General features: G+C 40.6%; 1 protein-coding gene and 1 long non-coding RNA gene across 3 annotated transcripts; both read left to right on the top strand.

The window, feature by feature from the left end:
* Positions 1-1,439: 1,439 nt before the first annotated feature.
* On the top strand, positions 1,440-3,964 carry LOC123649248. 2 transcript variants are annotated; one of them, XR_006738941.1, is made up of 5 exons: positions 1,440-1,608; positions 2,029-2,061; positions 2,336-2,582; positions 2,971-3,106; positions 3,203-3,964. It is a non-coding gene; the product is annotated as an uncharacterized LOC123649248 (long non-coding RNA). The 2 variants fall into 2 exon arrangements; XR_006738940.1 differs by having other exon boundaries at positions 2,959-3,106.
* A 19,351-nt stretch (positions 3,965-23,315) lies between these two features.
* Positions 23,316-80,780, top strand: TM9SF2 (transmembrane 9 superfamily member 2). The gene is made up of 17 exons (XM_045567221.1): positions 23,316-23,718; positions 39,311-39,378; positions 41,074-41,167; positions 47,767-47,894; positions 51,813-51,942; positions 53,268-53,392; positions 54,312-54,423; positions 55,458-55,537; positions 56,307-56,415; positions 60,395-60,527; positions 62,803-62,922; positions 65,436-65,493; positions 69,211-69,370; positions 71,104-71,255; positions 72,301-72,412; positions 76,220-76,391; positions 80,085-80,780. Exons 1-17 carry the CDS (start codon positions 23,548-23,550, stop codon positions 80,150-80,152), a joined length of 1,992 nt encoding a protein of 663 aa, XP_045423177.1. The 5' UTR covers positions 23,316-23,547; the 3' UTR covers positions 80,153-80,780.
* Positions 80,781-144,179: the final 63,399 nt, after the last annotated feature.

Raw genomic sequence — 144,179 nt, 5'->3', positions numbered from 1 at the left:
AATTTATATGGTTGGTACAAATTCTGGCTTCGGGAAACCTCTAACTCAGTTTGATGAAGAATGAAAGGAATTTCCATTAGTTATTCCAGCTCTTATTCAGTGCTTCTGATGACAAAAGAAAATTGAAACCATTGAGGCATGCTTTATATAACCAAGATTATTGATTTGACTTGAGCTGGTAATAAACTGCTGGAATGCCCCAAGTGATTGGTTGAGTTAGGCCATACGGAGTCATCAGCTTTAGTCCAACTCTCTTTTAAACACCAGTCCAGAAATTTATCTTGCATTAAACACTTTTAGTAGCTCAGTTTTCTATCATAATACTTTTGAAATCAGTTGCATTTACTGTGTTTTGAGATGGTACTATATTGCTAATAATGTTAAGTCAACTTATTCAAGCTATTTAGTGATGAGTTTCATAAAATACCATCTTATGAGTGCCTAATTTTCAGAATGAAGCTTATCAAAACAAAAGAATCCTGCCCACAATCAATCTTTCAAATGATTTTGCTTAAAGAATGTAATGACTCTACTGGAGAATTTTATGATCTTCTTTATTTTTTTTCTGAATTTTACAAATATTCTAAAATAAATTGGTATTATTTTAGTTTAATTATGGCAAATAATACCTGAATATATTCTAGGCACAAAGGATTCAGACAACCTGGAAGTATCTGGAGTAAAAAGTGAAGTCCTGCATCGCTGTCACCACCAACCCCAACTTTCCTCGTGCTGAAGTTGTAACAACTCTAACAGTTTAACGTACATCCTACTAATACTTTATTTACACTCATAGGTAGTTTTCACTCCCAGAGTGCTAGGATTACAGGCATGAGCCACCACGCCCGTCCCCCCTTGACTTTCATTGTAGTTTATATCATTTGTCAGACAGAAATCTTTCACTCTCAACAGACAAATCTGTCAACTTTTCCTTTATGACCTTTAAGTTTTGATTCATGTTTAGAAAGTTCCTTCCTATACAATATCACAATACTATTTCTTGAATTTATTTCTAATGCTTTTATACTTTTATAAAATTAAAACTTTATTTCACTCGAGAATTTTTGTTTTATGTGTAGTGCGAGGTAGGGCTCTAACTTTACTGTTTTCCAAATAGATAGCCACCTCCTCTAATCCCATTGTGGAATAATAAATCATCTCCCCATCGATTTGATATACCACTTTTTATCAAATCGGGACCTTTTTCCATTGCATTTTCTACTTGATTATTGTTGATGTGTAGGAAATATAATATTTGTTTAATTTATAATTTTAAAACATTTGCTATGGTTTGAATATTTGTCCAAAATTCATGTTGTAATTTAATCCTCAATGTGGCAGAATTGAGAGGTTGGGCCTTTAAGAGCTGATTGGGCAATGAGGGTTCTGCTTCATGAATGGATTAATAAGTAATGTATTAATGGGTTGATGGATTAATGGAATATATAGGAGTGGGACTGGTAGCTTTGTAAGGAAGAAAGACCTGAGGTCGCACGCTCGCCCCCTCACCACCTGAGGCTCTGCACCGCCTTGAGACTCTGCAGAGTCCCCACCAGCAACAAGGCTCTCACCAGAGGCAGCCCCTGGACCTTGGACATCTCAGCCTGCGTAACTATAACAAATAACTTCCTGTTCCTTATATATGACCCAGTTTGAGATATTCTGTTATAAGCAACAGAAAGTGAACTAAGACAATATTTTAAGAAAAAAGTCACTCCATTTTTTTGTGTGTATGAGATAAAAGAAAACTCTTTTCACTGTATTGTCTTGGAATGATAGAAATTGTTTTCAGCAAAGTGCACACCATCTGAATGTACCAAGAAAAAGATGAGGTATGAGATGGTTGAAAGGCATTTTTCTTAAAGAAAAATGACGTGGTGCCTTGCTACGCAGAGTGTGGTAGCTCTTCTGAGAAAACTATCACTTTTTGGAAAGAGAAATGGGTTTTCAGCAGAACAGACAGGAGATAAGAAAGTTTATGATAATGTTTTTCTACTTGGTTATGAGTGGACTTTATGTCTCCTTCAGGGCCGTAAAACTTCCCTGAGGAAAGGATTTGGGGTAAGTTTATCCATGTTCTTCGTTCTTGAAGTAGATCTGCCTAAGAGGAGTTTATGCAGCCTGTATTCCAGAAAGTGCCGTTATTAGTCAGATAAGAGAGGCTCTGAGAAGACTTTAGCTTACAATAATCTCTATACCATCTCTGGGGTTCTGAGTGGGTTTCTACATTGCCAAATCTCAGTAGTTTATAACAATAACGATGTATTTCTCAATCATGTTACATGTCAGCTGTATACTGGTGACAACTCTGCTCCCTGTATCGTCTTCATTCCAGGATCCAGTCTGAAAGAGCAGCTCCCATCTGGGACATGCCGTTTCATTGTGGCAGAAGGCAAAGAGAAGTGGCTGGGCCATGCACTGTTTCTGGGAGCGTCCATTTGGATGTGGAGTTTGTCACTTCTACTCACATTCCAATGGCCAAAGCAAGTCACACGGACACGCCTGATATTAATGGTGGCAGAGAAGTATACTCCTCCTACAGAGAGGTCACTGCAAGTCTCAGGGCAACTGGATTCCTACTGGTAAGGGCAACAAATAATTGGGAACAATTCTATTAATCTAATTTATCCGTTTCCAAAGATTTGCTCTTTCCACTTCACTCTGCTTAGAAAAGTTTCAAAGAGGAAGTAAGACTTGAGTTGGCTTTTCAAGGATGATTCTAGGCAGGGGTGAAGGACATGCTAATGCAGGCATATTTAGAACATGAGGAGAAATCCCAAGAATCCAGGTGACGTGGCATGTGCCTTTTTTCCCCTCCCCTTTACCTACCAACATGGTGAATAAACCCCAAATTCTATCCACTCCTTTGATTTACTCATCACTGCTTTCTGCATGTATGTGCACTGCGTGCATAAATAAACTCTTGTTTTTTTCCTCTTTTTAATCCACCTTTGTCAGTTTAATTCACAGGCCTCAGGTACAGAACATAAGAGGATAGAGGAAAAGTTTTCCTTTCCCTACCAGCGCCACTGGTTACTACAGCAAAGCTGACTGATACAGAGACAAGTGGGCCTGAATTTCCAATTGCACCTGCCCCATTTGCTTGGTGAGAAGAAGCTTATGTTCTGGAAGACATTTGGTCAAATGCTCCTTTGTAGCTTATAAATTAAATATGGTTAATGATCTTTCCTTTCTGACCCAGAAGAGGGAAGGCCCAAAGGCCATCTCAGCAGCACAGCCCACGGGCATCTGCATTGCAGCATTGAAACTGCTGAGGTCCACTGTTCGAGGCACTGCTCCTCTGCTGACCAGAGCAGGACGGACACAGGTTCCTTGAGGACTCTCCATCCGTCTCCACCGCCAGCATGCAGACAGACTTTTGCTATGATAATTAGTAGATGTAAACTTTTACTGCCGCTTTAGGCTAGAGATGAATTCTTCCCATTCTTTCCCACTGGGTCTTGGAAGGATGAAAGGCAACTTAGAGGGAAAAGAGCCTGCTTTCAATCACACTTTGGAACTAGAAATGCATTTCTTAACTCAGACTAATGCAAGTAAATTGGGAAAGAACCTGATGTTCCCAATCAAGAGTATTAGTTTTATTTCTCACTAAGTTCCTTCAGGTCTTTTGTTTAAGCATTTAGAATATGTAATATAACATTTATTTTCACTATTAGACAGTGAATTCTTCTGACATATGATAGATGCTCAATAAATAAACATATTTTGGCTGGCTGGCTGGCTGGCTGGATGAATGGATGGAAGGATGGGTATGTGGGTGAGTGAATGACCATGTGAATCAATGGAAAGAGGATGGATTGATGGATAAATGGTTAGAATCCACTTGTTCTGTGTAACTATCCCTTTATGATTTCTGCATAAGATCTGTGTTATGGGCTGAATGTTTGTGTCCCCACAAAATTCCTATGTTGATCCCCTAACCCCCAATGTGATGGTATTTGGAGGTGGGGCTTTGGGAGGTGCTTAGGTTTAGATTAGGTCATGAGGATGAGAGCCACGTGATGGGATTAATGCCCTTGTAAGGAGAAGAGGAGGCGCCACAGCTTTCTCTCCCTCCATATGCCTGCACTGTAGACAGACTCTGTGAGCCCCCAGCAAGAAGGCAGCTGTCTACAAGCCAGGAAAGAGCCCTCACAAAGAATCAAATCTGCTGGCACCTTGATCTTGGACTTCCCAGGCTACAGAACTGTGAGAAGTAAATGTCTGTTGTTTAAGCCACCCAGTCTGTGTTGTTACAGCAGCCCAAACTGACTGAGGCAATCTGCTTCTGCCTATAAGTACATTTCTGCGTCCAGCTATAAATGCACGTGTGTTTGCTTCTGTCTTTTGTGCATGAGTATCTGCATGTGTTTCTCCTTCTTCTGGATGTGGTCTCATTGAAAGATCCAGTAATGCTTTAGGCATGTCTGTAAAGCAGAGATGATAATGGCACATATATTTTAAGATTGTTATAAGGGTTTGGTATCATTATTATTATTTTACATTTATCACTATTGATCCCTAGATTTGAATTAAAGAAGTTTGAATTTGTCTTGTTTTATAGTATTATTCATAAAAGTGGTTTTAATGGTTAAGACTGAATTTGGATCTCAGCTTTATGCACCATCCATCCATCCATTCAGCCACTGATAGCCTCAGTTTCCTCATCTGCAAAATGGACACAATGAAAATGAAGTCATCCGAGTAATCTCCTTAGTACAATGTCTAGCACACAGTAAACACACACTGCATGTCAGCCGATAGAAAGAGCATGGAGTTCTGTGGGAAATCATAGTCCTTGTAGGGAGGAATCTATAGATGCAGCTCATGATGGGGCTGTAGTGGTGACACCTCTGCAGGTACCTTCACAAGGCTCCTTTCTGTGGGAAGAGGGAAGACAGGCCCCACTGAGTCTGTAATGGAAGACGTCCCCACCCTCCACCCCTGATTCATGAGATCAGTGGTCACGGATGACAAGTGTGGCCGTCTTCACCAAGGAGCAACATTGGCTTGTAGCTGAGTCTGGCTTGTGTTCCCTGTGTTGAACATTTCCCTCTGGAACTGGTTTGAACGCTATTCATTCTGTGATGACAGACCTCTGTGGATCCTTTTTGTGCTCTTCAACTGAGTTTCTTAATGTATTCTGAACTGAACTGCATGCAGGTGTCCGTGTTTATAAAGTAAGACAAACTCGACACAGAAAACCTATTTACAGGAAAAGCTAACATCAAGTTGAGGAAGGTACTTGTTCTTGTAGAGCTGAAGATTGCCTGTTCATAAAAGGAGAAGGTTAGATCCGCTGCGGCACTGTGTGTGGTTTTCTGGGGTGTACTTGGCACTCGCATCGGGATTCCCTGATTCCTGGATCCTGTTTCTAATTGTGTATGGACACGCATTTCTGTGAGTGTTATGTGGAAGAAAAGTCTATTATTAAAAGGCAATTTGGCACCATCTCTCAGGTTCATGTACCTTCATTTTCCTTCTCTGTCCCCATTTCCACACCAAGGACCAGAGGGCTCCAGCTGATAGGCAGAAGTCAGAAGGGTGAGGGAAGCTAAGTGATGACACAGCTGGGTCAGAACAAAGACCTGAAGCCTTTGTTTGAACAAACTCTTCCCACCACTGGGGCTGATGGCTACCCCCCATGTCCACCCTCCCCTCTAGGAATCTCAAGGAATCTCTAGGCTGCATACTTTTTGCTTATTAATAAGGCTAAAAGTGTAAGCAGGAATGCAACACTATTATAACAGCCAGCATTCATGGAGTATTTCCCACATGCTAGGCATTATAATAACTAAGACTGTACTAACTAAGCATTCTCTCATTCCCTCTCTTTCAAGATTGTTCTTAATCAGGTTTTCCTGTCAGCTCACTGGCACTGTTGCAGCACTTGTTAAAATATGGAAATGCTATAGCACTAGCTGGGGACTAGGTGATGCCCGATGGCACCAAGAGCTTCCCACCCACCCACTGCTCTGGCCCCAGGCAGGGTGTCCTGAGCGACCGGCTGAGATTCCAGCAGCTCCCTTCCCCTGCAGACAGACTGGGCCCAGACCCTGGAAGGGGAGATGTTGCTCTAGAACCCCAGTGGGAAAACACCCAGTGCCCACCTGACTTTCTAAGGCTGTATTTACCTGCCACCATCTTGCGCCCTCTGTGTTTATTGCAGCTGCTTATTAGAGCAACCTCCACAGTGTAGAACACAGCTTATTAAATATTTTGAATGCCACCCTGCCTCTTTTTTCCTTTTTGCACCAACTACAAAAAGATTAAAGCAAAATCGACTAAAAGAATTTTTTAAAATCTCACCAGAGCTCCAGGAGTGGTGGCTCATGCCTGTAATCCTAGCATTTTGGCAGGCCAAGGCAGGAGGATCTCTTGAGCCCAGGAGTTCAAGACCAGCCTGAGCAAGAGTGAGACCCTGTTGCTATAAAAAATAGAAAAATTAGCCAAGCATAGTGTTATATGCCTGTAGTCCCAGCTACCTGGGAAGCTGAGATGAGAGGATCACTTAAGCTCAGGAGCTCAAGGTTGCAGGAACCTATGATCATGCCACTGCACTGTGGCCTGGAAGACAAAGCAAGACTCTGTCTCAAAAACAAAAAGAAAAAAAAAAGATCTCACCACAAATCAAATATTTTCCATTTTCAGCTGTTGTCTTGGAGACCTTGTTTGTACACACCCATAATTATTTAATATCACAGCGATGTATCCCAGCAAATTTCATCTTTTTATCTTGCTTCTTTTGTGTAACATTACATCATAAGTATTTTCTCAAATTATTATATGGTTCTCAAAATAATTATCTTAATGACTTATCAGATCCCACTTTGGCCACAAAAAACAACAGTGATATAGCACCTCTTGTATTATCCTGGATAGAGCTGGAGCCCATTCTACTAAGTGAAGTATCCCAAGAATGGAAAAACAAGCACCACATGTACTCACCATCAAATTGGTTTTAACTGATCAACACTTAAGTGCACATATAGTAATAACATCATCAGATGTCGGGCAGGTGGGCGGGGGTGGGGGGTGGGGGGAGGAGGGGATGGGTATATTCACACCTGATGGGTGTGGTGCGCACTGTCTGGGGGATGGACACGCTTGAAACTCTGACTCGGGTGGGGCAAGGGCAATATACATAATAACCTAAGCATCTGTACCCCCGTAATATGCTGAAATTTTAAAAAATTAAAAAAAAAAAGATCCCACTTTGATGGGATCTGATCCCATAAGCGTCCCCAGCAGGTGTCAGACACCTAGGCAAAGTTCTCCTAATGGGCTGAACTCACAGCCCTGAGGAAGAAATTCCTGTAGAACTTCACAAACAGCTGTAATGACATTGCCGAGATACCTGGTGCTTTGGTTCTACATTCCTTGCTTTACTGCCCTTTTCTTGGGGAAGTTCCCCACCCATGATACCTCAAAGCTCTGTGTAGAAGCACTAAGATTACAGTTAAAGTAGAGCAACTAGAACAAATGTTTGGTTTTAAAAACACAGTCTGTCCATTAGGTTCTAGAATAAGATCGCTAATTTTTCAAAATCATTTAATGATCTCAAAGTGACTACTTTGCTTGTTGATGAGAACTTTTTTTAAAAAACTGGATCACTCTTTCCCACGTCCTAAATCGTCTCTATACTTTGCCATGTCTTCTTTCAAGCTGGAAAGTAATAAAGAAAAATAAAAGAAGGCTTGAAAACACTAGGAATTCAGCACACTTGCCTGTTGCTAAGGTTTTAAGTTTTTCTTTCCCCCCAGTAGAACACTGTATTATCCCTTGCTTAGCTCGCTGGAGGCAATTTAGCAACAGGATTTACCTAACAGAGCAGTTTGGGCTTGATCTAATTTTAGGTAATTACCTCTCTTTTCAATGCTTGTTTCTGTCCTGCTTCTGCGGGTCCTGGTTTGTCATACAGCCACGTTTACCCCCAGGATCGGCTGCTCTTAAGGCAATAGAAATAACAGCTCAATTTCCTTCATCAAATATCAAGCATGAAATATAAGTTAATGTGTATAATAAGGAATTCGACACCAGTCATAAAAATCTACCCACGAACAGATGGAGAATGAGAAAAAAAAAACCAAAAAACACTGAACCAGAATGCCCACGTCAATAAAAGATTTCATAAACCCAAGAAACACTAACATTACTGACAGCTGGGTATCTAATCTGAGTCATTATCCAAATACAGCGACCCACGCTATGTTCACCCAGTCCTGGGTATTTTCATTTGAAAGGCTATGCTCTCCTGGAACTGGGTTTGCTAATGCCTTAATAAAGTTAGTCACTGCAAGGGGAGAAGTCTGCCAGCCCCTCAGGAGCCTCTCTCATTTTTTGGATAAACACTTCTTTTTATTTCTGATAGAGCCTTCTGCTTGATAGATCTTTTTGCTTGAGCACATTTTAAAATGTTTTACTTCAAATAAGGGGGTGTGTTTTCAAATATCCATTTCAGAGAGAAAGGGAAAAATATCAATTGTTTTCAGAACTTCCTTTGTGCCAGGGGCTGAGATGGTATCTTTGGGGTGTTGTCTCATAGAAACTGACCGAGCCACGCCCGAGAACTGCTCCCAGAGGCTCCACAGCACTTAACCAAGACACTCTTATGTTCTCTTGGCCCCGGAGTCGGCACACGGCCTTGCATGGGCCAATCACATCCTCTCTCCCTGGAATTTGACTCTTGAGTAGAGCCTTGAAAAGACTGGAAATGATGGCAGTGCCCTGAAGAGATTCTCCACTAGATCCCTGAAGTAGCTCTGATTCCTTTTGTGTTTTCTTGTCCTCCAATTCCCTGGAGTTACCCCCATCCTTCTAATACATTTCTTTTTTCCTCCTCGAGTTAATCAGAGGCAATTTCTGTGACTTGCAGTCAAGGAACCCTACTTGCTCCCCCTGCCACGCCGTGTCTGGCATCCCCACTCTCAGGGCCTGCCCACCACACAGTCCCAGAAGGCACTGTCTGTACTGTGTTCCGTCAAGTTGTGAATGGTGCCCTTGGCGCTGTGCAAGCCACGGCTCTGTCACAACAGTCTGTTCTCTACACTGCTGCTAGAATTTTAAGAACACATACGAATGTGTCACTTCTTTCCTTGCAAACCTTCAATGGCTCTCCATTACCATAAATAATAAAATCCGAATGGGCTTCAGGACACTCCATAATCTGCCTCCGCTAGTCTTGTCAACATTACCACCCACTACACACCCCTCCCTTTCACACCATCCTGCGCCCAGGCTGGGCCAATTAGACAAGCCATGTTTCAACACACCCTGCATTCTGCAGCTTCCTTGCCTGAGCCAGTGTGGGAATCTGTTCCCTCTTTTCTCTCAGTACTTCGCCAGTCAACATTCCAACCACCTTTGAAGGCCCTGCCGCCACTCTACTGCCATTGACTTCCTTGGCCTTCCCAGTCGAAATGCACTGTAGTTCTTAATCTTTGGTGGATGTCATGCTTTGTTTGGGCCTCTGATTACCACACTACCCACAAAAGTCTTTTCCTCTGCTTTATTGTGAGCCCCCAGAGGACAAGGACCATATTACTTGTTTGGCGTCTCCTTTAAAATTGCACAGACACCAGCTCAGGGGGCTGGAGAGAGTCAACCTGGGAAATCCTAGGAGAGTAATTTTTCTGAGCTGGCTTTGTCCTCTTATGTCCCCCCAACACACAAGTCTCTCACACACTGTGCCCACGGCTCCACTGGAGGCTCTGGGTCCCTGTTCGGTTTTGTCACGACCATGCCACTAGCAAGAAGCATCTTAATGTTCAGCTAAATTTCCTTCGCTTTATTACTAGAGAGGACCATTCAAAAAACCTGAAAAAAAATGAGTGGATTCAATCAATAAATGCATTCAGGGAAGAAAATTTTCTTAAAAACAGGTAAAACAGATGTGGTTTTTCAAATATAGAATGACTCATCATCATTCTTGGAACTCTATTTTCTGAGAGACACTGAGGATGCATATCACTTTAATAATGTCTTTGACAATAATATCTTGCATTTTAATAAAGGGGAAATACAATTAAGTGCACAAAAAGAGGGTCACATGAATTATTTTATTACTTTTTTCTTATTAAAATATGTCAGATTGTACCTAGATAAAAACAATAATAGAATTTAAAGGCATCATCGAGGGATCTACATTTCTTACTTGGTAATTCTGCATAGCTAAAAGTCGGCTATATTTAAGAACAGTGGTGTTTTATTTTAGTGACTTGTTCCCTTCCTGGTGGAACATTCATCCCTGTGACTTTTGCAAACTTCTATTAGCCTAATGTGGTGACTCATTTTCCTGCACTGAATCACTGACTGTAACTTCCTAATAAAAGGTCATTATACTACCTGTCACAGCCTCTTTGAAACTTCCTCATTCTTTTTTTTCTTTTTTTATCCAAGACAGAGTCTGGCTCTGTTGCCCGGACTAGAGTGCTGCGGCATCAGCCTAGCTCACAGCAACCTCAAACGCCTGGGCTCAAGCAATCCTTCTGCCTCAGCCTCCCAAGTAGCTGGGACTACAAGCATGCGCCACCAAGCCCGGCTAATTTTTTCTATATATGTATTTTTAGTTGTCCAGATAATTTATTTCTATTATTTTAGTAGAGATGGGGTCTCACTCAGGCTGGCTTCGAACTCCTGACCTCGAGCAATCCACCCGCCTCGGCCTCCCAGAGGGCTAGGATTACAGGCGTGAGCCACCACACCTGGCCTGCACTTCTTTATGAACTTTGTCACCTGCATCATTTGTCATTCTTTTGTCTGGCTTCCTCACCAAATAGTGAGCTCTTGAAGGACAGGAGCCATGGCTTCACTTTTGTGAGTCACCACTCACTGGGGAGTGAGCGCAGGCCTAACTGTGTCCTTGTTTTCTACTTTCTAACGAGGAAAATGCTGCCACCTTCTTTTAGAGCTGACATACAAATCGAGCCCTGTTCTTTCCTAAGAGGCCTCTCGTGGTCCTTTGCATGAAATCTCAACTGTAGTAGGGAAGGTTCTGAACCTACCCCCTATGGGGGCCACATGCTTGCCTACCTGTCCCCATCAACTGCCCTGCACGTGCTCCTCCTAGGTCTCCTCTCTTTCCTTTCCCCTGTGCTCATGCTTTGTTTCTGGACATTCTTCCTCCTCAAATTCACTCAGCAGGAAGAACAGAGATAATCTCATCTGAGAACTCTTTTAGTATTGCTAGACCGTCAGCTGCTATTGCATCATTTCTCCAAAGTTCTTTCCCCAACTATCCAGCTACCTTCCCTGTTCAGTGCTATCGAAACCCCACTTTCTTCTTAAGCTGCTGTGTACCCCTCAAGACTGCCATAATTAAGGAAAGAATGGAAGGCCCTTACTCTTCTCAATTCATCTGTCTTTAACTCCTTCAGAACACTTATGACAAAATGGTGGATTTAGCCATCTTTTCTTTAAAAAAAATCCTGATTCAAATTAATTTCAAATTACATAAATAATATAAATTATATATAAAAAAAGAGTTTATAGTCAAATTTAAAGTCTTTTCACTTCCAATCTTAAAACTATTTTTAACAAACTGGTATGTATCCTTCCAGAGCATTTTCTATGTGTGGACATATACATTTGGGTAGCTGTGGAAATATATAGAATTATTTGGTTTTGTTTTGAGTTCCAGAACTATTAATGGGAGTCAAGGCCAAACCATCAAGAAATTATAAATGTCTGTCATAGCCTTTTGTAATATCCTTGTCCTGTGTCCTGTAGTTATCAAAAGCAGACAAATTGCTCTACCAAACGGCCAAACTGAAGCATGTCTGATAATAGCTGTGGCTTTTTGAGAAACAGCATCAGCCTATAGGATGCCTGTGGCCTCACTTCCTGCTGTATTCACAGCAGGAATAGATGAGGGAGGCTGAGACCCTCAAAAGAGGGGTTGGAAGTGTTGACTGCATGTTCTAGCAGGGGTCTGCTTCTCAGGGCCGATCTTGCTATCAGAATCTCAGACTTCTGTCATGGATGCTGCAAATAATGATCAAGAAGGCCAAACGCACTTGATTTCAGTCCTTCTCTCTGGATTGTTGGATAAAACAGTTTTAAAAGTTCACCTAACATAACTTTGGCTACTTTTGTAAAAGACAATCAGGCCGGGTGCAGTGGCTCACGCCTGTAATCCTAGCACTCTGGGAGGCCGAGGCAGGTGGATCGCTCAAGGTCAAGAGTTCGAGACCAGCCTGAGCAAGAGAGAGACCCCCGTCTCTACTAAAAATAGAAAGAAATTATCTGGCCAACTAAAAATATATATATATAGAAAAAATTAGCCGGGCATGGTGGTGCATGCTTGTAGTCCCAGCTACTTGGGAGGCTGAGGCAGTAGGATCGCTTAAGCCCAGGAGTTTGAGATTGCTGTGAGCTAGGCTGACGCCACGGCACTCACTCTAGCCCGGAAAACAGAGTGAGACTCTGTCTCGAAAAAAAAAAAAAAAGAAAAGAAAAGAAAGGAAAATCAAATAAGCCAAATGCCATTGGAGCCCCTGGCAGCTTCCTGATACTTAATACTCGAAGAGAGCCCTGATCTGTTTGTAAGACAAGCTAGAATCGCAGAGAAAGGGATGCCAATACTTAGTCTATGATTGCACCATCATTCCTGTGCTTTTTTGTTTCAGAAGGAATTCTGGCTGCATATCAAGAAACAAAAGTTGTTGGTTAATGGATGCTAATGGCAACCCTAATGGCGCAGCAGAAGGCCAGGACACTTTGCACTAAGTTCCCTGACAAAGCACAAGATTTATGGAGACGTGATAGCACCACCAGTTCTTTCATAAGCAAAAGAAGCATCTTATCTGAAAGATGTTTTTCCAGTAATTCAGTGAAGCCTCTTTACCCCCAGGAGACTGAACCAATATGACATAATGCCAGGTGTCACTCAAGTTTTCCTACAGCAAAATATATCTACATATGTCAATAAATATGTACGTTATCTATCTATATAAAATCTCTTTACAAAGGAAACATGTTTATTATTTTTAAAAATAGGAATATTACATAATCAAAAATGGAGAATCACCTTTATTCAACTGAACAGAAATAATATTCTTAGTATTTTCATGTGTGTCCTTCCATTCTTTTATCTGTTTATATATATATCAATTTTTAAAAACTTCTTTCTATGAATTTTAACATATGTATAGATCCATGTTACCCCCACCAAAATCAAGATACATAACAGTTCTATCACACCCTTAAATTTCTTCTTGTATCCCTTGTAATCACACTCTTCCTTACCTCTGATCCCTGACACCTGTCAATCTGTTCCCAGTCACTATCATTTTGAGTTTTTGTAATGTCATATAAATGGAATTATAGAGTATATAACCTCCTGAGACTAGCTTCTTTCATTCAGTGTATCTGACATTCATGTAAGATATGGGTATCAATGGATCTTTCCTTTTTATTGCTGAGTAGTCTTCCATTGTGTGGATGTTGCATAGTTTGCTTATCCATTTACCAGTTGAAAGGGATTTGAGTTGTTTCCAATTTTGGTGATCGTAAATAAAGTTACTATAAATATTTGTGTACAAATTTTTGTGTGAACATAAGTTTTCATCTCTCCAGGGTTTAAATATCTAGGAGTGGGATTACTAGGTCATATGGTAATTGTATGTTTAACTTTGGAAGAAACTGCCCAACTCTTTTCCAGAGTGGCTGTACTATTCTGTTAATACATTCCCAACAGCAGTGTATGAGAGTCCCAGCTGTTGCACATCCTTGTCAGCACTTAGTATTTTCAGTATATTTAATCTTAGCCATTCTAATAGACACATAGAAGTACCTTATTGTGGTTTTAATTTGCATTGCCCAAATGGCTAATAACATTGGACATCCCCTGTACTTATTTGCCATCCATTTAGCCTCTTTCGTAGTAAAGTGTCTGTTCGAGTCTTTGACCATTTTTTAAATTGAGTTCTTTGTTTTCTTACTGTGGAGTTTTGAGAGTTCTTTATATATTGGAATCAAGTCCTTGTTGCCTAAGAAATTTACAAATATTTTCTCTCAGACAGTAGTTTGTCTTTTTATTCTCTTAACAGTGTGTATACACTTTTAAAAAACAAAACTAGAATCAGAATGTGCATGCTATTTTATAATGTGACTTTTTTCATTTAGCAACATTATCTTAAAAATCTTTCTATGTTATTAGTTCTTCTTAATTTACTTTTTTTTTTTTTTTTGAGGAAAAGACAGAGTCTTGCTCTGTCACCCAGGCTAGAGTGCAGTGGTGCTAACATAGCTCACTGTAACCCCAAATTCCTGGGCTCAAGCAATCCTCCTGCCTCAGCCTCCCAAGTAACTGGGACTACAGGCACATGCCACCATGCCCAGTTAATTCTTTAATTTTTTTGTAGAGATGGGGTCTTGTTATGTTGCCCAGGCTGGTCTCAAACTCCTGGCCTCAAGCAATCGTCCCACCTCGGCCTCCCAAAGTGCTAGGATTACAGGAGCGAGTCACTGCATTCTACCTCAACACACTCTTAATTGCTACAGAGTATTCTATTGCATGGAAGTAGTACCATAATTTATTTAATAAATTCCTCTGTTGAACATTTAAGTTGTTTTCTAATTTTTACTGTTAAAAACATTATATTGATAAGCATACACACAGCCAAGTTTTTTCACATATTTTAAATATTTCCCTAGGACAGATGCTGAGAAGTATAATTGTTATTTCAGATTACACATTTTTAAGGCTTTTTAAAACTACATAATGCCAAATTCTCCTTCAGAAAGGCTTTTAAATATTCATCATCAGAGCATGAAATAAATTGGGTATTATTGTTGCTTTTTAACTTTGTTTCCTTGGTAGTTTAAAAAAAGTATTTTATTGGGTCTTTTAAAAAATATGCCATTCTTTTAATACAATAACAAGGCTAAATATTTATTTAAATGCTTTTTATCATTTATATATCTTTTTGTGTGTGTCAATTGTCTCTTTATGTCCTCCGTGCATTTTTATAGAGGCGTAGTTCATCTTTTCCTTATTGTCCTATAACTATTTTATTGCAAATGTTTTCCTGCTGGAGTTTTATTTCAGTACACCTAAATGGTACAGGCCCCTTTTGAGTCTTTGCTTGAATCTTTATAAACCAAGGATCCAGATTTAGCAAATAAAAATAAATGACAAATAATTGTTTAATAATTATGCCCCAAATATACATGGGCATACTTTTACTAAAAAATTGTTTGCTCTTTATTTGAAATTTAAAAAAAGGATTTGTGGAGACAGGAGTCTGGATATATTGCCCAGACTGGTCTCAAACTCCTGGCCTCAAGCTGTTCCCCACCTTGTCCTCCCAAAGCTCTAGGATTACAGGTGTGAGCCACTGTGCCCAGCCTGAAATTTAAATGTAACTGAGAATGTTGTATTTTAGCTGGCAACCCCAGCTAGCGGCCACAACTACAGTGGAGTGTGCATGAATTGGGCATTAGGTTCTATAGTCAGCACATTTGGCAAAAACTGTAAAGACCAAATGTGCGCTTAGTGTTTAGTATGCATTCAGTATGCATGGAGATCTGCCTTCCATTCCATATGGTAATTCTTATACACAATGAAGTTAAGAACCTCTCAAGGAATAAAAGTTCACTCAAACTATCTCATTCTTTTGACCACAGGTATGGGGAGGGAAAAAATGAGGAAGTCAAAATGTTCTTGCTTACCTGCAGGCTTTATTCTGTTTTATATCAGGTGTCTTGTTTAAACAAGTATGTATTGGTGGTTGCAGTGGTTAAACAAGTTAAAATAGTGAAATTCATCTCACATGGGAGTATGTTCTACAATCCATTTCAAGAAAAACATGACCACGTTGTGACTCCACCGAATTATTTTTATACAGTTACCCTTCAATCCATGCTCCCCAAATCCCTCAGTCTAAATTTTACTTTCAATAAACATCCTACCCCAAAATTACTCTTAAATATTTTGCTTTTGGAAGAACGTGTGTATTTTGGATCATTCAGCAGCTACTTAAGAGCAATCATGGTGAAGGGCCTCATATCTCTTGTTGTGCAACAGTGTCCTGTTTCATGCACCCTTTGTTTCTTTTCATGGATGCTTTTCTAAAAACTTTGCCCAACATTTTATTTTGGTGAAATATATCTAGCAATACTCAGAAGTTTCAAAGTAATCATTAGCCAGTGGTCCAAAGCAAAATGTACAGAATGATGTATTCATTTCTCTCAAACACAGTTCATGAATGATATTTAAATCCCATTTATTTCTAGCATATTCAAAACATTTCCATGAAATAAAAAAGTTGTAATCCTAGCCAAAGTTCATTTTAATAGGATTTAGACTGTAGAAAAAGATACTTTTTCTTCAATATATTTATATCTACAGTATACATATAATATAAATTCAACATATTTGTGTTAATACATGCATGAAAACATTCAGATTGTCATTTTACATATTCGATATATGGCTTTTGTTGCTTAATACTATCTAAGCACACTGACTTTACATGTTTATTTCCAAATCAACATGGTATAAAAGAATCACATGGCCCTATGGATATTGCTATGATCTCTGAGAAATCTTGTTCACTTTCGAATAGATTGGGAGGACAAGGAGCAACTCAAACATTTACAAATAAATATACATATATATACTCATACCTATATATGTACACATATATGCATACAGATACACACAAACATATGTGTGTATATGTATTTAAAGTTTTTATTTATCATAGAAAATTTCAAATGCATGAAAGTAGAGATAATGGTATAAGCAACCTCCACGTATCCAACACCTAATTTCAATGATTATCAACTTGTTCACCATAATGATATATATTTTAAGAAATATTTTTGAAGTATAACCTACATATGGAAAAGTATACGGATCATAAGCACACAGCTCTATGAATTGTTACAAAGTGACTGCACCCAGATAACCACCACCCAGATCAAGATGCCAAAATGCTAGCACTGCAGAAGCCACGCCCTACTTCCTCCTAACTCCCGCAAGGTAACTACTCTCTTGACTTCTCACATCCCAGGTTAGTCTTGCCTGTTTTTGAACTTTATATAAATGGAGTCATACAAGTGTTCTTGTTGTGTAACTTCTTTTACTTAATATCATATTTGTGAGATTGATACATGTTGTGTTTAACAGTAATTTGTTTCCTTACTGGGTAGTGTTCTATTATAGTACTATACTCTAATTTCTTTATCCATTTTACTGTAGACGGACATCGGAGTGCTGTTGTGGTTAACACATTTTTTGGTGAATGTATGTTGGCATTTTGAGCTAGAAGTGAAATTTCTAGGTTACAGAATATGTGTGCCAAACAATTTTCCACAAATTTACATTCCCTGGTTGTTCCACAACCTTGTCAGCCCTTGGTGTTGTCAGTTTTTAAAATGTTAGCCATTCTGCTGCTTCTACAGTTATATCTCATTGAGGTTTTAATTTGTAATTTCTGTATGAGTAATGAGATTGGACGTGTTTTCAATTTTTTTGATCACTGGCTATCTACAGAGGGAGGATATTTGCCCACCGGATTCAAGTAACTGGTCTCCACTGGGATTATCATTGCTGTTTTAACAACTTTATTGAGGTATATGCCACGCAATTCACTCATTTTAAATGTTCATATCAGTGAGTTTTAGTATGTTTACTGAGTTGTGCAGCCATCACCACAGTTTTAGAACATTCCCATCAACCCAATAAGATCTCTTATGCCCTTAACGTTTAATTCCCTTTTCCACGCCCACACTCCAGAAAACCACTGATCTATTTTCTGGTTCTCTACATTTGGCCTTTTTGACTCTTTTGGGGTTTTCTTTCTTTTTATAAATTAACAAATTAGCAATTTTACTTTTCCATCAGTTTCTGTGTCTGTGCTTAATATAAATTCACCACAGAGAAACAGGTCTACTTTAAGTGTCCTCACAAGTGAGTTGTGTCCAGCTGCTGATTTGTCCTGGATTCTCCAATGTCAATGCCCTTTAGCCAAAGACCAACAGGAACACACTTGTGGTTGGGCTTATTACTGGTTACAACAAGGGAGAATGCATACCATGGGGAGCCAGCCATGGGGCATCTTAGTAAGAGGGTATTAGAAAGGGATTTGCAGGATATGAGCTTGTGTTTGGTGGTTTGGGGAAGTGTTTTAAGGAAGGAGAGCTTTGCTCTGGATTGGATGCTGTCAGAAAGCAGGGGTAATTCTTAAGCTTAGATATCTTAATAAGTCTTATTTAGAAGGAAGGCAGAGTAGACTGAGGCTGAAGCTATAATTGGTAAAGAAGCAGCAGTCACTATTCTCAGCCAAAATGGGTGATGTTTAGTCGTTTTGTGGTTTGGACAACGTTCAGGTTTTTCTCAGCCAAGATCGGGGATGTTTGGTCGTTTTGTGGTTTGGACAATGTTCAGGTTTTTCTGTTGTTTAGACGTGATTACAGAGGGCTGTGCTTTTGTCTCGATCCATCAAGATCACAGTGGCCTTGTCTGATGTCCAAGTTCTGTGAAACTGTTTCTATTCAACAGGAGAAAGCCAAGTTCTACCTGTAAGGACCAGGCCAGCTCCTCACATGAGGAGCTGCTTTTCTCATTCTCACCAAGATAATGCCGTCTGGTGGGTACTTTGTCTAAGTAACTAGTCAGCCATTCACTCCTCTATACCACTGTATAATTTTGCCTTTTTTGGACACTTTTACAAAAATATTAGACCACTGGGTAAATTCTAACATTCAACCTCAGAGTGTAGGTTTTTATAGATTTTTAAATGGTACCTCCTTCATCTTATAAGTGAGGTAGTGAACAACAATATTAGCACTCTGTTTGCTTTCCTTCATGATCCTAGGAATCTTTTAAATGTAGCTTAGCAATATTTGCAGTACATATAGCTAACAAAAACTTCCTATCCAGGATATAAAAACTCTTACAAATAAAAACTTTTTAAAAAGATAATTAGAAAAATGCACAAGAAAGTTAAAGTTATGCAAAAAGTGGACGGTGGGCATAAATTCAGAGCAAGAACTAGTTTTACAAATCCAGCTACATCATAGAGTGACACCATTGTCTTTCTGAGTATAGTTTGGTGTTTTCCTCTGTGGCTTTCATTTTTCCAGCTTCTGGCCAAAAAAATCCCTCTCTGGTTGCAACTTCTATTAGCTTATAAATAGCTTTTATGCTAGGTAAGTTATGTCCTGGGACCCATTCTTTATCTTAAAACTTAATACAATTTCTCATTCCTCAGCTCTGATCTACCATGAGTTGCATTTGTAGCATATTGTTCAGGATGAGTTTTATTTCCAAGTTGCAGTATCTAGACTAGAAAAGGGGATGTGAGAGAGGAAAAATTTTTCCTCTACTCTCTTATCTACGTACCTGGAATCTGCAAATTAAACTGGCAAAAGACATACAATTAATAGGAGAAAAGGCATATCAATTTTAATATTTTTACTTGCATGGGGGCTTCACAGAAAAGACGAAAAAACTCAAAAGAAGCAGATAGACTTGGGGGCTCGTATATGATTTTAACAAAGGATGATAAATTGTGGAGAAGTGATTAGACAAGGAAAGGGACTTGGGCTCCTAAGGGCAGTAAATTATGGGAAGGTGATTATGAAATGTATGGTAGATAGAGTTGTTTAGTAAGGTTTGCTATGCACATTTATCTTGGTTTCATCTCAGGTCTTCCTGGAACAGGAGCAGGGGACACCTTTATAAAGGGAAATTTATTCTTTGCTTTTAGGCAGAAAGGGGGAAGGCAGAAAGCTCTTCCTGTGTCTGCTGTTTCTCAATTGTCTTCACCTCAAAATAAAATAATCCTTATGCCAAGGTGGTATATTTTGATCCCCTCCAGGGGTTATCAGTGACTCACTTTTTGTCTCTTGGGCTGTCACAGTTTTATATCAGAAAATGAAAGACAACGAGGTGACCTTTTTCTCCTGGAATATCTGCAAAGCTCATTCATTTACAGGCATACAACTAGCACAGTACGCACTTTCTGCAAATGGAAGCAAATTTCAACTTGGCACAAAGGTAGAGTGGCCAGATAAGATACACATATGTCCCATGGAATATCGGGAACGTACTTATACTAAAAAGTATTGATTATATGAAGTTAAAATTTACCTGGGCATCCTGTACTTTTTATATGCTCTACCTGACAATATACAGAAGTTGTGGGAAACTTAGAAAAACAAGCTGTCCAAATTATTTTGGCAGAGGAGCGGAAGAAACAAACGCCAATTGTTTTTAATGGTGGTAAAATATACATAATATAAAATTTACCATTTAACTGTTTTTAAGTGTACAGTTCTGTAACATTAGTACATTCACTGTGTTGTGCAACCATCACCACCATCCACCTCCAGAACTTTTTTGTCTTCCCATACTGAATCTCTGTACCCATTAGACACTGACTCCCCGTTCCTTCCCCAGCCTCTCTCTGTACCACTGTTCTTCCGTCTCCATGAATATGATAACGCCATATTATCAGCCATAAATTGGAGTTGGTAAATGCAATCTGTAGCAGAGGAAAGGAGAAAATCATATCCCTCAAGTTTTGCAGTCCGTCAGAGTATTAGTACTTCGAGAAAAGGAGCGTCACTCTCATGGGGAGAACGGAAGAAGAAATTCATTTCTATCCAGTTAGGAACTTGAATCCCCACTCTTCCTTTTGCCTTTCTGCACAGCAGCACGTACGGCACAAGGGCCACCAGGCAGGGACTCCATTTTGCGGCCGGCGCGAGGGGCGGGGCGATCTCTCTCCGTCACGCCCGGGCACCCCTCAGACACCACCGCCAGGTAAGCAAAGGCGCCCCAGAGCCCGGGTCACCCAGGAGAGGCCGGATGCGGAAGTAAGGGGTCCGCCCCGCCCCGCCCCGCGGCCGAGCCCCGCCCCGGCCCCGCCCAGCGGGCCCTCGCCCAGCTGGATGACGTGTCCGAATGAGAGTTGGCGAGGTGCGGCCGGCTAGCCCTACGCATGCGCGCCCCGGTGTGCCGGTTGCGTTTGGAGTCCAGAGGTCGTTTTGATTGAGAAAAACTCCACTTCTCCGGGTTTTTGTTGATGCTGAGCTCGGGTTATTGAGACAGCCGAGTTTGGCGGGAAGAAGGTTACGGACCTCTTAGACACACCCCTGCCCCTCACCTCCGATGGCTGCGGGCTCGGCCTCTAGGAGTAGCCGGGTCACTGCAGGAAGGTTATTCCCTTTCTTAGGCTTATCTTCGTTTGTGAAGTACCTCTGGAAAACCCCAGGTTTAGTTCAGAGCTGAAAGTCTGCGATTCTAAATTCAGATCTAGAACTTGTGCGGTCTGTCCAGTACCGGTCATGTAGTGCTTACTCGCTCCTCGCGTCTCTAGGCTCTGCATGTGAGGTGTAGGATGTAGAGACCGGACACTTTAGTGGAATTTACATATAAGTAGGAGAATGAGTAAACAAATAAATGTGATCGGCCCGGATTGTAGTAAATACTGTGCCGGGGTTTAAGCAGAGGAGTGTTATTAAGGGATTTCAAGATTTTATAACATCGCTCTTGGCAAGAGTGGAAGCTGAAAGATTATTGCGGTACAGGGTCCAGGGAAACTGAGATTTTATAATAGTTTAGGGTAGCTTTGGACATGGAAAGTACTGAAAGGATTTAATCCATAGTTCCGCTGCCCAGCCAACAGGACTTGCTGAAGGACTGGAGGTAGGGAGTGAGGGAAAGAGAAATTTAGTTTATCTCTCAGGTTGGGGCCTGAGAAGCAGGGGAGCAGCGATACCGCTTCCTGGAAAATTAGGGGAGGAAAAGATTGGGGTGAGGGCAGTGAGATAATGAAGGTCAAGTTTTAGTTGTGTCGGAAAAAGAAGATCATGAACAAGTGTTAATTTTCCTCCTCTTTCTTTTTTATTTGGACAGAATGTCTGCTTCCTCTAGTTACATTAGAAGTCTCCATGACTTCCAAGTGCAGAATATTATAAAAATTTTCCCTAGCCCAAAGTTCAACAAATACGTTGATTTATTTGAGAGAGAGGATGTGAAGGGGGAAGCCACCTAGACAGTTTTCTGCTCAGGCCCTACGAGATTGGCTTTTGATATAAAAATGGCTGCCATTCCTCTGGGCCAAGCAGATGTGCTCAGCGCTTTCCCTACATTTTGTAATCTTCACAACAACGTTAAGAAGATGAAACTGTTCTTTTCTACTTCCCAGTTCTCTCTTGATTAATTAACTTGCTTGAGGTCACATAACTAGATAGTGGTGTTCCAAAGCAGGAGCTCTTAATCAGCGCAAAGTACCTTTGTAAGCAAGAATTTTACCTTTCATTGTTCTGGTTACCCCACAACAAAGATCAGTTTGTAGGGTTCTAGGTCCCTTTGAAAATTTGATGAAAGTTGTAAACCTTACTGGGGAAGACGTGCAAACACCCACAAGAATTTAGATAGTTCATGCATTTCCAAACTTTTCTGGACTTGCCTATTTTCCGAACTTGCCCATTCTTGAACTCTGAGCAGGAGGTATTCCGGGTTATTATTCCTTGTTATGTATTCTTAAGATGATGCACTCTGCCGAAGAATTCGATTGAAGTGTAAAGCTCAGTAGAATTGACTTTTTCATGTCACTAAAAAGTACGTTTCTCCTTGAAAAATACTCAGAAAATGCAACACACACAAATGTGCACACCATATCACATTATCAATGGGAAAAATGCCAGGAATTTGCTCAAGGATAATCATACCATACTAATTCACTTCGCCAGAACTTTCTTTACTGAGCTTTCAGGTGTGCCCGTGTCTTCCTTTGCAAGCAAATGACACCACCACCTTCTATTCACCTACTCCCATTCTTCTCCCCGCCTCATTGCCATTGCCACTAGTTTAAAGAGGTCTTCAGTGTACACAATCACTGCCCAACGCAAGAATGCACCACCGCATGCAGTGCTTGGAAACTGTCCGTGCATATGCCTTGGAAGAGCTATTTGAGAATTTATGGCTAGTTCCTCCCCACTTTTTTTCCTTATCCTGCTCCCAGCTAGGCGTCTCCCGAACTTTTCCTCCCGTCAACAGCTCCGCCTCCAACAAGCAAGTGCTTTCTGGGGCACTTAGCTCTGTAATAGGGGTTGGCGTGCGGCTGGCAGTGTGGCAGGGAAACCGTATGATGTTTATCATAAGTTAATAAGACACAGCAGCAAACCAGGAGCGCCTGGTAAGCGCAACGCTCCACGGCGCCCCAAGGGGCTCTGGATTGGAACTTGGAATCGGAACGTGAGCGCCGGACCAGCCCTCCCAGCAATCACCCCCGCCCGCGCGCCGAAAACCCGGAAAGTGGATTTCCCCGCGCTTCCTCCCGGAAACTCCTCGGGGCGCTTGCGGTCGCTCTCACTGAGCATGTGCAGACAGCGTTGCGCATGCTCCGTCGCGGTCGGGTTCGGTTTCTGTTGCGGGACTGGCGGTGTCTCCTAGCGTAACCGGAACTAGCCGTCGCGGGGCCGGCCTCCCTCGTCTCCGGCGGCCTTGTCGTCGTCTCCGAGCCTCCCCGTCCCGCCTTCCCTCTTCATCCCCTAGGCTCGGTAGCCCTTTCTCCTGAAACAGCCGTCATGAGCGCGAGGTTGCCGGCGTCGTCTCCGCTTAGGTGGCAGCGGCTGTTGCTGCTGTCGCTACTCCTGCTGGGGGCGGCCCCTGGCCCGCGCCGGGGCGGCGCTTTCTACCTGCCCGGCCTGGCGCCCGTCAACTTCTGCGACGATGAAAAAAAGAGCGACGAGTGCAAGGTGGGTGAGGCCTGGCGGGCCCCCTGGTGCACCATCTGAAGGGGGAGTCGCCGGGTCGCAGCGAGGGGAAGGGGGCGTAGCAGTAGGTGAGGTCGAGTTTCCCCACAAGCGCCTGGGGTTGGCTCGGCTCTGGGTTGTAGCCTGTGGAACGGCCCTTCCTGGGATAGATTCTGGAGAACTCAGCGGGCCACAGACTGGCCTCCCGTCTTGCGGGCCGAGTAGCACGAGCAGCTGTACTCAGTATTCCTGGAACAGGGATCATGTGTGGAGCGCCCTTGGAGTTGGTTGTATGCAGGTCCGGCAGCGTTCCACGAGTGAATTAATGTTCACTCTCAGCCCCGTATCACGCACGCCAAGGAAGTGGGCGACCAGGTCCCTGCTTGTGGGCAACTCCCAGCGTAGTTACAACTTACAGTAGCTTTGAACTATATTGCTTCCTGTTTTATTGCATTTTGCTGGAAGTGCAGGTTGATTATGAGCGCTTGTTCTTTCTAGGACTTTGATATCTAACTTCACGGTTAGTAATTGGTTCCTTATTTGTAGAATATAACACCCAGAGTCGCATAAACTACGATAATAAAGAGTTGCTGTAATGGTTGAGATGCTTAATTTATGACTTTGAAGTGTAAAAAACATTTTTTATATACTAAAAATATATAAGATCCCGCTATTTAGTTTCTCTAAGATTGTTTTAAACACGTAAAAGGGGCAAACGGTAGGAGAAAGTGGGCAGGTCTTGAAAACTTTGATCTTACATCATTCATACTCAAGGTGTTCAGTTTAACTGCTAGTAAGGCATAAGTGAAGTAACCCCGCTTAGTTAGGTTGTTCAGTGTAGAACTTTGCAATATTTATGCACGATTATTTTGTTAAGTTTACTTAAAACTTACCATTTGGGGGATGAGGATCTCTTTGAAACTGTTAGTAATTTTAACAATTCAAATAATTGTTCAACAAACTTTTACAATCTGTAGTTTTCCTTACTAAGATTTTTTTTTTAAAAGCTAGTGTTTATTACTACTAGCTTTACTGTAGCTGTGAATTTTGAGGTTATTTTAGGACATTAGAGAAGCTATTAAATTTTTCATAACATTTTGCAGTTTCTGTCTAGGTTTGTCAGTTGTCCTGAATGACATGTGGATGTATCTGTTCAAAAATTATATCTATGGTAAGGATCTTTAAGGTTTAATCAAGTCAACAGCACTTCAGTACTTAACTCTACTATTTTGCAGTGCAAGCAGCTTTCATTCCTTTTTGAAGGTTCTGAATGAAAGAATATAGTGCTTCCAAGGGAAAAGGAGACCTAGTCTTGCAAGTACACTGGTTTTCCAGTAAATATTTAAGTAACCAGCCTTTGAAACTTAATATTTGATCTTTAATTTAAACAGCAATTGTGTATTGTATTCCTAGTGCCTCTAAGATGATAAATATATTCTTTGTCTTCCATAAGGGACAAGCTTATGAATAGATTATCAAAATCTGATATATTATATAAAATGTTTGTCCAAAGTGCTCTAAAACACAAATGAGGAATATCTGTGAATTGGAGTCTTCAGGGAAAGCTACAGAGAGGAAGTGACATTTGATATGGACTTCAGAAAATGAATATGAGTGAAATTTCCAGGTGGTCTGCCAGTTAGATTTTTTTTCTCAACACATCCTTCAGGTAGCTATGTTTTAGTTATTTTCTAGTTAATCTTGGGGGGGCCCTTTTGGATTTTTAATTTTCATAGGTTTGGGGGTAAAACAGTCAAGGCAGATCATTTTTCTGATATGTTTGGATTTTCATCTTTGTTGCCAGCTACTCTCACATCTTGGTCAATGGAAACAACTCTTCGAAGAGCAGGAGCATGTACTTTCAGCATTTCTCATACAATTTGGCTAACTGGTGTAGAGAATTAGAATTAAACTCTAATATTCTCTTTGCTTTTCAAAGGAAATGCTGTAAATAACAGTAAACAATTTAAGTTTTTATTATTTAATCAGCATATTAGCAATAATTTATTCTCATCCATTCTGTATTTGTTAAGGAGGACAGTCTTATATACATTAGTCAGAAAAGTGGAAGAGATTTCTTTTAAAAATTAGAAATGAGAGTTGTAAAATGGAAATATTTCCAAAAGATCCTAGTAGGATAGTGAATCCAGAGTTGGATGGATTGGGCAGGTCATGGATAGTTTCCATCAGTTTTTCCATCTGTAAAATAGGCATAATCATTTTTGCTTTTATTATATATTTCCCTTGAAAGGTATTTTGCATTAGGGGAAAAGTATAATATTTATCATTATTGCGGTAGTGTAAAGATGAAACAGATATATCTTCAGCATAAGTATAATTTACATAGGATAGTCTTTTTTTTTTTTTTGAGTCAAAGTCTTGCTCTGTGGCCCCAGTTAGAGTGCCATGATATCAGCCTAGCTCACAGCAATCTCAAACTCCTGGGCTCCAGCGATCCTCCTGCCTCAGCCTCCTGAGTAGCTGGGACTACCAGCAAGTACCACCATGCCCGGCTAGTTTTTTCTATTTTTAGTAGAGATGGGGTCTCACTCTTGTTCAATCTGGTCTGGAACTCCTGACCTCAAGCGATCCTCTCACTTCAGCCTCCCAGAGTGCTAGGATTACAGGCGTGAGCCACCACGCCCAGCCTTTGGTAGTATAGTCTTTCCATGTAATATAAAGTTCACGTCCTTCATTTAGCTCAGTATGTATATTGAGAGAGAATCAGAAGACCCCTGACACTTTGGTCATTTCCTCCTTTATTTTTTTTTTTTTTTTTGAGGCAGAGTCACGTTCTGTCACCCTGGCTAGAGTGCCGTGGCGTCAGCCTAGCTCACAGCAACCTCAAACTCCTGGGCTCGAGCAGTCCTCCTGCCTCAGCCTCTCAAGTAGCTGGGACTACAGGCATTCGTCACCGTGCCCAGCTAATTTTTTCTATATATTTTTAGTTGTCCAGCTAATGCCTTTCTATTTTTTAGTAGAGATGGGGTCTCACTCTTGCTCAGGCTGGTTTCGAACTCCTGAGCTCAAACAATCCTCCTGCCTCAGCCTCCCAGAGTGCTAGGATTACAGGCGTGAGCCACCACGCCCGGCCCATTTTCTCCCTTTAAAAGTATTTTATGTTTAACTTACTGGTGGAGAAACACTTCAGTGAACAAAAAATTCTATTTGTATTGCTCTAACTTCTGATATATGATCTTAGCCTTCATAGATACTGTGACTGTGTTTCTGTGGCTTAATTTGTTTTTATTTTTTAATTTTTGGCTTACTGTCATTACATGTGCATACAACTGAATATCTACATAGTGTACATTCTTACTGCTTTTTATAGACTATATAGTATTTCATTCTGTTACTATGCTACCTATGGTTTGTGTAAACATTTCTTTCTTGTAGAGTATTTAGATTGGGCCCAATTTTTCTCTATTATGAGTAGCTTTTCTAGAATGTATTTCACAGGAATTTGCATATTCCCAAATACAAAATTACTAGGTCAAAGACAAGAAGCAGTTTTACAGTTCTATTTAATGTTGCCAGATTTCTTCCAAGAAAGAGGTTTGATTTACAGTTTCCTGAGTGAAACGATTCCTTGTGTCTCTACAATATTTTAATTATGATTTAATAGCTATGTGGTAGTATGTAAAACATTTTTTAATGCATTACTTTTCATTGCTTTAAAGGTTTCTGTGTCTTTTTATTTTGTATTTGGCTTGTTTTGTTAGGTTTTAAAACCATAGTAATAATAGATTGAGCTATGATATTTCTTTCCTGTAGAATCTGCTTTACTTTCTTAAAATCAAGGGATGTCTGCAATAGGTAGAATAAAGCCCTGCTTATAAGTGGATAGATCTTCCAGGGTAAAATGTGCAGTTTTAATTTAATTTGTCAAAATTTTGACTATTTCAGTTAGCTGCTACATGCTGTTTAGCTTTAGATCTGTGGTCCCCAGCCCCTGGGCCACAGACCGGTACCAATACGTGGCCTGGTAGGAACTGGGCCGCACAGAGCAGAAGGTGAATGAGTGAAGCTTCATCTGTATTTACAGCCACTCCCTATCACTCATATCACTGCATAAGCTCCGCCTCCTGTTAGATCAGCAGTGGCATTAGATTCTCATAGGAGTGTGAACTGTACTGTAAACTGCACACGTGATAGATCTAGATTGTGCACTCTTTATGAAAATGTAATCCCTGATGATCTGAGGTGGAGCTGAGGCAGTGATGCTAGCGCTGGGGAGCAGCTGCAAATACAGATTATCATTAGCAGAGAGGTTTGACTGCACCATAAATATAATGTGCTTGATTCATCCCGAAACCATCCCAGCCCAATATCTGTGGAAAAATTGTCTTCCATGAAACTGGTCCCTGGTGCCAAAAAGTTTAGGACTGCTGCTTTAGATCAAGTCGTAAGTGTGCTGAGTGGCATTTTGATGGCCAAGAGTTGAGAGTTAGTAAGCAGTTCACCTCTGCTGCTTTGAGCTTTCAAGAAATTATTGGACTGTCAACATGAATTCAGATCTAAGGACTAAAAGTAGTATTAATTCTCCAAAGCATCTGCCACTTTTTTGCCATTTGATGTATAGATCATGTTCTTAGATGAGCGATTAAGATTTTCTTTCCGGTGCTGTGTGGAAAAATGACCAGACCCCCTAGGGGTTTAAAAAAAGAATGTTTAAATGAATTAGTTTTAACAACTTTTTCAAAAAAGGGAAACTTAGAGTTATACTCTTAACTTTCCTTATTCAGTAGTTATTTTTAGAAGCTTTTTATAAATTGTGTTTGTTGTTTTGGGAGCAGTTGCCTGTAAATATGGAATGAGTCAGATTTAAGAAAATAACCCAGGCCAGGCATGGTGGCTCAGGCCTGTAATCCTAGCACTCTGGGAGGCCGAGGTGGGTGGATCATTTGAGCTCAGGAGTTCGAGACCAGCCTGAGCAAGAGCGAGACCCTGTCTTTACTAAAAAATAGAAAGAAATTAACTTGACAACTAAAATTATAGAAAAAATTAGCCGGTCTTGTTGGCACATGCCTGTAGTCCCAGCTACTCAGGAGGCTGAGGCAGTAGGATTACTTGAGCCCAGGAATTTGAGGTTGCTGTGAGCTAGGCTGACGCCACGGCACTCTAGCCGGGGCAACAGAGTGAGACTCTGTCTCAAAAAAAAAAAAAAAAAGAAAGAAAGAAAAAGAAAATAACCCATGTGTACTTGTTGGTATAAGTGATGACTGTTGATATTTAGTTTCACTTTTTCATAGTTTTCTTTGGAATAAGAGCATTCAGTCTTATTATAGCTTTTGGGAATTAGTGTGTGGGTGTTACTGATACTGTTTCAAATCTAAAATCTGGCATTGGAAACAGTCACTTTGACTATGATAAATGCACGTTCCAATAGTTGTTCTTTCTTCCTGTGAAAAAGTATGTGAAACTGAGAAAGTTTGTCTTTTGATTAAAATTATTTAAAACCAATGTTATTTCTCATTATGGTGGATCCGAGAGCTAGAATCAGGAAAGCAAGAAACGTCAGTATAAATAAAATAGTGTCCTGCCTTTGGCCCCTCACAAAAGGAAGCCCCTTCCAAAGGTGTAAACTGGAACATCTGAAACAAAATCACAGACATGCTCCACACTTCATATCCTCAGCACAGACACACAAGTGCTGCAGAGACTTAGAACCCAGTTCCCTAAACTTCTGCAGTTTTCTGTCACCATGGTCTCTCAAGTTTTGTAATTAACTATAGCTATTTTATATGTGCTAAACAAGATCATTCTATGTTGCCATTAGGATAAAGTATTTGGAGGAAATCTGTGATTTTTTTTCTCTTATTCTTACTTTTCAAACCTACTTCTTATCCTTCACTAATAGTAATGATAAAAACTACAATTTGTATGTTTTGTTTGTGTGCCAGATATATAGTACCTTAGCTAAACTTCTAAATAACCATGTGAATTTTAGATGGGGAAATGGAAGCTCAGTAAGATTTAGTAACTGTCTCAAGCAGACATAGCTAGTAAGTAGTGAAGCCAGGATGCAAACAAACCAGCTGTCTGATTCCAAAGCCTGGGCTACTCACATTTGGGTGCTGCTGTGTCTTCTACTCTGAGCACTCTTCCTCTACTTCTCTGCTTTCCCCCCGGGGAACTCTGACTGCATGTAACCCTGGACTTCCACAATTAATGCAGTGATCAACAAAAGATTCTGTATCTATGTAATTAATTTTTAAGTAGTTATGTTTTATGTGTATTCCTTTCTTGATATAGTCTAAAATTGAAATTTTATTTTTCAGGGCTGTGGGGATCTCCTGGTTACCTAGGAGATCAACTTCTGGGCATTGCCTGTCAGATAACTCAGAGGTCATGAACATCCCTTTGTGAGTCCCAGCGTTCCCTATTGGGACTTTTTACTGTGTCCAAGTTAAGATTTCCCTTCTTCAGAATTTTCCCGCTGTGGACTTCTCTAATATTAAGCAGTTGGAGCTTCCATGGCTTTCCTTTTTTATGGCTGTGCTTCTGTATCTCAGATGCTTTTGTTACTTGTCCTTTGCTTTGATCCTGCACAGTCACACGTCTTCATGGAGATTTCTTTCTCCCTTGAAAATCCAGTTGCAGGTATAGGGTGGGACAGATGTGACGGCAGCCAAATAAGGTGGAATAAAAGCAGAAACAAAGGAACTGGGAAACGGGAAAAAATGCAGTCCTGTGGCATGGCCTGTGTGTCTTAAAGCAGTGACATAGACTATAGTTGGGACCACAGCTGGGATCAGGCAAATTTGGATTAGAGATAAAATTATACATTTGGGAGAAGGATTTAGAAGGGAGACCATAAAACTTTAAATAAAACTATTTCCATTGATAACTTAAAAATCATGAGACCTATAAATTTGTAAAGGAAACTTTCTTATGAAGTGTTACAGCCTGCAAGGTGGCCATTCACTCTCACCTGCTAGGAAGCAGGAAGCACAGCCTCAGAGAAGGCCGGCAGCTGGCGCTTTGAGGCAGGGAGGGGTTAGACAGGAATTGAAGCTGAGCCAGTTTGGCTAAGTACACGTATTCAACAGGTTACAGGAGGAGCTGTGAATATTCCTGAACAGTTTGCTGTTAACATGCAGATTGAACAAACATGCATGTTACATGCATACCGTGTTCACCTTGGAGTGGAGACTTAACATTTAAATGTATTACAGTTAGGTTCCATACATCAAAAGGTAGAGCAGGGATCTGAAGGCACTCACGTGCTCAGCCTCTGTAAAGTGGCCAGAACCAGCACATGGTCGGTGGTCACCTTATTAGGAGAAAGTGATTGAAATCTGTCTTTTTGATTGAAGTCAATCAAAGCTGTATTTGTGGCTTGTGAAACAAGGAGTCAGTCAGTCAGCTTTTGGTGGTGAACTGCGATTCCTTTAATATTGTTTATCTCAAGGCCAGTGCTTGTTTGGCTGCTAGAGAAAAAGAAAATCCTGTGGCAGTTAGAACATAGTTTATTCTTTAATTGTAGGGGTACGTGACTTAACTCTTGCCTGGCATGGCCTTAGGTCCTGTTTATAATTCGGTATCTTACTGCCGTAAAGAGTCTATTCTGCCAGTCTTACGATCTCTATTTTAACACTAATGCTGGTCAGTTGTGTCTAGACCGCAAAAGGGTGGAGATATAATGAGGTGTGTCTGACCTCCCATCCCATCACAGCCAGAAACTTGGTTTTTAAGGTTTCTCTGGGGTCCCCTTGGGCAAGATGGGATCTATTCAGTCAGTTAAGGGACTTAGGATTTTATTTTTATTTTACACTATGAAAACTTTCTTAGTGTAAGATTTATAGTCAGTTTTACTTTGTTTAAGTGATTAGGATTCTGTAACTTCTTTAAAATGCTTAATGTTTTCAAAACTTTTCATGTTTGTACTAACCTAGGTAGGAACAGTTTGAAAGTAGGAATGTGAAGTAAGTGATCTTTAAGGCTCTTCTAGTCACATCAATGATAATTTAGAGTTGACTATCTCTATTTAAGACAAATTTCCAGAAGGAGAGGGGCTTGATTAACTTTTGGATGGAGAATAAAGCTGTTTAGAGTAGAAAATGACCTTAAATAAATCACATATTGCCCTCTTATAGCACATGCTATTTTACTTATAAGAAAACTAAATCCCATAGAGATTCAGTTGCTACTCCAAGAAGAAAACTAAGTCCCACAGAGATTCAGTTGCTACTCCAAGAACGTACAAATAGTTCTGTCACTTTTTTCTTCTACATTCTTGAATCTCTCCATCTCGATTATAATTTTTTTTTTTTTTTTTTTTTTAAACAGAGTCTCAGGCCGGGCGCGGTGGCTCACGCCTGTAATCCTAGCACTCTGGGAGGCCAAGGCGGGTGGATCGCTCGAGGTCAGGAGTTCGAGACCAGCCTGAGCAAGAGTGAGACCCTGTCTTTACTAAAAATAGAAAGAAATTATCTGGCCAACTAAAAATATATATACAAAAAATTAGCCGGGCATGGTGGCACATGCCTGTAGTCCCAGCTACTCAGGAGGCTGAGGCAGAAGGATTGCTTAAGCCCAGGAGGTTTGCGGTTGCTGTGAGCTAGGCTGATGCCACGGCACTCACTCTAGCCTGGGCAACAAAGCGAGACTCTGTCTCATAAAAAAAAAAAAAAAAAACAGAGTCTCACTCTGTTACCCAGGCTAGAGTACAGTGGCGTGATCATAGCTCACTGCAGCCTTGAACTCCTAGGCTCAGACGATCCTCCTGCCTCAGCCTCCCGAGCAGCGGGGACTGCAGGCAAGCGCCACTGTGCCTGGCTGATTTTTCTATTTTTTTGTAGAGATGGAGTGTAACTCTTGCTCAGGCTGGTTTTGAACTCCCCAGCTCAAGCAGTCTTCCCACCTCAGCTTCCCAGGGTGCTAAGATTACAGGCGTGAGCCACCAACCTCGCTTGGCCTCGGTTATAATTCTTTGAAGGCTAAGTGTTTGTGAATTTGTGTTACTTTATCACCCACAATGTCTAGTATAGGACATTGTGGGTATTAAATATATGTGTTGGCTGAATGAATTTCTCATGGTCTTCAGGATTTGTTGTTGTGAATGTTCTTCAGGTTTCACATTTATTGCAAATTCTACTATTTTGCCCTGCTTAATAAACTGACTTCTGAGGTCATCATTCCTGCTTCTGAATATCTTTCCACCCTAAATTGTACTCTTTTATCTTTATTCCTTATTTTTGTCATTTGGATTCTGTTGTTTCACAGTATGACTTAGGTCTACATTCAACTTTAAAGACCTTTTTCCAACTTATGACAATTTTCAAAATCAAAAAAGTTGAAAGAATAGTGCAATGATTACCATTTACTCACCTAGACCCCCTGGAGTCAATAATTGTTTACATTTTCCCATATTTGTTGTATCTGTGTGTGTATTTATGTGTTTTAGGGATGGATGTCATGATGCCTGTGGCAAACTGTCACATGATTCAGCTTGAAGTCCTTTATTAAACTACATAAATTCTCCAGTAGTCTCATTTCCTTTCTTCTAGTTTTTAACACTTGTTCTACTGCCACATTGGGAGGATCTCAATCCTATAATACTTTTGAAATTTCCTTGTCTTGCTGCAAGGGTCAATATTTAGAGTTACTGCAAATGTAGCACATTTTACTGTAAATGGCTCTATTCCATCTTAAAGGTGTCTTTAATTTACGTTCATTAGTATTTTTAAGTGAGGCAATAATTCTTAAATTTTCAGATTCTCACAATTTAAAAAAGAAAGAGTGAATGAAAGTGCTATAAAAATAGCCACAATGAACTGAGTACTCAAGGTGTATTTGATTACTGCACTGAATAAGAGAAATAGGTCCATAATAGTGGTGGTATCTGTGATAGACTAACCTTCCTATGAAAGTGTCAGAAGAGACAAGAAGGAAAAAAGGTGGAAGAGGGAAAGCAGCAGAAATCAAAAGCTATGGTAGCAACAGTTGAGTTTACTCACTTTTTTTGTTTCTGCAATCCAGTTTTTTAACTTGTTTCCTTATCTTAAAGTGGAGTGAGTAATCCCTGACCCATAAGGCTCTTAGGAGAATTGTGCTTGGTAATTGCTGTGTTCCCCTTGCTTAGACTAGTAGCTGAGATGAGAATAATGGTGAAGCATAAACAGTGGCTCAGAAGGCTTACCATCTTAGTCACCTTTGAAAACATTGGTATCACGCATACTTGCACTACTTTGATGGGAGGGGAATGGAAGGGTCTCTCACAGAAGCCTTCAAAGTTATCCTTATACTCATAAATCTTCATTCAGATTCAGGAACGTCCAGTTTCTTTAAGATGATAGATTATAACAACTATGCTTATTTATTCATTTAACTTGTAGTTATTGTGTGCCAGTTATGGACCAGCTTCTGAATGCAGTGTTTCCTATTTTATTATTAACTCATTCAGTCTTCACATTCAAAATTATTACTTGCCCAAGAGCACGTATTTATTGACAGTAGACCTAAGGTTTGAAATGAACCCAGCAGTCTGATGCTATCCTGTCTCCAAACTGAAGTCATGTTCCCTATTTATGTGCTGTGTGTTAAAATTAACTTTGTGTTTAGGTGAAAGATTTGTGAGCAGTATTGTATTTTTGGATTTTGCTATTTTGGAAAAATTTGTGGACAGCCCTTGATAATTGTAGACATCCTTATAAACTACAAAGCAAGGCTAAAACATATGCCTGCTAAGTGACATTGTTAACACCTTTATTATTAGGAGGAGAATTCAAAGTTGCTTGACTAGATCAGGAAAAGTTGATAGATAAGGTAAATTTAATGGGGATTTGATATTAGATGAAATGCCAAGTGTAAGATGGATAAAAACTAGTAAAGTACAAATAAGAAAATTGGGAAGGAAAGGGTGTGAAAACCCCCATTGGGCCATAGACTAAAATGGAATAAGTATGGTAAAAATTGGTTTAAATGACACTAGGTTATATAAACAGAAGATGAACATGGTTTCTGGAAGAGAAGTATTTCTGGCTTCTCGAGTTAGTCAAAGACTTACTGGAGCTTTAGAGGGAGCCAGTTAATTTGATTTCTAAGGTTTTGACAAGATTGTTTTTTAAAAAGGCTAAACTGGAATTTAAAGGAAGTGGTATGGGTCAGCTTAAGGCTGAGTGGGGTGAGGATAAAGCCATGGGGAGTGGTAACAGTGAAGACTTCAGGAATGGTGCTTGAAACTAATTTGGGTTTTAAATTTAGCAAAGAGTGTGCACACAAAATGTTTTAATTTGCCAGTAGTATCAATCTCTGTATGTAACACAATGTAAAACTAATGGGAATATATTTTTAGAAGCTCTCTTGCACATGGACAAGTTGAGAAAATATATTTGAGGAGAAGCAATTAATGTTGTATTTTTGAGATGATGAGCTCTAAGCTATCAGTTGTAGAACATAGGAAAGAGGTGAAGAGTGTCCTTGAAGAATTTATGCTTATGAATAGAAAGGCTGGTGAAAAGCAACAGTATAATTTTATCCTTACATGAAACTTAGATGTCTAAGCCTTGAATTCTGCCATCATTCTCAATGACATACCTTTTTTTAAGAAGGAAATGAGAATAGGGCAAGGCCCTGGGAAAAGCAGCTGGCATGATCCAGGAGATGGGCAATTCAAAAGATTAAGATTCACAGGAGGCCGGGCGCAGTGGCTCACGCCTGTAATCCTAGCCCCCTGGGAGGCCGAGGCGGGTGGATCGCTCGAGGTCAGGAGTTCGAGACCAGCCTGAGCAAGAGCGAGACCCCGTCTCTACTAAAAATAGAAAGAAATTATCTGGACAACTAAAAATATATATAGAAAAATTAGCCGGGCATGGTGGCGCATGCCTGTAGTCCCCGCTACTCGGGAGGCTGAGGCAGTAGGATCGCTTAAGCCCAGGAGTTTGAGGTTGCTGTGAGCTAGGCTGACACCACAGCACTCACTCTAGCCCGGGCAGCAAAGCGAGACTCTGTCTCAAAAAAAAAAAAAAAAGATTCACAGGAGATATGAGAGAGGGCAGAAAGTGAGAATAGGGTTTTCCCTTGATCTTCAAATTCAAGAGCCAAAAGATGGACCGTGAAACTTCAGGGAGGACATCATAAACTAAGCAAAAACTCTTGCCTCATCAATTGGATAGAAATGAAAGAAACTTCTACCTTAAATTTATATGCCTTTGAACAGTGTCTTAAAATTTTCACACAGCATCAGACTCTTGAACCTTGTTGGGCCCTCTGAGATTTGAATTTAAATAACTTTTAAAAATACCTGGAAAACAGTGCTCAAGAATGGACTGACTAGGAGTCCAGTGCAGCCCACTCACTGACTGTTTTTGTAGAGCCCTTAAGCTAAGAATTGTTTTTACACTGTTAAGTGGTTGGAGAAAAAAAATCAAGAATAATATTTAGTGATGAGTGAAAATTACATGAAAATAAAATTTCAGTGCCCATAAATAAAGTTTTATTGGAGTACAGCTACACTCATTCATTTATGTATTATCTGGGGCTGCTTTCACACTCAGGAGAAGAGACTGAATATCATCTTGCAAAGCCTAAAATATTTATTCTGGCCCTTCACAGAAAACGTTCACCAACCCCTGGGATAGACTAAAAAAATTAGACTTGCTTTTCCAGGAAAAGAAAAGATTGTAGCGACTAGAGTAAAAATGTTAGATATATGAAGGGATTTTATATATATAGGCATGTGGTGCATATTTAGATTAACAACAGAGTAGCGGTCCCGTAAGGTTATAACGGAGCTGAAAGAAAATTTATATCACCTAGTGACATCATAACATCATAGTGCAATTACCTTACTTTTTTATAAATGAGTGTAGCCTAAGTGTACAGTATTTATAAAGTCTATAGTGATATACAGTAATGTCCTAGGCCTTCACATTCACTTACCAGTCACTCACTGTGACCCACCCATAGCAACTTCCAGTCCTGCAAGCTACATTCATGCATGATAAGTGCTCTATGCAGGTATACCATTTTTTATCTTTCATACTGTATTGTTACTGTACCTTTTCAATGTTTAGATATGTTCAGATACATAATACTTACCACTGTGTTACAGTTCAGTCACATGCTGTACAGGTTTATAGCCCAGGAGCAATAGGCTATACCATATAGCCTAGATGTGTAGTAGTCTGTGCCGTGTAGGTTTGTGTAAATTCCCTCTATGATGTTCACTTTGTGGCAAACTCACCTAATGATGCATTTTTCAGAACATATCCTTATTATTGAAGCATGACTATAAATGGTGCTAAGCAGCTTGCTGTTTGTTCTGTTGCTGTTCTTTCTATTGCTGTGCTAATACAGAAGTCATTAACCTCCTGTGACTAAAGTTAATTAAAATGAAATAAAATTAAAAATTCAGTTCTTCAGCCACAGTAACCACATTCTAAAGTGCCCAGTAGCCATGTGTGGCTAGTGGCTACCATATTTGACAGTGTAGATAAAGAACATTTCCATCATTGCTTAAAGTTCTGTTGGACATTGCTGCATAATAGTAAACACTAACAGTACTTTGTGCCAGGCACTGCTCTTGAATCACCTTAAAAACCTCTTAAGGCAGATATTGTTATTAATCTGAGGCACAGGGAAGCGATAAAACTTGCCTGTGATCATACAGCTGGTAAATGTCAGAGTCAGGACTTAAGCCCAGGCAGCCTAGCTTCAGGGTCCTGGTTCTTAATCATTTTGTGCTGAACAAAGTTGAGAGTGAGGAATATGCTTAATTGTAGCCAGAGGGACTTAGCTTACGTGATGACAATGTGACTGTACAGATTTTGAAACTCAAAACTTAGTTATGTAGAATATAATTGTTACATTGCTTCCTAGAAAGAAATCTAGAGATGTGAACTGGATTTGCTTTTTAGGGGCCTTTCAGTCTTCATTAAGATATTTTAAGTAGATTGTTTGAATTCTGATGTATCTTCATAGCAATGTCGACCCCTTCTAATTAGTGAATTTTGGCAGAGTAAGCCATCAAGTGGGAATTATGCCTTCAAAACAGTTATATGTATTGGCACTAATTATTCAAGTATGTTGTAATGCTGCAGTGTCATGTCCCATTATCTTTTTAGCTAAAATGACGATTATAGCTTGACTATGTAGTCTTGACTATTTTATGCAAAGAGACACAGTTAAATTTTTTGTGTGTGTCAGAGGCAGGGTTACTGTCGAGTTAACATTTCACTTGAATAGCGGTTGCATATGATACTGTTTTCAGTACCATTGAATATCCTGTTCTGAATATTATTATTAAATTTATTTGGTTTCACTTGAACAAATACATAGTATTTCTTGTGTCAGATACTGTTTGAAGTACTTTATAAATAAATGTTAACTCATTTAATCTTCATATCCCCATGAGATAAATACTATTATCCCCATTTTGCAGATAAGGAAGCTGAAGCACCCATCAGGAAGGTGACACGTTAAATAATTTGACCAAAGTCACACAGTTAGTAAGTGATAGCACTGGGATTTCAACCCAGGCGATCTGGCCCCAGAGTCCATACTCTTGTCTGCTGTGTCGCACTGCTTTCCCAGTGGCAGTGTACTATGAGTTTGTTTTAGTTGTACACCAAACATCTCATCTTGTTTTGGGGGATGTTAGCAAGTGTAGAGGACCATTGACAGCACTAGTAAGTGGCATCAAAACAACAAGTGTGGCTATATGCCATTCCAGGAAGCCTCATGATTGAAGTCCAAAGGCAGCCGTAGGGGTCTGACTCTGTAAAAATACTTGTCCCAGGTAAATAGCTCTTAATGGTTTTTTGATTAGCACTAAAAGTACTTCAAGGCACAATTAACATGCTGACTGCTTCAGCTAGTGAATTCTCTCATGAATAACAGTGAGCTCATTTTGAGAGAGTGGGTAGGGGTCATGGGTCCTGTGGCACTTCAGCTACACCTGGGAGAAATTTTGGAAGCTTCAGTAGGAAGGTGTACCTTTAAATTAGCCTATATTTCCTAGCAAGTTGATACAGCTTTTCTCTCCCTTCCCCATTGTTGAACTTGATCTGGTCATTGTGAACTTCTTTACTGTTACTACCTTGTAATTCAGTATTCTCAAGTTGATCAAAGCAGCCCTCCAAAGTTAGTGTGGTCATTGTCTATCCTCTGTCTGCTTAAGAGTATACACATGCATGGAATTGTATTTCTAGTATAGTTGATCTGCAAATTTCTAACCAACGTAGCAGCATTTCTTGGTTGCCATGAGACTGTTTAAAAATTTTGTTTAAAAATAAAAATTATTTTTGTACTACAGAATGAAATAGTGAATTTGGAAACCAGATTTTTAAAATGACATCTATATTGATGTGATGAATGCTTTTAGTTAAAATATTTTAAGTCTTTAGAAAATTTAGGACTTAAAAGGCATTTTTAAAATATTGAAGACATTTCCAACTCTGAAAGTTATTTTGATGTATTTTAAATGCATATAAATCTCAGTGAATGGATTTATAAGAGAATTGTTAAAAATAGATTGGATATTATAAGATTTCACATTTCAAACATGTCAAATTCTTTTTCCATACTAAGCATGACTCAAGTCTTTGTGTCCAGTTGTTTATATTCTAATTCTGTGTTTCCTTATTTTCAGGCTGAAATAGAACTATTTGTGAACAGGCTTGACTCAGTGGAATCTGTTCTTCCTTATGAATATACAGCGTAAGTTTTTCGGCTTGGTTTTTAGATAAAATTTTATGTGACTCATAAGAATTTTGTGTATTTAGAATTTGTTTTCTCACATTTAGGACAAATTTATAGGCATTTAAAAAATGTATAGGGCCTGAAAACATTTTTTAAGGTGTACCCTTTACTTCCAAGACGTAGGGTTGAAATGTGATCTTCGTTTTATGTTGCTTTGTAATACAGCAGGAGCACCAACTGAAACAGCGGGTTTCCTTTTTTATCTAACTAGACAAAAAGCGATTTTATTTTCTTAAAATATTTTAATTATAAATAACCCCACACATTTTTAAACAAAATTTTGTGTCACATAATCAGTCTCCCAAAATCACTACTTTGATGTCTACTCCACATTTTTTCTCTGAATATTTCAATGTATATAATCACACTTACACATTTTTATTTTAAACAGAAGTAGGCTTATCCTATTGTATTTGATTTGTATCTTTTTTTTCTCACTGAATATATTGTGGGTATAGCTACCCAGTATTTTAAGTAGCTGTTTATTATTTCCATTGTAGTGATTGTAGAGATACCATGTAATGATTTGTTTCGCTGATTCCCTACTTACCAACATTTATTTCCAGTTTTTTTATTATGAAAAATGCTGCATGAATATCCTTTATTCATTTGTATACCATATAGAGTCTAAAATAGTTCCTAAATTTTAGTTGGCCTCTAATTCCTCTGCTACTTGAGAGTTTTGAAAGAAAATATGTATTTGCTGTGGAGAAAAGCATCCACAAAAAAGTAAGACTAAGAGCGAAGTAAAAAATTAATCATTGGATGGACCATATTTATATAACTCTTGGAGACTTAAAAACTTTTTCCAGTTTTTGTTTTGTTAAATAAACAAACATCTCTATTTAAATCTTCATGGATATTCTTAGGAAAACAGAGTGAATCTGTTATATCCAGTAGATGGAGAATGGTCATTTGGGACTTTGCAGCCCCAGTTTTTTAATCACCTGAGATTCATTCACCTTCCTTGGGAATCTCACTAATTTCTTGTCATTACTGTTCTGGTCTCAGGTACTCCCCATATCATTCTAGGATAAACACAGAACTGCTCTTTAATTTTCTGTGGCAAAGCTGAAATTATTTGAACAGAACTTTATTAAAGTTAGTAATACAAGAGAATTACCACACAGAGAATCTTGCAGATGACTGAATATGGCTTCTCCACATCTCTCTGTTCTCAGAGAGTCTATTCAGCCATGCTTCACATACTGGGTTATGCTGTCCAGTGTATTGAGATGAAGTGGAACCCCGACTACACTTAACATATAATCCTGAAATGTTATTTTTAATTAAAGATTTGGATTAGAAGGTTATAAAAAAAAGGTGATAAGTTATGCAAAATTAGCTTGAAGAATAAGGATGTAAATAATTTTATCATTGGAATGAACAAAAATAAAATATGTGTCAATATAAAAATTCTATAATTTACATTTAAATAAAAGTATTTAGAAAACAAACTATTCTAAGGCATAATTTTCAGGTGTCTTTTGTTTGGGGGGATGTGGTACCTAGGACTTGGAGTGTGAATGTATTTCTTATTCATCTACTAGAGCTGCTTGAATGAAGAGTACCTAATCTACTCTCAAGATTGGCTAGGCATTTGATATTTCATTGTTTCTTTTATGTTTGAAAACTTAAATACTTTTCCCCCAGATTTGATTTTTGCCAAGCGTCAGAAGGAAAACGCCCATCTGAAAATCTTGGTCAGGTATTATTCGGGGAAAGAATTGAACCTTCACCATATAAGGTTTGTATTTAGTGTTATATAAAAATTATTTAGTTACAGGTTTTGGTTGGTGGGGGTATTTTTTGGTTCTTTTTGTTTGTTTGAGAAAAGTTTGAGGTAGCTCAGCTTTCATAGCTAAGAATTCATTTCTCTTTTGCATCCAGAAATAATTTCTTGAAATCACAGTTTAAAAGGATCCTCTCCTTCTCATAATATGTCATTGATAAATCTGTCTTAATGAACATTCATACAACTAGTGTTATAAAATGATGAGGCTGTGACCTAAAGGGTGGTGCTCAGACCCTCTGCCCTACAGAAGGACCTGGAACCCAGCCTCCAGACATGGAAAGTCCCAGCAGTTCTGTGTCTCTTTCCCTCTCCTTTTGAGCGGTATCTATAGGCTTTCTCTGTTAGCAAATATAACGCTGGCTAGGCTCCCCCATTGGGTTTTTTGGAAGCTAACCTTTCTATTTTGATCATTGAAAGTATATTGGGAACATCTTTTTAGTAACCAGTTAAACCTAACTAAGCACAATATAAGGTATTCTTTTCAATATATGTACTTCATCGTCTTCCAAAATTATTTTAACTTTTAAGTCTATTATCTTTTCAGCCTATTATCCTTCCACATTGCACAGTCCCCTGTTTTATATCTGCTCTCCTCCTGTACAAAGATCAGTGGTCTTTCTCTTTTATGATAATGTGTCACCCTATAAAAAGTTAAATGTACAGAAGAATATAGAATGAAATCTCTCCTCTCAGTTCCACTTCAGTTTCTTGTTAATCTTCCCTGAAAATTTTCATATACTGATAAGCTTATATAAGTAAATTACATCTACTTATTGAAACAACATATTATTCTGCACTTTGCATTTTTCCTTTAGCTCTTTGTCATGGGCATTTGTCTTTATGAGAACTCTCATTCCAGTGGCTGTAACTTGACCCCAGGTTTTATTCCCCAGCCTGACAGCTGCCTTTCCTGGCTTCACATCCTTCTCTCTTGGCTGGACCCCATGTTTAGCCACCATCCCTACTTTATCACTAACCACCCGTACCTCCCTTGGCACCTTATTAAGGTGGAGCATCTGTCCAGCAAATCCCCAAGCCTAGGTTAGTCCCACCAGCCCTCTCACTCCCTCTAGCACATGGGCCTACACTGCAAAGCCCTGCCAGAAAAGACACATTGTACAAGCTTAACCCACTACAAGTTTATAGTTTTTAACCATAAATATATCTCTTCAAATATTCTACTCTGAAATTTTCTACCCTAAAAGTGCTAGTAATTTTAAGTTTTTCACAGACAATAGATTTGAAGGCCTAGTGGGGCGAAGTCATTGGGGAAGAAGGAACTCAAAGTGTATGGACTTGAGTAGCACTGAGCAGGGCAGGCGTGTCAGTTGTGGAACATCTCCATGTTTTGGTATTTTGGAAGATTACTTTGAAGTTATTGCTTTTTATAGCAATGAGTGATTCTCAGGCATATTTATTAAATTCTACAATCGGCTTAAATACTCCAGTGGTCTCTCAGCCCCATCTTTCTATTTACGTATGCCTTGGCCTTGAGAAATGATGGGCAGGAAGAACATCAGTAACTCTGTCAGTGAACTTGGACAGCAGAAATCCCTAGCAGTAAAGAGGGAAAGCCAGCAAAATACTCAAACCCACAGAGAGGTGTTATCCTTTTACAGCAGACTTTAAAAGCACATTACTTCCCTTAGTATGATACCATTCAGGTACATTCTATTTATGTATGAAGACAGTTCCTTGCTTATGCAGAGTTCTCTTCTTTTGGGTGTAGTACTTTTCAGATTTAATCCTTTGTCCTAAGAGTTGAGGTAAAATAGAAGAACAGAAGGAATGGTTTAAAATGGAGAAACATGTACACCTAACACATCTTTCCCTGAGTCTCATAGAATTTTTTAGAATCAGGATTTGTGCTAAAACAAATTCTTTTTGCCCCACGCTTAAAGGGAGAGCAGGCACTTATTAAGGCCAAGGCATAGGTAAACAGAAATATGGGGCTGAGAGATCAGATTTTTTCCAAGCCAGCCATAAATGTATTGGCCAATATTTTTAATTTAACTGTTGATGCTTACATCCTTTATTTTCAAAGATTTTTATCTTGTTTTAGATGTGCAATAAAAACAGTGGTAACAACCAGCAACAAAATAAAACCCCAGACGTACTTTGCCATCTTTTATCTGTGACTTCTGTTTAGGTCAAGAAAACAATAGTGCAAGACATGTATTGAAGCTGGAGACACATTTTGTAGGATCACATAACCTCATCTCAGGTCTAACCACTCATATTCATTCATTCAGTTGGTTAACATGTTAGTTGAGTACCTTTCCTGTGCCAAGCATTATGGAGGAATACAGCAGTGAACCAGAAAAAAATCTCTGCTTTTGTGGATCTTCTATGCTGATAGGAAGAAGGAGACAAAATAACATATAGTGTGTTAAGTTGCTAATGAAAGAACTATTGAAAACAAATCTGGGGAGGTGGATGGGGAATTTGTAATTTTAAATAGGCTTACTGAGAAAGTGAATTTAAAATTTTAAACTTAAAAATTTCTCTGAGGATGTGATACTTGAGTAAAAGACCTGAAACAAGTAAAGCAGCGAGCCATGTGAATATCTGGGGAAGATGTTCTAGGTGAAGAGAGCAGCAAATGCCAAGGTCCCGAGGTGTGCAGTTCAAGCAGATGAGCAGGATAGAGAGAGAATGGTAGGAAATGAGGGCAAAGAAGTATGGGACCACATCCTAGAGTGACTCATAGGCCACTGTAAAAACTTTGGCCTTTACATCTGAGCAAGATGGTTAATGTTTTGGAGGGTTTTGAGTAGGCTTAGATTTTACCAGGATCATTGGCTGCCATACTGAGAATGGACCGTGGGAGTGCAAAGAGAGAAGCCAGGAGACCAGTTAGGCGCCTTTTTGTAGACATCAGATATGATCTGATGGTGGCTTAGACCATGGGGGTAGAGAGGAAGGGCTTGTGAAATTTTCAGGATCTCCAAATCTGGCTATATTTTAAAGGGTGGAGCCAAAACTATGCTGAGGAATGTGGTGTGGAGTGTGAAGTTTCTGTTTTCTTAGGTGGGAAAGTCTGTGGGAAGAGCAAGCTTGGGGGAATGGGGAAGAGTTGGTTTGGGGCACCGTAATTATGTGGTGTCTATTAGGCATCCAAGCAGAGATGTTGAGTAAACAGTTAAAATATATGTGGAGTCTGGAGGAGGGCTTCAGCCTAGAGATATGCAGTATATATTTGAGAACCATCAGTGTAGAGATGGTATTTAAAGCCATGGAATTGATGAGATCACCAAGGGAGGGGTATAGATAAGACAAGAATTCCAAGGTCTGAGGGGCACTCGGTGTTCTAGGTCAGGAGAATGAGGAGGATCTAGTAAAGGAGACAGAGAAGGAGCCAATAGTAAAAAAGAAAGATTACAAGAGAGTGTGGTTCCTGGAGCCAAGACAAGAAAGTGTTTCTGGAAGGAGGAACTGGCCACTCTGTCACTGATAGATCAGGTAAGGTGAGAACAGAGGATTGACGTTGAGTTAGCCTTCAATGGGGAGGTCATTGAGAAAGCAGCTGTGGGCCAGATGGCTCATGCCTATAATCCTAGCACTCTGGGAGGCTGAGGTGGGAGGTTCACTTGAGCTTAGGAGTTCGAGACCAGCCTGAGCAAGAGCAAGACCCCGTCTCTACTAAAAATAGAAAAAAAATTAGCCAGGTGTGGTGGTGCATACCTGCAGTCCCAGCTACTTGGGAGGCTAAGGCAGGAGGATCGCTTGAGTCCAGGAGTGTGAGATTGCTATGAGCTAGGCTTATACCATGGCATTCTAGCCCAGGTGACAGAGTGAGACTCTGTCTCAAAAATAAAATAAAATAAAAAAGAAAAGGCAGCTGTGGTAGAATAGCCAGGTGGAGAGTGAATGGAAAGACTAATTGCAGATGGACGTTATACAGCTCTCTCAAGGACTTAACAGCCACCACTGGGGACAACTGCAGAGAGGCAGCATCCCTCAGGGAGGGCCAGCTTTCCAGATTTCTGTTAGAACAGGTTTCGGAGAACATACCAAGAAGAGGTTGAAGATAGAGAGGGTGTTCTGCTGGTGACATGAGTTCCCAAGAGCATAGTGGAAGGTCTGAGAAGTTGGGGAGGGGCGTGTATCCATCTTGGGATTCGAATATGGGAAAGGGAGGATGACGTGGAAATCCTGGACTTCTGGTGGTGACTCACATTCAGAGGAGTAAGATGCAAATTGGGAATAGTCCTGATGGTGTCGAGGCAGCAAAGGCTGCATTGGTGAGAGGTCTTGCCAGGAAAGCGCAACCTTATAGGTTTCCCTCAGATGTGAAGGACTTTGATGTAGTTTTTCTACCATTTGCTAAAAGCTGGTGGTGGGATACATAACAGTAACTGTCATTTAGTGAATACCTATTTTTGTCAGTCAACATGCTAGGCATTTTGCACATATATTACTGCATTTAATCCACCAGCCCTCCAAGGCAGATATTATTAAACCCATTTTACATATAAGTTAATTGAAGCTAAGGTCGGCTTAGGCAGCTTTCCCTGGTCTCACAACAAGATAGAGCTGATTTATACTCAGGTCTTACTGTAGGTTGATGAAAGTATTTGATTTAATGACTTCCACAGAATTATTCCAAAGAGAAAGTGAAATCCTCACTGAATTAATTCAAGAAAATTTATAATAGTAAATTTTCCTGAATAAAAATATAGAACAATGATAAGCTTGCATAAGAAGGAGTTAATTCCTTTGGGGGCCAAAAATATTTTAAAATCCTTAACAAAACATAAATAAAATACTTTTAAATCCATAGCCAAACATAGTTTACAATATAAAATCCCCAACTAAACATATTACAGAGAGGCCGGGCGTGGTGGCGAGCACTCTGGGAGGCCGAGGCAGGAGGATTGTTTGAGCTAAGGAGTTCAAGACCAGCCTGAGCAAGAGCGAGACTCTGTTTCTACTAAAAATAGAAAGAAATTAGCTGGACACAACTAAAAATATACAGAAAAATGTAGCCAGGCATGGTGGTGCATGCCTGTAGTCCCAGCTATTCAGGAGGCTGAGGCAGAAGGATTGCTTGAGCCCAGGAGTTTGAGGTTGCTGTGAGGCTGACGTCATGGCACTCTAGCCCAGGCAACAGAGTGAGACTTTATCTCAAAAACAAAAACAAAAACAAAACAACATATTCCAGAGAGAGGCAGTAAAGTGTTTAAGAGCATTTTCTCTAAAGCCTGACTCGCTTGGCTTAAATCCTGGCTCTGCCATTTGTTAATTGCATGACTTTTTGTGCTTCAGTTTTCTAATCTGTAAAATATGGGTAAGAATACCTGCCTCATAAGGCTGTTGGGAGGATTACATGAGGCTTACTACGTATAAAAAGATCATTAAAAATAGCACTAAATAAGCATTAACTATTATTATTATTAAATGTCACCTTTAGTCTTCCTATTTCCTTCAGATACAAATTGACTCACCTAAACCCAATGAGCATTGGATAAGGTGTAAGATTTGCCATTTTAGTGTAAGGAATTATGTCTCTCTGCTTAAGTCATTTTAAGTTTGTCACCTATGCTTCTGATTCCTCAGTGTGTATACTTTTTCCATTTTCCACTTTTTAAAAATGAATCTTTAGGGTTCATATAAGGTTCAAAATATCAAATAATGGTGCAGCTATTGCTGTATTGACAGAAGTAGCCGTGTGGCCAAAATTAAACCGTTGGCTGATAGGTGGCAGCAGTGGGCTACACTTAAACTTTCGCTTGTCAGCTGATGTACAGCAGCTGATTTAGGGAAGTTAATAAGTAATATACAAAAAAGTGTAGTGCATAGAAGAAGTGAAACATCCAATTTTTTTAGCACCTGTAATAAAGTTTGAATTTATTAAAAGATATCTAATTGTGACTGTCATTGTTTTTATGCACATGGAATAAGTCCTAGACTTTAAAATTGGAGGAATCCTTAATTTTGAACTCAGTTTTTTAAAATTACCAATTGTTGTTTCAACTTTATTATTAAATACGATCCTGAAAATTGAGAATATTTTCAAACATGAGTAAAAAGTTATGTCTACCCTTATTTTAGATATCCAAATTTGAGTTTTTCTTTTATCATCACATTCTGTCTTATTCACTGCTGAATCTCCATCACCTGGCATTTAAGAGGGGGCACTTAATAATGTCTATTGGATATTTGAACATAAAAATTTGCTTATTACTAGAAAGCCATCAATTCCAGAGCTTCTAAACCATGGCCATGGGATATTAGCATGGAGAGACTGATGTTCCATTTTGTTCTACATGTGGGTTGTGTTTTTTTCTCTTCTAGGGCTCATTTACATTTAAAAGGTAGACCGATTGAAATTATCAAAAATAAAAACTTATCAAAGGAAAAATTGATGACTTAAATTTATAGAGAAACAATGATTAAAATTTAAATCTGAGCTGTGAGGAATTTTAAAATACCAATATTAATGCACTTAAGTAATTTAATGAGACTAGTACTTTTACTCTATTTATGGTGTTGGTATGAAGGACCTGGATATTTTTTCATAATTTCCTTTCCACTTTCTTTTGATACAGTTTACGTTTAATAAGGAGGAGACCTGTAAGCTTGTTTGTACAAAAACATACCATACAGAGAAAGCTGAAGACAAACAAAAGTTAGAATTCTTGAAAAAAAGCATGTTGTTGAATTATCAACATCACTGGTAAGACATGGAGATTTTGGATTTTGGGCTTTATCCTTTTCAAGATGAAACCTCTGCTTCACTGACTGTATAAATTATTTGATTGACTGTATAAAATATAGCAAATTAATTTATTTCCTTTTTTTGTTACTCATGGAAGTAGTATGAAGCAGTAACTTTTACTTGCCAGAGGATTATTAATTAAAGTTGGCAGCATCATTTAAAGTATGTTTTAGCTGTATGTAGAGTACTTCTTTTATTCACATACAAGCATACCTTGGAGATATGGCAGATTCCGTTCCAGACCACCACAGTAAAGGGAATATCACAGTAAAGCGAGTCGCACAAATTTTTTGGTTTCCCCATACATATAAAAGTTACGGTTACGCTATACTGTAGTCCATTAAGTGTGCAATAGAATTATATCTGGAAAAAAATGTACGTAACCTTAATTAAAAAATACATTATTGCTAAAAAATGCTGACGCAGAGACACGGAATGAGCACATCCTATTGGAAAAATGGTGCTGATAGACTTGCTCAATGCAGGGTTGCCATTAGCTTCCATTTGTAAAAAAACGCAGTATCTGTGAAACGCAATGAAGTGGTGCACAATAAAATGAGGTGTAGTTACCAGTAGCATGTTTATGCTTTGGGGAAAGGACCCGGATCAGTCTTTTAGAGAAATACTGTTATTGTATACTTGTGAGCCCTGAAAAAATCACAGGAAAACAAAATTTAACTTTTCTTTGATGTTTGATAAATAGCATCTACTTCAAATAAAGCAGTTTTTGCTTAAACTTTTTTTTTTTTTGTAAACATGATGTAGCATTAACAAGTTCTGTACCACTTTGTATCAAAATCAAAAAGCATTTAAAACTGTTTTGGGCTGGGCGTGGTGGCTCATGCCTGTAATCCTAGCATTCTGGGAGGCCGAGGCGGGTGGATCCTTTGAGCTCAGGAGTTCGAGACCAGCCTGAGCAAGAGTGAGACCCCGTCTTTACTAAAAATAGAAAGAAATCATATGGACAACTAAAAATATATATATATATAGAAAAAATTAGCCAGGCATGGTGGCACATACCTGTAGTCCCAGCTACTCGGGAGGCTGAGTCAGGAGGATTGCTTGAGCCCAGGAGTTTGAGGTTGCTGTGAGCTGGCTGATGCCACGGCACTCTAGCCTGAGTAACAGAGTGAGACTCTGTCTAAAAAAAAAAAAAAAAAAAACTTTTGTTTTTGTTTCTGAGGTATTATGTACTTACTATATAATATTCAAACATAGAATATTTTAGAATACTCCCCATATCCAGCCTTTGAAGTATAACTATTCTAAGTAATTTTGCTTGCAAATGCTATATTCTATGTGGGGTCATAGTTCACGTAGGTTTTGACCTCTTCTAGAAAGTGTAAGATGCTAGAGGTGGTGAATGGGTAGATTGCCTTCGTGTGTTCCCTTTTGGATGTTCATTCTATCAGTATATCAAATTGAACTGTTTGCCCATCCCCAGTGAGGTTAAGAGCCATGGATTTCAGCTGAGACCTGACCAGGTTCTATGGCCTCCTGTTGCCCCCTGCCCCTTAGTTCAAATCTTTATGACATTTTATTTATAAAATTATAATTAACTAGTTGCCAAAATACTTAAAATTTTTTAGTATCATAGAACCACTGGACTGTAGCTTATTGGACAGAAAGGGATCTTGAAGATACTTCAAGCTAGTGAGTCCCAATCCAAGATCCCACCAATTTAGCAAAGGGGAAAGATGTGCTATTTTCAAAAATTCAGAATTCTGGCTGAATGTGGTAGCTTACACCTGTAATCCGAACATTTTGGGAGGCCTAGGCTAGAGGATCACTTGAGGCCAGGAGTTTGAGACCAGCCTGGGCAATATAGCAAGACCCCATCTCTAAAAAAAATAAATGAGAATACTAATGAATGGTATAAATTTACTCATGTTAAAACTACACACAGTGACTTAAATGCCAAGTTTTGTTGCTTTTGGCTGCAATTTTCTGAGTGTATTATGACAACATGGGTTATTGTATTCTGATCAGAAACTTTGGGAATGAATTTATTGGGAAAATCAGTTATTAATAAACGAAATATTGGTGGAAGTGTTTCACATGGAGTCCTTGTAGGGTGATAATAATGGAAGGGAGTTCCTTTTTTTTTTTTTCTTTTTATAAATTTATGGGGTACATGTATAACTTTGTTACATGGATATATTGCATATTGATGAAGTCAAGGCTTTTAGGGTATCCATCACTGGAATAATGTACATTGTACCTATTAAGTAATTCCTCCGAACAAAGTTCTTCATGGTAAAAAGTTGGGACTAGTCATTCAGCCTTTATCCTTTTGAGTCATCTTCTCTATCAGATTGGAAATATGATTTTTAAATTCTTTGGTGTTAGAAATTCAAATAAATACTACTCCTAACTTAGGAAGACAGTAATTGAAAATGATGCTTGAAATTTTCTTAAGTGTCTTTAGAAGGGTTCGTTGGGGTTTTTTTTTTAATGCTTTCTACTACCAGAAAAAGGCGACTTTGTGAATGTAAATCATTATATAAATGACACATTTAGGATATTGACTTTTAAAAAACCTAAATTGCCCCTTCATTCCTTATTTTGGTACTAGCACTATAATTTTTATGTAGTGCTTTCTCTGAATGATAGCATAAAGGTACTGTATATTGTCAATATATATTCATTAATTGAACTTCATTCTCTATCTAAAAAATTAAAGCAATTAACTGATTCTTTAGGCCTCTAGAAAATCTGAATTATTTATTTTATATTGCATTGTCTTTATGCCTCTAATATTTTATAGTCTTTTCATTGGAACTACTAGCCTGCTGGTTATAATAATAAGTGGTTTAACAGTATAGGTGATTCTAAAACTTCGTACATTGGGTACTATTAAACAGCGTTTAAATGTGACGAGGCATGTTTTATTGGGTCATTAATGTACACCTTGGGTGAATATAGAATCATAGTTTTACTTCCTAAGGCATGTATTAATTAACAAATAAAACATGCCCTGGAGTGTTGTCTTATGACTGTAATATAGCTAGTATATTTTGAGTAATTTTTTTTATTTGTATCCTGCAGTGTGCTCTGGGCATAGGAGACCACATACTTGGACTTTAATGTAGTTATACAATGCTGCAGAATTTTTTTAGTTTTTTTTTTTTTTTTAAAAAAGGGTTTTTCCACTGTAGAAATTGAAAGATTTGGCTCTCCAGCTTTATAGCAGTATTTCTTTTAGAAATAACGTGGATTTACAATTTTTACAGATTTTTTGTACTATAATTTTCACTTTTTTGCTTGGCCCTGTATTTGAATATTTCCCTATATCTTGCAATTATATCCATTTCCTTTTTATTGAATTACCTGGGTAATAAAAGACATTCGTTTCTATATTCTTCAATAAACTGTTCCTGAGGAACTAGGCGTATTGCTTTGTACCTGTTTAGAGCTTTGAGTGTTCTACTAAATTATACTGAAGTGTCTAGATAATATTGTTAAATTAGCAATTGTAATAATTTAATTTATAAAACTCCCTTTTCCTGCATACATTTATAGTTTTAAAAAACCTATACGGTTTTGTTGTTGTTGTTGTTTAAGGCTAATCAAGTGAAGCAGTGGGAGTGGAGAAGGAACAAAGAAATCTGTAACTGGTTGTGATCAATTGGTTGTAAACACCACTGCACTTGGACCAGCCTGTAAAGTGTTTTCCTCACTACAGTGGATCAGATACTAGCATAATGTCATTACTTATGAAATGCCACATTTCATTAAATTCTTTGTGGCTTTTGGAATCTTAAGGCATTTATACATTCATTTAAATTTTACAAAGTGATGACACTGATTTGGGCAGTAATTCTTAGACATGTTTGGTGGGTTCTCTTCTAACTTGGCTTTTATTTCTGTGCATAGGATTGTGGATAATATGCCTGTAACATGGTGTTACGATGTTGAAGATGGTCAAAGGTTTTGTAATCCTGGATTTCCTATTGGTTGTTACATTACAGATAAAGGCCATGCAAAAGATGCTTGTGTTATTAATGTAAGTTCATGATAAATTCTGTTGCTTTTTGAAATGGCTTTTTGGTAGAACTCAGTTTTTTACATGGACAAAAATTGTTATATTTATTGAGTCAGTACAGGTCAGATGTTCTGAATACAAATAACTACTTGGATCTTAAACTTAAGCCAAATTAATAATGTTTAAATCAAACTCTAGAATTGAAATAATTCAGATTTGGTTTAACATTTACTGAGAGTGTCTGCTGTATATTAAGTGCTATGCTAAGGGTTAGGACTTTGTTCTAACTCTACTAAATTAGATTCAGGGCAGGCGCCGTGACTTGTACCTGTAATCCTAGCACTCTGGGAGGCAGAGGCAGGAGGATTGCTTGAGCTCAGGAGTTCAAGACCAGCCTGAGCAAGAGTGAGACTCAGTCTCTACTAAACAGAAAAATTAGCCAGGTGTCATGGCATGCGCCTGTACTCCCAGCTACTCAGGAGGCTGAGGCAGGAGGATTGCTTGAGCCCAGGAGTTTGAGGTTGCAATAAATTATGATAATGCCACTGCATTCTACCCAGGACGACAGAGCTAGACTCTTGTCTCAAAAAAAAAAAAAAGTTAGATTCATAAATCTTTTATGTAAAAAAAATGTAGATAGTGGAGTGTCAGAAAGACTTCATCAAGTTAATTAAATTTGTATTGCAAAAGTTCGGTATTATACCCTTTTTAAGTTCTGTCTTTGAGCCATTCTTTTATATTTAAAAATAGATTAATCAAATGGAGACATTAGAAGGTAACATAGAAGGTAACTAGAAGGTAATTAGAAACTAAGTAGGGATAAAAATAAATTTTGTGTAATCAGGTCAACCTGATTTAATGGGTATGTGGTCTGACAGAAGTTAGCATGAGCGTGATCATGAAACTGATTCTATCAGTTGTTAATGCTTTTGTGAAAGTTGATCAGAGATACTTGAATAATTTAGGCTATTGGTTTAGTCCCACATTACAAACTTCCAGGGAAAAGAAAAGCCTTTAAATGTATAAGATTTAGCATGCTCGTAACACAATAACATAATATTTTAAATTTTATTTTGAGTGAAAAGCTAGAAAATATTATTAATGGTCTTTTGAAGGGGTACTTAATAATACAATTTTATGTAAAAATTAAAACTTTTAGAAGTATATACCTTCTCCAATTAATTTTTGGCTTAAAGAGTTTAAGTTTAAAACTTAAACATGTTAATGGGGAAGGGTTAAAATTCTGTTCAAATTTAAATTTTCTTACTTGTAGCTCATTTAAAGTTTCACGTTTTGACTCTCTTATAGCCAGTTTTCTACCTTTAACTTTAAGTTCTGTTCCACAGTCAGAATTCCATGAAAGAGATACATTTTATATCTTCAACCATGTTGACATCAAAATACACTATCATGTTGTTGAGACTGGGTCCATGGGAGCAAGATTAGTGGCTGCTAAACTTGAACCAAAAAGGTAATCATATTACTAGATAAAAAGTAAATAAATATAAGTGAAGTTTAAGTTCAAAGCATAAGTGTTCGGAGCCCAGTTAACTTATTACTTAATCAGTATTCTGACATTTCAGTATTGATTTTACTAAAACTACCCTTAGCATGATTTGTTATTGAGTTATGGGTTGTCCAGAGAAACCCTACAGATAATTATTTTCCTGTGATGGTAAGCAGTCAAGCCAAGGTGACTTTTTGTTTTGTTTTTCAGTCAGGAAGTTTTGACAGCTTTTCTATTTGTCAGCGGGGAATGGAGAAGACGAGTGGTTGGGATAGTGGTCCTCTTCACAGTGGAGAGAGCATTGCCTCAGATGTTTGCAGCTTTCCTCTGCTCCAAGGCCCAGATGAGCTGATTAGTGCTGTAATTTCTAAAGCCTCCGTGCAGGGTTAGAAGCCAATATGTGACGGGCCATTGAAAGAATATCTCTTCAAGTTGTCTAGTTTTTTTTTTTTAGCATGAAAGTACATATCAGTTATTAGTGAGATCCTTTTTTAATTGAATATCCCATTTTTTCCGTGACTTTTCCTACCATTTGAATTAGCCATTTTCTGATGCACTGGTGGTAAAGAAATGCATGCCATAATAAGATGGCAGTTAATTTAAACCCCCTCAGTGGTTTTTTTTCCCTTAAGATTATTTAAATGCTCTTCAAGTATAAAGTTTTCAAAAGTTTGTTTATAATTGTAAGGAATAACTTTGTATACATACTCATCACTAAGCCCGTTATATTAAGTAAATATTTATGCTATTAAATGTGGCATGAATAATTTCACCTTTATCAGCAGCATTGTGAAATATGTATAAAATCTCTAACCTTTACTTCACCCCATTTTTTTTTAAACTGTACTTTATCAGCATCTTGCCAAAATGTTTCTTTCCACAGCTTCAAACATACCCATATAGATAAACCAGACTGCTCTGGACCTCCCATGGATATAAGTAACAAGGCTTCTGGGGAGATCAAAATTGCCTATACTTACTCTGTTAGTTTCGAGGTGAGTTTGCTTTTATCTTTAGTATAACTTAGAAATTTATTTTAAATTTGTACTGATTAAACTAATTAAAAATATTAATGATTAAGCTTGTCAAATAAATAAGTTATTAATGAGCTGAGTTTTAGAATTGTCAGTGTACCAAGCAACATAATCAATTTCAAGACTAAGTCTTAGTTTAAATGAGAAGATACAGGAAATTGGAGATATGAGCCTGATTTAGTGTTAAACATAAAAGATACATATAAAACAAAAGGTAGAAAATAGGCATAGAGGATACTATGGAAACTTCAGAGATATATTCAAAAAGCATTTGGGAAAACATTTTAAAAATCAGGATTTGAGTATGACTTAAATAGGGAGTTTCCTGTTGGTAGATTATCTTAGGAAGTTAAAGAGAATGTTTTTATTAGCAAAGGAGTTTCTTAGGAGGAAATTAAAAGTTCATTGTTAGAATCTTAGGCAGTTTTCCACCTCTATTTTTTAAAAACTCCTTTGGCAATCCAATATAGTTGTAATGTTTAATATCCCCATATGATGTTTCCTTTTGCAAGCCTAGCACAGTAAACAGTATATATTTCTAGATATTAAGAGCTCAGTATGGGTGACAACTGCCAGATGCTCAGTGTACCTGGTATGACTTTGCGATCTGGCTAGTGTCCCTAGGCATAAAGAGTAAACTGTTCCATTCAATTATTTTCTAAAAAAAAAAATTTAATATAGCTCTAAATTTTGACATCTAAAATAAACACTTGCTAGTTAAAATTTAAAGACTTTTAAAAACATAAGTATGTGGGTATTATTAGGAATTCTTATGTTTTTTTTTTTAATTTGTTGCTTAATCTCATTCTGATTTTCCCTAGACTTGAGTAAATCTGAAACTCCGTGATTCTCAGGACTAACCAAAGTTATGATAATTAGAAATTGCAGTTGTTGACTGAATGGAGACAAGCTATGAATGAGAATTTTTGGATTTTTAATGTGTTTTGTCAGCAAGTGCTTATTTAAAGATATTTTTTTTCTCCCCTTCCCCCCAGGAAGATAAAAATATCAGATGGGCATCTAGATGGGACTATATTCTGGAGTCTATGCCTCATACTCACATTCAGTGGTTTAGGTAAGAGGGCAGAGTTAGTCTGCTTTTTGCTTTCTACTTTTTCTACCCTTCATCCCTTTGAACATCTCATTTATTCTCCAGTCTTCTCTAGTTTATTCAAAAGTCTGAACTTGAGTTCAAATCCTGGCTTTAAGTTACTGGTTTTGAGTCAGGGCAGGTCACTCAATTTCTCACAGTCCATCTCTTGATCTAGAAATACTCACCTCATGGGATTGTTCTGAGCATTACAGGACATAATGGAACAGAGCATTTGAGGACATTACCTGGCATGTAAGAGTGCTCAATAAATAGAAGCTTCTGTTGTTATTATGACTATTTATTTATTATTTTCCTCTTCAAACCATGATTCAAAACTTTTATCTAGAAAGCTGTTTATGGTGCCGTAACTCTCCTTTTCCTGTTTTACTGACTAATGTTTTTGATACTCACAGTAAATTTGTTCTTCAGTAAATATCTTGAGGGTACAAGCCAGTTCTTCATTGGTTCCTTACAGCTTGTGCTGTAATGTTTTGGACATAGTAGTTATTTAATAATGTTGACCATGGACAAAAAATTCTAGTTCTAAACAGACTATAAAATGATAAGTATATAAAATTATATATCTACTAGAAGGAAACTTGAAAGAAATACAGTTCATTGAATTTGTTGGATTTCAGGTAGTTTTGATTTTGGTTAACGATGTGTTAATGTTTAATAAACGGTTTAAAAAAGAGTTGCACCGTTCCTAATATTAAGCTACAGATTAATCATGACATGCTTATTTCTACAGCATAATGAATTCTCTGGTCATTGTCCTCTTCTTATCTGGAATGGTAGCTATGATTATGTTACGGACACTGCACAAAGATATTGCCAGATATAATCAGATGGATTCTACGGTGAGTGGAAACATTTCAACTAGTCCTTGGTCTGCCCAGGATAGTCTTTAAAGTTTCATCACAACATTCAGAGCTGAACTGTTCACAGCTACATCTGTCAGTAGACTGGTGCCGGTGGGTGATAGGCACACAGCTACAGCTTGTTGTCTTTCCTCACTGTGTGCTGTCCCCCCTGCCAGATTCCCTAGCCCCGATATATACCCACTTTGTGAAACAGAAAAACTGAATGGAAAACTCCCAAGCAATTTTTGTGTATGTGTGTTGATGTTTTTAAATTAATCCTAACTGAATTTTTACCATTTCAACCTTTTGGTGTATTCAAAGTAATTTAATGTCCCAGCCTTATTTATTCTCAAGCATTTTAAGTTGCCTAATGTTATACATTTTCATTTCAGCAGCACAATAACAAAAGTTTCATAAGAGTTACAGTAATTTGTATTAAATGCAAAAAATTCAGATTTTCATTGTTTTCTCTTCCCTAGCTTCTTCAGCCCTCCCCTCCACTGCCACCTTTCTGTCTTGTTCTAATTGCAAAAAGAACATACCAATATTTATAAGCTCTTAACATTTCTACTCTACAGTCTCTTTTTTAAAAGTAATTTCAAAATATTCTGTTCATAATTGGCTTTTCCAAATAATTGCTGGTAGTGGAGTTTTTTCTTAACTTGCACAGTGTCACTGTGTGGCATATGGGCCAGTGGCACCTCTGCCTCCACTCCTGCTCCCGGTCTTGTCCTCCCCTCAGTCTTTTAGCACAGCAGTCAGAGTGAATCAGCTCAAACAGAAGTCAGATCATCTCACACCTCAGCACGGCCCTCCAGGGACTTCTCTTTCCCTCAGAGTGAAAGTCAGAGTCTTTACAATGGCCCGTAAGGCCCTGCATTGCCTCAGTGCTCTGTTCCAGCAGGCACGCATTCCCACGTCGGAGCTTTCACGCTCGCTGTTCTCTCTGCTTGGAGTGTTTGTCCCTCAGAGGTTTACATGGCCAGCTCCTGTACCTCCTTCAGCTTTATTGAAACGTGAGCTTCCCATTGAGAGCTTCCCCACCATCCCACATAAAATTACATCCTCTCCTACACACACATTCATGCTTCCTATTTTTTCTCTATAGCACTTACTACTGTCTGACATACTATAACTTTTCTCACTTATTTTAGTTTGCCTCCCCAATGAGAACATGTACTCATGAGAGCAGGGATTTTTTTGGTCACCCTCACTGTAGTATCTCTGGTGTTTTAAACATTGCCAAGCTTATGGCAATAAATGTTTGTTGAATGAATGAATAAGTCAGTCAGTTCTTAATGTACCATACTTGTTGATACACTGCTGGGTTCACAGTAGGTAACAGAGGTATCCAAGGAGTCCCCTGCTCTAACCCACCACCCAAAAAAGTGAGCCAAGGCCAGAGCAGGAAATAGATGCAAGCCTGAGAGGTTGAGGTTCCCTGTGGGTCAGTGCTGTTTTCAAGTCCTTAGCCAATTGGAACGCCAACCGCTGGGTCAGCAGCAAGGAGCTGAACCTCAGTCTCGTCCTGAAGTAAGCCTGGATTCTGAAAGTATGGCCAGAATGGTTCCAGGTTAGTGAGTGCTTCTTATTCTTGGCAGAATCAAGTAGAAACCCAATGAAAGGAAGTCTAGCACATTTAGATTCACAGGATTCTTCCAATTAAAGATCAATAAAATGTGAGCTATTAGAAATTTACAATAAACAACAGATTTAGGACTCTGAAGATTTGAGATACTAGAATTATTAGTCTCAGAGTATAAAATATATGAAAAAGTAACAGCTGAGAATATTTCAGAACAGATGAAAGATAAGAATCCATAGATAAGAAACACAATATATCCCAAGCAGAATAAATAAAAAGAAATCCACATCTAGATCATTCGTGGCAAAACCATAGAACCTTAGAGAAAGAAGATCTTAGAATCACCCAGAGGGGAAAAAAAGACTGAGCAACTGCAGAGGAAAAACAATTAGCCTGACAGTGGGGTCTCAAAGATAAAATATTATTAAATTGGTGAGAGAAATTATTTACATAGAATTGGGTACCCAGAGAAGCTGTCTCTTAATGAAGGTTACATACTTTTTGCAGGTAGATAAGAACAGTTGATCACAAACAGATCTTCACTGAAGGAATTTATAGAAATATGTTAGCAGAAAATAGTCTTGATTCTGCCCATGGGAACAGGACTGGGTGGTAGATGTGGGGCCGCTGAGTAAAATTAAAAAAAAATACTTTAGCAGAAAATAAATAAATAAGTGAAGCCAGTCCTAAAGGGAGATTTAGAAGGATTAGTGAACTAAGAAATTCCAAGTAAACATTTTCCAAATGTAATAATGAGTCTAAATTTGGAAGTTAACAAAGGTATATCAGTAGGGAAAAACGAAAGCCAGGTGTGGTGGCCTTTACCTGTAGTCCCAGCTACTATAAGGTAAAAAAGACAAATGTCAACCAGGGAAAAATATTAAAATCCTAAAATCAAGAAAACAAGCAACAGCCTAGTAAGAAACTGAGCAAAGTACATGAAAAGAGAGTCCATAAAAAAGAAAATACAAATGGCTCTTAAATATATAAAAAGGGACATTATTCATAATAGAAATGCAAGTTAAAACTGCAGTGCAATATTATTTGCTCATCTAGTACTTTGGCAGAAATGAAAATGTTTGAGATGAGCCTGTTGGGGGATTGAGGACATGAGCACTTTGATGCCTAGTGTATGACACTGTAAAGTGCTATAACCTGTGGGAAGCGGTTTGGCTTTGGAGATTGTAGAAACTGGAGAGAAGTCAGCGAGTGACCCCAGGTTTCTGCTCCAAGCTGCCTGGCTGGTTAAAAGGATCTCCCTGGCTGCTGCTGTATTGAGGATCAGCTGAATGGGGCACACATAGGAACAGACCCATTCAGTGCATACTGCAGTAGCCAGGTAAGGTGTGATGGTGGGTGGGTGTCCTGTGGATATGTTTCGGTGGGAGAGTATATCTCTGTATAGAGTATAGATCTGTTAAAGGGTCACGTGTGAGGGGTAAAAAGGGAAGAATCATGGGTGGCTCCAGGTTTTGGGAACTAAGCAGCTAAAAGGATGGAGTTTCTATCTACTGGGGGAGTCTGTAGGAAGAGCAGATTTAGGTGGGAAGAGAGAGTCAAGAATTCAGTTGTGGATGATTCTGTTCAAGATGTCTGTTAAACAACCAAGTAGAGCTATTGATTGGGTACTTTGTATATATGTCTGGAGATCAGGGGTGTGGTTTGGGCTGATGATGCAAGTTTATTACTATGTTTACAGCTATGCTTACTGTACTAGCAAAGTATAATACCATTTGCTTATTTTGGAGATTAATAAATATAGATTGAAAAGGATGGCATGTGATTAAAAATTATGTCATCAAGTTGGTCCACAAAATTTGACTTAGAGTAGAACTATGTAGGGATCACATTATCTTTGTAGTTTCTCAGTAACTATATTTATAGACCTTAATGCAGTATTTTAAAAACAGTTTAAGAAAGCTGTAGAAAACTCTGTGAATCAAGCTGTATTCTTCAAAATTGAAATATATATTAACATTTATAAGTTTTTTGGGTTTTGTTATTTCTGAAAGAGGGTCTCACTCTGTCACCCGGGGCTAGAGTGCGGTGCAGGTCACTGCAGCCTCAAACTCCCGGGCTTTAGCGATCCTCCTGCCTCAGCCTCCTGAGTAGCTGGGGCTACAGACATGCACCATGATGCCCAGCTAATTTTTCTATTTTTAGTAGAGATGGGGTCTTGCTCTTGCTCAGGCTGGTCTTGAACTCCTAAACTCAAGCAGTCCTCCCACCTTGGCCTCCCAGAGTGCTAAGATTAGACGCGTGAGCCACTGCACCCAGCCTATGAGTTTTTTTAAATGTTTTTTCACTACCAGCACATTCAACAGTGAACAAACTGTCTGGTTGTCTCGATGATGCCATATGACAACTGAATTGATTTCATTCTTTTTTTAGGAGGATGCCCAGGAAGAATTTGGCTGGAAACTAGTTCATGGTGATATATTCCGTCCTCCAAGAAAAGGGATGCTGCTGTCAGTCTTTCTAGGATCTGGGACACAGATTTTAATTATGACTTTTGTGACATTATGTAAGTATTGAGGAAAATTGAGAAGTAGAAAATACTTTTTCTAAATATAGTAATTATTTGAGAACCAGTTTTCTTAAGTGGGTAGCTAGGTAAGATTGTTTCCAAGAGTCCTTTTGGCTCTCAAAATCTGGATGCTTTGGTCCTAAGTGACTTGGGGAAGGGTTAGCTACACTCAAAGGCTGAAGCTTGGTCTCTCTTTTCATCTCTGTGGAGTCCAGGCTTTTCTTGTGGTGGCACTGGGCCAGAGGTGAGTAGGTCACTCAGGGTGACTCCTCTACCCAGCCTTCGGGGGAAGGAACAGTCTGGTTAGGACTCGCAGACATTTTTGGCTTCTGCTGAGGGAGGAGAGAAGGGGAAAGGGTTAGGGCAGGAAGCTCTCTGTAGACCTTTCTCATCTGGGGAGGATTCTAGCAGTGTCTAGAAAAGATCTTCCTAGACAAAAAGTGTCTCTTCTTTGTGCCACCTGAACATCTTCAGAAATTTTAATATGTAAGTTTTTCTCAGTTAGGACAATCTGGGTTTTTTTTGTTTTTTTTTAAATTGACATTCCTTAGAGATCCTGATCAGCCACAGGGGTGGTTCTAAGGCTACTGTTCTAGGGATACATTAATTGCACAGTGTTCCAGTTTGCCTCATTGGTAAGAGAAAAAAAAGTTTATAAATAGAATTTGATAAATTTTATGTTTTTCATATTTTCTTTTATTGATGTCTGCTACTGATAAGTGGTAGCAAATGAATATTACGGGAAGCATTCAGGAATAGCTGGCTGCCTTTTAATAATTTCCTTAGTGAACATTTGGTCTTATGTTTGATTACACATTAAATACGTAACACTATAGTCAGGTACTGTTAGTAAAATTCTTCCAGATTTTTATGATAAAATTAACTATATAAATGCCTTGCAAAGAGCATTATTACTTCTAAACGTCTAGCACCTGAATAAATTTGGGAACCACTGATTCACACATTTGGGCTCAATTTAAAGACTAATTAGAACATCTTTTTTCAATCTACTAATAAGTTAAGGAGATAAAGCTTTGATAGGGCTAGAATTTGTAAGTATATCATACAGAGAGGGTAGGTCAGGAGAAGGTCTCATAGAAAAGGTTTGGACAGAGGATAGTGTGAAGGCACTAGATGCCATAGAGCCACAGTGGACTCAGAGCAGGATGGAGACTTAAAGATAAATTTTGCTTTAAAATTTTATCAGGAGCTGCTTTCTGCCTCAGTCTGGTTTTTGTTGGGGTCAGCTAGAAAGTGAACTTGTACAGAGGGAAGTTTGAGAGAGCCTAGGACAGGAGATGATAGGAATGATTTTCCTTAAGTCCTCAAATATGAACTTCCTACTTAAGGGCAGTCCATTTCTCAGGCTGGGGGAGAAGGGGATTGCATCTTAGCTGAAGTCCTGGTAGGTCTTGTAAGGCTACCATGATGTGTTTCCTGCTGATCATGGTGCTAGTCAGACATGTGCGTCATGTGTGTGCTTGGTCGTGCACGCTTTGAGGGAAACAATGGGGATTTTCTTGCTGCTGGAATTAGAAAGCCACTTGAAACTCTTGGCACTATCTTACTGGCCTTGAGATTCTGAGCATGTCATAACTCTTGAGCCCCAGCTGAAAGCTGGGAGTCTCTATAGACATAAGTTGGCATTTTTATTGTCATTAGTAGGAAGAGTTATATAGGGAAGAGCAAACAAAGCTAACCAACTGAATAAGGGCTGGGGCCAGAGTTACCCTGAGTCATTGACCAGGCCCTTCAGTAATTTGTTTTTGAAAAGCTAATGGTGCTATGGAATCTTTTCCCCCGTTTTGCTCTTTGATTAGATTCTGTCTTATTTCTTATGTTTGAGTGTTGTAAGGGTTTGGTTTTTTTTTAACCCCCAGAGCCAGAGAACTCAGTATTTTAAAATGAAACAAAAGCAGGAATATTTCATAATGTGAATATTTTTATTTCTGTTCATTTTAAAAGCTGTACTTGAATCTCAGAAATGCTGAGTGCAGTCTTGAGCATCCAGACAGCCTCCCTGATCATGGGAAAGATGAGGTCTTATGGATTCTAACAAGAAACTTCCAAAGTGGATTTTGCCTTATGTATGATCAATCATATTGATGCAGTATATCAAATATTACTAAGAGTCAGTATAGCTGCATGGTAGGATAGCGCATGTTTTTTTATGAAGTTATATTTGTCATCTTGTTTAAAAAACGAGAAGGTTCCTCTGTCATTTCACAACAAAGGAAATAGGTAGTAACATTTATAACCTTTCATGTTCTAGTTTTTGCATGCCTGGGATTTTTGTCACCTGCCAACCGAGGAGCGCTAATGACATGTGCTGTGGTCCTGTGGGTGCTGCTGGGCACCCCTGCAGGCTATGTTGCTGCCAGATTCTATAAGTGTAAGTAAGAGCCACTGTGTCGGGGCGTCAGATCACGAATCAACTGCTGCAGCGGTGGGTTTGAGCTGGGTGTCAGATAGGCTGCTCTATGAGCAGCATGTCTTTAGAGGTCTGTCCCTAGATAAAAGGAGCCTGGCTGGTAATTTCTTTTGTGATGTGAATGACTATCCCTATGTTTATTTGCTCAAAAATGCTTACACAGTGAAATAAGCAGATGAGGAGCCTCACCCACCACTCTCTCATTCCTTTGTCTTTTAAGCTTTGTCTTAACAGGTTGGGCTGAACAACTTAGTTTTTTTGCACTCAAGAAGCATACTCAGACTAATAAAGGGAAAAAGTATACAAATCTGGGTGTCCCTTTTCCTACATATGAAAGGCCAGACTTATGCTGTATCAATTTAATATTTATAAAAACAAAAAAACTGTAAACTAAGATCTCACTATTTTAGAGAGCCCTGAAGTAAGTTACTTTTGTAATATCATTGGTCTCAAAGTAATATCTTGCTTTCCAGAAGTAAGATAAAGTTCAGTGAAAGAATGGGTCAGGGCCACAGCATAAGGCTGAGATGTGACTGGGTGACCTAGAAAGCAGCTCAGCAGAGTCAGTGAGTGCCAGAGTTGGCCAGCGTAGGAATGCTGAAGCCCTTCTGGGATTTACAGTGATTCTCCGAGGTCTTCTGATATGAAGGTTTGAGGTGAAACACAGGCAGGTCACATGGGCAATGTTAAGGTGGGATTAGGTTGTCTCAACCCCGAGTAGAATATTAGCTAGACTTTGCCAGACACAATTCTCTTCTGAGTATGTGAAGTCCCATATGTATATGTGTTTAAATGTGTTTTAATTTCTGTGAATTTTCTCAAGTTCTTTTTTTTTTCTTTCATCCTTTACTAAAGGACATAGGTTTAGGGTGTCATATATATTGTAATGCATGTGGAATACCAGTCAGACCCTTGTCCGCCACGGCCCCCTTCCTCCAGATTTCAGCCACACTGGCTTTCTGTCAGTTCTTACAGGGTGTGTTCCTTCCCACCTGCCTCTCACGCCCTGTGCCCATACACGTCCTGGACCTCCTCCAGGTCACACCTCCCCATGCTTCAGGTTCCCCAGGTGCAGATCAAGTAGCGTGATCATTAGCAGAATGTTACTGAGAGATGCTGCCACGTGGCCCCATCATAAAAATATTTCATTTTATAGAGTCATTTCTAATGTTTCAAAAAGTATTATTTGGATTACAGTTGTATTAAACCCAGAATTAATCATTTCATAAAATTCTCTTCATCAATAACACTGTGAAATCAAATCACACGTGTATGATTTTATATATAATTTTGCCATTTTCTTTTAGAGCAAGTGGCACTTAAACTTGCTTATAAAACTATGTTAAAAGTTTTTTAAAAATCAAAGTTATTCTCAGATGTCAGCCAGTTTTATCACCGACTTTTAAACTAAGAACAGAGGAATACTTTCATTTTTTACTCTAGATACTTCAGTATTTGATTTTTTTTTTTTTTTTTTCCCCAAGACAGAGTTTCACTCTGTTGCCCTGGCTAGAGTGCCGTGGCATCAGCCTAGCTCACAGCAACCTCAAACTCCTGGGCTTAAGCAATCCTTCTGCCTCAGCCTTCTGAGTAACTGAGACTACAGGCGTGTGCCACCATGCCCGGCTAATTTTTTTTTATATACATATTTTTTTAGCTGTCCAGATAATTTCTTTCTATTTTTTTAATAGAGACGGTTCTCGCTCTTGCTCAGGATGGTCTCGAACTCCTGACCTTGAGCGATCCTCCTGCCTCAGCCTCCCAGAGTGCTAGGATTACAGCTGTGAGCCACCACGCCCGGCCAGTATTTGATTTTTTTAAGTGAAAAAAAAAAAAAAAGCCAAATAGGAGAGGGGCAAAGGAGAGTGAAAAATGTATAAGCAAGTATGTTCTGTCAAATGACCATAATCTTTCTACTCTTCTTAGTTGTCTGATCTGACCACTTACCTCCCCAGTTCCCACCAGAAACCATAATGCTAGAGGAACCCTGAAGATTCAGGCTACCATAGTAGACATTTAAATGTGTTGCATATCAGGCTTCAGAGTTCCACGTTTTATGACAAATTCTGAAACTGACCAAAAGGTAAACAAGAATCCCCAGTGTGCCCTTTCTGTATGCAGTCCCACTCATGGATACTGGCCTAGGATTTAAGGGTTTGTTTTGTTTTGTGGTTAAAAAAGAAAAAAAATAGAAAAGAAGAACTGGTCTGGATGACTCTCTTTTGATGTTGAACTTATTTTACGCTAAAGCAAAAATCTTTAGAGCAGGACTTATCCAGGGCAATCCCATGCTGTACACCTTAGATTTGGTTCATTTGATGAGGACATGTCATATCATATTTGCTAGTACCATTTTCTAGGAATGGGCACCCAGAGCTCTCTGACAATTTGGAACTGCCAGACTTGGGGTATGTATATTTGATTTGCTTTAAAGAAAAAGTCTGTATTTATACTACTTTTGTTTTCTTCTGTAGCCTTTGGAGGTGAGAAGTGGAAAACAAATGTTTTATTGACATCATTTCTTTGTCCTGGGTAAGTAATTTTTCAGTAATTATTTTCTTAATGTGGTTATATTTTAGTCCCAAATTTTCAGTCCCTTAAGTCTTTAATCCTCTCTGACTCTAAATCATGTACCTAAGAAAACATTTAATTTTTGAAAAGGAGTAAAAAGTAAGTATTTAATAAACATTTGCCAAATAATTACTACCTGTCTTATCTGAGGAAAAGTACCTTTAGACATGAGAAATCCTTACTTAAAAGTCTTTTTATGTCTTAATCTTAATAGTCAGTTTGACATGTTGTCATGAAATGCTGCATTTAAAGCTTTGACCTAATCACAGGAAAGTATCCTCACCTGAAGATAGTTCAGGCAAGCATACATTTTCCCATTTTTATGCAAAGTATTGCCACTTTTTAAGAATTTATTCCAGTAAGTATAGAGTAACACATACCAAAAATAAAAAGTAAACAACCACCAAAAATCAAAACAAAACAAAAACCTTGACTTTCTGGAGGATCACTTCTGATCTCAAGTATCTGGTATGCTTCTGGTCTTAGAAATAGAGGCTGCTTCCTCCCCAACCCACAAATTTCTGGTGGGAAAGAACAGGCCAGTGAACAGGCAGTGGTGATAAAGAAAGCCAAAGATGACGAAGTCTAGAAACCAGGGCTGTTTCATTTGTAGGCCAGAAATGAAAGTGTGATAGCAGTGCTATTTTTTTTTCTTTTTCTTTTTTTTTTTTTTTTTTGAGACAGAGTCTTGCTCTGTTGCCCGGGCTAGAGTGAGTGCCGTGGCATCAGCCTAGCTCACAGCAACCTCAAATTCCTGGGCTTAAGCGATCCTACTGCCTCAGCCTCCCGAGTAGCTGGGACTACAGGCATGCACCACCATTCCCAGCTAATTTTTTCAATACATATGTTTAGTTGGCCAGATAATTTCTTTCTATTTTTAGTAGAGGCAGGGTCTTGCTCTTGCTCAGGCTGGTCTCGAACTCCTGACCTCGAGCGATCCACCCGCCTCGGCCTGCCAGAGTGCTAGGATTACAGGCGTGAGCCACTGCTCCCGGCCAGCAGTGCTATTTTTATACCTGTTTAGGGCAAATATTCTCTCTGATTATCACCTCCATTGAAGATTCACATCCTTCTTAGCCATTCACGTTCCATTCAAATTTTTATGCTTTTCTCAAGCCACGTCCTTTCTCTTCTTTCCCTCTGTCAACTCAAGAAGTGCCTCTCTTTACCAAGACTGCCACCTGTGGTTTCCTTCAGAATCTTGCCTTTCAACCACCTCTCCCAGTCTCTCACATCTTCCCCTGTTCTCTTCCCATATGTTCTGTTCATGTGGTTCTTCTCTTATTCCTACAAATATGCTTAGATGTCCCACGTCCTACAAAGAGCTTCCCATGAGCATCTTCCTCTCATTTCTGTCTTCTTTTCCATTCCCAACAAAATGCCTTGAAAACAGTCTGCACTCTCATTCTCATTTTCTCAGCATACATTTGCAGTGTAAACCCATGTAATTCATATTTTTCCCCGTCATTTTACTGAAACTTCTAAGTTTACCAATAATGTTCCCATTTTTAAATCTGGAGACCATGTTCTACATCTCAGAGGCCTCTGTAGATTGTCTAACATTAGATTACCTTCTCCTTGAAATGTATTCCTTTTTTGGCTTCATAGAAATTATCCTATGCTGCTGCTTTTACGTTTCTGATCAACCTTTCTGTGATGTATAGTCTTCATCCCACCCTTAAAAGTAGTTGTTTACCAGCAGGATGGTGAGGTGCTCAGCTCCAGAGCAAGTGTCTGGTACACGTGTGTGCTAAGAACATGAGTATTCCTGGGACTAGAGGACTTGGTGTTCACCTGGGAATAGAAGGATCATTTAGTAACAGGAAATCTAGTCATATAATTTTATATGTAACTAAACACCTACATATAATTATTGCAACAGATGCAATCAAATGGCATTTGATAATATTGAGCATTGTTTCCAGGTTTTAAATTTCCTTACATTAAAAAAATTTTATCTCCAATTCAAAACCAACGTCATTTAATGATAATAAAACACTAGAGACATTCCCATTAAATCACTTTTATGGCTTGTTACTTAAGTTGTACTCACAGTAAGGCAGGAAATAGAAATAAAAGACTATATTCCAGGCTGGGCGAGGTGGCTCACGCCTGTAATCCTAGCACTCTGGGAGGCCAAGGCAAACGGATTGTTTGAACTCAGGAGTTTGAGACCAGCCTGAGCAAGAGCGAGACCCCGTCTCTACTAAAAATAGAAAGAAATTATTTGGACAGCTAAGAATAATATATAGAAAAAGTAGCCGGGCATGGTGGTGCATGCCCATAGTGCCAGCTGTTTGCAAGGCTGAGGTAGGAGGATTGCTTGAGCCCAGGAGTTTGAGGTTGCTGTGAGCTAGGCTGACACCACGGCACTCTAGCCTGGGCAACAGAGTGAGACTGTCTCAAAAAAAAAAAAAAAAGGATATATTCCAAAAAGGTAGATTTCATGTTATTTATAGGTGACGTGATTTGTATACAAAGAACACCAACAAATTTTAACTGTAAAAATTGTATAATTAATAAAAAGATTTTGGCAAAATGGCTAGATATCAACTAATATTCCAAGATGATAAATACCAACAATAACCAATTAAATATTTTAATGATAGTGGTAGTTGTGTGGGAACAGGACTCTTCTACACAATACCTGAAATAACCTCTCATAGTTTGCATGGTACTTATGATAAGTCTATAAGATTATTAACTAGTAAGAGACACAAATTCTTCACCTTGTTACTTGATGAAAAGATCAAGTATTATGAAGGAGTTTGAGGATGTCTGTGGCTGCTGGGACGGAGAATATAGAAACAGACCATATATACATGGAAGCATGCTAGACATGACGTCACAAGCCAGGGGAGCTGTTAGGTAAATGATACTGGGACAACTGGTTATCTTTATGAAGGGAGAAAAGCCTATTCTTATCTCATATACACAGAATCAGTTCTAGGTAGGTTAAAGTCTAAAATGTAACAGGCATAACTCTTGAACAAAAACACAGAAAAACATCTTCATGATCCCAGGTTAAGAAGGACTTTCTTCTCTTAAAGTACACAAAGGATAAAGGGAAAACATTGATGCATTTAAAAACTGTGGGGTAAGTAGAAGTGATTATTGTACAATTACAGCCATGTTTTTTAAAATGTAATCAGAAGAAAGACTGAAAGGAAATTAGTTACACACATTCAGATGTTTGGGTTCTGAAAAAGCTGCAGACTGGGAGAACAAGATATTTAACAAGGAATTAATAATACTAGAGTATATAAATAACTCATATATATGACTTGACAAGACACGAAACTCAAGTGAAAAATGAGCGGTGAATGTAACCAGCACATCATAGAAGGCAAAACCTAAAAGCCAACAAACATAAGATGCTCACTGCAATTTTTGGTAGGAAATACAAGTTAAAACAACAGTTCTAAATATATTGAAAATATATGAGGAGCTAACTTTCGTAAGCTGCTAGTATGAGTTTAAGTTGGGCAAAACCAATCTAAACAACAATTTGGCAGTTTCTAGTAAAGTTTTAAATTGACATATCCTGTGACTCAGCAATTCCACTTCTTTTTATATATCTTAGGAACATAGAAGTTGTAATATTAATTACATCTTATTGTTAATATATCATTTTGCTTCTAACTCTGGTTTTACCCAAAAGCCTGTTCTGTCTTTCAGAATTGTATTTGCTGACTTCTTTATAATGAATCTGATCCTCTGGGGAGAAGGATCTTCAGCAGCTATTCCTTTTGGAACATTGGTTGCCATATTGGCCCTTTGGTTCTGCATATCTGTGCCTCTGACATTTATTGGTGCATACTTTGGTTTTAAGAAGAATGTAAGTTTATAGTTGTTAACTTATTCACGTGAATTTTAGCTGTGGAAATTGGCTACCTTGAAATATATCATAAAAGTGTATAAAAGATACAGACTTGTCCTGTAGGGTCCATATTTCGTAGAAAATTCTTAAAATAGTATTTAGAAATGTGGTAGAGAGGTGGTTACACATGTAAATTTAGATTTCAAATTTTTTTAAGTAAATGGAAACTAATATAGATTAATTGGGAAAGAAATGCTGCTATGAACTAATGAAAATAAATTTTTGACATTAAATATAAATTATTTTATTACTTTTTTTAACCTAAAAAAGTCTACATTTTTTTCCTTAGCAATAAGTGTTTCTAGTACACAATGCTTAAGTAAGCAAGCAAAGAGGATGGGTTAGGAAATGAAGCTGTAAGAAAATTGAGTACAGAGTAAGAGTAGCAAATGTTTTTGATACCTAGCTTTGAAATAAATTTTATATGCTTCCCTGCTAATATTTGATTTCAGGGAAGATTATAATGAAGGTTCAGTCCTTCCTCCCTTTTTCTCTCCCACTCTCCAGTCTTTCTTTCTCCACTTCTGCCCCCTTCTGCCTCCTGGCTAAGAGGAAAATGAGAATTTATTCTTCTATCTCATCAGCATCCTTCTCTAACTCCACTTCAATAGCACTGCTCCTCTGTGGAAGTGTTAAGTCCTCGGGATTAAAAGAAATGCCATGTGCTAGCACATTGTTGAGCAGGACCTGGCATGCCCTGGCAGAGCTGGCACTGCGTCGTTGTCACCTCTGTACTTTTGTAGTCATGCCATGCTACGAAAGGATTTTTCACTTCTTTGGCATTTTGTTTAATTTATGATTTAAAATCTGTTATGTCATAAATAGTAAACTGACAGGGTTTGAGTTTTTTAATTACATAGATTAAATAAGTACTTAAAATTCCAAAAACATACTGGTTAAAAATATAAATATTGAAGAATGATATAATGATTATCTGCCTGTGTGCATGTATATCAACATGTAAAATAATCTAGACCACAGAAGTATGGTCTAAGTGAAAATACCAAGCTTTAAATTTTGATTTATTACAGAAATTATAGAAGGATGGTTTTGAATTTTTGTTGCAAGAAAATGAATTTCTACATCTGTGCCCTTTTCCCCCTCATGAAGGTGTATTTGAGGGCTTTAGGTTCCAGTTATTTTTATACCACCATGTAGTGTGTCATGAAAGGGAGAATTGAGGCCATCACCAGCTCCTTATGGTCATAAAGCTTTATGTAGCCATTCATTGTCATCTTTGTGTTATTAAATCTTAGTAAAATTGAGCAATTTTAATAAAAATGACATTGCCCACCTCCGAGTAAAAATACATAGGCAAAAATTTCAGAACCAGCTGATTTCATACAGGAAGTATATAATTAAAATGAAGAACCTAACTCTACCATTTTATTAACTGTTATTTTCCAAGTACTATATTATCTCCTGTGTATTTCTTAGTTTGTCTAAAGCCATTAGTCAATGGATAGCTGCTGGAGGCAGTGTTGACTCATTCCAGTAGACAAACTGAGTATTGTATCTATAGTATCTGTTTCATTGCCTCTAAATACAAATTTCAGTTTGATGACTTAAGTAGACTTTTGTTGCCATTAATGTCAGCATGGAAGCTAAAAAAAGCAAGCTAATCTTGTACAGAGAAGAATTTTAAAAATAGATAGATAATTATGAATCCTTTCTTTCTTTCTTTCCTAAAGGCCATTGAACACCCAGTTCGAACCAATCAGATTCCACGTCAGATTCCGGAACAGTCATTCTATACAAAGCCCTTGCCTGGTATTATCATGGGAGGGATTTTGCCCTTTGGCTGCATCTTTATACAGCTTTTCTTCATTCTGAATAGTATTTGGTAAGCTAAGGACAAAGTCCTCTTATTCTCATTACCACTGTATGTAATACTTGATTTTTGTTTGTTGATATGGATTACTATATATATCTTAAAAAGTGTAAGCAGTTGTCCAGTAGCCAGAAATCTTAAGAGCCAAAGGTTATTTTATTTTTTTCTATGTGGGAAAAAGAATAATGATAACCACAAATATTAAATGAAGGCTTATTCTTACTTACTCTTACTTAATTCTCAGAACTTTATGAGGTGAGTATAATCCCCATTTTACAGAGACGAAGATGAGACTTTGGAGGTTGAATAGTGTGCCTGAGTTACACAGCTGCCATGCAACAGAAAGTAAACCTAAGTCTCTCCAAACCTATGTTCTTAACTAATCTGAACTACTCCAGAGAGAAGATTCTCTGATCACTTGTTGGAAGGGGATTAGTTGGGGGTTGATCTAGATGACTTTTCAAAGTCCTTGCTGATCCCCAGATGCCTTCATTATCTAATTTCTTGTTCTCGTATAAAAACTTTTAGTAGTAATAATTTTGAGCCACTCTATAATAGTGTAATAGTAATAATAGCATATTATGATTGCTATTTGATCACATTGACATATGTCACAGAAAGTACCAAGATTAGAACTAAATATGAGCTTTTTAGTGATTAGAACATCTTTTCTTCCTGATTGTTATAGTAATTTTCCAAATTCATCTGATTTTATCATATGTGATAAGGACCCTTATGTACCAAATGTAATCTTTTCTTAGTTTGGCTCTGCCTTTTCATTAAGTTTTTATCAGATATGTCTGGCTCACCTGTAGACAAGTAGCCTAACCATATTTGATTAAATAGAAGTTTCGGGTTTTGCTGAGCAGGAAGGTAATGCCCCATGACATTGCCATGTCCTTTCACTCCTGTCCCCCACAACCACATCACCATCCACACCTCTGAAGTTTTGTCATTTGGTTAGTGCCTTTCAGTATGAGAAAAATGAAAAGATTGTGTCATGTGTTGTGTCAAAGAGAAAATATTTACAGTTTCCTCTTGACATGTTTGATTATAGGTCACACCAGATGTATTACATGTTTGGCTTCCTATTTCTGGTATTTATAATTTTGGTTATTACATGTTCTGAAGCAACTATACTTCTTTGCTATTTCCACCTATGTGCGGAGGTATGTATTAATGTTCATTTATATTAATTTGTAGACAGTATTTATAACTTTGGCATATTGCAATTTAAATGCTTTTAATTGAAATAATTTCTGTAGATATGTGTTTATTATGATAGAAATTGACCTGATTTCCTAAATCAAATGTAGCCCTCTTTAGGTTTGAATTAAGATATGGTCACTATTTATTATCTTTAGTTAGAGCTTACTGTCAGAAACTTTAAAATGTTAATTTCCCGAGAACAGCATATTGTGCTAAATTTTCACTGTTGAGTTTTTTAACTGACTTAAAAATTAGTATTCTTTTTACAATATATTTCTAGACCTAAAATTTAATAAACTAATGAGAAAATTCATTTTTTGAAAGTTTCTATAATTGTGATGAGTTAATATTTATTTTTTGTGCTAAATTTTCACTGTTGAGTTTTTTAACTGTCTGACTTAAAAATTAGTATTCTTTTTACAATATATTTCTAGACCGAAAATTTAATAAACTGATGAGAAAATTCATTTTTTGAAAGTTTCTATAATTGTGATGAGTTAATATTCATGACAGTGCCAAAATGATAGCCCTCCTATGTAATAACTAGAATTGATCTTTAAAGATTTAGGTTGTGTCATATGCTTTCTTTTATATTATTTTCTTCTGTATAGGAGATAAAATCTAACTTCGTTAAACTTACTATGATTTTTTTTAATTGAGTATAAATTTACAGAGCATAAAATGAACCATTTTAAAGTGAACAATTCAATGGCAGTTAGTACATTTACAACGTTGTACGAACACCACTTCTGTCTAGTTCCAAAATATTTTCATCACCCTTAATTAAAACTCTATACTCATTAAGTAGTTACTCCCTATTTCGCTCTTCTCTCAGACTCTAGCAACCACCGCTCTGCTTTCTGTCTCTACAGATTTGCCTGTTTTGGACATTTTGTATAAATGGAATGCTGTAATATGTGACCTTTGTGTCTGGCTTCTTTCGCTTAGCATAATGTTTTCAAGGTTCATCGACGTTGTAACATGTGTTAGTACTCCATTCCTTTTTATGGCAGAATAATATTCCATTGTATAGGTACATCACAGTTTGTTTATTCATTTATCCATTGATGGACATTTGGGTTGTTTCCACTTTTTGGCTGTTGTGAACATTTGTGTACAAGTATTTTAGTACATGTTTTCAGTTCTTTTGGGTATACACCTAGGAGTGGAATCGCTGGATCATATGGTAGTTCTGTTTCATTTTTTGAGGAACCATCAAACTGTTTTCCACAGTGGCTGCACCATTTTACATTTCCACCAGAAATATACAAAAGTTCCAGTTTCTCTACATCCTTGCCAACTCTTATTTTCCATTTTTTAAAATTATAGCTGTCCTGGTGGGTGTGAAGTGGTATCTTACTCTGATTTTGATTTGCATTTCCCCAGTGACTAATGTTGTTGAGCATCTTTATTTGTGTTTCTTGGCCATTTGCATATCTTCTTTAGAGAAATGTCTATTCAGGTCCTTTACCATTTTTAAATTAGGTTGTTTGTCTCTTTGTTGAGTTATAAGTTCTTTATATATTCTAGATACTAGACCTTTATCAGATTATGATGTGCAAGATATTTTCTCCTATTCTGTAAGTTCTTTTCACTTTCTTGATAATGTCCTTTGCACAAAGGTTTTAAATTGTGATGAAGTCAAATTTATCCATTTTTCTTCTTCTGTTACTTATGCTTCTGGTATCATATCTAAGAATCATTGCCAAATTCAAGGTTATGAAAATTTGCCCCCCCCCTTTTTTTTTTGAGACAGAGTCTCACTCTGTTGCCTGGGCGAGAGTGCTGTGGCGTCAGCCTAGCTCACAGCAATCTCAAACTCCTGGGCTCAAGCAGTCCTTCTGCCTCAGCCTCCTGAGTAGCTGGGACTATAGGCATGCGCCACCATGCCCAGTTTTTTCTATATATGTTTTTAGTTGTCCAGCTAATTTCTTTCTATTTTTTTAGTAGAGACGGGGTCTCACTCTTGCTCAGGCTGGTCTTGAACTCCTGACCTTGAGTGATCCACCTGCCTCGGCCTCCCAAAGTGCTAGGATTACAGGCATGTGCCACCGCACCTGGCCTGCCCCTATGTTTTCTTCGAAGTTTTATAGTTTTAGCTCATATTTTTAGGTTGTTGATAACATTTCGAGTTAATTTTTGTATATTGTGTGAGGTAGTGGTCCAGCTTTATTCTTTTACATATGAATATCCAGTTGTTCCAGCACGATTTGTTGAAGAGACTGTTCTTTCCTCACTTAATGGTCTTGGCAACCTTGTCAAAAATTAATTGACAGCTGGACACAGTGGCTCACGCCTGTAATCCTAGCACTCTGGGAGCCTAAGGCGAGAGGATCACTTGAGGTTAGGAATTTGAGACCAGCCTGAGCAAGAGCAAGACCCTGTCTCTACCAAAAAAGAAAAAAAAATTGGTCAGGTGCGATGGCGCGCACCTGTAGTCCCAGCTACTTGGGAAACTGACACAGGAGGATTACTGGAGCCCAGGATTTGAGGTTGCAGTGAGCTATGATGACACTATTGCAGTCGATCCCAGGCAAACAAAGCAAGACCCTGTCTCCAAAAAAAAAAAATCAATTGACCATAGATGTGTGGGTATATTTCTGGATTCTCAATTCTGTTCCAATGATCTGTATGCTACACTATGCAATACCACGCTATTTTGATTACTGTAGCTTTGTAGTAAATTTTGAACTCAAGAAGTCCTTCAATTTTGTTCTTCTTTTTTAAGATTGTTTTAGCTGTTTGTGGCCCCTTGCACTTCCATGTAAATTTATGGATTAACTTTTCCATTTCTGCAAAAGCCATCATTGGAATTTTTATACAGATTACATTGAATTTGTAAATCATTTTGAAGACTATTGCCATCTTAACAGTATTAAGTTTTCCAGTACATGAACATGGGGTATCTTTCCATTTGGTTAGGTCTTTTGTCATTTTTTTCAGCAACGTTTTATACTTTCCATTGTGTAAGTCTTCCATGAACTCCTTGGTTGAGTTTATTTTTAAGTATTTTATTCTTTTGGATGTTATTGTAAATGGAATTGTTTTTTAATTTCCTTTTCAGATTATTCATTGCTGGTGTGTAAACATACAACAGATTTTCATATGTTGATCTTGTACCCTGCAACTTTACTGAATTCAGTGATTAGCTATTGTAGTTTTGTGTGTGTGTGTGTGTGTGTGTGTGTGTTCTATAAGATTTTCTAATCTTGGTTTGTTTTTCAAATATATTTATTTTTCATATATTCCAAAGGGGAAGAGAAATAGTGAAATCTTTAAAACCTCTTTTAAATGATCTTCTGCTAAGCTATAAGCCACTTTACTTAAAAGAAAGAAGAGCTGCTTTAATAATCTGCCTTGTTTAAATTATGTTAGTAATAACTGAAAATGGATTTCAACCAGGCCTTAATAGAATAATCTTCCTAGTTTAGAGTTGACTGGACTTTAATATAAGTAATATTAATGTTGAACCATGTAAGTAAGGAGTAAGCCATTTGTACATTGCTTTTCTTTGGAAAGCATAAATTTTGAAATACAGTCTAATACTTTATTATTCATAAACAGTTTAAGCTTTCTCCACAACATTTTTAGCTAGTCTTTTAGTAGCTCTACCAAAGATAGAGGGTGCTTCTTAGCACTTTTAGTAAGGAGGGAAATGGGCAAAGGCTATTTCACTTAATTATGTTTGCTTTGTAACTTTATTCAGCTATATGTTAACTACTATCAATTGGAAAGTAATTCTTGTTCTTTTTTTCTTTTCTGTGTAGGATTATCATTGGCAATGGCGTTCATTCCTTACCAGCGGCTTTACTGCAGTTTATTTCTTAATATATGCAATACATTATTTCTTTTCAAAACTGCAAATCACAGGAACAGCAAGTACAATTCTGTACTTTGGTTATACCATGATAATGGTTTTGATCTTCTTTCTTTTTACAGGTAAAAATAGAATTAAAATGATTATTTTTAGTTAGTATATCTTTAGACAAATAATTTATAAATATTTGCCTTTTGCTAAACCCACAAAGCCTTCTACTTTTCAGTGCTTCTGTATTTAGTCCTCAACATATCTAGGCATAGTTTGGTCTACCCACCTGTGAGTTGCATAAAGGTGATAAAACAGAAGCTAAGAGAAGAGGAGTAAACAGGGTTCATGTTGTGCTAAAAGTACAGGTTCTCCTAGGCCAGCACATCTCATGGTTTTCCTCTGTTAACCTCTTAGAGGGAACAGTCTTTCTTTCACCCACTTCAGAAATAGGGTAAAAAGCTATAGTTATATAAGTTTAGGAGAAAGTAGAGATTGGGGAGGTAAAATCAAGATGAGGCTGAAGTTAGTTGATATCGAGAAAAGATAAGAGGACACTTCTTATTCTAGAAATTTTAAATTAGAAGTTTCTTTCTCTGCTTTAAAATCCAAATACCTAATGGAATATAGTGTATATTGTATTGGTATTTATTTTATATATGTACATATATCTTCTCTGTCAAACTAGATAAGAGCTTTCTGTATCTCAGAGCCCTGTGGGTGCTTGGTAAACATTTGTGGAGTGAGTGATTTAACTAAAACAAGAAAATAGTGGGACCTTTCTTTGTCAGAAAGTAATATTGCACAAAATATGCATCTAAAATTTTATCTGGTTGTCTTGCATGTTATATGAGAAAATATAGGATCCAAAATGGGAAAAAAAAATTTTTGTAAATTAAAACTGTTCTACTTTTTACTCATCTGTTAACATTTCAGAGTGTAAGCTAGGGTTTTGAAGTGCCCCTGCTGCTATCTCAGGGTATATATAGCAGGCTTCAGGCACTTACTTCAATCCTATATTCCAGGTCACTGATCAGACATAGGGTGTATATCCTAGTACCATATGATAGATTTAGGGCCACAGCCATAAATCTTAATAAATGGTCTGTAAAACAGCAGTGGCCTATGAGACAGGAATTGCTGTTTTTGTGCCTCCGTATCTGTGTCCATAAATGCATATGTAGAATAATTTATCCTGTGCTTACACACAAAAAATGATCATAATGAATATCTGTTGTTTTTCCAGACATATGATAAAGAAAATGATAGCTTAACCATCACCTAAATTTTATTGTTTTTGATTTTTAAAGTATTATATTTTCATTCATCCAGAGTTAAACAAATTTGCAGTCTGAATTCTGGAGCCGTATCAAATTGAATCAGCCAGTTAAGCCAATAACTTTTAGTGTATTTATTTCACTTTGTGGATGGGATTCTGTATGAGGAAGTAGCGAGCCCTTTAAATGCCTTGCATTTCGCTAATATGGAGTATGTCTGTATTTGCTTCAGAACTCCAAACCAACACCATTGTATTTAAGTCAATCCATTTTACAAAACAAAAATAATTACTCTGTCACAGAAGAAAAGGTGCTCTAATCCTACATTAACAACAACATAAAGTAACTAAAGTTAGAGTTGCTGCCTGGATAGTGAATAAATGTTTTTCTAATCTTAAAATATTTCCTGTTATCTTGAAATTCTTGCTAATAAGCAGGTTATTTAAATAAACTTTTGTTTTTATTACTGCTTTTCTGGAATTAACCCCAGCCTCTTCCTAAGCCTTAAAAATGACCCCAGGCCGGGCAAGGTGGCTCACGCCTGTAATCCTAGCACTCTGGGAGGCCAAGGCGGGCGGATTGTTTGAGCTCAGAAGTTCGAGGCCAGCCTGAACAAGAGCAAGGCCCCGTCTCTACTAAAAATAGAAACAAATTATATGGACAGCTAAAAATATATATAGAAAAATTAGCCGAGCATGGTGGCGCATGCCTGTAGTCCCAGCTGCTCCGGAGACTGAGGCAGTTGGATTGCTTGAGCCCAGGAGTTTGAGGTTGCTGTGAGCTAGGCTGACTCCATGGCACTCTAGCCCAGGCAACAGAGTGAGACTCTGTCTCAAAAAAAAAAAAAAAAAAAAATGACCCTTTTGAATATCTAAAAGGTGTATTTGTATGCCTTCCAGAATATACATAGTGCCTTGCATGTAGTAGGTCCTCAGTACATGTACTATAAGAATAAATATAATAATGTTTATAACTTCTTATGATAATGTTGTACATATAGTCTCTGGATTTAAAAAAATCTCTTTTCATGCTTTTTCTGTGTATTGCATTTAAAACAGTGGTGAAAACTGTTGGTACTTTAAACATAAAACGTATACAAGGGTATGTATATCCCCTTCTGTATGCATCTGCACCCCTACCCATTGAATATTTCTCAGGGTATAATCCTGAAAAAATGGCATACCTCAGTTTAAATATGTTAGGCAATTTCACAACTTAGTATATATTGTTTTGCAAAACAGCATCTCTGAATTTATGTTTAATAAATCTAAGCATGGTATAGTTTAAAGGAGTACTACATTGAAATCAAAAAATGAATTTGAGTTCTGGCCTTACTTACCAGCTGTGTAACCATGAGATAGTCACTTAACCCCTTTGAGTCTCATTTTTGTCACATTGAAATAGTGTCCCCCATCTAGCATTCAAATTCTTTGGAATCTAGACTGGTGAAGACACCTGAAAATCAAGGGATACTTTTTTTGTTTTTTTTTTGAGACAGAGTCTCACTCTGTTGCCCAGGCTAGAGTGCCGTGGCATCAGCCTAGGTCACAGCAACCTCAAACTCCTGGGCTCAAGCAATCCTCCTGCCTCAGCCTCCCGAGTAGCTGGGACTACAGGCATGTACCACCATGCCCGGCTAATTTTTTCTATATATACTTTTGTTTTTGGCTGTCCGTATAATTTCTTTTTCTATTTTTAGTAGGAGACAGGGTCTCGCTCTTGCTCAGGCTGGTCTCGAACTCCTGAGCTCAAACAATCCTCCCACCTCGGCCTCCCAGAGTGCTAGGATTACAGGCGCGAGCCACCGTGCCCGGCCGGAATACATTTTTTTTATGAGTTATCTCATTTACTGTACAAAACAGTTTATGGAGGCAACTAGGGCAGATAAATTTATTCCTGTGTAATAAGATAAAGGAATGGACTTGAAGATATCAGCCTGTCCAAGGATGATATATACACAGTTCGTGACAGAGCTGCTCTGATCTCTGGTACTGTGCTGCCTCTCATTTTTACCTGGGATGCATTTTTGTTATTATCCTAATTATGTCACTTTTAACATTTTGTAAAAATCTTGAATTATTTTGTTATAATTCTTTGAAAACTGATAACTTTCAATAACTCTACTTTAAAAAAATCCCCATTTAATTATTCTGAGTCTGATACTCAATTTAAAGTATTCATATCATACCTTGAAAAAATTTCAGTAGGGGTTTCCCATTTTGTTATAAAATATTGTTCAATAGGAAAGGACCATTGGCATCCTTTTTATTTTTTAATTTCAGTCTTTCCTATGTAGTAAGGAAAATAATATGTGTTACAAAAAGCTTAGGCTCATCCTATAGTATAAAAAATTCTATCAGTTTCTGAAGAAACTTGATTTGAGGTGGTTGTATATTTTTCAGAAGAGTTCATAGATCTCTAGTATATTTCTGGTAGGTAATAGTTTATAGTTATGTGACTTTTTAAAGGAACCAGTCATTTTAAGTCTGTATTTTTGTGTAAATTATGAAACTTCCTTTGAAAAAGTGATTTTTGTTTTTTCTTTTATAGGAACAATTGGCTTCTTTGCATGCTTTTGGTTTGTTACCAAAATATACAGTGTGGTGAAGGTTGACTGAAGAAGCCCAGTGTGTCCAGTTAAAACAGAAATAAATTAAATTCTTCATCAACAAAGACCTGTTTTTGTGACTACCTTGAGTTTTATCAGACTTATTGGCCTAGTAATCCTTCAGAAACAACATAATTCTAAATACACCTCTTCCCATACACCTTTCCCCACAAAATGTCTTCAACACTATAAAGCATTTGTATTGTGATTTGATTAAGTATATATTCAGTTGTGCTCAAGGAAGAGCAAATTTAAATATTATGTGCATTTGTAAATACAATAGCTATAAAATTTTCCGTACTTCTAATGGCAGAGTAGAAGAGGCCATGTTAAATAATACTGATGAAATGCAGGACAGTTCATTGTAAATAGGATTTTCTAGGCTCGGTAGGTGGAAAGAATTATTTTTCTTTGAAGGAAATAACTTTTTATCATGGTAATTTTGAAGGATGATTCCTATGATGTGTTCACTGGGGGAATGTGGCTTTTCAAAAAGATCTTGTATTGGTTGTAGCTGTTCATATCTTCTTACTTTTCTGTGTTGACTTCATTATTCCCATGGTATTGGCCTTTTAAACTATGTGCCTCTGAGTCTTTCAATTTATAAATTTGTTATCTTAATAAATATTGTAAAAACATCTTCATTGCATCATTACCTGTTATATATTCATGGAGATTCTGTAAATAGAAATCTATTTACTAAGGGTGTTTTCAAATGATTTATACTATTTTATCAGATTTTACTGAATTTTGTTAATGTAACACTTTCTGAGTTTTGATCTAAATGAAATTTCACTCTTTGGGATGTTGTCTAAAATGTTCACTGTGAGGCAATAATGAAAATTGTGGTCATGCATATCTAGTCAGATTAATCATGTATAAGTCTAGTATTTAAGGTGGGCCTTACTACATTGTCATTAAGAAGCTTCTATTTTTGACTTGTTTTTCAAAATACAATATTTTTAATTTTTTAAAAAATCGAGTTTTATGATCTATACCTTAGCAGTGACTATCAAGTCATCTTTATGATTTCATTGTTTTAACTTAGATTCACAAACAATTTTACTTCTTAGAGTTAAGAAATGCACTTTCTCCTTCACATTCATCTGACTAATGGAAATTCATTTATGTTGAATATAGAAATGTGGGATGATTTCAGAGGCGTCAATCTGTTTATGAGAATATTCATTTGTATTTTAGGGGCTCACTGCTTGCTGCTTATGAGCAAATCAGATACTGTCATTAAACTTACAACTAAAATTACTAGTTGTCACTTACATGATGTTGCTGGGTTCTTACTGAATAATTTCATGTTGTAATCCTTTTTTAAAAAAACTAACCTATTGGTTTTGAAGAATGAAGGAGGAGCTGTAGTCACTTTTAACCCCTCAGAGCACTTATAATAGAAGAGTTTCTTTTAAATTTATTTCATATATCTCTTGCAGTGGATTTTGTTTTTAGAGATACAGTCACCCCTCAGTATCCATGGGAGATTGGTTCCAGGACCCCTGTGGATACCAAAATCCATGGATGCCCAATTCCCTGACATAAAGTGGCAAAGTATTTGCCTATATCCCACGTGCCTCCTCCCATATACATTTCTCTAGATGACTTATAATACCTAATACAATGTAAATGCTATATGAATAGTTACACTATACTTTTATTTGTATTATTTTTATTGTATTTTTATTTACTTCTGAATATTTTTGGTGCGCTGTTGGTGAACTGCAGACTCAGAACCTGCGGTTGTGGAGGGCCGACTAATTCTCTGAAGCTGCTGTTGAAATAGGTGGTTAACTAAACAAAGAGGTTCATTTTTTTAATTCCTGCTTCAGACACCAGATTAGTTTTATTGGTCAAAGTTAAGTTTCTTTGATTTTATTTTCCCTTCAGTGAACAAATTAGCTTAGTGATTGAATACAGTCAACTAATTGTTTTGGTATAACTTTTTCTTTGTACTTTGAAGTAACTGTTTCACACTTAAACAATGGAGACAAGAGGGAGGAAAGCAGAGGCCGGAGACAGTGACAAGGAAGGCGAGAGAGGTAGCAAGGAGGGCAGTGGGGAAACAGCCCCCCTGCACGACTTTGATCACGGCTGTCCCGAGGGCTCAGGTGCCGTGATTTGCTTAGGAGTCTCCGGGAAAGCAGTGCCCTGCTTGTGGCACGTGCAGGTGCTTGGTTAGAACCCAGGGATCCTTCTCCTTAGCTTGAGTGTAGCCCAGGACAAAAACAGTCTTGTTTCCTTGTGAAACCTGAGTGACCACGAGTCCCAGGGAGAAGTCTTGCTTGAGCTGTAATAGCTGGAAGCAGTCATGAGGAAGGGGGCATGGAGCCGGTACCTGGAACAAGGTAACTGCAGTATTTTCCCGCTGGAGAGATGTTAGATTCATTCCTTTTGTCCACATGGATCATTTGTAGAGATCTGGCCATGTTGCAGGACTGTCCTGAGCACTGTTTAAAGAGGGCGTTTTGTCTGAGCCCGTTGGCTTGCCTGGCACTCAGCAAGGCCACCCAGCTTCCGGACAGCACCTGGCTGCCCTGGTCTCCCTTGCTCTCTCCCGCTGTGCCGTCATCTCAGACTTGGTTACATCCTCACCCCCCTTCTCCCTGTCTGTTCAAGAATGATTCCTCCATTTTCCCTTCTCTGTGTTGAAACCTGCCTCTCCTTGTTTTGTGTGTAAATATATCCCAACTCTCTGCTAGGTTTCAAAAAACAAAACCTCTGACCCATTTCTGCCTCTTTCCTCTTTCGCTCTGCCCATCTTTGCCATTCTGGGTTCTCACTTGCCTCACATTCTACTGGAAATGTGGCTGACGTCTCCGGTGCCACCTCATTAATCACCTTTTCCAGCCCTGATTTCACCAGGTCTTTGTTGACATGACACTCTGTCTCTTGGAAACCTTGTCCTGAAAGCAGTGTTTCTCCAAATCTGGGCTTGAACCCACCTGCATAAATCTCAAGGAGATTGTCACAAACATGTCCCAGCCCTACACATGTTCTGGAGAGGTACATTAAAATAGGAGACACTGAACTTGTCCGGTTCTCTTCCTCCTAATTCTGCTCCTGTCCGTCTGCTCTGGGGGTTTCACTTCTGCCCACCCAAGAGTTGATGTATGTTCTGCCCTGTTTGCACTTGGTGGCCAGTTGCACTGTCATCTCCAGCTGCAGCCCTGCTTGCTGGGCAACCTCTGTGCTCCTCAGGAAGCCCCAGCTCGCTAGGTACAAAAGTGAACTTCCCTTCCCTCCATCCCCCAAACCTGCTGCTCAAGGTGTCAGCAGGGTTGGTTTCCCCTGAGGCCTCTCTCCTCGGCTTGTGGACGGCCACCTTCTCCCTGTGTCCTCACACAGCCTTATCATCTGTGCATCCACATCCCTCATGTCTCTGTGTGTGTCCAAATTTCCTTCTCTTACAAGAATGCCAGTTAGACTAGATTAGGTTCTACCCACTTCATTTAACCTTAATCACCTCTTTAAAGGTCCTGTCTTCAAACTCAATCACATTTGGAAGTACGGGAGTTAGGGCTTCAACATGTGAATTTTGGAGGGACACAATTCAGCCCATAAAAATATACTTCCTTCTAATGATGTTTTTAGTAAAAAACAGGATCACTTTTTTTTCTTTCCCAGAATCCTTTCAGCACTAAAGTCAAAACCATCCATTGAACCTAATGTCACAGTGACCCCTGTTGGAAGAAAGTCAGTGTCTGGCACCTGGGGTGGCAGTCCTCTGGTCAGGACTCCCACACCCGCCAGAAGCATGGGGATCAACAAGGCAAGAAGGGGATCAGCACCTTGTCCAGGCTTCCCAGAGAACAACTGGGAAGAATTATACCCCACAGAGGATAAAGGGCTTTTGCTGGGCTGGGGTGGTATTCTATAGCCAGATAATTGTTTTGTTTCTGAAGTCCTGCTTTTGGTATAACCAAAATTGCTCAGAAAATAACAAATGACCCTCAGCTGTTTGTTCAGAAAGATTTTTTTTTTTAAACTCCTCATTAATAAAGATCTCGCTGTCTCTTTTTTTTTTTTTTTTTTTGAGACAGAGTCTTGCTCTGTTGCCCCAGGTAGAGTGCAGTGGTATTCTCAAACTCTTGAGCTCAAGTGATCCTCCTGCCTCAGCCTCCCAAGTAGCTGGGACTACAGGTGCCCGCCAACACACCCAGCTGTTTTCTAGTTTTTGGTAGAGACAGGCTCTTGTTCTTGCTCAGGCTAGTCTCAAACTCCTAACCTCAAGCAATCCTCCTGTCTCAGCCCCTCAGGGTGCTAGATCACAGGCGTGAGCCACTGTGCCCGGCCAAAACCCTCAATAAGAATCTTTTCTTTCCTACTCTACAATGCAGTTATTTATTAGATACATCTCTCCTCAGTAAAATTACAAGTAAGCTCTTTGGGGCCAGGGGCCCGGTCTTACTCGCCTTGGTTGGTGTGGTGCCATCAACACAGCAGGCAGCCACGTGTTTTCTGAATTAAGAAATGAATGCTTCTGATTCTTTTTCCCTTTTCCTGTCACTTCAGAATTTAGTTATGTCATTTTCTCCCAACTCTTGGCTATTTTGATAATCTAGGCAATGCCAATATATAGCATGGTCCTAATGTTATTTAGCTTTTGCATTTTATGTTATGTAGTATGTTAGTACTTTAATTGAAAGGAGTGACTCTAAAAGAGTGACATTTAGGCTGAGTGCAGTGGCCTGCACCTGTAATCCTAGCACTTTGAGAGACTGAAGTGGGAGGATCATTTGAGGTCACAAGTTTAAAACCAGCCTGGGCAACATAGCAAGACCCCATCTCTCAAAAAAATAGAAAAATTAGCCTGGTGTGGTGGCGCAGACCTGTAGACCTGTAGTCCCAGCTTGAGGCCAGGAGTTCAAGATCAGTCTCAGCAATAACCAAACCCTGTCTCTACAAAAAGTAGAAAAATTAGCTGGGTGAAATTAGCCAGCTATGGTGGCACGTCCCAGTTACTTGGGAGGCTGAGGCAGGAGGATCACGTGAGCCCAGGAGTTTGAGGTTGCAGTGAGCTATAATGACACCCATTGCCTGGGCAACAGAGCAAAACCGTGTCTCAAAAAATAAATAAAAACAAAGAGTGATGCTTAAGTAATGGGACAATTTGGGGGAATAGGTGAACATGGATGTTTCTGTGCCCATCACCCCATGTAAGGTGCAAAGCTTGGGCATAGATGTTGCTAAAATGGCCATAAATGGGTATCTAGTTACTTTGTTCAATTTTGTTTGACTTGAAAATTACCAATACCTTTAATCTGTACAGTCAATATCTTATACTTCTCAAAAACCTTTATGTATACTATCTAAGATTATATAATGCCAGAAATCACAAAACACTTTACAAAGCATTAACAGGTCTTAAAGATTTTTTTTTAAATGATCAACTTTAGAAGGCTGTATAAAGGGCTGCTTTTTGTTTTTAGTGAACAGAATAAACAACCTCTGCTAACAGAAGGAATCCCTCACCTTCTGCCTACAGATAGCAGGACATGCTGGTACTTCATTATTATGTAAATTTATATCATTAAGAAAATGTTTTTCCATATTTATACTTTTTCTCCTATAGCCTAAATAAATGGTGACCATATTTCTTTGCCTACAAAAGAGCTAGATGTAGGAAAAAATGCTTTTCTTTCTCAGATATTTCTCAGATATTTTGATGAAACCAAACCTATTTCCTACTACTGATAAGTTCTCTCCTTAGCTATGTAGTTTGAAGTCTAAACACTAAAAATCATTGTTTCTGTGCATTCCTCTAGCTTTGGGAATTACTGGGTTTCTTTAGCGTGCTCACTCGAACGTCATATCTGCATTCTTGCATTTGATTATCTTTTTTCCCCCTTCGTTCCTGGACCCAGTGATTATTTGACATTCTCATTAATAATGAATTATTTTATTTTGTGAAAAAGAAAACATGGCTCTAAAAAGTCCTATTATTTCCTTTGGATATTTTTAGCAAAAAACAGTCTAGGCCACATGAATCATGTTGACCATGATAAATAAGTAGTGCTATAATAGAACATAGTCATTAATTTCTCTGAAAAGAGTTAAAAATGACATATAAGTTGAAAATGATATATTTAAGGATTAGTGTTCACTTTTTAAAAGGTTTTTACTGATACCTTACAATCAATGACATTGTATACCTTAGAATTCAAATCTGATTTTCTACTGAAGGAGCTGAGGAAATTTCACCCCAAAGTATGACTGCTTGGTATAAAGAATATTTTGAATTAAAGGCCTTTCAAAATCAAAAAGCATTGGAAGGGGCTTTCCCTCTATCTGCATAAACCCAACTGACCTGATCAAAAGATTAAAGGGGGGAATTGACTTCTCTTTTTCTCCCTGTTATCTCAATATATTGCATAATGCAACCAGACCTAGCCCAAATCAGTTAAAACATAATACCTGTCTCAGGTTAATTTACAACTCAATCTGTTTCCCCCATCCATTCATCTTCGCTAGCAACCATTTATAGCCCTTGAGCAGAATCACCTATACTCCTCATTTCCCCCCTCCCCTCTAAAAGGCATGTATAAAAATATCTGAATTTCACTGGGTATATTAGGTAATCACTGTGTGATTCTTCCCATGTGCCTGGTATTGATAAAACTTCCTTTTATTAATCTGCCTCAGTTGTGAGTTGATCTTTTAGCAAACTTTTGGGAGAAAGGGCAAGTTTCCCCTCTCCCCTACACTACCTAAATATAAGCTAAATGTTTTTTGGTTAGCAATATTATAAAAAAAAATCATAGTTCAGCTAGGTCAAGGTGAACAAGAATTTTCTGGCTAGTGCTAAATAAAGCCAGGCAAAGTGTGCTGCAACATGTTGAGTGGGACCGTCTCATAGACAGCAGAGAACTGAGTAATGCCAAGGTAGAAGGAGCTAGGGACTCGGAACCCATCCCATGACACAGCCACTGGGCCACGGCCACACCCCAGGGTCCTCTTGTTACCAAAAGCTCAGCACTTGCATCAGAAGAATGAGGACACGTGGTTGAGGAGAAGGAAAGAGAAGTTTATTACTTTATTGGCAATGGAGGAAAACGGCAGACTGACATCTCAAAGTCCAAATTCCTCTCCGTAAGTAGAAATACAGAGCTTTTAAAGGGAGGGCCCTCAGTCCTAGGCTGTTGTTTAACTACAGTTAATGATACTAATTGTCCCATCTCTGCCAAAGGTAAAGCCATGACCTCTGCCCGCCTGGAAGGCCCACCCAGACCTCTCTGGCCAGGCTAGGGCCTGGGATGGAGCCAACAGTTCAGGTGAGCTATCTCCTGCAGCACAAATAACAAAAGACATTCCCCTGCCCCTCCGACCACCTGCCCAAGGTAGGGATGCAGGTCTCAGTTCCCAAAAAGACGGGGAAGTTTTAAAGAGACAGAAAACATCTTTTGCCCTTTTTCTTTTTTTTTTTCCAGGCCATTCCCTCTGTTACACGCTCTTGGGTGGCTCAGTCCACCACCAGGACTCAGAGTCACCTTCCAGACTTACTACTGCTCTACACTGGATGATGTGACTTTGAAGAACTGTGCCAACCCCTTGAGGAGAGGGGACATGCTGGAAAACTGATGAACCTACAGAATTAGGGTGGTAGAATCTTCTCTTCTTTCAGGACATCAACAAAACCAATGGTGAGGACTGGGAACATCTGAGTGCAGTGGCCTTTGCTTTACCCTTGGGGGAAATATGAATCAGTTGTTACTATTGTGCGAAGTAGTCACCATTAAAAATGACCCCCCACTTTGACAAACACAGGGAGACAGTGACAGCTAGTTGCAGGGATGCACATTTGGGTTACCTTTAATCATTCCAGACACTATCCACCCACCTTTGTAAACCACCTATCCAATATGTGTGATGTGCGTGAGTGCGTGCATGTGTGTGTGTGTGTGTGTGTAAATGTGAGTAGAGGTGATGTGGAAGGGACATAGGCTGTAGAGTCACATGGGGATGTATTTCAGTCCTGCCTTAGCACTACTGAGCAAATTCCTCCCAATGGAAAGCCTTGGACCAGAGTAACCCCTTTCCATCCTCAGAACTCCATAATAATTAATAACCGGCTGACGTTTGACAGCACTCCTATTATTGTCTTAAATATTATTCCTTACAGGGTGCACGTGTAGTCCCAGCTACGTGGGAGGCTGAGATGGAGGTTGCAGTGAGCAACGATGACGCCACTGCACTCTACCCAGGGCCACAGAATAAGACTCTGTCTCAAAAAAAAATTTTTTTTCATATTATTTTTCTAACTTTGCAGGCTTATCCTCCAAAACAGATCACAAACTTCTCAAGGGCAGGAAGTATCCATTCTATTCATCTTTGTTTCATGCCCAGGGCATAACAGTATTTTGCACACAGTAGGTGTGTATTTGACTGAAACTAGGAATTTAGATGATAAGTGGTATCCACTCTAAATGTTTAAATTGTTTAATATAATGACTTAAAGACACCATTTCGATGTTTTGTTTAGCTCTCAGGTTCCAGAACGTGCTATTTTGATTCCGTAAAATGATGCAGTCTCATGTGCATCCAGCAACATTGTCTTGTACACTTGTTCCATGTTCGTTGACAGTTGTTACAACAAATCAGCACTGGCAGAACTTGGCCAGCTCCTCTCCACACTTAGCTGAACTGTTACCCGTGGAACCAGCCCAAACAGAAAGCTACAAAGAGGCTAATTGAAATCAGAATGCTGGGTCATTTCTCATTCAAACAAAACAGATGGCCCTTCCTGCCACACTTCTGTCAAACTTGGGGGGGAAGTGATTAAAAGCATTCTTAACTCCCACACATGCTTACTGGGCTCCTTAAAGGAATTATACATAGCTATGGAAAGGCGGGGGGGGGGGGCTTTTTAAACAGAGCTCTTTCTTTTTATTTTGAAGGGTTAAGGAAAAGCACTGTAATGGTGATATTCAGTATTCACAGTTTCAGCTTAGATTCTGGATACTTATTTTAATTTTTATTTGTTGAAATTCGATTTTTCCTTGAAATAGGCAATTCATGCACATGCGACACAATTCGAAATGTACAAAAGAATATAGAGCAAAGTAAGACTCCGGGCATCCCCTAGTCACCGGGGCCTCTCCTCTGGAGACAACCACTGTTATCCATCTCCTGGGTATCCTTCTAGAAACTGAACCTTCATTTTTAACTTAGGTACTCGAAACCTCTTATGTGGATACCTACCTAATGATAATATTAATGATACTTGGTTTTCAAAATTGATGTGAAGCTTTTAAAAAATATAACTATGGAGATTGTGGTTTTGTGCTGTGTTCAGCATACTAATACAAAACATCACTGACGGTAGTATTAAGTGACACCTTTTTGATATTTATTAAATATGTAAAGTCCTTATAGGACTCATAGGAAATGAGTGTATTTGGAAATTTGAAGAAGAAACTGTTGCTGCATATCTCAGCCACCCAGAGTCGGTACATGGTGACAAAATCACTAATAAAAGCATTGTCAGATCCCAACTAATCGGTGATGCATTGTCTAATTCCACACATGGCTTCCCAGAAATGTGGCCCCTTATAAATGATCTCTGAAAACCAGTGTAAAAGCAGCCTGGTGTCTGCCTGTAATGTGCAGGTGATGGTGTGCGTTGGAGCTGCATCCTCAGGTTTGGCTCCAGTGTGGCACTGTCCTTGGCCATCCTTCCTGGTATAAACTAAAATAAAATCTTAAGTGCCCCAGCCAATTGAATGAACCCCATCTTGGCCAAGAGGACCCCAGAAAAACCTTAAAGCTGAGTTGCAAGTCATGGGAAGAAGGGAGGTCAGACAGGCCTAGTTATCGCTGTCCCTTTTGGAGTTACAACAATAAGATACTAAATCATTAACAAGCGTAAGGCCATGCAAGACAAAGCCTAATCCACACCTGCAGGTCATCAATTTACCCAACAAATCACTTGAGTTTCAGTAAATGTCCAGTGGCTTGTCTGTGATTAGCAGATATCCTTATTGTAACTTAAAACATTCTAAGCCTTTAGACAAAGCTTCATTTCTTTTTTTTTTTTTTTTTCGGAGACAGAGTCTTGCTCTGTTGCCTGGGCTAGAGTGCCATGGCGTCAGCCTAGCTCACAGCAACCTCAAACTCCTGGGCTCTAGCGATCCTCCTGCCTCAGCCTCCCGAGTAGCTGGGACTACAGGCATGTGCCACCATGCCCAGCTAATTTTTCTATATATCTATTTTTAGCTGTCCATATAATTTCTTTCTATTTTTAGTAGAAACAGGGGTCTCGCTCTTGCTCAGGCTGGTCTCGAACTCCTGAGCTCAAACGATCCGCCCGCCTCGGCTTCCCAGAGTGCTAGGATTACAGGCGTGAGCCACTGCACCTGGCCCAAAGAATTTTTAAACTCACCTGTAACCTATAAGCCCCTGCTTCCAAGATGTCCTGCCTTTTTGGGCCAAACCAATGTATGCCTTCCATGCATTGATTGATGGCTTTACGTGTGATTCTTGTCTCCCTAAAATGTATAAAACCAAACTATAACACAACCAGGGTGGGACCCCTGGCTCAAGGTTTCTTGGGTGTGGCTCTCTGGGCCATGGTCACACACATTCAGCTCAGAAGAAAACCTCTTTAAATTATTTTAAGGAGCTTGGGTTCTTTTGCGTCGATACCAGTCTTATCAAAGCTACATTTCAGGAGAAGTCACCCTGTGGTTTATTTCTACCTCAGTGTGAATTTTGTTTTTTTCTCCAATCTCTTGTCAGGGTGGTTTCATTTTTTAACTATGAGTAAGAGTGGAATGAGAAGCTGTGTTTCCTGTAAAACAAGAACAATCCAAGAATCAGTGTGGGCAGGTGGGGGTACAGTTCCCTCTCAGCACCCCTGACGTCGCTGCACAGAGGTGGCTGCTTCCTCTCTCCCCCGGCTGTGGGCTGTGGGGCTGGCCTGAGGCGAACCTCCGTCACTGTCTCCCTCACCTGCGCTCAGGTGTGGAGGGGCCAGGCGATCTGCAGTTTCAGCAGTTCCCCCAACCCACACTCACCGTGCCTCCCAGGATGGCCTGGTGGGAGCAGTGGCCCCCAATTCCTGGCTCCCATGTGGTGCGGGTGCAGGGTCCCCAGCCGCCGGGGCGCCCTCTGACACGGGGAGATGTAGCCACCTTTCAAAGCTCTGAAAAATCCACAAAGTTTACTTTTATCTTTTCTTACATTTACATTCAGATATTTAATCTTTGGGTTGCTATAGTTACATGTGAATAAATATATGTGAAATTCTCTCAGCAAGTGACAAGCGGCTGAAAGGGAATTGGGTAAAGATGCCATTTGACAGTCAGCCGTGACCACCACTGTCCCTTACAATGTTCCGGTTACACAGACACAGTGGTTTGGCATTTACAACATTTATCCTGATTTTACCAGATTTTCTAAAATGTTTCTATTGTCTACACATTATATACATTCTAAAGAGTAACATATTGTTCTTTATTTTCCTCCAAATCATAATGTGACCACTATGGGAAGGAGAGCAATTATTAGGGCATGTGACTCTGGCAGAGACCAGAGTGTCTTGGCCCTAATGCTGCTCCCAGCACCTCGGAGGGAACCGACCTGTTGTGCATTTTGAGGGTGCGAGTTGCTCACTGGGGGTTGGGCGGGGAACAAGCCTGAATCCCTTCCAGTCAGGAGAAGGGATGGTGGCAGAAACCAGTGTGGAGGTTGGCCAAGCAATCCCTGTAATGTAGGATCTGCTGGTTGAGGAGCCCAAATCTACTAGTTTTCTAGTGAACAGAAAACACCAGTCAGATACAGGAGAGGATGTGGCAGTTGAATGGCAACCTGAGCCGGGATGTGGAGTGGTCGGGGTGGCCAATGAGTTGGGCTCTGTTCATGGCGCCGTCTCTCTGACTCCCTGCCACCACGCCACTTGCTCCCTGAAAAAGCCAAGTGGCCTCTTGATTGAAACAGGTGGAGCTCAAGGCATGGCCCTCAGTTCGTGCCATTGTCTCCATGTCTGCCCTGGGCAGGGTGGGAAGCCAAAGCTACCAAGGTCTGTGACTGCCTCGCAATCACCGCAGGGCAGAGCTTCCAGGTGGACAGGATGTTCAGTCGGTGCGAGCAGCCGTCCCTGGGGAGACAAGCTGTCTCTAGCATGTCCCCACCAACTCCTTTCTGTATCCAAATGGGGTTTGATGGGCTCCTCTGGCAAAGGCAGGTTTTAGAAGCTGCTTAGGGCCTGGGGTTCAAGGGGGGCCCGAGCCAGGCCAAGCCTCCTGGGGAAACATGGCTGAACAGACACCCCCACATGTGGGCACCCACGTGTGGAAGCTGCAGATCTGAGCCTCTGCGTGGCCGAGGAGGAGGACATCCTGCTGACAACATAGACTTCGGACTTGGTGGCCCCTTAGGGGGCAGGAGACTAACTTTGTAATTTCTTAGGTTTTCTGGAAGGTTCTGAGGGGTTGCTCTTGGGCTTTGGTGACCAGTTAATTTCCTGAGGAATGAGGGTGCAGGTGGTTGTCTAGTTCACATAGAACTAGATGAGGATGGAGGGGAGGTGCCCAGGCTTTCTTTGGCACATTCTGCAGCACGGTGCACTGGAGGGTGGCTGTCTTTCAGCTGCAGGGGCCCTGGTTGCAGATTCTAGTTTCTGAGAAGATGAGGGAAGGACAAAGTAGAATTCTTATTCTCCAAATTGTGCATGTTGCCCTACTGAGAAATATTTTTAAGCTCCTTCAAAAAGAAGAGAGAAAATTCATAGCAGCATAGTCAAAAGGTGGGAATGACCTAACAACCTGTGTGTCCATCAATGAATGAGTGGATAAACAAAATATGGTGTATACACATATGAGGGAATATTCTTCAGCCATAAAAAGAAAGGATATTCTTTTTTTTTTTTTTTTTTTTGAGACAGAAGCTCACTCTGTTGCCCCAGCTAAAGTGCCATGGCATCATCATAGCTCACTGCAACCTCAAATTCCTGGGCTCAAGCGATCCTCCTGCCTCAGCATCCCAAGTAGCTGGGACTACAGGCATGCGCCACCATGCCCAGCTAATTTTTTTCTATTTTTAGTAGAGATGGGGTCTCGCTCTTGATCAGGCTGGTCTTGAACTCCTAAGCTCAATTAGTCCTCCTGCCTCAGCCTCCCAGAGTGCTAGGATAAAAGGCGTAAGCCACTGTGCCCAGCCTTGGAAGGAAATTCTGATACATGCTACAACATGGATGAACCTTGAGGACGTTATGTTAAATGAAATAAGCCGGACACAGAAGGACAAATACTGTATGATTCCACTTGTACGAGGTGCCTAAAGTAGTCAAATTCATAGAGATACAAAGTAGAATGGTGGTTGCCAGAAGTTAGGAGAAGGGGATATTGGGAAGTTAGAATTTCAGTTTGGGATGATGGAAAAGTTATGGGTACAGATAGTGGTTATGGTTACACAACATTGTGGACACATTTAATGCCACTGAACTGTGAAAGATTTTATTTAACTCATTCATTAATGTGAGAACCAGGCCGGGTGCGGTGGCTCACACCTGTAATCCTAGCACTCTGGGAGGCCAAGGCGGCTGGATTGCTCGAGGTCAGGAGTTCAAGATCACCCTGAGCAAGAGCGAGACCCCGTCTCTACTAAAAATACAAAGAAATTATCTGGTCAACTAAAATATATATAGAGAAAAAATTAGCCGGGGATGGTGGCGCATGTCTGTAGTCCCAGCTACTGGGGAGGCTGAGGCAGTAGGATCGCTTAAGCCCAGGAGTTTGAGGTTGCTGTGAGCTAGGCTGATGCCATGGCACTCACTCTAGCCCGGGCAACACAGCGAGACTCTGTCTCAAAAAAAAAAAAAAAAAAAGAGAGAACCAGCAAGATGTTAAAACCAGGTCAAATGAGATTTAGACTTATAAAGATTGATATTCTCTACTGGGCAAAATTCTTTTGCATTACTATGAACAAGATCATTTGCATTGCTGTGAACAGGAAATCTTTGCATGACTGTCAGTTTTCTACAAGTTTACTTTTATCTCTACAGTATTCTAAACTAGTTCAATTAAAGACCATCATGGGTGCACATGCAGCCCTGTAGGATCCAGTAGTCCCAAACAGTCTCAGGGATAAGCCCCAGCATTTCAGTCAAAGGACACTAAAAATCTCTTTTGCTCATCTTTGACTATTTTTCCCGGCATATCTATTTTGCAATATGTAAGTGAGTCCACGGAGCTCTCCTTGATTTCACACCCAACTTTGTGGATCAGGAACGGATGGGAAGGAACTTGTCACTAAATCCCTGAACTACACAAGTCTTATTCAGCTCAGGCTGCTATAACAAAACATAACCTGGATGGGTCAAACAACAGACATTTGTTTCTCCCAGTTCTGGCGGCCAGAAGTCCAAGATCAAGGTGCTAGCAGACCTGGTGTCTGGCGAGGGTCTGCTTCCTGGTTCGCAGACAGCTGTCTTCTCAGTGTTTCTTCAGGTGGCAAGGAGTGGGGAGAGATCATCTCTCTTGTGTCTTTTCTTGTAAGGGCTCTAATCCCACTCACGAGGGCTCCGCCTGCAGGACCTAACTGCCCTAACTCCTCCCCATGCCCACCTTTAAATACTCTCGCATTAGGGAGTTTGGCTTCAACATGTGAATTCGTGGGGACACAAACATTCAGCCCAGAGCAGTAGCTGAACTCAAATCCCTGTGGGTCTGGTCCAGCCTGTCCTCCTCGGCTGAGCTGAAGTTGTGCCTTTAGCCAAACCCCGTCCAAGCCACTCAAACCTCACCTGGTCCTCATTTGCATTCCTGGGGACTCACTGTCACTTGGTGCCCCAAGGGGAACATAGACCCTCTGCCCACAGTCTGGGATTCCCAGCTGGGTCACCCACGGCTGTCCCCCAAGCTCTGTACCCACTTCCTCAATTCCCAGTTGGGGAAACTGGGGACAGCATAATCCTTCCCTGCTGGTCATTGTCTTAGTGCTTGTTCTATTGCAAGGGCAGATAGAAAACAGATTTAGCAAGATAAACATTATAAAAATGTTTGAAACATGTTTACTCAAGTGCCTGATCTATGTTTCCTTACAGCGAGAGCTGAGATGGATAGATAGGCCAGTCTCACCCTAATGTGGAGAATAGGCAGGAACACAGATGATTAGCACAGTAATTATCTGAGCGATGCCGTGGCTGTACATGGCCTTCTGATAGCCCCAGCTTTTAAACACTTGTTGCTTTGCCTGGATTCCCCATTGCTAGAAGCTCTTCAAGAGCACATTCTGTGGGTTACTCAAGTACCTATTGTTATGCACAAGGATTTGACTTATTGTGCACAACAAGCTGTTGCCACATGGGCAGGGGCTTCCCAGTCTCTGCTGGATATCTTTATTCACAGATGTATCAGTTAATATGCTTTTGGGAAAATCTGGGTTTTATTAGAAAAGAGAAAATGATAAAAGGTCTGGGGTAGATGTTAATTGTGGGTTGTGTCCCCTCCAAAAAAGGTACTAGGTAACCCCCTAGGACCTCAGCATGTGACCTCATTTGAGAATAGGGTGTTTGCAATGTAATTGGTTAAGATGAGGCCCTGCTGGAGCTGGGTGGGCCCCTGATGCAGTATGATTGTGCCCCTGTAAGGACAGGAGTGTGCCACATGCAGACACAGAGACACACAGGACAAGGCCAGGTGAGGACAGAGACAGAGATAGGAGCCTCTCGGCTGCGAGCCAAAGCCAGCTGAGGATCGCCAGCAAACCGTGAGAAGCCGGAAGAGGCAAGGAAGGACCCTCCCCGACGGATTTCACAGACAGCATGGCCCTTGATGTCACAACCTTGATTTCAGACGTGTAGTCCCCAGAACTATAAGAGAATCCATCTCTGTTGTTTAAGCTACTCAGTGCCTGTACTTTATAAGCAGCCCTAGGAAACGCATACAGCAGGCAACCAATAATGTCCCACAGCTAGTAAGTAATGAAATATGCTCTAAGGTGGGGACAGAATGGAAATAAAAATGTCCATCTGAGGGAGCTCTAGAGCTTTCACAGCCTCAGTCCTAATTTGACGCTAACCTAGATGACTGGCAAAGAATAGCTGTGTTCAGGACATAACTCTCTCCACCTCCTTTCAAAGTGGTTTCGATTATTTTTAGTTTCTGCTCCATTGAAATTCGGATTCCAAGCACACATGCCTCTATTGCACTGAACACCTTTGACCTGAGGTGGGTTATAGCTGAAAGTGCAGGATTCTGAGGAAGACAGACACTGAATGACCCATTAACCAGCACAGACTGTCCTCCTAGTCGGGGCCCGGTGCTGGGGACAATGTGACAACAGCTTCAATGAAGAGGACTCACCCTCCCTACCTGCCAAGTTTGACAATGGGACAGGAATACCTATTTTGGTATTTTTTCAGGAGGCAGGAAACAGCGAAACCTGCTATCCTCTGGCAGTCACTCTCTGGACTGACAACACAGAAATCCCCTCAATCCGTTCATTACTTCCCGCCAGGCTTGTGAGGCATTTGGCTTTCTTAGACATTCATTTCTTTTGGAAACACTGGCGTCTCTCAGTGGGGTTCCCAGACCAGCTGTGTCAGCTTCACCTGAGAACTTGTTAGAAATGCAGATTCTCAGGCCCGAACCAGACCTACTGGGTCAGAAGCTCACAGGTGGGGCCCGGCAATCTGGGTTTTAAGAAGCCATTGAGATCATTCTGCTGCCCTCTAATGTTTGAGAACCAAAGCTTGAATCTATTGCCATCTGCAGCAATGCACTGCCTTAATTCCTCTTATTTACTTAAGAGACAGGGTCTCACTGTGTTGCCCAGGCTGGAGTGCACTGGCATGGTCACGGCTCACTGCAGCCCCCAACTTCTGGGCTCAAGTGATCCTCCTGCCTCAGCCTCCTGAGTAGCTGGGACCACAAGTGCATGCCACTGTGCTTGTGCACTGTCTTAATTTTTCCCTGCGTTTCCATCTGCTTCCTCACTATGTCCCGCCCTGGTTCATTCCTCCTTAATCCTCCGCTTTTATGTGTGTGTGCATCCATTCATGCATTCATGCATTCATTCATTCATCCAGAAAAGGATATCTTTAGTCACCTATCTATAGTCAGTTTGGTGGATGAATCTAGATGGATCTGAAGCTCTGAAGGTGTGTTGGTTAAGCTCCCTCAGGTTGTAAGGAGCAAAGACTCTTTCAGCTTTTCCAGATGACAGCATTTATTACAGAGAAACAATGGGTATGAGCATTTTTTACTGCAGGAAAAAATGTATACAGGAAAATGTATAATTTTACTTTCTTCTTTTTTTTTTTTTGAGACAGAGTCTCACTCTGTCACCCCAGGTAGAGTGCAGTGACATCACTGCACCACAACCTCAAACTCCTGGGCTTAAGCAATCCTCCTGCCTCGTCCTCCCAAGTAGCTGGGACTACAGGAGTGCACCACCACGCCTGGCTAATTTTTCTGTTTTTGGTAGAGGCAGGGTCTGGCTCTTGCTCAGGCTGGTCTTGAACTCCTGCACTCAAGCTATCCTCCCACCTGGGCCGCCCAGAGTGTTAGGATTACAGTCATGAGCCACCATGCCCAGCTAGGAAAATGTATATATTTATATATATATATATATTTATATATATATATTTTTTCTATGAAAGAGAGAAGAGAAGCAAGGAGAAGCAAAAAGACAGGAAATTATCTCGACATCTAGAGAACATCTTGGAATGTTCTCCATGACAAGCAGTAACTCCCAGGAACTCCCGCAGTCCCGTATCAGGCGTCCTTTGCTACTGGCTGTAGGACGCCAGCACGCGTGTCACGGAGCTACATCTCTGCTTCCACTGTGACTATTTCTGCTGCTCATCACTGCCACTGCTTACCCCTAGGTTTCATTGCCACGAGGGAGCCACATACTGGATTTTCTGGTTTTCTTTCAGTTCTGGCTGCCAATACCCAGCTCCTCTCCCTGTCCCAGTCCCAGAGGGGATCTGCGCAGGCGCGGCCCCCGTGTGGGCGGGGCCTCTGCGCCACGGCCCAAGATGGCGGCTCCCCACCCCGCGCCGCTGCCTGGCACCGTGGGCTGTGGCCGAAATGCCCGGAGACACAAGGAAGGGACCCCTGAAGGTTCACAAGGGGGCTACGGGGTATGGTAGGTGCTCAGGCGACATTAGACCCCAATCTGGGTTAGACGCGAGGTCTAGGGGGACGGTGTAGACTTGAGAGTCACGCCTGGTGGTAGTTAAAGCCTCGCGCGTGTGAGGTTGCTCAGGAAAGGGAGCCGAGCGAGGGCGAAGGGGGCCTGGCGTCGCCGACACCTGCTAAGGGGTGGACCGGGGTCCTCAGGAGAACACAGCAGCTAACCTTTATTGAGCACCTACTATTTGCCCGGGCCTAGGCTTTGATGCTTTACGTAAATTACCTTAATTGTTCTTTAAAACAACCCTGCAAGCCAGGTGTTATTGTCACTGTCCCAAATTTACAGAGGAAAAGGCAGCCCAAGGCTCACAAAGATCAAGGTAACACCGCAAGTGAATGTCAGAGCAAGGGTTTCCCTACGGCTTGCCCTGACTCAGCCTTCTTGCTCTTGCTACTGGATAGGAACGATATTGGCTTCCAAAGGCATGGTCTGAAACGTGGTGGGGAAACCAGGGAGAGGGATGTTTTCAGAAGGAGGTGAGCAGCAGAGAAAATTCTCTAAGGTGCCTCTTTGGACGATGAGGACTTTGCCGATGAGATGTCAAATTCAATGGGGAGAGTCGATGCAGTGAGTTGAGAAGGTGACACAAGGGAGGCAATGCGTGTCAGCTGTGAAGGGTAAGAAAGGGAATTTTTGCTCTGTGCTGTTGCTTGTTGTTTTACTGTGAGGATGGTGTGGCAGTCAGGGCCCAGTCAGAAGAAACCACACCAGCAATTTCAACAGGGAAAATTTAATATAAAGAGTTATTAAATTAGGGAAAAGAGAATTAACCACTGTGTTAGTCTGGGTTCTCCAGAGAAACAGAACCTAATAGGCTATATCTATATGTTACATATAACCATATATTTATGAAGGGTTATCTGTATATATATACATATATACATAATATTATGTATGATATGTAGATTAGAAAGAGACTTATTACAAGAAATTGGCTCATGAGATAATGGAGGCCGGCAAGTCCCGATCTGGTGATAGATGTGGTGGTACAGTTCCAGTCTAAAGGCCAGTAGGGTCAAGACCCAGGAAGAGCCGATTGATGTTTTGATGTTTCCATTTGGGTCTAAAGGCAGGAAGAATTCTCCCTTAATTGGGGGGAGGGTCAGCCTTTTTGTTTTCTTCAGGCCTCTAGCTAATTAGAAGAGGCTCACCCACATTAGGGAGGGTGATCTTATCTCAGTCTTCCGATTCACATGTTAATCTCACCCAGAAACACCCTCACAAATGCACCAGAAAAACATTTGGCCAAATATCTCGGCACCCTGTCGCAGTCAAGTTGACAGGTAAAATGAACCATCACAACTACTAAGAGGAGTAAAGAGAACCCTAAAAATGCAGGAATAGAGGATCCAGTGGCAGCTGCAGTGGCTCATGTCTCCCTTTCACATCCAGAAACGTGGCCTCTGGTGCAGCTGTCTTCGATGGCAACGTGAAGGTGTCTGATGACACGAAGGTGCACAAATTGTTGATGTTAGAGGAGGTGAAGAAGTGGGAGAAGATGGTGCTGTTCTGCCTGTGTGGGGACAAGAAGAACATCATCCTGGAGAGGGCACAGAGATCCCAGCAAGCAGTGCAGGCCAGACTGTCGATGACCCTATGCCACCTTTGTTAAGATGCTGCCAGACAAAGCCACCCTCTGTGACCAGCCTATGTGACCAAGGACAGCAAGGAGGCGGACCTGCTGTTTACCTTCTGGGCCCCTGAGTCTGTACCCCTTAAGAGCAAAATGACCTCTGCCAGCTGTCAAGACATCATCAAGGAGAAGCCGATGAGGATCGAGCATGAGTCACAAGCAAACTGCTACAAGGAGGTCCAGGACCCCCTCGCCCTGGCAGAGAAGCTGCCTCATTCCCTGAGGGCAGGCCTTTGTGAGCCCCTTTGGCCCCCTGCCTGGAGCATTTGGCAGCCCCAGACTTGTCTGGGGGAATGCAGGCCACCCCTTTCCTACCAGACTGAAGGGGCTGGGGGATCCCAGTGGGGGAGGACAACCCCTTCACCCAGTTGCCAAATAGATCCCCCACCCTGGACCTTCCTTCTCCCTCCATCCCCAACTGTCTGGCCTTCCCAAACTGCTTTTGATCTTTTGATTCCTCTTGGAGTGAAGCAGACCAAGTTGGCACCAAGCACCCCAGTTTGAGGCGGGGACTATATTTTTTAGTGACACCCAAATTCCTCCTCGTTCCTCCCCATCCCATGCTGCCAACTTCTAACCGCAACAGTGACTCTATGCTTGTTCGGTTGTGTGTGTAAACGGAGTGTTGTGAAGATGAGCCCTTCCCACGCCACTGATCCCTCTCCCTCCTCCCCCCCCCCCAGTCACAGGCACTCATGGGAGCAGGACCAGTAAGAGACCTTCAATTAAAAACAAAACACAGGCCAGGCGCGGTGGCTCACGCCTGTAATCCTAGCACTCTGGGAGGCCAAGGCGGAAGGATGGTTTGTGGTCAGGAGTTTGAGACCAGCCTGAGCAAGAGTGAGACCCCGTCTCTACTAAAAATAGAAAGAAATTAGCTGGCCAACTAAAAATATATATAGAAAAAATTAGCCGGGCATGGTGGTGCGTGCCTGTAGTCCTAGCTACTCGGGAGGCTGAGGCAGGAGGATTGCTTGAGTCCAGGAGTTTGAGGTTGCTGTGAGCTAGGCTGACGCCACGGCACTCTAGCCTGGACAACAGAGTGAGACTCTGTCTCAAAAAAAAAAAAAAAACACAATACAGGAATAGCAGACGTAGGGAGAAACTGCCACCTCTAGGGCTGAGGCCAAACAAGGAAGACAAACGTGGAAGACGGTGCCTCCAAGGCTGTGAGGAAGGATGCACTGATTAAGTGAAGTGGCCACAGGCCACACCAGCAAGCAGAAAACCACCCACTGGGTGCTGGTAAAACTTCCTGGAGGGTTTGTGTCCCTGGGTCTCAGCCTGGCTGCTGTGCTGCAGCATCAAGAGGAAAAACACCGGGACCAGGAGAAAGCCCCCGACACCTGCGGGGGCTCTCCAGGGCCCGCTGCTGACAAAACCTAACACTGTGGCAGCTGGCAAAGGAGACACATTTACCGGATCCAGCTCCAGTGTCATGTAGCAGGGCAAGGAAGGGTGATCTGGGGCTCAGAGGCCATAAAACAGTACCTGGTGCAAACGGGATCCCCTGCAATGGAAGAGCCAGTCAGGCTACATGCGTACCTGCGAACGTGCCCTCACGTGCGGGCTCCAGTGACAGCGCTCTGCAGAGAACGCTCAGATCTTCATCTCTAGTCAGTCCCATCTGTTTGCCAAGTTCAATTCCAGTCTGGAAGCCACTGCCACTTCCTCTGATCCTCTGGCTCACAGCCACACGTGTGGACCTCAGGTTCACAGGGTTTAGCTCATTCCATTATCATCTGTGTATGGAAGGCCCTTCTCTTCTTTTACTTTAATTTTCTCTTAATTTCTAAACCCCACTCCCTTTTCCACTCCACCCCATCCCCTGTAATGTCTTTGGTGTATGTTCTTGGACACGTACAGAATTTTGAAAAGCACATAGAATTGTTTTGTGTATGTATTGTGTGTGTGTATCTCTGTATATAGATGGGTACATAGACAGACACACACACAGTGTCAGGCTATGGATCTCATTGTCTGTCTTTTCTCCTCCACTGTATGTTTTCAGGTCTACCCACACAGCTGTATGTACTTCTTGTTTGTTGCTAACTGCTGCCTGGCCCTGTCCGTGAGCACCAGGGATGCTTTATTTATCCTTTGCTCCACCTCGCAGTGCTGGGCTGGCGCCAACAGCTGACTGCCACAGACTGCCGGGATGAACATCCTTGTTCATGTTCTCTTACAGACCTGGGTATCAGTTTCTCAGTGTTATACCCAGGGGTGGGCTTGCTGGGTCATGGGGTAACACACATAAATTTTGCTGAGACCTTCTAGGCTATTCTCCAGAAGACTACAGAGTCTGCACTCCCACCTGTAGTGCATAAAAATATCCATTTCCCTACAACCTTGTTAACAATTGCTATCATCTGACTTTCTAATTTTTCCTATGTCTTGGGTGTAAGGTGATGTTTCATTGTTTTATATAATTTGTGTTTCTCTTACTAATAGTGAGGTTGAACATTTCTTCATATTTTTCTTTTTATATCCTTGGCCCATTTTTCTACTAGGCTGCAGACATTTCCTTGTATTCTAGGGTTTCCTTGTATAGTCTAGATAAGGTACTGATAAGCTTTTCCTGTAAGGGCCCAGATAGTGGATATTTTAGGCCTTGCACACCAGATATTTTCTGCTGCACCAACTCAGCTCTGTAGCATGAAAACGGTCATAGACAATACGGAATGAATGGATGGGGCTGTGAGCCAATAGAACTTTGGTTTTACTTACAAATGCAGACAGCAGAGCTGTCTTGGCCCGTGGGGCATGGTTTGCTGGCCTCTGTTCTAGATAGAATTCCTTATTGGATTTTGACATACGGCTACCTTCTCCCACTCTGTCTATGGTGTCCTTTGTTGACCAAAACAACTTATCTTTGATAGGTTCAAATCTGTGAAATTTTTGCCTCATAGCTTATGCCTTTAGAATGTATGTAAGGAATTCTTCCCAACCTCAAGATGACAAAGTTATTGGACATTTTTTTCCTATTGGTTTTATATTTTTACATTCACATTTAAATTTTGGATTATCCAAAATTGACCTTTGTATCTAGTGTTTACTTTCCTCCATAGAGTAAACCAGTTTTCCTAGCACCACCAGTACATAATCTGTCCTTCCCTTCAGGTTGGTGGTGTTGCCCACAACATGTCAACGCATCTGTGTTTGAGCTCTTCATTCTGCTCCTCTGGTTTATTTGCTGGTTCTTCTGCCAACAGCACATTGTTCTTATTACTACAGCTTTGTGCTATGTCTTCATATCTGGTGGTGTGAATCTCTTCACTCCACTTTCAAAGTCCCATGAATCCACGTCTGTTCCAATGCTGCAGACTTCTCTGTACCTGTTCTGCTGCCATTTGGCTTCAAGCCACTTACAGGAAGGAAGCAGAAGGGGATAAAAAGTCAGGCAAGCTGTAAGTGGGCCATTCCCCACTGGATGTTGTTTAACTACTGTTTCTGGAATACCTGCTGAATTAGGACTCTTGGTTTTAAGAGCCAAAACCCAACACAAACTACCTTAATTTAAAAATATATGCAGATTAGTTCATGTAGCTGCAAAGTCCGATGAATGTCACTGTTCAATCTAAGGGCTCAAACAATATCAATAAGGCATTCTCTCTTGGTTTCTCTCTGTCTCCGTCTCTCATCTTTGCTTTTCTGTGTGTAAGCTTCATTCCCAGGCAACCTCTCTGCCCAAAACAGCCTAAATCAGCTGTCCCCAACCTTTTTGCCACCAGGGACTGGTTTCATGGAAGACAATTTTTCCACAGACCGGGGATTGGGTATTGTGGGGTGGTAGTGGTGCGGAACTCAGGCAGTAATGCTTGGCCCATTTCCTAACAGACCATAGACTGGTACCAGGCCGCGGCCTGGGGGCTGGGGACCGCAAGTCTAGATGATAATACTACCAGGCCTGCAGTGTCCTTACTGCTTTTGATATCAGAAGAAGAGACCTCTTTCTCCCCAAATATTTATATCATCCCCATAACACAGACTCTGATTGCCTGGTTGGGTCATGTGCCCATGCCGGCATCCCTCATGGTGGCAGAGGAGGTGGTCATGTGAATGAGAGTCCCACCAGCCAGTGGAGGGCTGTTCCCAAAGGCAGAGATGCTGAGCATATCAAACACCCAACAAGGTCCCCCTCACTGTCCACCTGCACAGTCGTCACCCTCAACAGTTGTTCCAGGGGAGGATACTAAGACTCAGAGACTAAGTTATTCAGAAAAGCCCCACACCCTGCAAGAGGCCAAGCCAGAACCAGCAGCTGGGGCTATTTAAAGCCAGTGCTCTCTCCACTACGCCACACTGCCATCCGATTATATGCTGTCACTTCTAACCCACCATGTCCTGAGTTAGCTCAGTATTTTTCCTAAAATTGTGTCCAAATTTCAACATCTCTAGAAGTTATCACCATTTGCTTGGTCTCCCAAGCGTGAAAATTTGGCATTATCTTCCATTGACTCAGGCTTTTCTCTCATCCTTGCAGCCGGTCCTTTGTTGTTCTCCTTACTCTTCCTGTTCCTTCTCATCTCCACAGTGTCTGCACTTGTTCATGGGCTTATCACCTGACATCTGGACCACTGCACTATCTGCCCCCAACCTCAGTGTATCCTATACGCAGCCACACATTAAACTCCATACAGTATTTTTTTTTTTTTTTTTGAGACAAGGTCTTGCTTTGTCACCCCAGGTAGAGTGCAGTGGCATCATCATAGCTCACTGCAACCTCAAACTCCTGGGCTCAAGAGATCCTCCTTCCTCAGCCTCCTTAATAGCTGGGACTACAAGCACGCACCATCATGTCTGGCTAATTTTTCTATTTTTTGTAGAGACGGGGTCTTGCTCTTGCTCAGGCTGGTCTTGAACTCCTGAGCTCAAGAGATCCTCCTGCCTCAGCCTTCCAGAGTGCTAGAATTACAGGCATGAGCCACTGTGCCTGGCCCATACAGTATTTTTTTAATTGGTTCTTTTTGCTTAACAGTATGTATCAATTTGTATTACTGCACAGTGCAGCACAACAGAGTCTTCCAAAACTCAAGGTCTTAACACTGTGGATATTTATTATTGCCAATGCATTTGTGTGTCTGGTGAGGTTCGGCCAATCTGGCTGGGCTGGGTGGCGGGCTCTGCTGCAGGTGGGGCAGCTGGCAGCTCTGCTTCACAGTGGGGCCCCCTCCTTGCCATAATGGGCTTTGCTAGGACATGCTCTTCTCATAGCGATGGCAGCAACACAGCAGGGCAAAGCCTACAATTGGAGCTGACACGCAGTCATTGGCCAAGTTCAAAGGCAAGGGACGAGGAGGTATACTCTACCCACACTGAGCCTAAGACAAAGATGTGGATGTAGCAAAGAGGGAAGAATTGGCATCATCAACTCAATCCACCACAGAGAGAGAGTCAAGTCTAAACTCCACTGCCTGGACCTCAAAGTCCTCCATTGTCTGGTCTCACCCCATGCATCCAACCCAACCTCTCACTTTGGGACTTTGAGTTATTCATATGGGACACAGTTCATGGACCTTGAGAATCCTACAGAAGTCGGACAAGATCGGGCAATTCCAGACAGCAAACTATTCCAACTGCAGGCCCAGCCTAGCCTGGCTCCTGCTTTCCCACCACACAAAGAGGAGGAGGAATTTTCTGGGCCCACTTGTTATTGGTATTTTTTACAAAACAAACAAATGTTAAACAATTTCTCCTCTAGGAAATAAACTGAGCCAGGGATCTCTTTGTGATTTTTTTTTTTTTTTTGGCTCTTTGGGGGAAAATATCTCCAGGAATTATTTTCTCAGTAAACAATGGCAACAGTTTATTTTTGTTGGCTTGACTTGGATCCTCCCCCACTTCCTTTTTTTGGATTGAGAGGTTGACTACAGAAATGAGGAAGAAATACTTTTTTATTCTTTTTTTGTGTGTGGTTTCTCTGGCTGGAAAAATAAAAGCTCTGCATTCTTTCTGAATTCAGTGCACTTCAAAGTTATAAAAATTTGGATAAAGTACATCAGGGTTATGGGTGTTCTAGATTTCAGTCTTTTTATAACTTCCTCATATTTCACATTCGTTTGACCTCAGGTTAAAGGAACGCTTTTGAAAAGTATAATGATTTGATCCTAGCAATGGATGTAGCAAAAATACTGGGGTCAATAAGTTAAATTAAAAGGCTTTTTAAAAAGAAGAAGAAGAAGAAAAAGAAGAAGCAAAAACTAGATTTTGCAAACTTTAAGCTTAAGACTGCATGGCAGTAGGAGAATTTCCCAGCTGTATTCTTATGAAGAATTTATGGTATAACATATTTTTCAAAGTTTACCAGAGTAAAAAAGTTTGAATTAAAGGAAAGTAACTTCATAATACTCTGAACTTATTTTCTCAGCTTACATGGGCACTTTCTCTGGATTTGTCTTTAGTATTTTTACATATGCATTTTCTTTCTTTTCTTTCCCACAAAAATCTGAATATCCTTATGTGTATTGGGGTTTTATAATATTACCTAAAATATATGTTTCAGTAGTTTATTGTGGGGAGAAAAATAAGTTTCAAAACAGTATATATTGTGGGGGAGAGGGGGGCAAGGGCAATATATGTAACCTAAGCTTTTGTACCTCCATAATATGCTGAAATAAAAAAAAACAGTATATATTTGTGATGTTATTTTTGTTAAGGACTGACTATATATGTGTATCTTCTGTCTATCTGTCATCTATCTATCTAGAGAGATATACACACGTGTTAAAACTACATAAGATGTGTGGCATCAGAACGGTAACAGTTACTTTTAGGTGTGTCTCAGTCCATTTTCTGTTGCTATAACAGAATTCCACAGACTGGGTAATTTAAAAGAAAAGAAATCTATTTCTCACAGTTCTGGAGGCTGAGAAGTCCAAGAGCACAGCTCTGGCTTCTGGCAAGAGCCTTAGAGCTGCAACATAACATGGCAGAAGGTGAGTGAGTACAAGCCACTCACTCATGAGGGAATGGGGCTGGACTTCATCCTCTATCAGGAGCCGACTCCCACAATAGTGGCATTAATCCATCACCTCTTCAAGTTCCCACTTCTTAATACAATGGCAATTAAATTTCAACATGAGTTTTGGAGGGGACATTCAAACCATAGCATGTGTTAACTTTCTACCCATGCCCCTACTTACTTATTTTTGCATGTTTCAATTTGTCTATAATAAACATATTATTATCTATGTAATACTAAATGGGATTTTTTTTTTTTTTTTTTTTTTTTTGAGACAGAGTCTCGCTCCGTTGCCCGGGCTAGAGTGAGTGCCGTGGTGTCAGCCTAGCTCACAGCAACCTCAAACTCCTGGGCTTAAGCGATCCTACTGCCTCAGCCTCCCGAGTAGCTGGGACTGCAGACATGCGCCACCATGCCCGGCTAATTTTTTCTATATATATATTTTAGTTGGCCAGATAATTTCTTCCTATTTTTTTTAGTAGAGACAGGGTCTCGCTCTTGCTCAGGCTGGTCTCAAACTCCTGACCTTGAGCTATCCACCCGCCTTGGCCTCCCAGAGTGCTAGGATTACAGGCGTGAGCCACCACGCCCGGCCTAAATGGGATTTTTTTAAAAAGGGAGAAACAGATGCTTAACAGTTTGTTCTTTTCACCTGAGAAATCCTAAAACTTTTTTAATTCTAAGGAAACTAATAACAAAACCTCCATTTGGGGCTTTGTTTGAAAGTTGGAAATCATATGGCTAGTGATATTGTTTCACTTGGTAGAAAATTAGAACAAAGAAGGAAGAGATGAAAAAGGATGAGCTTAGATGCCAATAACTGGTCTTGTTCCTTATGCTAGTACTAATGGGCCCCAGAGGAGCAGGAGCAGGAGCAGTATAGGCACCTAGAGTTACCTGTGTTTGGGGCTTCTGTATCAAATTTCATCTGCAACTTACATATGGAAGTAGTCAAAAGACCTTTAAGGTCAGGCAGATCCTGCTAAGGGAGACATTAACTTATGCTTAGAAATTTTTTCTTGTGCAGACACTTTAAAAAATAATCACATTCATTGCAATATTATGGATACATAGGATTAAATATTGGCAGCATGCATAGGTTTAGAATTTGGCATATGACATTTTGTTTCTTATAAATCAAAAGCAATTACAGATCTAATTTAAATTAATTGTTATTCTGTTTCCCAAATATTGTCTACCAAAATTCAGATATCTGAAAACATTTCACTGGAGCAATTACGATAGTTTATGAACAAGGCAATCCCATAAACATTTTTGAGAACATAGTATGTTGTTGACTAAGAAAATAAGTCAAGCTTCTAAAGAATTAAAGTTAGTTGTATTTAGAAGTCTTACTGAAGATTATAGACTCAGGCCTACAGCCCAGGAGCAGCCCTTTAGAGAGGTGCTATCGACTGCCCTGCAAAGTACGTGAGTCCACTGCTTATATACAGGGGGTGGGGGTTCAGTATGCACAAAGCCACATCAAATTTGCTCAGAAGTTATATTAAAGGAGAATGACATCAAGGTTTGGGTGTAAGGGTACTTCTGGTTATAGAGTATAGGGGTATCATCACTAACCCCATCAGGCATTATCTTACGTGTAGGAAAAGGCAGGGAGTGGGGTCATTTATCTTTTAAAGACCATAGTGACTCAGGCAAGAGACGTGGGGACCGTGTGCTCTAGCCTGTTTTGTCTTCAAAGCATCTTTCTGGAGAGCTACATATCATCATCACAGAGTCAGGAGCTTTGTGAGATTATACTGGCAAGCAGAAATGAGCAGACATGGCTTCATGTGTTTACTTTAAAAAAATAAACACAGTGTTTGCCACTGTACCTGTTGCTGTGAACACAAATGAGTGCAGAAGTGGACTTTGACTCCAGAGAGTTCACCTTATCACAGAGACAAGTTTAAGATTTGCTTTGCTCTTTTATTTAGATAGTTCTTAGAACAACAAACAAAAACAAGGAAGAGTACACTAGAGAATCTCAGGCAGATGAACAATTATGAGGCTCCTTTGTTGGATGGGCCAGTTTGCAATTCTGAATGGAGAAAGTTTATGCTGTTGTGGGCAGCAGTGCAAAGGGTTAGCAAATGGGGATTAAGGAATAGCTCAGAGCAATTAGATTATATAAAGTTCCAAATGTCTAGTTTATCAGGACGAATTCAAGTTTGACTCCTGTTGCTAACAAAAAAAAAAAAAAAAAAGCAACGTGCATATGCCTTACAAGCAAACCTGCAGGCATGCCATCTATTATCAGCAATAAACAGATTTGATTCTTTTCTAAATGAGATTGTCAGGCCCAGGGGATTTGTCAGCATCTGGATAATCCTCAAATCATCTGCCTGCCCTACCGTGGTAACAGGAAATTGTTGGTAATAAGGCTGGTTAACAATCTTCTTGTCTGGTGCATTAAAGATAATTCCACACAACCCAGAGGGTCTTAACCAAACAGGCTTCGTTATATGGTTCAACATTACATATCTTACCAAGCATCACCTCCTCAGAGGCTGCTGGTTCTCTTGGTCAATGGTGCAAGTCACTGGGCCCTCGCTCTTTGTGAAACACAGGCTGGACTTCAGGAGTTCTTGATCTTGTATGGGATGTGCAAACAACACAAAACTCAGCATCCACAAAGATGCAAACATGGTATCACACTCGTATACAAAGATGGTGCCTGGGGGGCTCTGGATCGGGTCTAGTTAGTGACCCACAGCTTCGGGAAAGTGAGACTGCAGTTTCTCTTTTCTTATTTTCACTTTATTGTTCAAAATTTAGCATTTTGAGCAAGTTAATTCAGTGGCTCAAAAATTTAAAAATTGCAAAAAGGAATATAGTGAAAACCTTTCCTATCCCTTATCTTTTCTTGCTCTATTCCGACCTCCCCCGACAGGTAATTGCTGTCATGAGCACTATTTTATCCTTTCAGAGTTAAAAAAAAATGAATACAAGAAAAGATGAATGAGCCTTGAAGACATTAAGTAAAATATATCAGTTACAAAAGAATATACTCCACTTATATGAGGTCCCTACAGTAGTCAAGTTCACAGGTACAGCATGAAGGATGGTGGTTACCATTTAGATATTTCCCAATATTTTGCTGTAACATAATGATACAATGAATCATCTTGCACACACAGTCTCTCCCATGTTATGATTATTTATTTTTCAAAGGGTTGCCTGGTAGTGGCCAAGACAGCAGGCTGTCCCACTGATTCTGTAAGCTAAAAACCAAAATTCTTAATATATTCTTGTAGTAAGCCAATATCGTCTTTTATTTTCCCAATACTTGAATTGCAGAGAGAGAGCCCAGGGATTATTTCTGAAGCTGGACATAACTCCTGGGCCTCCACTGCGCTTACATGTCTCCTTTGCAATTGCCCCCTCATACTTACGACTAACCACCTGGGACTGCCGCGTTGTTTTTTCTGTTTATCTCATCATTTAAAGCTGCATTTGGATTGCTATCCCTTATTTCACTTTCTTGCATTTTCTTAGTCAACTTCTCAGTCATTCATTCAACGAACATCATTTTAGGCATTGAAAATAGAGCAGCAAAGTAAACTCAGTTCCCACCCCCATGGAAAGTACCAAACCATAAACAAAGAAAAGACACTAACGGCAGGCAATACATAAACATAGAATATAATTTCAGGCAGCGACATGTGCTCATGCACGTTAAATACATCTGTATGCCTTTCCCCCCATTACTCTGTCTGCTGTCAGTTCATTTTCAGTGAACCTTCAGAGGATGGAGGGAAAGCCTTCCCTTGGTCCCTACAACTACATTCTCACAAACTTAGTGGCTTAAAACAACATAACTTTCCTATTTACAGTTCTGAAGGCCAGAAGTCTGAAGTAGCCCTCACGAGGATAAAACCAAGGTGCTGCCAGGGCCGTGTTCTCTCTGTAGGCTCAAGGGAACAAGCCCTTTTCTTGCCTTTTCCAGCTTCTAGAGGCCATCTGTTTTCATTGGCTCCGGCCTTTTATCACTCTGATCTCTGCTTCCGCATGGCACATCTGTCCCTCTAACTGGATTCTCTCGCTTCCTTCTTGTGAGGAACCTATGATATCCCACTCAGATAATCCGGATAATCCCCCTCTCAAGATCCTTAATTTAATCACATCTACAAAGTGACATATTCACAGGTTCCAGGGAGTAGGACGTGAACATCTTTGGGGACCATTATTTAGTCAACGCACTAGGGAATTAAGAAGCAACAACTGGGGAACAAATAATGATCAACCTACAAAGTGATAACAGGGGAAGTTACAGAAGGACTAAATGTGGCAAGAGATGCCGCAAGATTCAACACTTTGAATTCAGCAAATATGTTTCAGGTGTCTGTCAGGTGCCAGGCACTGCTCCAGCTGCTTGAGATACACTGGTGAGCCAAACAGGCCAAAACCCCTCCTCTCACAGGCTTACATTCCACAATCATACACGAGTGCATTCTCTAGTAATTAGAAGTGAATAAGTTCTCCCAGAAAAAAAAAAGAGGGGACCAGGAGAGGAGGGGTCTGGAGAGCCCCAAGGGGTTCAGGGCACCCTCTGCCTGCTGACAGTAGGGGGCGCTGCAGCGCAGTTGTGGCGGCTGAGATTAGAAAAGGATTTAGAGGTCATCTAGTCTAACTGCCTCAGTTTATAGAGAGGAAGCTATGACCCTGGAAGACCCACAGTGTGGTCGTTAGTTATTCTGCATTTGGCCTAAATTTGAGAGACAGTCCCCTCCTCTCTCCCCAAGGAGGCCAGACAGAGTCATCACCGTTATCAAAGGCAGCTCTGCCAGGAGGTGAGGCTGGGAGGGTTTTGTATCATAGCAGCAGGAGGGATGGATGTTCTCAGAGTGTAGTTCTATCTGTGACACTGTTTAAAAATCATTCCACAGAACTTCTAATATGCCTCTTTCTAAGTGCAGTATTCTGAAGTCTTAAATCAGTGACACCGGCCCCGCTCAGCCTTTGAGACTCAACTTTGGTGAAAATAACCTACATTGGCCAGACACCAAAAGGAAGGAAAAAATGGATTTTGATAAAGAGCCTTTGGTGTTCATAACGAAAGAATAATGTGGCTTCATTTTCCTAATCGTTCCTGTTCTTTACAACTTGAAAGTTAAATGTTACAGTAAACTACGGATTGATTAGGGATTTTTATCCAATATCTTTTTGGGTGGAGCCAATACAAAAGCCAAATATTTCTAAGAGTAACAGTGAGAGTTGTTTCATTACAATTACAAGACCACGTGGTGAAAACATAACTCACTTCCATTCAGGAGACCTGATTTGTTGAGAGCAACACTAGCTAAGACTTGAGCATTCAGGTCATTTACAGTCTGGCCCCGGACTATCCCTCAGAGCCCCGCTGTGTCCTCTCTGCCTGCTCTCCTCTTACCCTAAACACTTTCACAGATTCAGTCTCCACGTTCCAGGTCGCTGTCCCCTTCTCTGTGAAGCCCCCAGTTCCCTGCCCCTCTCACACAGAAGGGATTGCAGCATCCATTTTACTTCTGTACCCCTGTCTCCATATCACCAGCGAAACACAGAACCCATCATTTTCCCATTTACCCGTCTGCTTCTTTCACTAGGCAGATGGCTTCTTTAAAAAAAATTTTTTTATTGTAGTTGGTAGGGTTCAGGATATGCTTCCCCAAAACATAGCACCTTGGCATTTGAGAAAACTGCAGAAGCAGGAAAGTGTCTCTGACCTTCCTCTTGCCCTTCTTTTCTTAAGTAGGTTAAAAGATTCTCATTCAAGAAGTGCCCTCCCTGTCCCTGGAGGATAGGAACATTGTCTGTGAAGACACAGTGAAGCAATGGAGCAAAGAGGCCTTGCTAAATTCCCCCAGTTTTTTACCCTTAGATCAGACCATTTTGTCCTCCAATCATTTTTCTCCAGACTATCCACTCTTCGTCAAACCTAAATGTAAAAATACACAGGTTCCCTGTTTCTTTGGTTCGTCATTTTCTTGTGAAGGCTCCCATGCCAGGTAAAATTTCTATTAGATAAATGTGTATGCTTTTCTTTTGTTAATCTGTCTTTTATGGCAGGGGTCCCAGCCATGAACCTAGGGATAGGTGAAGAAAAGAAATCTCTTCTCCTTTACGTGGTAAAATACACATAACATATAATTTACCATTTTTAGTTGTTCAGTTCATTAGTGCATTCACATTGTTGCGCAACCATCACCACCATCCATCTCCTGAACTTTTCTTATCACCCCCAACTGACACTTTGTCCCCATTAAACACTAACTTCCTATTCCCCCTCCCGCCAGCCCCTAGCAAACCCCATTCTACTGTCTGCCTCTATGAGTGTGACTACTCTAGGTTCCTCATATAAGTGGAATCATACGGTATTTGTCCTGTGGTGTCTTGCTATTTCACTCAGCATAATGTCCTCAAGATTCATTCATGTTGTCACATGGGTCAGAATTTCTTTAAGACACCTTCTAAGGTCAGGAATCATGTCAACAGATGTTGGTTTGAGTTGAAAAAAATGGGTAGATGTGAATGTAAAGTAGTGAGATCTGTAAACAATCCTACAAGGGAGGAAGTTAATGTTGATTGCCTGGTGCCAACAGGATGAGCCCACTGCGCCCCAGTGGCCCATGTGGCCACAGTGCCTGGTGACCCACGCCAACCTGCATGACATCATGGCTGCTGCTTCATCTCCACCTTCCAGATCACAAGCAAATGTCTCTTGTGAACAACCCCAACCTGGAACCACACAGGCAAGGAAATTTGGGGAGATGTGGTTCCAGCTGAGCTAAGTGGACACTGTGTGAGCTATTGAAGTTTATTCCTCATGGAAGGGAACTTCCATGCTGACCAGACATAGATAAGAACCAAATTTGCTATTCATGATTTTGTAACTGCATCAGATCAATCTGGTTTAACTTTTATGTAACAAAGTTGTGAGTTTTCCAGTTGCCATGGACTCCCAGGTTGAAGGTCACATTGTTATCGAACCAAAGGGGCTCAGTCAGAGCCTAGTTCCTCACTGCACAGAAAGCCAATTGCTGAGACAAGTATTGCCAGGGAAGAAGAGCAGGTAATGTCAGCCCAGAGATGGGAGTTAAGTCTCAAATCCACCTCCCCAACTAACTGGGGATGGAGGTTTTTATAGAGGGGTAGAGAATGTGGCCATGTGCTGCAGGAGGGATTGTGCACAAGCTGTGTGTGGGTACAGGTCATGAGATCAGTAGGTGAGATAATTCAGATGTCAAATGCCTATGATGGATGGAGTGTCTTGGTGTCATGGAATCTGTGGTCAAAGGTCTGGAAATTTTTAGCTCCTTGATGTTATCTTGAGACACAGTAACTCTCAAGGAACTCCTTTCTCCTAGGAAAGGAACTCAAAGATCATAGAGTTAGCAAAGTTTAATGGTCATTTGCAACATCTGGCCTCCAGCATGTCCCGTAATGTATAATACTGTCAGTACTGTGAAAGCACAAAGCCTAGTTTTTGCTATTTCAACACACTGCTCAGGGGTCAGATACCTAGGTGCTAGTTAGTCATTAAAGGGGCAAAAATTACCAAGTACAAAAAGAAGGGCTGTTGGTAGCATTAATATCAACATAACCTAAAGCATGCCCAGATGAACCAGGCATGCAATCACAGGCAGAACCTAAGTACTTGGACGAAGGAGTGGGGACTGAATTAAGAAGCGGACACCATATGGCAGGACCCAGGATCCAATAAGCCCTCACATCACCCCATGGCAGCATCCAGTCAGATCATGCCTCATTACCCTCTGACTATAAAACCTGCCCCAACCTCCCAGCTCAAGGAGACAGATTTGAGTCTGACTCATATCTCCTTGTTTTAGCTTCCTGACAATAAACTAAATGCTTGTACAAAAACTCAGTGCTTCAGTGTTTGGCTTTCCATTATGCAAGAGAAGATGAACTCAGTTTGGTTCAGTTACAATTTTACATATCTGATGACTAGAATATTTTGCTACAAATGGTCTCTGGCTCCATACTTTTCAAACTTTGTTTCTCCTCCAGTACCTGGCTTCTGGTGCAAGGTGCCCTAGGGGCACATTCTTATTGGGCTATGCCCACTGACCTTGCACTTTTATGCAGATGAGTCAACACAGTGGATAATGGGCATATTCCTGGAAGCCATTCCTAACACAGGACTTGGAAGTGATTGCAAATCACATAAACAAATTCTACAAAATCTAAACCAGAGATATCCCACTCAACTTCCCTTTAACTGGACCCCCAAAATGCCTGCAGCCACTACAACACCACTCACACAAGAGAAGTCCCAGAGAGGGAAAGCCAGAGTAGACAGACACAGCATCTTAACCAATTGTAGTTAAAACAGCTTGCTTTTGTACATTTTTTTATATTTTTGATATGTCATAGTTGTATATTGCTTTTGTACATTTCGCCAAACAAATGGCCTTGTGAACACATTGCTGGGGACTTGGAAGGGGTCTGTACAAGTCACCAGCCCATGAGGCTTAACCTCCATTGACTATAGGTAAATTCATCTTCTGGCTCTTTCTACGAAAAGCATTAGTTGAATTGACTTTTGTCTTTAACTTTTTATTAAGAATATTTTCCAACATACACATAGTAGAGGAATGTGTAATAAACCCCACTCCCACTCCGTGTACCTGTAGGGGCGGAAAGGTGGAATACACTTCCAGGCCGACACTCCTATAACAAAAGACAGGTTAACAAGAGAAAAAGATAACAAATTTATTATTTAATCAAAGTTTTACATGACAGGGGAGACTTCAGAAATGAAGACCCAAAGACCCAGGGAAGACTATCTGTTTTAATGTTTAGCTTTGATGAAGGATAGACAGCCGTGTAGAAATGTGATTGAACCAAAGGGTATGATCTAATGGTAATAGGCCAGGGGGAGAAACCCAGCAAGGACTGTCTGTCCAGCTTCTTCTTAGCCTCTCCGTGTAACATTCCTTCCTCCTGGGTATGGAGCAGGACCCCTCTGAAATGAGTGTCAAGAAAGAAGGGAGAAAGAAGATGGCTTGCTTTGGGGAAGAAGAATTCTGGTTTCTATGAATCACTTCAGAGGCAGAAAGAGGAGCAGGAGACAGGAGGGCAAAAGTTCAGAAAGACTTGGCTTCTGAGGTCATTCCAATCTCCTTCAGTTCAAAGTACTCAGAATGCTCCTGTTGGTATCAGACATAACAATAATACTTCTGTCCAGCAAAAGTTCAGCATCCATGTTCCCAGTCATCTGGACTTTTCCAAAGATCTTGGAACCCACTCTGCCTGAACAGGTTTTTCTTTGTTTAAACTGTCACTTCTTGCAACCAAAAGCACAATTCAGCTTCCACCAGAAAGTTCTGAGAAATGTTTTCAGGTGTAAATTCAGAACATGAACTGAACCAGTCACAGCTGAAAAAGAAAAATGCAGAGCGGGAAGGAAAAGACATGGCTAGGGGTAGCCTGGGTAAGGTACTGGCGGTAGGTTGAGGTAGAGTTGGATCAGGGAGGGAGGAGAAGGAAAGGCAGGTGATGTTCATCCAGGCAGGGCCCGGGCCCTGCTTCGATCCCTTGGCGTTCTCATCACTGTGGAACGACCGCAGGGGGCAGAGGAAACAGCCGCTTTTGCTGTCAGTCTCTTCAGCAAGACTTTCTCTGCCCAGAAAAGGGCGAACAGCTGTTCTGATCTATTCCAGGCATATTTGTTCCTGAATGGACTCTTCCTGCATTTTCTTGGATCACTCCTAGATGAATTGTTAACCAAGATATGCACACGGTGAGGCTCACAAACTTTGTTAGGAGGTATTTTGACAGCAAACAGCATAAACAAATCCCTAGAAAATTTGGCCTCTCTGGCTGGGAAAACACCGTCTCCCAACAGTAGCCTCAACACACTCAGAAGCTCAGGGAGGCAGGATTCGGTCACTGGAGAAACCGCTCAGATAGGAGCCATCCATTCGGACCCTCTGCTCTGCCCCGCAGGACAGCAGGCTGGAATGTCCTCAGTGCCCGGACAGCGTTGGCCGGCTGCGGCGGGTGACTTTGGCCTCGCAGACCAGGCCAGAGCCGACTCGCGCGGGGCGGGGCAGGTGCTCGGAGAATGGGGCGCGGCTGGAAGCGCAGGCGGGCCGGGCCACGCGGGGGCGTGGCGGGGGCGTGGCAAAGCGGGGGCGGGCGTGGCTAAATGGGACGGGGCGGGGCGCGCGCGGCGGGAAGATGGCGTTGCGTCTGCTGCGGAGGGCGGTGCGCGGAGCGGCGGCGGCGGCGCTGCTGAGGCTGTGAGTGCAGGTCCCCATTCCCCGCCGGCCGGGCCGGCTCGCGGCGGGTCGGCTCCTGGAGTAGCCTCGCGGGTCGGGCGCGGCGTCCCCGAGCCCTCGCAGGAACCAGGCCGGCCTGGAGCCCCGTGCGCCTTCCGCGCGCCGGCTCGACCGCTTCCCAAGGTCGCCTGCGGCCGGTGCCTCCCTGTGGGAGGGCGCTTGCTGACCCGGAAAGTGGGTACACGCGCTGGACCCGGTTAGCCGCCCCCGAGAGGCGGCTCCCTCCCCCTCGTTCGATCAGCACGGCGCGTCCCCAACGGATTGGTCTCGGGACCCCTTCACACGCTTAGAAATTATTGAGGACCCCCAGAAAGTTTTACTTGTATCTATTTTTATGGTATTAGGAATTAAAACAAATACTAAAAATACTCATTTAAAAATAACAAATCCATTACATGTTAATACAAATGACATTTTTAATGAAAAATAACCATATTCTCCAGGGAAAAAAAGGTGAAGAAGAGTAGTGTGGTTTTAAATTTTTGGAAATTTACTTGTTTAATAACGGTTAACTGGAGTCTCATATCAGCTGCTTTGGAGAAAGTATTTGAAAGAAATTCTGGGCTCTTGCAGATACTAGGTGGGAAACGGAGGACGGAGCATACCGTCCCAAAGGGTCGCCGGGACCCCCAGGTGGCCTTGGACCACACTTTGAGAACCATGGTGTAGGCGTGGGGAACCTGCGGCCTGAGAGCCACACGTGGCTCTCCAGATCCCCAAGTGCGGCCCCTCGACTGAATCCAAACTTCACAGAGCAAATCCCTGTGTTAAAAGGATTTGTTCTGTAAAATTTGGATTTAGTAAAAAGGCTGCACTCAAGGATCCAGAAGGCCACGTGTGGCCCCACGGCTGCAGGTTCCCCACCCTCTAGCCCTTGCCCATTTGTTAGGTACATGCACATACGTGATGTCATTTGGTTCCCCTGACCACCATGTGAAGAAGGCCAGTGTCATGTTTATAAAGGTGAGGAAACTGAGGCTCAGTTTAAGTGACTCCCAAAGCCCTATAACTAGTAGTGGCAGAGTTGGTTCAAAAACCAAATGTATGGCTCCCGGTCCCAAACTTTTTACATCTTCTTGCTCTGTGCTTCTTCAATTACCTGTGTCCCATGGCAGACCAACCTGGCCTTATGTGTCCTACCTTTCCGTTTCTTCCACCACCGCTGGCACAGGGCCCTGGCTCAGGGGATCACCCCTGGAACCACAGGAGTCGCTGAGCCTGTGTACTGCATCCCGTCAAGAACGTATCTTTTCAGACCTGTGAAGGGGTCAGTCTCTGTGACCTGTTCAGCAGTGGGTCCAGTGACCACACACAGTCACCCACTTCCAACGTGCTTGGGACTTAACTCACGATGCTTTATACCACCCTTAGCATGCTGGTTTGTTCCTCCACGCTTTCATCCATGGGGCTTTAAGGAGCCTAACCAGGGGTTAAATCTGTACAGGTGTTTTCAGAACACACCAGAATGGGAGAAGTAAAGGAGCCAAATGTCAATTTAGAAAACTCTACTTAACAATGCCTTGATTTCTACCTCAGTTGGGTTGCGCTTCAGGCCAGTGGCCTATTTTTGGTGGCTTTTTTCTTCTGTTTTTAGAGTGTCAGCACCATTGCTGGATAAGCAGGAGTCATTCTGGACTCCTCAATCTTCTAATATTTGCTTCTGTTGCAGTGCTGCCCCTGCTGCTTCCCTGCCTGTCGTGTCTGTCTGGTCTCATGTAAATGTCCTGCCCTCAAGGAGGGGGTGCATAAATCCTCAGCTGAGAGAACAAAGAAATAGATGTGTCAATACTAACCCATGTGTGTTTATGTATATATATATGCATATCTATAAATATTTCTATATTTAACCATCTGTAGCTATGTTAAACTAAACATGAGTTTGTACTGATGTCTTCAGCCAATCCATTACCAAGTAGATCATTCTGTCCTCCTCCCTTTGCATGTTTGTAAATACTCACTCCAAGTGAGAAACCTGGGTCCCTCTATCTGCCATCATTTTACTTAATTGCTCAAATAATGCATGCATATGTAGCAGTATCAGAATTGTTAACCTGTACCCCCATGGGAAAGAACTTTATCAACTAGTATACAGTGCTTATGTGCACTTCCTTTCCCTTTAGTCTTCTAGGCTATACTCGTTTCCAAAGTTACTTTGGTTAGCACCTTTTTCTCCCATCCCCTTCAGTGAGGTTGCTTCGTACATTCATAATACAGTTAGATTGTCTTGTCACAGTCTGTATTCTTTCCTGGATTCCCCTGCCTCTCAAATGATTTTTTTAAATTGCATATATTAAAGTTCACTCTTGGTGCTTTAAAGTTCTATGGGTTTTGATAAATGTATAATGTCATATATCTATTGTTGCAGTATTACAGTATCATACAGAATAGTTTTAATTCCTAAAAATCCCCTGTCCTTCACCTATGTATTCATCCCCCCTCCTCCTAAACTCTTGGCATGCACTGATCATTTTACCATCCCTATAGTTTTGCCTTTTCCAGAATGTCATATAATTGGAATCACACAGTAAGTAGTCTTTTTAGACTGGGTTCTTTCACTTAGCAATATGCATTTAAAGTTCCTCCATGTCTTCTTGTGGCTTGACAACTCATTTGTTTTTATTGCTGAATAATATTCCATTGTGTAGATGTGCCACAGTTTGTTTATCCATTCACCTATTGAAGGACATTTTGGTTGCTTCCAGTTTTTGTTGATTATGAATAAAACTGCTGTAAAGGTGCAGGTTTTGTATGGACCTAAGTCTTTAAATCAATTAGGTAAATACCTAGGAGTATGATTGTTGAATCATGTGGTAAGATTATGTTTAGTTTTATAAGAAACTACCAAGCTGTGTTCTAAAGTGGCTGTACCAGACATGGTGGCTTGTGCCTGTAGTCCCAGCTACTTGGGAGGCTGAGACAGGAGGATTGCTTGAGCCCAGGAGTTCAGAGCTGCAGTGAGCTATCATGAGGCCCCTTCACTCTAGCCTGGATGATAGAGCGAGACCTCGTCTTTGAAAAATATTAATAAAATGGCTGTACCATTTCACATTCCCACCATCAATGAATTTGAGAATTGCTGTTGCTCTGCATCCTCATCAGCATTTGGTATGGTCAGTGTTTAACAAAATTTCAGCCATTCTAATAGGTATGTAGTGGTATCTTGTTGTTTTGATAATTTGTTTTAACTTGAAATTCCCTGATGACAAATGATGCTGAGCATCTTTTCATATGCTATTTGCTGTCTATATATCTTCTTTGATGACTTGTCTGTGTCGATCTTCTGGCCATTTCTTAATTGGGTTGTATGATATTGTAATATAATGAGAAATATATATATTTGGTCTCTGTCCCTTTTTCCTACCACACAGTTCGTAAAACCCTTGGGATCTCTGGAGTGATAAGAATGTCTTTTGTAAGCTAATGAGGTGACTGGGGCTGGGGCTGCTGCACTCTGGCCTGGGCAATAGAGTGAGACCTCCTCTCTAAAAAAATAATTAAAAAAAAGAAGAAGCTTAGAGAAGAAAAGAGATGCAAACACATATACATATATTTTATAATTTCTGTTACATTTACCTTCTTATTTACCATTCTGGTTCTCTTCATTTGTTCCTGTGGATTTGAGTTATTGTCTGTTGCCATTTCTTTAGCTTGGTACATCTTTGCTCCCACATACTTTCTTTGTGCTGTTAATAGCAAATAAATTACATATGTTACAGGCCTGTCAATATGATTATATAACATTCTTTTATACAATTGCTGCTTTTTCTTTTTTTAAGAGAAGGGGTCTTGCTCTGTCACCCAGGCTGGAACGCAGTGGCAAGATCATAGCTCGCTGCAACCTCAAACTCCTGGGCTCAACTGATCCTCCCACCTCAACCTCCCAAAGTGCTGGGATTACAGGCAACAGCCACCATGCCTGGCCACAGCTGCTTTTTAAATTAGTTAAGAGAAGAAAGGAGAAGAAATATGTATTTACATTTTCTTTTATAATTACATAATTACCTTTATTATTGCCCTGTGTGTGTGTGTGTGTGTGTGTGTGTGTCTGAGTGTGAATATGAATTACTTTCTAGGGTCACTTGCTTTCAGCCTGATAAACTCCCTTAGTATTTCTTGTAAGGTGGGTCTGCTAGCAACATATTTTCTCAGTTTTTGTTTACCTGGAAGTGTCTTATTTTGCCTTATTCTTTGAAAGTTTTGCCATATATATTTTTCTTGGTTGACAGGTGTTTTTTTTTTCTTTGAGCATTTTGAATGTGTTAATCTTCTCACCTCTTATTTCTGATGAGAAGTCAGATGTTAATCTTGTTAGGATCACATGTAAGTGATGAGCCATTTTTCTCTTTCTGCCTGCAAGATTTTCTGTTTGTTTTTCAGCAGTTTTATTTTATGTGTGTGAATCTCTTTGAGTTGATCCTGCTTGAAGTTTGTTGAGCTTCCTGGATGTGTATACATCAAATTTGGGAAGTTTTCAGCTATTGTTTCTTCAAAAAGTCTTTCTGTTCCTTATCTCCTTCCTCTCCTTCTGAGACTCCCATTATGTAATAATATATATTGGTATAGTTGATGGTGTCACACAGGTCTTTGAGACTCTGTTCATTTTTTTTTTCATTCATTTTTCTTTCTATTCCTTAGGTTGGATAATCTCAATTGACTTGTCTTCAGGTTTGCTGATTCCTCGCTCCATCTAACCAGCTCAATATTAATAATTTTCATTTCAGTTATTGCACTTTACAGTCCAGAATTTCTATTTGTTTCTTTTCCATAATTTTTATCTCTTTATTGATACTCTATTGACTGAGAAATTATTCTCATACTTTCTCTTAGTTCTTTATGCATGGTTTCCTTTAGCTTATTTAGATAGTAAGTCCAACATCTGGACTCCCTCAGGGACAACTTGTATTGACTGCTTTTTTTTTCCTCTGTGTATGGCCCATACTTTCTTGTTTCTTTGCATGTCTTATACATTTTTGTTGAAAACCAGACATTTTATATTACACAATAATATAACATGGCAACTCTGGAAATCAGAGCCTCCTCTTTCCCAGGGTTTATTGTTGTTGCTGTTCATAGTTGTTTGCTTAGTGACTTTAATGAACTAATTCTGCATTGTCATCTTTGTCATGTGTGACCACTGGAGTCTCTGCTTAGTTATCTTATTAGTCAGCTAACGATTAGGTAGAGATTTCCTTAATGCCTAGAACCAGTAAGTCTCCTAGTCTTTGCTGAGGGACTTTGTGTGTGTTGGGGTGTGTCTTCAACATTTAGCCTGCAGTTTACAACTCTGCCTTTGCCTTCACTTCCTGCTTGCACAAAAACTGAAGGTTAGCTAGACATGAGAGCTTAAGGTCTTCTCAGGTCTTTCCTGAGCATGTATGCAGCCCCGTGTATGCACACAGTTCTACACATGTGCATGGCTTCTAGAGTCCCAGGAGTATCTCATGGCTTCTCAAAGCCTCCTATTAATCTTATTCTCCAGTTTTTCCTTTTAAGCTTTTTGGTTAACCTGTTGTTTGCCCCAACTCTTATCTTCCATCTCAGGTAGCTGCAATGTTAAATAATTGCTTCTGATTGTTTTGACAGATACCCTCAAGGAAAATGCTGTTCTGCCATGCAAACTCTGAGTTAGGTCAAATAAAGACAGCCTTGCAAGTAAGGTCTTCCAAGGAACCACTAGACAGGTGTGAAATGGTGACATTCTCCAGGAATGGGGTTTGAAAGAGCTGTAATCCTGGTCTGCCCTCTCTCTAGTGACTGCTGACTGCTGTTTTCACTGTGACGTGGGCTATTGATTTTCAAGGCTATCTACCACAGAGCTGGGGAGGAGGGATTTGGGTAAGCTAAAACCCCACAAAAATTGCTCTTCTTACTAAGATTCATCAATTTTTCTTGGACAAATGCTCCCCATATTGCTGCAAGCCTTTGGTCAGTTCTAGAATTCTGAAAAGGTTGATTCTGACAATTTTTGCCAAGATTCTTATTGCTTTTATGAAGGACGGTATTTTTAAAGGTCCTTTCTCTGTAATTTTTGCTGAAGTCACCCCTGCTTAGAGTCTTGATCAAGAATGGATTTGAATTTATAAAATGTTTTTTAGCGTTTATTGTGATGATCATATGGCATTTCTTCTTTAGTGTGTTATGGTGAATTACAGTGATTGACTTTTTTAAAGTTAAGCTTACCTTGCATTCCTGGAATAAACTCCACTGATGTAATGTATTGTTTTTATATATTGTTGGATTGAATGTACTAAAATTTTGTTGAAATTATTTGCATCTATGCTTAGAAGGAATATTAGCCTATAGCTTTCTTATACTGTCTTGATCTGGGTTTGGTATTGGGATAATGATGGCCACACAGAATGGGTTGGAGAATGTTCCCTCGTCTTCTATTTTCTGGAACAGTTTGTATAGAATTGGTAATATTTTTCCCTTAAATGTTTGCACCTGTAGTTTTCTTTGTGGAAAAAAAGTCAAACTAAAAATTTAATTTCTTTAATAATTATAATGCTATTCAGGTTACCTAGTTTCTTCTCATATGAGCTGTAGTAGTTTATATCTTTTAAGGAATGTGTCCATTTCATCTAAGTTGTCAAGTTCACCAGCATAAAGTTGTTCATGATAACTTCTTATCGTTTTTCTTACAGCTCTATGGAGGTAAAATTTATATACCATAAAATTTGCCCTTTGTGAGTATATGATTAAATAACTTCTAATAAATTTATAGGGCTGTGCAACCATCACCACAATACAGTTTTAGATTCCCTCAAATTTCTGTCGTCCCAGAAAATTCCATTGAGCCCATTTGCAGTTAATCCTTACCCCTACCTCCAGCCTTTCATCTCATTAGTGTTCGTGTCATCAGTAGTGATGTGCCCCTGTCTCATCTCTGATATTTGTAATTCTTTTTTCACTCTTTTTTATTTGATCAGTCTGGCTAGAGTTTTATGTTTTATTGGTCTTCTTAAAGAATCATCTTTTGGTTTTATTGATTTTTTTTTTTTTTTTTTTGAGACAGAGTCTCGCTTTGTTGCCCAGGCTAGAGTGAGTGCCGTGGCATCAGCCTAGCTCACAGCACCCTCAAACTCCTGGGCTTAAGTGATCCTCCTGCCTCAGCCTCCCAAGTAGCGGGGACTACAGGCATGCGCCACCATGCCCGGCTAATTTTTCCTATATATATTTTTAGTTGGCCAGATAATTTCTTTCTATTTTTAGTAGAGACGGGGTCTCGCTCTTGCTCAGGCTGGTCTCGAACTCCTGACCTCGAGTGATCCACCCGCCTCGGCCTCCCAAAGTGCTAGGATTACAGGCGTGAGCTACCGCGCCCGGCCGATTTTTTTTCTTATTTTTCTGTTTTCTATTTCATTGATTTCTGTTCTATAATATTTCCTACCCTCAGCTTACTTTAGGTTTAATTTGCCCTTTTGTTTTAGTTTCTTTAGGTGGAAATTTAGGTAATTGATTTTAGACCTTTCTACTTTTTAAAGATAAGCACTTAATAATAAAATTTCTTCTAAGGATTGTTTTAGCTGCCTCTAGCAAATTTTGTAAGATTTCTGGTACCTATAATCTCTTTTCATTTCTTACCTTGATACTCTGTTTTCTAAAGTAACTAGTACTAGAACTCTGGAGAAAAAGGGCTCCCTGACTGTGTATGTTCAGAGGTAGCAGCAGAAGGACTGTGCTGGGAAGAAGGTAGCGCATCCTTTGCAGTGCCAGAGTAGAGAGGAATCTGGTAAGGAAAAAAACCAGGTGAAGACAGTTTATAGAGGTGACAGCTATAAGCTAAGTACCTGAGACTGGGTAAACAGGAGGGAGACAGTTTGTCCACAGGAGGGTTGTGGGAAGTGGCCTGACGGGGCTTGGGTGGGGTCACCTGTTGGGGGGCCTTTCTGTAGAGTGGGCCTCACCTTTGAAGCCTTCTGAGGTTACCGTGACAGCCACTGCCGTGCGTCTGTACTACTGTGAGACCATTAAGGAAAGAGGGAGGACAGAGATCTAAAGGGAGGATGGAAATGGGAGAAGAGGGAGCACGGGGGAGGGAAAGGCAGAGAAGAATGGAAACTGTGAGCAAGACAGGAGCGATACCTCACTCAGGGGGAGTCGGGAATAATGACTGAGACATTTAAAATGATCATTTTGAAAAGAACTAACTCAGAACAAGAATAAGTATGTGTTTTTTGCTACTTGAACTGGTACTAAAAGGTCAGTGTGATGTGCTGCATATTTTAAAATGTGTACTGACATCATTAGACATTGACTTCAGTTGCCCAAATGCATGACGGGAAGGGGGATGCTGTAAATAAAAATGATGTTTTGAGTTGTGAGGCAGGAAGTAACTTTAAGTGGTTCAGAGAGATAGGAGGCCCAATATTCTCAGTTTTCCAGGGACTGTCCTGGTTTTATCACAGAAAGTCTCACATGCCAGGAGACCGGCAGTTGCAGGCAAACCAGGTTGGCTGTTCACCCTAGAGAAGTGAAGGGTGAAGATGGATGCTTATTATGAACAGAGAGGAGGGTGGGGTTGGAGATGGATGAGTAGAGGGCAGCATACAGAGCCCAGAAGGGAGGCAATTGCCAGAAGCTAAGAGAAAGAATGAAAAGACAGAAGATCTAAGATGGTAGACCGTAGGCTCAGGAATTGGAGGTAGAGCCTTCCAGAATGGAGAGAGAGTATTCAGAACACTTTAATGGAGAAAGAAGGGCCACTGCGAAGAGTAGGGCTGAAGAGAAAAGAAAGAAGGAGCCTGAGGGAACAGGCAACACCAAGAAGGCAGGTGCACGTATAGTACGTAGACCAGGAGTAGCCTGGGGGAAGACGACATGCCTGGCCTGGACAGATGAGATGGTGGGAAATGAGATTTCCCCCGTAAAAACTAGCGGGCAGCAGCCCAACTGGTGAGCAGGAACGGATGGTGCTAGCTGGGCCTGAACTAGAAGACACACATGTGCACGGGCTGCCTCCTGGAGCAGGTGTAGCTGCAAGGGGAGGTTTGCTGATGCTCAGCTGTGCCACGCCTGCTGAACAGTAGCACCTGGCCTGTGGCTCGATTGCAGCTGCGAAGGGCTCATGCTCCTACCGAACCGTTATGCTGTCGTAGGGTTTTGCTGTGGGCCAGAGGCATCTGTGGGCATGTTGGCATAGAGGACACCAGGCAGCCAAAATGTTTCCGTGGTAGAGGCCAGGGAGCCAGGAGGAGAGGCTGGGACCTGAAAATGAACCCTTGACTGTACAGATCTCTCCCTGTCTCTCTTCGTCCCTTGGATCCAGAGGGGAGTTGAGGACAGTTTCATTCCACATGCTAGACTCAACTCTGAATAACCGTGGCTACTGCAAAGCCTCTGTCCTCATAAGGAGCTCTCCTAAATGTCCCTGTTTTGTAGATTTTTTGGGGGAAGGGGCATGGTATAAGCATTTCATTTTTGTAGAAGTACTCTATGGTGGTGAGTTGCTAAAAACAGGATATCTACAGGTCGAATATTCTGCTCAGAAGTTACATCTGACGCTTAGAAGGTGAGCACATAGGCTTGGTTGTGGATGAGCCTGACCAGAGGCGCAAGTGTCAGTGAAGTAGTGTCCACAGAGCAGCCGACACCGCGCAGCATTGGCGGTTTCCTGGATGACTATTTTCTCCATTGATGGCTTTGGAACAGCCAAGCTCTGATTGATGTAATTTCTGAAAACAGCCTTTGGTCACACAGTTGCCTTAACTAAATGTTGTGGTGGCCCCTCAGTAGGAGATGCCATTTCATGCGTGACTCCCTGTGGGGAAGCCTGCAGGTGCCTGTGGCTGAAATTTTAGGAATGCGGGTTTCTAAGAAGGGAGAAAGCTGGGCTCCTTGGGGAGGGGCTCTTTCTCGGTTTGATGAATTTTTTTAAGATTTGAAGGGCTGTTAGTTATAAAAACAATATTTTTTCCTACCCCCCAAATACAACTGGAGCTGTGTTCTGTTGTTACACATTGCTCATTAATGCTGCACATTGCTCATGATCTCGACAGGTGAAGTTTAGAATTTTATTAGGCAATAAAGAAGATATCAAGGAAGTAGTATTTGTGTTTTCATGTAGGTCACTTGGGTGTGAATTTAAATCCACAGTAATTCAAACAGGTTTAACACATTGACTGCCACACTAGAAAAAAAAAACCTTTTTCCTTGGGGCCACGGTGCTTTATTATGAAAATAGAATAAAAACTTTGAAAACAAAACAATCCTTTCTAATTTAATGTAAAATTTGTTATTTTTTATTGTTTTCTGTTCATGAGTTATACGCAGCCTGACAAATAGTTCTCGCAGCTCCGAAGGTGAAGAGGCATGTGAGTTACATATGCTCCACAAGGTCCCAGGCTCAAAGCTAGCGTGAGTTAAATACAACTCACATGGCAGTTAATGTTTTGTTAATTTATTTCATGTTGTTAGTTGAAGGTTTTATAGCTTATCAATTAAATAACTCACTTGAATGATGTAGACAATAAGTGAGCCCCAGAATTCAGATTCCTTCCTTCTTTCCTTCCTCCTTTTCTTTTTTCCTCCCACTATAAATGGGGTTTAGAATAGCTTTTAATTTAGCTGCTCTGATTTTATGTTTTGTTTACATTTTAGGATGTTAACCTGGTCTAGGAGCATTGATGATGATCACTGTTGTCCCACATGACTCTAGCACATATATATTTGTATGTGTATAACCATAGTTGTTTATTTCCAAGCTTGCTTTCTTGAAATGTCCCTGTCCCCAAATCTCCGTGGATACCTTTACTTACGTACTTGGAGGTAAATTTCTATATATGACCTTGCTGGGCCAAAGACTGTGGACATTTGAAGGCTTTTGATGCTTGCTGTCAAGTCACCCTCCAGAAAAGGGTGTGTCAATCGACCCCCCTGGCAGTATGCCTTTTGGAGGCTCGTGTGTCCCTTTTCCTTGGCATTAGTAGGCTCATGCACAGTAAAGTAAGTACAAGCCATCTTGTAGGCCACGCGGGTGGCAGCACCAGGCCTAGAAAGAACCTTGTCCCCTGCCTGTCAGCCACTGGGCAGCTCTGCCCTGGGTAGCCTGAGCTGTCACACTGGCCTAGCCCGTGGGCATTTTTGTAAATGGCCATGATGAAGGTTACCTCTCCTGCAGGTTCTCGTCTGAACTATGCCACATGTAATGTCTTTCTCTTAATTAGGCTTTTGAGATTGGTAGAGGTGCCCGAGTTAATAATAAAGGAATGAAAGTCAATTTCCTGAGAAAGTAAGGATTCTGTTTTAGCAGAATATTTGGCATGGGCAAGTCTGTCTTGTACGTTCTGATTGTGAAGGAAGAGTGACTCTAGTACTCTGTAAGTATTTGCAAAACACCTTTCCAATATTAATGTTCAGAACCCCCAAACATTGAAAAATTTAAGAGATAACACTTTCTACTTTATTATCCTGTTTGCCTCCCCTAGTAAAATGAGGGCCACAGTTTGGTGGAAGACTATGATCACTCTTTAAATAATGGTTCTACATTGCTAAAAAAATGGTATTTTTTTTTTCTAATAAAGGCCTCTCTGTGGACCTTTTTAAAGTTTATATGGTCATTAAAAGCATCACTGCACATGTATACTTTAGACCACTTTGGTTTGGAAATAGTGCAGGCTTGTTGGAGAGCACTTACACTTGCCTTGTCTTCTTATTTAATCTTATAGTGTTCTTTGTGAGAAGGGAGATATACCCACATTATTTTCTGGCCAAAAACAAGTTTAGGAAATAAAAAAACAAACAGAAAAACCCCATACCAGGTGCTGTTTCCGTGCTGAGGCACTGGAGGGCGCTCTAGCGATGGGAGATGTAAATGGTCTCTGCGGTCCACAGGCTTCCCTTACAAACATGCCTCTTTTACAAGATAGGAGAGTTGGTTTTCCTGTTCATTTTTAAGACAAATGAAAGATGCATGGATGGTGGAGGAAATATTTCTATACCGACCTAGAAAGGGTTCCTTTTAAAAGTTTATAAGACACTGAAGAAGTAGCTCTGTGCTCCAGCTCTGCTTGTTACCTCCACTCTCCCTGGCCTGCTGTAGCCACACTGGCCACCTCTTCTGGGCTGTGTCCTTGGCCATCTGTCCCTTCAAAGCTCAGCTGTCACCAGAGAGGTCTTTCCTGACCACCCTGTACAACGTAGCATCACCTGGCCCTGTCTCTGCATTCTCTTCCCCCCACCCTGACTAATGTCTCTCCATTGCCTCATTTTCACCAGACATATCATGTGCTTATTTGTTATCTGCCTGCACCCCACCCTGACCCCCAAATATTCATGAGAGCAGGGACTTGGTTTATTCCATTTCTATTATATACCCAGAGCCTAAAACAGTACTTAGCAGTGCCCGATATAAATTTGCAGAAAGAAAAAAAGAACAGATATTGGAAATGAAGTATTTTTTTTTTTTTTTTTAGAGACAGGGTCTCACTCTGTCACCCAGACTGATGAGGCCTGGCCCAATCATAGCTCAATGGCCCAGTCATAGCTCACCATAACCTTGAATTTCTGGGCTCAAGTGATCCTCTTGCCTCAGCCTCCTGGGTGCTGAAACTACAGGCATGTGCCACCACTCCCGGCTATTTTTTTTTTTTTTTTTTTTTTAGAGACAGGATCTTACTATGTTTGAGACCAGGCTGGTCTTAAATTCCTGGCCCCACAAGTGTGATCCTTTTGCCTCGTTCTCCCAAAGTGCTGGGATTATAGACATAAGCCACCAAGCCTGGCCTAGAAGTGAAGTATTTAAAGACATTTCTGCACATGTATGCTTTGGACTGCTTTGGTTTGGAAGTGGTGTGAGCTTGTTGGAGAGCACTTACACTTGACTTGTCTTCTTATTTAGTGTCATAGTGTTCTCTGTGAGAAGGGAGATATACCCACATTATTTTTTGGCCAAAAACAAAAGTCTAGGAAATAAAAAAACAAACAGAAAAAACCATTGTATTTCTAGAGATTGGTGCATGTTTTTTTCTTTATTGTAGTAAAATATAAATAATGAAATTACCATTATAACCATTGTAAATGTACAGTTCAGTGGCATTAAATAGAGTCACATTGTACAGCCATCATCACCATCTATCTTCAGAACTTTTTAATCATCCCAAACTGAAATTCTGTAACCATTAAACAATGACTCTCCTTTATCCTTCCCCCCAGCTCTTGTAATAACTATTATACTTTCTGTTTCTGTGAATTTAGATACCTCATATAAGTGGAATCATGCAATATTTGTCCTTCTGTGGCTGGTTTCTCACTTAGGATAATGCCCTCGGTATTCATCCATGTTACAGCATGGGTCAGAATTTTTTTCGAGCTACCTCATATTTCATTGTGTGTCTATGCCACATTTTACTTGTCCATTCATCTGTTGATGGACATATGGGTTGTTGCCACATTTTGGCTATTAGTGCATGTTTTATGTGAAGCACAGACATGTGATATTAAGGTTTAAGTGTAAAATGAATTTCCTTGAAACAGTGATGATATCTTTGAATTATACCAGTAAGTCACAGATCACTCTCAGGTGGAGCTATGGTTTGGAATGTGGTAACCCCTCCAAAATTCATGTTGAAACTGAATCCCCATTGTGAGGGTATCAAGAAGTGGGGCCTTTTAGAAAGTGATTAAGTCATGAGGGCTCTGCCCTCAGGGTTGGCTGGATGCCTTATAAAGGGGCTTCAGAGGGAGTTTGCCCCTCGTGCCCTTACGACTTCTGCCATGGGAAGACGCAGTGACAAGGTGCCATCTCGGAAGCAGAGAGCAGCCCTCAGCAGACACCCATGTCCATCTTTGACTTCCCAACCTCCAGAACTGTGAGAAATAAGTGTCTGCTGTTTACAAATTACCCAGTCTGTGGTACTATTTTTTTTTTTTTTAAGACAGAGTCTCACTTTGTTGCCCAGGCTAGAGTGAGTGCCGTGGGGTCAGCCTAGCTCACAGCAACCTCAAACTGCTGGGCTTAAGCGATCCTCCTGCCTCAGCCTCCCAAGTAGCTGGGACTACAGGCATGCGCCACCATGCCCGGCTAATTTTTTCTATATATACTTTTAGTTGGCCAGATAATTTCTTTTTATTTTTAGTAGAGACGGGGTCTTGCTCAGGCTGGTCTCGAACTCCTGACCTTGAGCGATCCACCCGCCTCGGCCTCCCAGAGGGCTAGGATTACAGGCGTGAGCCACCGCGCCCGGCCTGTGGTACTTTTTAATAGCAGCACACACTAAGACAGGTGGTTTCTGCCTTAGAAAAATACTTTTACTTCAGATTAAAGTAGAAACTTATTCTAGCTCCTAAAAATCAGAATTGGCATAATATTCCTATTGGTACTATTCAGATTTTTCTTACAAACATCAAAAACAAATGCAAATTGGTAACTCTCTGCTATAAGCAGGAAGGTCCTGGGTAGATACCCTGGGGTTCAGGTACAGTGCTGGCCTGCATTTAGCCCTTGTCTAGACTGTGCCTTATTTTTCTCACCATTAGAACAAGGGGAATGGACTAGATGCCTCCTGTCAGTTGACATTCCATAGTATAGTAAGGAATTATTGCTCTCACGTAAGAAAACCTTGGAGAATTCAGAAATATAAAATATATAGCTTTTTGAGCTCCGAGTTATTTTGGTCCATTTGGGCTCAATTAGACCAGAGATTCAAGATAATAAAAGCTCTGCCTCCCCCAAACTTATGGGTACAGTCTGCACTTGATGGGTTTTATCACCTTCTTCCGTCAAGGGAGACTTGGTCTTGTGTTGTTGATCCTCTCCCTTTAGGTGCTCAGGAGGAGGTGGTGTCTTCACCGTGTCTCTCCCTGCAGCAGGGCCTACTGCCAGGTGCTCAGCACAGGCCTGCAGCTCCAGTGGACAGGATAATGCAGGTGTACTGGGATGCAGAGCCTAAAAGAACTCAGGAGTAAGAAGAGATAGATGTCCTAAATTTTAGTTTGATTCAAAAGATTTTGACTCAGTGGATACCTGATTTTTGCCTATATCCTACCCTTCTCAGTTTTTTCCTGCCCCTTCTTTGTGTCCTCTGCCCTCCTGGTGCCCTCAGGCTGGACCACAAATGCCCTGAGCCCGGACCATGGTACTGTCATATGGGCCATCTGTTCTAGGTCCCATAAGCCAGCAGTCCCCCAGAGATGCCAGGTGTGCCTGAGGAAATGAGCATGTTCTAGCGTCCAACTTGTAGCCTTCTGCAAATGCCTGCACCGCAAAGAAGTTGGCCATTCTCCTCTACCAGGGAGGAAAATACAGATGTGGGAAAGGCTGGAGTACCCTTTCTACCCCACAGCATCCTCTGGACAAAGGTCCTAGCTGCACGTTTGCATCAGTGTCTACCTGTACTGCAGAATACCAGGGATTTAGCAGGTGATGTGGTGACATTCCTGCAGCTGAGGACTGGAAGAAGTCTTACCCTCAAACCTCCCCTCCCCAGCCCCTGACTCATACACACACATCTTACCTTAAGCTTCTTAAAGTGGGGCACTGATCACAGTGCCCACCCCCCACATAGGTTAAATTCCCCGAGGACCTCCAAGTACCTGCTGCATAAAGTCCAGACCTCTTAGCATGGCCTGCAGATGCCACTGTCCATCTTTCTGATGTTTTCCCCAGCACCACTCACCTGTGGCCTATGTCCACCCCACTGCTCTCCACACTCGCTCAGCCCTCTGCCCTCTCTGCTTTGCTCACATTCTCCCTCCCACCCTCATCCTTCAAATTCTGCTCATCCTTCAGGGCCTGTCATCAATGCCACTTCCTCCTAGCAGCCGTCCTTCCCTGAATGCCTCACACCAGCCATCTGTCTCCTCCCAGAGCGCTCCAGCCTGCTCTGATGGCTCTTGCACCCTTTCCCTCATTAAGGCCAGCCAGGCTTAAAACTCCCAGTTGTCTTTGACGCCCCATCTGTTGCCAGGACTGTTCATTTTCGCCTTCAGTTGCCAACTCCTTTTCCCATTGTATTCATTTCCTACTGCTGTTGTAACAGATTACCACAAACTTCATGGCTTAAAACAACAGAAATTTGTTAACTTATGCTTTTGTGGGTCAGAAGTCTGATGTGGGTCTTGATGGGCTGAAGCCAGGGTGTCCACAGGGCTGGTTTCTTCTGGAGGCTCTAGGGAAGAATTTGTTTCCTTTTTCCAGCTTCTAGAGGCTGCCCACATTCTTGGGCTCGTGGCCCCTTCTCCATCTTCAAAGCCAGTGCAATTGGTTGAATCCATCTCACTACTTGCTGTCATCTCCGGTTCTCTCTCATCTGCCTCCCTCTTCCACTTATAGGGACCCTTGTGATTATAGTGGGCCCCCCTGGATGATCCGGCTAATCTCCCCAACTCGAGATCAGCTGATTAGCAACCTTAATTCTGCTTTGCCGTGTAACCTAATGCATTGGTAGGTTCTGGAGATTAGAATGCAGATGTTTTGGGATCTTCTGGGTCCCTACCCCACTGTCCTAGATTCAGGTTTGAGCTCTTCAATGGGCGTCTGATTGGCTGCCTGCCCCATCTCCCTCATCACCTCCCCTACCACATGCTGTCTACATGGATGTTGAGATGTATATTCTAGCATCTAGACCTGTTGGTTCTGCCTCCAAAGTATCTCTTGGGTCTGTCCCTTTCTCTTTGTCTTCACTGCCACCACCCTGGTTGTCTGTCATCTCTCATCTGGACCACTGCAAAAAGGATATTTTGTATCTACTGGTATTTCTCCAAGCCATATTTTTTTTAAATTGAGGTAAAATTCACATAACATAAAATTAACCACTTTAAAGTGTACTATCCAGGGATGTTTTAGTACATTCACAATGTTGTGTGACTATCACCTCCATCTAGTTCCAAAACATTTTCATCATGGTAAAGGAAAACTCCATACCGATTAAGCAGTCACTCCTCATCCCTTCTCTCCTCAACCCCTGGCAACCACCAATCTGCTTTCTGTCTCTATGCATTTACCTAGTCTGGATATTTCGTATAAATGGAATATAACACGTGACGTTTTGTGACTGGCTTTTTTCATGTAATGTTTTCAAGGTTCATCCATGCTGTAGTATGCATCAGCACGTCATTCCTTTTTATGGCTGAATAGTATTCCATCATATGGATTATAGTGCTACATTTTTGTTTACCTGTGCATCAGTTGGTGGACATTTGGGCTGTTTCTACCTTTTAGTGATTGGAATAGTACTGTTATGAACATCTGTGGACAAGTATTTGTTGGAGTACCTGCTTTCAGTTCTTTGGGGTATATACCTAGGAGTGGAATTGCTGGGTCATATGATAAATCTATGTCTGGATTAATTATATTATGGTCTGAAGCTATCCTCTGTGTGATTTCAGTCCTTTGAAATTTGTTGGATTTTACTTTATGATTGAATATTGTCAATCATAAAGTAACTGTCAATCATAAATCACCAAACTGTTTTCCACAGCAGCTGTACCATTTTACATTCCACCAGCAATGCATGAGTGTTCTGATTTCTCCATACTCTTGCCAACACTTGTTATTTTCCATTGTTTTCATAGTAGCCATCCTAGTGGGTGTGAAATGATATCTCATTGATGTTTCCTTCAAATCATTTTTAAATGCATAAATTGATTCACTTTACTTCCCTGTTTAACATCCTTCCCCTTGCATTTATAATAACCCCAGACCTTCCCCTCAGTGCCTTCCATTCTCCTCACACGCTCCACTCACCAAGCACTGTGAGCCTTCTCCTGTTTCCTCAGTCCGGGAAGGCAAAGATCACCGGCTTTGCGGCTCAGGGGGTTCAGATCCAAGGCCCATTTAGAAGTAAGTGATGAGAAGAGGCACTAAGGTATAGCGCCTGGCTCACAAGAACACCAGTAAACAGTGCATGTGAAAGAGAAAATCAGATGGATACCTAAAAGCCACCTCCTTGGTGGGGGATGACCACCTAAAGCATTTCCTCCCTCCCACCACCATTTTCCTCTCTCAGAGCATCCTGTTCTTTGTTGAGCATCACGGCTCATCATGAACTATGTATTAATGGGTGCATTTCCCTGTTCTGTTTGGTCTCCCCCACTAGACTGGAAACTCCGTATTCACCCCATTATGCCTGTGCCCAGCTCAGTGCCTGACACATAATAGCCACTGATTAAATAATTCTTGAATGAATACATCATCATATGATCACAGAAAACAGAATTCATTACTAATTATGCATTTGACATGAGAGGGTGGAAAGGCATACTTTGAGTGTGGGTGTATGTATGTTTTCCTAGATTATAGATTTGTCTAAACATTCCTCCTAATTTAAGATGTCAAATCTGAAGGTTCTTTCTTGGTTTGAAGTTTTGAACACAGGCCAGGGCTGTTTTCAGATTCCTCAATATTCTCTCTTTTGCAAAACAGTTATCAAAAGTATAAATGGGGCATCTTCTGTACACACTAGTTTACATTGTTGGTTTATGCAGTTGAGTTGTGGGTGGGGAAGCCTTAATGTCTACATGTGTCTTTACCCCAGCACTGTGGTGCCCCGGGGAGAGCCTGGCTCATGTGAGTCAGGATGGTCTAAAGCTCCTCCCCAGCCAGTGTCTCTGTCCCAACTACATTCTGTTTATTTCAGAATTTCTTGCTTGTTGAACACATTTCTATTCTTCAACTCAGCATCTGGAAGGTATATTAAAAAGTCAGTGGAGGCTGGGCACGGTGGCCCACGCCTGTAATCCTAGCACTCTGGGAGGCCAAGACAGGTGGATCGCTCAAGGTCAGGAGTTTGAGACTAGCCTGAGCAAGAGTGAGACCCCGTCTCTAGTAAAAATAGAAAGAAATTATCTGGACAATTAAAAATATATATAGAAAAAATTAGCTGGGCATGGTGGCGCATGCCTGTAGTCCCAGCTACTCGGGAGGCTGAGGCAGTAGGATTGCTTAAGCCTAGGAGTTTGAGGTTGCTGTGAGCTAGGCTGACACCAGGGCACTCACTCTAGCCTGGGCAACAAAGCGAGACTCTGTCTCAAAAAAAAAAAAAAAAAAGTCAGTGGAGACATCTTAGCAAGATCCATAACAACATTCACTTTCATCCTAAAATTTTCTCTTGTTTTTATTTTTTCCCCAACCCTAATTATTCTCTCACCTCTATCCTAAATACTCCTGGTAATTACTGGAATGAGGTGTATTAAAAAGCATGGACTCATGCAGTTGGTTCTGTCAACTCTGTGTGGCCAACATGTGGAAGAGCCGCTCTTCACCCAGGCCTTCTCCATCTGGGGCTGGTTAATAAACCCACGGGCCTATTTTGGGCCAAGTCACCCACTTGGAAGTTCAGCTGTTCATCTGATGCTCATTCGGCTGAAAGCTCCTTGAGGACAAGGCACCATGTTGACTCATTTCTGTCCTCCTCAGCACCTGGGTGGAGTGCTAACTAGCGTGGTTCTGAGACCAGCCAGATGGTGCTACACATTCTGTTTTGTGTGGGAACCACTAAGCATTAGCAACTAACCAGTGACCAGGAGGGATTAGCAGTTTTTAGGCTCCACAGATATTTAATGTGCTAAATGAGGATCCCGTGCATCAGCCAACGAAATAACTTATAAAGATGGAAACGGGCCTGTTGACACAGGTGCATTTTATTAATTAGTATACTGTTTGGAGGATTAGTAAAAATGTTAGTATTTCCAGGATTATTGTTAACGAGGGATAAGAAACTTATCTTTTTATCTTCACAACCATATGGTTTACTGCTTGATGTGTTTTTTCTGTTTTTAAATTTGGTTTTTAGTAAGTACAAAACTTTTGTTGCAGAACTCTGTTGATTTTATTATGCAGGTAAATGGAAAAAGTATTTACTTCATGTAACAATTTTTTTGTAACAAAAAAAATCTAGAACATATCACTGATATTATTTTTAAGTAAGAGGTGCCTATGATGCATTTCTTTTTATTATTCAATCCCTCATTTATACATTCTTCTGAAAAGAATGAAAATTATGCCCCTACTAAGAGTCCCAGGCTCCAGTCATGACTGGAGCAGGAGCTAAGAAGGGAAGAAAATTTCTTGAGGATCTTTTCTGGGCCAGGCACCAAAAAGTGCTTTATTTTGTACATCTCGTGTAAGCTACAGCCTCCTTTCTAAAAAGTGTGCAGTCTGAGGTGGCTGTCTGCTTGGAGGAGACCCTTGAAGGAGTAATTCTCCCACTCTTGTATCTTAGCCTTCAAGTATCTGGCCCATGGTGGATACTCAGTAAGTGCTGACTGACCCGAGTATGTGATGGCAAGTGATGAAGCAGGGATGAGTACAAGATGCTGTGGGATTGCAGAGGCGGGGGTGACTTCCAGAGGGCCTCTCCACTATACCCTGACCTCTGAGCAGACTTTAAAGGATGACAGGAGGGAGAAGGGTGTTCCTGGCAGAGGGAACTGTGTGTGCAAAGGCCTGACAGGGGAGTTATGAACAGGTCATGGTAGAGCATGGGGTGCCCAGGGGCTGGGCATGAAGCTGAGCTGTGAAGGGCTTCTCTGGCCAGCCCAGGACTTCAGATGTACATCCTGTTGGCAGCAGGGAGCCAGTGGAGATGTTTCATCTCTTTTGACCTCCATCAAGTTAGTCCTTCACTTTATAACCTGGCCTAAGTGGTAGTCCCATGTCAGTTCAGCTCCTTGCCTTTCTCTTTTACTTTAATTACATTCAGAATGTGCTGTCAAACCTAATGGAATAGAGAAAATGTGATGGAACTGTGCAGCCTATGGGGCAGGCCAGTCGATCCTCACCTTATGATGTACTTACTATTATACATTTAAATAGTTCCAGTTATTTGGAGCTTTCAGGTGACTTCATTTCTCTGAGTACTAAATACTTAGCTTCCCTACATCTGCAGTTAATTTGTTAAGAGACCTTAATGAGAAACTTCAAACAGTTTAAATGTCAATTACCAAAAAAGTGAGGTTTTCAAGTTCCAGTAATCTACCCATATTGGGCATTGGAACGTAATCCCAGGTGGATGTAATTTAAGACAGATGACATTCCAGAGCGTCAGTTACAAAGAATTTATATATTTCGGGACTAATAAGCTGGCTACAGTTGAGGCTACACTTGAAGGATTGTCTGTAGTTATGACTTATGTAGCACCCACTTTATGCTCAGAGCTTTCTAATCACCGAGTTCACACTGGTTCTGTGTTTGGGCTGCTGCTTTTGAATCTGAAGAGATCCAGAAGCTACTACCTACATAAAAATATATTGAGAATGTAGTAAATATTGTATTAGTTCTAATTTTTAATCCTATATTTTTGAAAGGAAAAAGGTATTAATGATTCACTATCATAGATTTAATCAATGGCATAATCTTAAAATTCTGAATCAGAAATCCCGTTTTCTTTCTTGCCACTCCCTCTTTTCTGTGTGTGAAGAAAGGGTTGAACATGGTAGTGAGTATTATTTTGACAGAAAGTAAAACAAAAAGCATGCAGAATAGATTAACTTTGCATTTTCTCTGCAGGTCAGTTAGTGGGTTTGTTACATCCTTAGTTGTTTGTGCTACCAAGTAAATAATTTTTGGCAGCTGGTTTAGTTTTCACCACTTCTAAGTCTATGACAAATGATCTTGGAAGATCTTTGGTCTTAAAAAGAAAAACTGTGTGTGAGTTTGAAGTTTAGTTTTGTTGAGTTTTGAAGGCTTTTTTATGTAAGCCATTTATGTGGAATTTTGTTTTATTTGAATTTGAAATTCTTATGTTTTCAAACTAGTTAAGAGTCTGCCATATTGAACTGTTTTTTACATCTTTTGCATTTAAAAGTTAATTTGCTTTTTCTGTTTTTAAAAGATGCTGAAAAACTAAGATTCCCCCCTAAGTATTTAATATTTATTAGTCAACTGCTTTTGAAAATTGAAAAATTATTTTTAGATGTATGATTTTAGGTTAAGGAGAAATAAAGTTGCTAAATAATCTTAGACCTACATTCATCTATGTAGCCTGCCCTAAGTTACTTCCAAAGTGAAGAAAATGGTCATAAAAAGTTAGATATACGTGAACATGAGAATTTCATGTATTTTCTGGTAGTCAGCCATGTTTAAGGCGTCTAGGAATTGTTTTCTTTCAAAAACAGCCCATCACTGCTGTATTTGACATGTTGTGTGCTGTTAAAACTTTACATAAATGCAGGAGTACTAAAACGTGAAGTTTACAGAACCCGTTGGAACATTTTTATGTGTGTTGCTAACATGATCACTTTGCCAAGTACAATAATCTTTGTGTTGTGAGCTTGTGTACAAACTGATGTCTGGCATATCTGTTTGGAATGTGAAATTTAATATTTTCCACTAGTTAGTTCCCAACATGCAAGATCAAAACCCATTAAATGTATGTATGTAAGTAAAAATGTAAAGGATCAGTTGCTTAATTAGCTTTACAGTTGTGAAATTTAGGAAGTGAATTCACATCACACCTCCCTTCAGGGAGAAGACTTCATGACTTACTCCTAGTTTCTCTAAGTGACATAGTAGAGCCTATTTGGATTAATCAGTGGCCTTGGGAGTTGGAACAATCATTTGAAATACTGAGTGGGAACGTTCCCTGAACTTGGAAAAGTCAGAAGGCTGGGAGTGAGAGACATGTCCTCATCCTTTCCCTGGTGGCTCCTCACCTGTGAAGTTGCACCAGGGTGGTAATAAAATTGTAGGAGCTCACTTTATGTGTAACCATTAGCAGCCTGAGAATTCAGGACTAGCTGCCTCTCATACTTTAAGACACTGGAAGGTGCCATTTATAAGCATAGAGGGCCTGCAGGAAGGCAGAACAGGCTTGTAAACTGGAGCCTGAGGCTCTGGGTAGCAATCAGTTTGTAATATAGTTTAAAGTCTTAGGTTATCAGAATCACAAATGGGCCTTTAAGTGTTGCCGGCAAATCCCATGAAACATCTGTCTATAAAAGGCGAATACAATGGCCAGTTATTTCCTTCTCATTATTGTGATATTGTTATTTTCTGTTTCTTCCTTTGTGGCGTGGGGGAGGAGGGAAGGGGAAGGGCTAGTGCTGTAAGATTAAGAAGAAAAATTATAAATATTTTTGTTAGTTGAAAAGTTTACCATGAGGAAGGTTCTAAGTGTCACAGCTAATATGGTGGGTTTTACCTCCAGAGTGCCACTGCCACACACTTCCTGCTGCTTTGTGCTGCTGACTCTGAATTCCAAGGCTGGGGCAGGTGTGTGTGACAGAGCCCTTGGGTCAGGGGAATAGGGGAACATTTCTAGCTTCCATTTGGCTCATGTGTTGGAGGGTACAGATTCTTGGCCATCTGTGGGAATAACAGCTGTGCCTGACAGTGGGCCATCCCGGCTTCAGTATTTCTGTTGACAATCCCAAGAGTGGTTCTTTAACTGAAGCCATGAAGAAAACTGAAGATTAGGTGAGAATTCAGGAACACATTCTGTAGACTGAGGACAGTCTGCAGAATCTACCTGGACATAGTGATCTGTGTATCCAGGGTGATCTAGGCTTTGTCTCCTGACAAGTACAAGTGTGTCTATTTAAATCTTAGTGTCCAAGTCCCCACCTGTCTGCCCATCCTGTCTCCTCCAGGTGTTAGATGTGTTACCCGAATTGCCCCTGGTTGGCCCCTGTCCCCTCCCCCATTTGGTCAGAGCTGTCCCTGATGAGGAGTGTGGTCCTCCTGCTTGTGGGTCCTGTTGTAACAGATGGAATGGCCTTAAAAAGGGTAGTATGTTTTATGAGCTGTCTCTTTAAAACCCACTTAATGTTTTTGGGTATTAAAACCTGTATTCCTGCCCAAGGCCAGTAATCACAGGGGCAGGGGAGTGTCCTTTGTTTTTTTGTACCACAGGAGATGGCTCAGTGCAATTGTCCAGTCAGAGGTCAGGAGACTGTCTTCACCAGAGATGCTATAGCTAAACAGCAATAGCCTGAAGCTGAAAACTCCTATTAAAAGCTGTGTATTTCTGCTTATAGATAGGATGATGGTACTTTAAGATGAGAGTCTGCCATCTTGCTCTTTACCAGCAAATTAATAAACTTCTCTTTCCTTTCCCTCAAACCACTTGTCCTCATTCTTGGTTTGGCCATGAGGCCAAGTACCAAACTTGCCTTGAGAGACACTGGTTCCATCTGCATCCCCTTCTCTGTACTGGGAACTTTACCGCTTGTCTCTTTCTCTGGCCAATAGGAAGCATTTCCTCTGATTCTCAAGGGCAGCTCAGAAGGGCTCCCACAGAGTAAAGTATAGGCCTTCAGTAGTATTTCGGTCCTTTACCTCAAAATCCATTTCTTTCCAAAGGACACAGATGGAGTTGGGCTGGAGAGAGGTGGCCACACCCCAAGAGATCAACATCATCTAGGTGAAGCCACTGTACCTTCTGGGCTGTCAACGGAAAAGAACCCAAACTCTCTAAAATAATTTAAAGAGGTTTATTTTGAGCCAAGTTTGAGGACTGTGGCCTGGAGCCACACCAAAAAACCCTTGAGCAAGTAGACTTGCCATGGTTGGGTTACAGTTTGGTTTTATACGTTTTAGGGAGATAGGAAGTACACGTAAAGTTGTAAATCAATACATGGAAGGTGTACATTGGTTTGGCCAAAAGAAGTGAGACATCTAGTGGGGGGGACTTACAGATTATAGGTGGGTTTAAAGACTCTTTGATTTGTAATTGGTTAAAGAAATGAAGCTTTGCCTAAAGGTTTGGAATGTTTTAAATTAGGATAAAGAAGTCTGTTAATCAGAGATAAGCCAATGGCCATATACCCAGACCCAAGTGATTTGTTATGTAAATTGAGGACCTGCAGATGTGGTTTAAGCTTTGTCTTGCATAGCCTTAGGCCTATTAATGAGTTACAAAGGATATCTCCAAGAGAGGAGGGGGGACATGATGAGGGGGGATGTCTGACCTTCCTTCTCATGGCCTGCAAGGGTATTTCCGGAGTCCTCTTGGCCAAGAGGGGGTTTATTCAGTCAGCTTGGGGAGAGCTTAATATTTTATTTTAGTTCATAGGGCCCTGGGCTCCTTTTGCTCAGGGTTCCTATTTTAAGCCTGGTTCCTTGTTAAGCCTTCTTCCTTTACCAAGGAGATTTTTTACTGGTCCTCTCTTAAGGATCTCAAAACATTCTAGCACCTCTCTGCTTGCTGACAGTGTTTACTGGTTTGAATGTAACCTCTACTAATGAACCTGTTCAGAGTCAACAGGTACAGAGTCCTCTCTAGTTGTGTTGTCAGAAAGGCTCTGCTCACCGCCACTGGCTCTGAGAAGTGCCCGGAGTTGGTTGGATGTGGCTTTTCTACTTAAGTAGTCTTGCACCCCTGTGAATGTTACCAAAAGTTCGGCACTTGTCCCCAAGGCCACATCAGAAGAAGGACAAGTGGTTTGATGAAAAGGAAAGAGAAGTTTATTAATTTGCCAGCAAATGGGAAGGATAGGAGACTCTTGTCTTACCATACCATTGTCCTATCCATAAGCAGAAATACAGAGCTTTTAAAAGGAGTCCTGGGGCTTGGGGTTATTGCTGTTTAACTATAGCTGACGGTCCTGATGGACCCCATCTCCAGCGAACACAAGCTTGTGACCTCTGCCCCGACAATTGCATTGAGCCATCTCCTGTGGTACAAAGGACACTCTGCTGCCCCTCTGATTACTGGCCTCAGGCAGGGATGCAGATTTTAATTCCCCAAAAGAGCTGGGGAGAGTTTTAAAGAGACACCTTATAAAACATTTTACCCTTTTTTTTGGGCCGTTCTCTCTATTACGTGAGGATGGGGGCCCAAGCAGGAAGTAGATTGTTCCCATCTAGCAGAAGCATGTTTCGATGCTGGATATAAATCCTCATCTTCTGCTTCAGATGCAGCTTGGGGCATTACTTGTTTAACTGTCCTGTAATCCATTTAAGCAATGCTTTTCTGAAAGGGATATTAACCTGTTAAATTGTAAAATGCCTCTTTCAAATCCATCTTTTTAAAAAAAATTATTCTTCTTCCTCTTTCTTTACTCTGGAATCACTCATCATGCAAACATTAATGTATTTGGGAGACGTGGCCTTCCTGGAGTTGACGGAGGCTTTAGTAGGGCTGCTGGTTAGTACAGTTCCTGAAAAAAAAAATGACTATTTATAACACAGGCACCAGGCTGGTAGGAACGCAGAGGGTTCAGAGAAGTGCTAAAAGTGGAGAGGTTGGGGGCAGGGGAGTGCTGGCAAGGATGAACTTTGCCTATTTCACAAGTTTTGACTAAAGTAGTTCTGAATAAGAAAAGTGTTTGATGGAATCTTACCTAGTACAAAGACATATTATTTTTGGTCTCTCTTTTTACTTCCCTCCTTTTGTTCTTTCACCTTTCCCCTGTGACCTACCCTTCCAGCTGAGCCCTCTTGTTCCCATTTGCCCTGTACTGTTGATCTTAAACCCCAGCTCTGCCGTCTCTTAAATCCTGTTCTGGTTTCTTGGGGAAGACTACAGTCCCTTGAGCTCTTTCTACATGCCAAGCACTGTACTTTATATACATTAGTATTATCATGAGGAAAGTATTCTTTTGCCTGTTTTACAGATGAGGAAAGTGAGATTCTAGGAAGTTAAGTGACTTATCTAAATTTATGTACCTACTAAGGGATGGCACAGGAGCCAAACCCCTATTTCTGAAGCCTGTTTGCTGAACCACTATGTTTCAGCTATCTAATTTGGACACCTTTTGGAAAGCAGGACTTTTTTACTGTTACCAAAAAACAAAAAAGATACTAATATGAAATGCCCATAAATTGAGGATTCATTAAATAAATTATGGGATAGTCATACCTTAGTAATGATGTAGCAGTTAAAAGAATAAGGTAGTTCTCATGAATGGTAAAGTACCTTGATTGCACTAATCCCCTTGTGTTTTGTGAGGATTTATAAGATCTGCACAAAATATTTTTAAAAACTGACTATTGTAAGGTACCAGAGAGCAAGCAAAATCAGGCAGAAACTGGAGGGGACTCTACCTTGAAAGACAAGCTGCAGTGGATAAGGTTTGTAAGATCCTGGCTTTTAACCTGAAGGTACTCCCAAAACCATCTAACTGTGGC

Source organism: Lemur catta, chromosome 13 (genome assembly GCF_020740605.2).
Source record: "Lemur catta isolate mLemCat1 chromosome 13, mLemCat1.pri, whole genome shotgun sequence".
NCBI classification, from domain to species: domain Eukaryota; kingdom Metazoa; phylum Chordata; class Mammalia; order Primates; family Lemuridae; genus Lemur; species Lemur catta.
Note: the sequence above shows the minus strand (reverse complement) of the source record. Positions and strands in the feature narration are given on the sequence as shown.

Bases quoted from the DNA above. Each gene is read 5' to 3' on its own strand.
- TM9SF2 (XM_045567221.1), top strand. From the start codon at position 23,548: ATGAGCGCGAGGTTGCCGGCGTCGTCTCCGCTTAGGTGGCAGCGGCTG. The intron at 39,379-41,073 runs GTAAGTTTTTCG...CTTTTCCCCCAG, and splicing joins CTTCCTTATGAATATACAGC to ATTTGATTTTTGCCAAGCGT. The intron at 47,895-51,812 runs GTAAGACATGGA...TTCTGTGCATAG, and splicing joins TTGAATTATCAACATCACTG to GATTGTGGATAATATGCCTG.